The sequence below is a fragment of the Perca flavescens genome, chromosome 9 (assembly GCF_004354835.1).
Source record: "Perca flavescens isolate YP-PL-M2 chromosome 9, PFLA_1.0, whole genome shotgun sequence".
In the NCBI taxonomy this organism is placed as follows: Eukaryota; Metazoa; Chordata; class Actinopteri; order Perciformes; family Percidae; genus Perca; species Perca flavescens.
In genome coordinates, this window is record NC_041339.1 from 16,177,131 (window position 1) to 16,302,860 (window position 125,730).

Sequence of the window (125,730 nt, forward strand, 5' to 3'; positions counted from 1 at the left end):
TTACTGTAAAACATACAGATGGGTGCATGTAAGGTGCAGTATGTATCTACATAGAATATATTTCTGTATGCTGTGAAATATAAGTGGACTACTGTAATATCAAAGCATTGTAGGAAGCATACAGTACTGCACACATTGGTGGAGATACCTGTTCTCTCTTTGAAACGTTTGAACTATTGAGGACACGGTTGATTTCCCAATATTCGTCTGCACCCTTTGACCCGCCTCAGCCATTGTAAGGCCATGACTGACAACATGGTCTACAATAGTGGCCCTTATGTCATCAGATATGCACCTATGTCCTCTGTTTTGCCTTCCACCATGCATCCTTGCTCCTCTTCTTCCTCCTCTTGGCTGTTGACCCTGTTCGTTTCCTGGTCCATCCATTATTAGAAAATTGCAACTCTGTCTCTGTTGAGGTCTGTCTATATATGCTTGCCCATTGATTGTTTATGAGATGCACCTTTGAGCAATTTAGACAACTGTTTGATTATTGGTTGAACTAACACTTTACATTCTTTCATGAGTGAGGGTCAATTTCACCTGCACAATTCATCAATTTACGTTTTTGTACAAAAGGTCTAATAGAAATGTGTAAAACTATGCTTGACAGTTTATGACAAATAGTTCAACAATTTTGCATGTAATGGCTTATGCAAGGAACTAATGCCTACATGTTTTGAGGAGTAAGACTATTCAACAGAGAACCATCTACTATATTTTGATCAACATGACATGAGCAATTGAAAATGTGGAAAAAAGCTGACACTTGTACATTATCAATTGCAATATGTACAAAAGCAATTGCAATTTGTTCAAAGGAATAATAAATTGCTTTAATGATGTGCTCAAGTGACTAGATGATTTGGAATTTGTACAAGTAGTATCAAGAATCGCACTTTTGATCTAAGAAATGCACCAAAGCGACTGAGAAAAACTGTAAGCCCAACTTTATTTTTAAACTCCATCCATCAATCCATCTTCGTCCGCTTATCCGGTGTCGGATCGCGGGGGGAGCAGCTCCAGCAGGGAACCCCAAACTTCCCTTTCCCGAGCAACACTAACCAGCTCCGACTGGGGGATCCCGAGGCGTTCCCAGGCCAGGTTGGAGATATAATCCCTCCACCTAGTCCTGGGTCTTCCCCGAGGCCTAGGGGGCATCCTTACCAGATGCCCGAACCACCTCAACTGGCTCCTTTCGACGCAAAGGAGCAGCGGCTCTACTCCGAGCTCCTCACGGATGACTGAGCTTCTCACCCTATCTCTAAGGGAGACGCCAGCCACCCTCCTGAGGAAACCCATTTCGGCCGCTTGTACCCTGGATCTCGTTCTTTCGGTCATGACCCAGCCTTCATGGCCATAGGTGAGGGTAGGAATGAAAACTGACCGGTAGATCGAGAGCTTTGCCTTCTTCTTCTTTTTAAACTCTTTATTAAAATATATGTTTAATTGTAATCTCTTTTTTTCTTGAATGTGTGGCATTTGGTAAACCCAACAACAACAGTTGTGTTTTATTCTGTTAATTCATTCCCTGTTTTGCTTATTTCCCTGTCATTTGTTCACCATTTCCTGTTGTTCAGTATTGTTTAAACCTCGACATACTGTATATAACAGAACATATAACAAGTGTGCATAACATAGGTCTGCTATATCCTATTATGTTATTCTATAACATGGAGACCATTATAGCCTACTTTTGGGTGTTTTAACTTTATGAGCCCAGATTTGCGAAGGCTCATCCCCTATTATTATTATAGAGCTAAGCATTAGGTCAACTTTTTCTAAAAATTTCTATGAATGCATCTGACGAGATTTGTTCTGACAGCAGTGTTTTATGTTGTGACTCTGCCCTGGAATTTAATTATATTTCCATCATCATATTTCATTAAGTGTCCTCCATTTTGTAAGGGTTATTAAATGTACAGTAGTTACAGCATTTTAAGTTCATTACATGGGACACGAGACAATACATAAAATTCCCTTTTTATAGCCTAGGTAAATGAAAAATGTCTGAAAAAAATATGTAGCATGTGAAAGGTCCTTAACCAAAACGTTGGCTCTTTTTTTAAATAATCAATGCAGTTTTCTTCTTCTTTGGAATCATTATATATTATTTACAGATATACAATACAGTATTAGTACGCATTTGAGGCTTCACTTACAGTAATACAGAATATATCTTTTTATATGTCACAGCCTCATAGTGACGTTTTTTTTGTTGAAAAAATGCAGTTTACAAAAAATCAGGTAAGCAATGATAGCACGTGAACAACAAGTGCACAAACTTATGAAAATAATAAAATATATATACATATAAACATATGAAGCAATATAATATATATAAAAATATATTTAAAAAAATAAATAACACATTATAAACAACAACAAAAAAAAAGTATAAGAAGACATACATTTACCGTTAGTCAGAGGTTTCAGGGGGAAAAAAGCTTTTTGTTATCAAACGTTCTAAGTGACTTCAGTGGAGATTTAAATTCTATAAGAAAAGGTACACAATTATGAGATGAGTTACAGAATTTCTGCTTGTGGATTTAGAATTTTGCATACAGAATAACAAAATGTAATACTCAAGAGCACCATTATCTGAATTATCATAGAAACAGATGATAAAGGAGTAGATAAAGTTGGTGGGTTCATAGTGACGGTTGTTATTTACAGCGCTTTGCAATCATTGCGTTATTTCAACCAATCAGAGTGAGGGCGGATGAGTAGCTTTGCTCACTACGTCACATCCGATTCAAACAGCGACGCGCGGTGTTTCTATCCGTTTCTATCCCACAATCAATTTTTTGGCTGCTTTCTGGCTGCTCTATTTAGCTAGTCGTTAACAAATATACAATGGTGCCGTTGTAAGAAACAAACGCGTAGGTGTGACTGTACGCTTCTGAACAGAACATACTGTCTCGTTTCTGGTAAGAAAAAGCTATATCTACCTATCCAAATTAACACTAACGTTACCAGGCTAACGTTAAATGTTACCTTTAGCAAAACATACCGCAGAAAATACACACGTTGGCCTCAAGTGTCTCTAGTCCAAACAACTACAGAACTAGTCTAAAAACATCATCTTTGGGACGAAAATACAAATAAAGTTATTGTGCTAAATGAAGTCACTTGGAGTGACTCACTCGGTGACATTGTTCTAAAACTTTGTTTGGTTGTCAGTGTTCCTGGCTCCCCCGGTGACTGCTGTCATCATGTCCCAGACCAACACTTCTCTCCTGGACGAGGTGGTGCAATGGAGTCAGGAAACCTGTCGCCAGAAGCTCAAGACTGTCCTGCCAAAACTCACTATATCCTCTTAAACGGAACTCGGTTTATTATTGTGATATCATAATTTATGGCATCATACGAGTGCTTTCTATAAGAAGAGTTCAGTGATATCCTGGTCTTGTAAAGTTTTGAAATGCACGAAAGAGTGGAACAGCATGGGGGAAAATACGATTAGAGATTAGTTCTATAGTTTAATATACATTTCTATTGAATTTACCTTTTTAATGAGGGGGAGGCAGAGTGCCTGTTCTTATGAATATAATGGGAAAAAAGCCCTCCCAATATGATAATGTTTGGTTAACATTTGTTTTGGTATTTTCTGGGTAAGTTTGCGTTTTGCTCATCTATTTTTTTTTCCTCACTATTGCAAGCATGATATATTTGTCAGGTTTATACATTGGACATGAATTTGCTGTAAATGCTGTTGTTTTCCTTGACTATTTGCACTCTTTGCATAATAACTCTGAGAGTTGGGATGATCATATACGTAAGTTTGTTGCACAATTTGTAATTACAAACAGCTTACTTTGTGCCTCAAGTACTATTTGTGCTCTAATTATGAACTGTCTTAAAAACAACATCCCTACAGGTATACTGAAGATCATTACAGACATGTTCCTCCCTCATATTGGTTTGTCTGAGCTAGAAGATGAGTGCTTCTCCAAGATCTTACCAAAGGTAAACAACATGATAAATGCATATTGTCTTCAGGACTTATTATGTGAATACCGTTACTTGCATTTGTTAAATAGCACAGAGTGTATGGAGGTCATGGGAAACATCCTTAAATTATATTTTATCTAAACTCCAGGCTGTTAAAGAACAACATAATATTTAGTTATTTAAACAGCTTCTATAACATTTTACATCTTAAGTAACTAATCATTTCCGATGTCTGAAGAGGATGACCTTTTTAAAACTATTATTATTATTAACTATTTCAGACAGTGACTTTTTTTAGCAGAATTAGTCACACTAAATCTATGCCTTAAGAAAGATTTCTTGTGATTGTAGGAATTTTTGATAGAACTATAGTTGTCTTGTGAATAACTGGTACATATACATCTTCCCTTAAAAGTGTATTGATTTGTCTGTGTGACTCTTTCTGTCCTCATCTGTCACAAATGTCTGCAGGCGGTGACGATGTTTGACGGCATGATGAAAGAAATCTCAGACCAAGTTGGAGGGCTGTCCAGTCAAAACACTGAACTGTGTTCCTTACTAAGGAACATTCTGCAGGTCCTATTATATTATATAATTGCTGACTTAGTTATTACATGTAAATGCTGTTCATTTCGAAATGGTAAAATTAGTACTTTACAAGTTTATGATCTACATTGATATATATTTTCTGAAAAACATAGTTGTCACTTCATTCCTTACCAATATTTTAATAAGATCCTCTTATCTATTTCAGGCAATGATGCAGATTATTGATGCACTATCCACATGTGTGCGTCACATTGGCACATTTGAGGAAGCCCCTGACTTGGATGCTATCCGCTCGTTACCAACTTGTATCCTGAAAGTCCTGAGGGAAACCTTTCAGCACTGCAAGGTTGGTGTGTTTAGTTTACCGCTGGCTGACATTTTAACTGTATGCAGAGGTCACTCCCAATCTGTATTGCATGTTTTTATGCAACTTTAATTATGCTGTGCCATAATTGCTATAATTATGGCTTAATGCTTTTTATTTGTAACAATATTTTTAATACAATGATAATGCTATTATTAATCAGAATGAATTATAAAGATATATAAGATAACTATGTTATTACGTACAGGAGATGCGTTAAGTAAAATGAATTGTTTAAATGTTGTGATTAATAACTTGAGTTGTTGGACTAAAATAATTATACACAGTGAATTCAGATCTAACCTCATGTGGTGCAAGATTAGTTTATGCATAGGGATCATTTCAGTTTTTATTTAAAACAAACTTTTGGGAATTTATAAGTGTTTGTTTTGACTATTTTAAAATGGTTAAAATTGGATTTGAAACATTTTAGTAATTCCAAAGTCCAGGCGACACTGAAATAAAAAAAATTTAAAATACCACTTGTAGCACAAACATACCTAGAGGGACTTAGCAGCTCATTTGTACTTCCTCCTCATTTAGCTGTTTCTTGTGTTTGCAATCTTTTATTACCAGGCAGAAGTATTATCTGAGGTGTAAACAGCTTAAGAGGACCTCGCTAACTGGTCTTTATGTAGCAGGAAACACAACCACTTAGGGATGCATGAGAACATAAAATTCAGTCCCAAATGCATTTAAATCAATCTTCATCTTAAGAATTATTTTTATTTATTTTGTTTGTATGAACATCTATGAAAATGAAAACAATGAGTTTAAGCATAACTCTATGTTGTCTTAAGGAGAGTGAGGTGGTTTACTGTGGCCGTCTGTCCCTGGTGGCCGACCTGTTGCAGGGACTCTTCAAGGAGGCCTACTCCCTGCAGAAGGGTTTGTTGGAGCTGCTGGACAGGATCTCCCTGGACAGCAGTGCCTCAGAGGAAGAGGTCTCTGACATTGTAACAGGTGGGAGTTTGTGTATGCATTAGAACTGGGCAATATATCGATATTATATCAATATCATCATGATATGAGACTAGATATCGTCTTAGAGTTTGGATATTGTAATATGACATAATTGTTGTCTTTTCCTGGTTTTAAAGGCTGCATTACAGTAAAGTGATGTTGTTTTCTGAACTTACCAGACTGTTGTCACTGTTCTATTATTTGCCTGTACCCACTTAGTCATTATATCCACATTAGTGATGATTATTTATCAAAAATCTAATTTTGTGAAAGCACCAATAGTCAACACTACAATATCGTCTCTGTATCGATATTGAGATGTTTGGTAAAAAATATTGTGATACTTGATTTTCTCCATATTGCCCAGCCCTAATATGCATCTGTCTGTTTTCCACTGCCACACCCTTTGTTATTAAGCCCTACAGTTGTACCTGTATACATTCAATGCAAGTTTTTTTTATTTTTTTATCTTCCTCAGTGATTCACAACCTGCTGGATATCTGCTCTATTATCTCCAACCTGGACATAGCACTTCATGCAAACACATGGAAATTCCTCATCAAGTCAGTACAGCAGACACTCATGTTGACACTAGAGGTGTGAATCTTCACTGATCTCCCGATTCAATTACGATTATCATGTCTTCGATTCGATGCATCACGATGCGTCAAATAAATGTTTCTATTCAAGCCATATTTAATATATATTATTATTATTATTTAATTCATAGCTTTTCAAGCTTCAAAAACAAAACATTCTGCAGTGCTCTAATACTAAATAAATTGAATACATGAAACTACAGCACTGAGCACCTGGCACTTCCTGAATGTGCAAAACGTAACAGAATATGTAAACAGAAATGTTTTTAGGCCTACATTAAATTGTAAACTGAAATTGATTATGAGCCTGTTGATTATCGATGCAGCATCGTCCATGTCCACTATTCGATGCATTGATTATTTATTTGATTAATTTCAACACCTCTAGTTGACACCTATGTTGTGTTACTACATGCATCACTTTGGTATAAGAGCCGGATGGATTTAATAATTACTTTCGGTTACTTCTGTTCAGACAGAGTCTGAAATACCAGTCATTGGTGGAGGAACATCTACATCATGCTGACATCAGCAACAGCCTGTGTGACAACCTGTTGGCCTCCTTCCACAATTGTGTGGAGCTGGCTGAACAGATTAAACATGCTGGTCTGCAGGTAGGGAAGTTCTGATTGGTAGTAGCAAAAAAGGATTATTTATAGCTTTTTAGCGGCTTTTTACAGTTTCACAGATGCAGGTCTATTAAATGAGTATGAAGTTTTGTTTTCTTTAAAATTTGAAAAAATTTTGTGTTGGGAGTTTTAAGAGTATGAACTTATTTGTCTTTAACCGTTTTAGCGTAAGCTCAATATGAAAAATGTGAATGTGGTGGCCCAAGTACAGTACATTCCTTATTTGAACTAGATTCACAACAATGGTGGATATTTATTTGTGGGGTTTTCCTCTGCTATACCCCTTTTTGTTCTAAAAAAGAAAAAGTGACACTTGGGTTTATTAAAGTAGACTTGATCTTTGTCACCTTTTTGCATTGATGCTCTTTTGTCCTTTTAAAGGAAGCAACACAAAGCCCAGAATACAAGCTGTTCCAGAAAACTGCAAAGATGTGTAGATTTTTTGCCAACACTTTGGTTCATTACATAAAGGTACTGAAAATCAGGATCTTCTTGACTTCCTTTCGACTTTATAAAAACAATACACCATCTCTATGTCTGCTACATACTGTATTCCATTCTCTCTTCATAATACAAAACTGCTGATCTTACATACCATCATTCCTTATCTTTTCTACAGGAATTTAAATTTTTTCTGACAAAGTATTGTTACTGCTTTCATCAACTCTACCTCCAGATCATCAGGTATGTGTGGTTTTAAGTAGCAGATTCAGACTACAGTTTAACCTTTTAGTTGACAATTATGAGTAGCACATTCTCGTCTTTCAGTAAGTTCCCTCCCAGCTTGTGTGCTCCAACACTGCCCTCGGCTCTGTCCGAGGAGCTGAATGCTGCAGCTCTGGTTCCCATGGATGCCCTCGTGCTCCAGCTGTTGCCTTTAAGGCCCTTTGCCGAAGTTGTCCTCCAGCAGGAACTGCGTAAGTATAAAGCTTTTTTAAAGCTCTTTTCCCAGATTCTCTGTTTCCCTTTGCAGTAGAGACATTGTTTTATATACTTTTCTGTGATGAGCGGGTGCCAATTCCTCATTCTAATGCCATAAAGTATGTACTAGTAATGTGCACTATTTTGGCAGTGTTATACAATAAATATTGTATTACATGTTCAATGTAATTGTAACTGAAAATAATAGAAGTCTGACTTGTGGCGATGGACATGAATCAAATTGTGGCTTTGGAAAAATAGCTCTCAATTTTGCAAACTTAACAAATAGGGCAATGTTAGTTAAAGGAACACGCCGACTTATTGGGAATTTAGCTTATTCACCGTAACCCCCAGAGTTAGACAAGTCGATACATATCCTTCTCATCTCCGTGCGTGCTGTAATGCTGTCTGATGGCTCCAGCGGCGTCAGGCCAGCACAGAACATGCAGGTGAATGGTTCCAGTAATCCTACTGCTCCGAATAAGTGACAAAATAACGCCAACATGTTCCTATTTATATGTTGTGATTTATAGAGTCACAGCATGTACAAAAAACAAAGTAACATGAGACACAGCCGTCTTCTAACTGTAAACAAACTGGGAACTATATTCTCAAGTGGAAGAATATAGTACTTGGGCGGAGTGATATGCTCGCAGCAAGCCTGTCTGAGAATATAGTTCCCGGTTTGTTTGCTGTTAGAAGATGGCTGTGTCTCATGTTACGTTGTTTTTTGTACACGCTGTGTCTATACAAATCACAACATGTAAATAGGAACATGTTGGCGTTATTTTGTCACTTTTGTCACAATTTGGAGCAGTAGGCTAGTTGGAACCAGTTACCTGCAGGATCTGTGCTGGGCTGTTTTAATGCTGGAACCGTCAGACAGCGTTACAGCACGCACGGAGATGAGAAGGGTATGTATCGACTTGTCTTACTCTGGGGGTTACGGTGAATAAGCTAAATTCCCAATAAGTCGGCGTGTTCCTTTAAGGCTATTCTACCTGCTTTTTGTTTTATTTTCTAAACGGTTGCTGGAGGAGTTTCACCACCATCCATAATTCTTTTCTTCAGCTCTGTGAGACAATGGTGTCCATGTTCTATTTCAATAACTGTTTTATATCCATTTTACCTACTGTTAGGGTGACAATGTAATATCTGTCCAGGTCCTACAGATGAAAGCTTTTTGGCACATTAACCGTAATGTGTGTCTAATCACAACTCTAGTTTTGGTTGAAATAAACATAGTTTAGATGTGAAAATATGTTGGCTCGATATACGCTAAAAGTATTGTTTTTTTTACATGGAGTCTGGTTGGTTTAGCTAGTGACCTCAGAACTGTTTCTGGTTAAACAAAAAGGTCTTCAAGAGGTTTTAAAAAGGCCTATCTCTGTAGGGATCATTTCCATAATGTTGTCAGACACTAACCTAAGCCTTTCACTGGCAAATAAAGCACTTATAGTGGACCAAATTGACAATGCACATTTGCCAAATAGGGTTACATTGCAGCCAGGTCTGTGGCTGCCGGTTACAGCGCTCACGCTTAATACTGGACCAGTTTCAAAGATTGTTGTTTCAGTCACTTACACACACAAACATAGGAAAATAGGTTACAGGTTGAAAAAAACAGTAGTTACCCTTTTAAAGGAAGGTTGTCATCTTGTTTCTTGCAGCTGACTTGTGCCACAAAACATGCAACATACAATCCAGTACTGTCCGTTGCCTTGTTTGTCTTCAGGGTTAACTCCTGAACATGAGCTTCCTCAGAGTCTTTTGCTGGTGAGCGTCCTGGGTCAGCTCCCCTCCCAACCAGAAGAGGTGCTGCAGCTTTGGTACACTGGCAGCAAGTTCTTAGAGGAAACACCCAGGTAATGAATGGGGAGTTTGCTGTCATCAACTGAATTTTGTTGTTGTTGAAATATTTGGCTGCAGAGAATAGCAGTTAACTCTAGAACTGGCTGGCATGATATTGGTTAATGATGGATGGATTATTAATGACTCAAACCACTTTATTCACAATTGTATCCATTTTAGCTCCAACGTAACTGATAACATGATTTGTATTCAGATTTCTTTTAGAATGCATTCCGAATAAGTATTAAAAAGATTATTATAAAACACAAGGACCTGCTGTATATAGGTAAGGTGAGATAGAACACACTGCACAGCACGGAATATTGAGTGTGGGAAATATTTAAGAATAATTATAATCATTCAACCTTTGCTTTGTATACATAATGATATTGGTATCATATTTAGCAGTAATTGAACCCAAGGACATTATAGCTTTGAAAAGAAGCATCATAGATAGTGATTTAGGACTTTAAGAATTTAAGAGTTAAATATTGAATATGCATGTATCTAAATGAGACATGAAGAGTATGTCCACCCCCTCTGTCTCCAGGCTTCCTCTCTACCAGGCCATGTTCGCTAGTTTCAGGCGATGCTACACTGAGCGTCAGGTACCTGTGCTGCTGCCAGGGGTGATGATGAAGGGTCAGGCCCAGGTCCAGGTCACTCTACACAACCACATCTGTGTGCAACTCTGTGCCAGTGTGGCTGCGCTCCCCCCGGTGTACTTCCACGTGCTGGTGAGGTCTAAACATGTAACCACATACAGTACAGGCCAAAAGTTTGGACACACCTTCTCATTCAATGTGTTTCTTTATTTTCAACCCTTGGTGTTCTCTCAATGAGCTTCATGAGGTAGCCACCTGAAATGGTTTTCACTTCACAGGTGTGCTTTGTCAGGGTTAATTAGTGGAAGTTTTTCCCTTATTAATAAAAAAAGCAAAGGGTGGCTACTTTAAAGAATCTAAAATATAAGACATGTTTTCAGTTATTTCACACTTTTTTGTTAAGTACATAATTCCATATGTGTTCATTCATAGTCTTGATGCCTTCATGAAAATAAAAAGGAAACGCATTGAATGAGAAAGTGTGTCCAAACTTTTGGCCTGTACTGTACACTGTATCAGAAGCAGCATCAGTAGAAGAGATTTGACACTGTTTTGCTGATAATGTTGACTACAATCCATTGTGTATGTTTTGGTTCAGGCATCGTCCCTACCAACTTCCCACCACACTGGACACAAAAACCAAGCAATTGCCCATTTTTTAAGTGGTAGAAAATAGGAATGCATATTGAGTTTGACAAAACAGGATGGGAGTTGGGGAGCGATAGAGAAAGCAAACCTAAACTAAATGTGAAACCAGACATTCTTTCTTTTTCACTTTTTTATCTTCAGGCCTCTTATATCCTGCCGTTGGGTTTCATCATCAAACCTCTGGAGAGAATGTTGTGCTCTTTCTTTATGAAGTAGTAGTAGTCACGTAGCACGCTTATTTGGCAGAATCTGCTGAAATGTAATCAGCCAGAGGAACCCCACTGGCAAGCCATCTTGAAAATAATCTAGAATGTTTGCTATAAACAGGATTTGTGTAGTTGCGGGTGTGGTGCTTGGCAACAGTGGGGGCCGACCTTCGCACAACAGGGTTACAATCAAACTTGCCAAGATTTGTCTTCAATCCATTTGTCCTGAGTCTCTCATGGACATGACCTGACCTCAAACCCATCTGTAGATGGATGCTTGCCATGAGTTTGACATTATCTGAGTTACTTTACTAATAATAACTGATGTTTGTTGTAATTAGAGCCCTACCGATATGTGGGAAGCCAAGGCATTATTGGCCAATATTGTTTTATCACAGATACTGTATTTCCATACTGGCAAATATGCATTAACATTCATAGGCTGCATTGTATCATTATTTTATGGAATTCAGCTTTAATATATTTGTTTTGTATGTTTGTATTTACTGTTACTGTCAACTTTGATTAAAAAAAAATTTATTATTCAAGCATAAAATAACCAGCCAACATGTAATCATGTTAAAAAATTATATTGGCCTTTATGTGCTTTTAAGTTTTTTTACTCTCAAACAATGAACTAGATATCTGCATACAAATGAAGTAGTTGTTGGATTCTAGTTTAAAGTAATTTTTTATTTTGGATATCTAATCCCAATCTGGCCATTGGCGGTTGGGGTGCAGGATTTCCCGTCATTCAGTGCAAGTTCTTTCACTTTCGTTTTCTCCTTTTCAATTCAATTTCATGGTAGGTCTCCTGTGTTTTCTGCCGTTTACACCCTCCTTCTTTCCTGTCTCTCTGACTTCCCCTCTTCTTTATCCGTTTGCCAGGAGCGATGTTTGGTTGATACTGTACTGCAGGCTGATACTCAGACAGCTCTACTGGCAACAGATGTGTGGTGCTTTACAGCACGGTGAGAGTGTGTTTTCAAATATATCATTAGCATTAGGAAAAGCGTACACGGTGCAGCTGTATTTTGATCAGGGTATGCTACAGTATCCCAGCATTTCAGGCACCTTTTCAGCCCCTGTTTCACCAAAGTCTTGTAAACATTTTTTACAAATACAGTTTCTGCACTATATTGAATAAACTGCTTATATTGTCTTCTCTTCTTACAGGTATGGGACAGCAGAACTCTGTCTACATCATGTCCTCCTCGTTGCTCAGCTGGTGGGTAGAGACCAGGAAAATACACAATACGGTTTAGAGAGAATACATTTTGTGGTCTTGTTTATTTTGATTTAAAAAGAGAGTTAACGGCTAATAGCACTTTACAACCCATTTTGTAGACATGAATTATAAAGATGCTCAGTAGACGTTCACATTGTAGACTTGTTATATTTTTCAGACATAATTTACAGGATCTCATCCCAAAATCTTTGCTCTCACCATCTTGTCACTACACGGTCATGGATGTTCATCCATGTCAGTAACCTCTTCCTGAGCACTTTCTAAAATATCTCTAAATCCACTTAATCTCTCTCTGTAGGGTTATTAGTATGTGGTCCTTTGTGTTTACTGTGGCACCCCAACAGAGGTGACAATTGGTATTGTTGGACCTTTGCATAACCTGTTACGTCATCAGATTAGGCTGGATCCTGCTCTTTTCCACATGTCCCCCCTCCTTCAGTTCTCCACCTTTCTTCTCCCCTGATGCCCTGTTGATTTTACTCCTTCTGAGCCTTCACACTGTTCCTCACCTCCTCTCTGCTTCTCACTGTTCTCCCCTAGGTGAAAGCTTGCACCACTGAGTGTTACAAGTCGGTCCACCTGGGCCTGCTGCTCAAACGCATGGTTTTCCTCATGACGCCGAACCACCAGGTTAGAAACGCCGGGAACTGAAATTAAAATTAGTTTTCTATTGAAATACACTCATAAACGAAGTACACATGCTTACTACCATCCCATTTGACACTTCAGCCAATATTCATGAACACTGAAAGGCCATATAAGATGAAAGATGGAGAAATCATTGGAATAGTGACTTAAATATTGAAAATTGTGTATTCGATTTATATCTAACAGTTATACAGTACTGACAAAAAAATGAGTGTCTATTTTGAATATCATTCTGTGTACCGTTTGCACTGTTTTTTAAACCTTCCAGAATGAAAGGGGTTTAAAAGGTCACATTCTCTTGTTATAGCCTTAAAAGAGAACAACGGCCATTTTCAAAATGAATACATGTTATTCCTACGGTCTAAGACAGTCCAAAAATATTGGTAAACATGAAACAACTCTGAATTGGGAAATATGTTATAGATGACACAGAGCACCCAGGGGAATGTTCTGAGCATATGGGAACATTGTCTTTTTCAGACCTGAGAACACTACATAAAATAAAGCTCATTTGGGTATAAAAAATAAAAACAGATTCATTGCCTATGGATCAGCTCCAGACAAATATTGATTGAACTTTCCTCAGCAATGGAAATGACGTACTAGAACTTTTAATTTAAGTGGTGTTCCCTTTTAAACATTTAGAGGTGTTGGGACTCATGTTTATATTGTGTCACACAAAACGGGGCCGTTTATTTTATATACATACAGATATGTTTTTACATTTTATAAACCTATAGGTGACATGACAAATCAACAAAGTAAGGTGCTGGGTCACAAGAAGATTCTACAAATCTCGGGAACCTTTCTTGAAGTGATGAACACTATTCTTCCAAAAGATATTTACTTTTTTACTATTATATTATATATTATATTATTATATTATTATATTTACTTTTTTTACTATGTCAGTATGTCATCTGTACCATCCCCCAGACCACTACCAGTCTAGAGTCATAGTTTCTGGTTTTGGATGACACTTGTTGATTGTGCCCATATAATAAAAAAGAAAACACATCCACCAGTACAAGATCATGACCTTGATATCAGGTGATTTTTCTTTCATCTGAAGTGTTTTGTTTTCCCAGATGGAGCTGGTAGCGTGTTTCCCACCCTCTGAGGTGGAAAACCTTCCAGTGTGGCGACACGTCCTCCTCAGAGCTCTTTCACATGATGCCCGCCACCGTGTAGAGACGGACATCATCGGCCTTACTCAAAAAGCTCTGACCGCCTGGCAGAACGGAGGGTACAAACTAGGACAAGTGGACAAAGTGGTGAGGACATCCTCAGATACGGGTTGTAGCTGGAGGGCAATCTTAACCAGTCAGTGCTATTTGTTAATGTCACTGTAGAGGACGGTCTGTTGGTTTTTATCTTCACCTAGCATAAATGAGTAGTGGGTTAATGTCTGCTTTGTGCTCAAGTGAACAAGACGCCATAAATGTGCAAAGACACAACTAGCAATTCTAAAATATCTAAGTGACGGATGTGGAATACTTACTCATGTAAACTCTGCATAGATGTTATTTCAAATATGTGAGATAAGGGTAAATGGTGTTAATGTGCATTTACTGTCCGTTTTACTTCTGAATGTAACAAGGAAAATGTAGTGATTGTGATCTCTATTACATGGAGAGAAAAAGGGCAGTACAAACATCAAGGGCAAGGCTGCCACATAATGTCTGACCTTGTGCACTTAAGAGAGTGGATAGATGACAAATGACCACAACAAGTGGTATCAAGAGTATGATTGTAAGATAAACTCCCATTGTTGAAAACCGATGGCGCAGATAAAGGAGAGGTCACCAATACTCTGTCCTTATTAAAGTGAGAGCCAAAATGTTCTCACTCTTTCTCCTCCTTTTGAGGTTACATGGATGTTTTTATGAAGTTTTAAGTCTTGACAGCATAATAACACTTATTGCACTGAATTATACATTTATTGCTTTTATCATATTGTGTAACTTATCCTCGCCTTTTATGATTTGTCAGTCTGTAAGCATGAATAGGGTTTGACAGAATATAATTCATTTGATACCTTATGCAGGATATAAAACATAATTGTCAAAAGCTGTTAAAACTCAGACGTGAGAATTTAGCCTTCATTGTCTTGAGATGGTTTGGACCATGAAAGTTAGTGTGGAATGTTCTTGATTTCATTTATTGTTGACCCATAAATGACCTGTCCTTTCATCCACCTTTTAATAATTGTAAAAAATAATCTTACTGCTTGAGGGTGTTGCAGCGTATTATACAGTCACGTTGTCCAGCTGATTGTCCGGAAAAAACTTGCCAGACTGATTAAATCCAGCCAAGAAAACAATAAAAGGAAGCAGGGTGGGGAATTGTGCACAAAATGTTGTGTTTTCATAGTCCCTCCTGTCTCCAGAACATGGTGCTGTTATCCCTCCTAGCGGTGGTCCGGGTGCAATCATCTCCTGAGGAACAGTGTGTGTTGTCTGCAATAAGGATAATCACACAGCTCTGGTTACGAATGAGTCCGGACCAGGTGAGATCTAAATACACGCACACGCGCACACGCATATGCACACGCACACACGTGTAGTACAAATACATGACTATTATCCCTGTAACCTGTCATACTTCAGGTGCAGACCCACCCTGCGCTCCAGTGCACTCTGCAGCTGCTCCTGTCAATATCAGCCATTTTAGTGAAAAACCTTGAACCTCAAGTCATTTGTCAGGTATGCTGTTAGTTATCACAGTTAACATTGAACAAATGAAGAATGGAGAACACTTCTTTTGATGTGTGTGTGTGTGTGTGTGTGTGTGTGTGTGTGTGTGTGTGTGTGTGTGTGTGTGTGTGTGTGTGTGTGTGTGTGTGTGTGTGTGTGTGTGTGTGTGTGTGTGTGTGTGTGTGTGTGTGTGTGTGTGTGTGTGTGTGTGTGTGTGTGTGTGTGTGTGTGTGTGTGTGTGTGTGTGTGTGTGTGTGTGTGTGTGTGTGTGTGTGTGTGTGTGTCCCACCCAGGCTCTGTTGTGTGTGGATGCTGTGGTGTCTCAGAAGTGTGCAGGTCAGCTGCTGGCCGCTCTGCAGTTCCTTTCTTCTTTGGGAAAGATTTTTGTCCCTCCGGACAGCCAGGTAGTGAGACCAGATTATTGCAAATGCCTTTACGTTCTTTGCGCTCCTTATTCAATTATTCTACTGCTGTTCTCATTGTAAGTCACTCTGAACATCTTTGACCCTGCAAGACTTACGAGTGAGTCCATACGTAATGGGGTTGATTGGGGTTGAAGAGGTACATTAAAATTTTTATCTTCCAGTTGTTTGGTATTTGCAAAAAAAATACCAATCATTTGTAGTTTCCCAATTTAGTTGCTTCTCTCTCGTGTTCATGAAGTAAATAATTTTGTGTTGTCAAGTAATGCAGTTTGAAACATCCATCTTTGGTTTCTTGCATAATATATGCATTTCTCATTATTTTTGACATTTCATAAACTAAATAAATGTAATAATAATCATTAGTTGAAACTGGAGATACATTTGAATTTGAATTCTGAATTTGCTAAATTCTGAAGTCTACAATGTAAATTCTGTAATGTAATGTCTGTTATTCTTATATTTTCTCTTTCATACCAACTTTTTTGTTCCACAGAATCAAATTCTTCCGAGGCTCAGTAACCTGTTTGGAGTCCTGTTGGCTGACAGATCCTGGCTGCTACATCAGCACGCCCTGGAGGCCTTTTCTCAGTTTGCAGAGGTATGGCCGCAACGCAATAGCTGTAATCTTATATACAGTTTATGCCTCATCACAAACTTAATGTGTCCTTTTGGTTTTTAAGATTACAAACCATGAAGAGGTCATTTCCCTGAGTTTGGGTGTAGAAGATACCAAGACGAAGGTGGTGAACTATCTTAGCAAGGTAAGGGGATGCCGACGTATTGCGACGAAGATCAACTTGGAATAAAACATACGGATGTAAACAAGTCTGTGCTTTGTTTGTAGACTGTTAATGCACAGGAAGATGTGGAGTCACGGCTACACAGGCTCAAGCTGGAGACGGCCGTTATTGAGCAACACAACGAGAGGCTGGAGAACAACAAAGAAAATGCTTCAAACAAACCGGCTGCTGAAGCTGTTGCCCATTCAGAGGTTCGTGGTGTCATTAAGTTCAATTAAAACTTCATTCACAGGCTTCATGAATATGCATGACCACGCACTCTGTTGCTTCACATTTATACTGTCAAGGCCACTCTGAGGGGCAGCTGGCCAGTACAACACTACCTCCTAGTGTACATCCACCACTAGGAGGTAGTGGCGTTCTTATTTTTTTGTATTTTGATAGTTGACTAAAAACACTTGAAAAGAGAGAGGGGGATTATAGGTAATTAAAGTCCTTATAATGGTCTCTAAAAAAACATTTAGGCAATATTTTTATATTTATATATACACACACACACTGTGGGATTAACAAGTAATCAAAAGAGTGGAGTGTTATGGCAAAATTACTGAGTGGGAAGTTTAGTCTTGAAACCAGGTGATGTAATGTATCACACGAGGGCACCCTTGAGGGCTCATGGGCAGGGGGTGATAAGCTGCATAACTTCAGTCTCCTGTCTGACTATGAAGGTTACTGCATTCTTTCTTTCATGTATAAATGATACCTGTTTTCTGTGCCTGTTGAGGCTTCTTTCACTGCACTCTATTATATATTTTTTTTATAAATGTATCAATATGTGAGATTTTAGTGTTTGTAATCCTGACATTTGATATATTTCTAGTAGCACAGTCCAAACTTTCCTTAGCAATAACACCAGCACGTTAAAATAGTATATTTATTTACCAAAGTACTTCAGTAAAATTATTACATCATTTTCTGTTCAGCAAGTCAAAATTTCATTTGTACAAGCAAGATTTCTGTCTTGTTTGATGTAAAATGTAATCACGTTGATGTACAATTCCCCCTCCCTCTCAGCCATGCCCAAAGAGAGCTCGGCAGGAGACCAGTGCAGAGGAGTACAGCCGCTACATCCAGACAGCTGAGAGTGCTTTGAAAGCCCTTCAGGCTCTCACCGAAGATAAAGCCAACACTACTGAACCACCGCCACCGTGGCTGGAATCCAGACTACAGGAGCTCCAGACCCTCATTACCCACATCAGCACAGCCAGACACCCAACGTAGCCCTTCTCTAGTCCCAAATCTATTGATTTCATGTATAGAAAACTTAATTAACCACAGTCTGGTCCTGTCAAAGTCTGTATAACCTTTGCTGCTGAAAAGTCTCTTCAGTTTTAAAACCAGTAAGTTTTGATTGATGTTATTGTTTATTAAACTTGTTTGAATACAAACTTTGTTTTTATTTAGCACTAACTTAGTTATAAAAAGTATGCCTGAACAAATTCCTGTATTGATATTGGCTAGAATAGAAGCTTTTTCTGTCAGCTTGTTTTATAAAAGTCCAAGTTAAGGACTAGCTGTCAGTAGTCCAGAACAATTGCAATTACTTCATAAATATAAATCTAACATATCTTATAAAACAAAACAGGGTCATATTTGATACAGCAAAATCTTTACTTCACCAGCAACCAAAAGCTAATAAATTACGTAATTTCTATTGTACAGTTATTCAAAGTGCAAGCCTTTGTAAGTCTATCCTTGCCAAAAAAAGTATATCTTGATTTTCATGCCAGGTGTGAAGTTGGCACATACAAAAAAAAGAAGTTGAGAAGCAGATGAAAACAAGATGACATTCACCTCTGATTAGGATTTTCATTCATTTCGAGGTGACTAGTATCAGTTGGCAAACAATTAAACATGGCATCATTTGTCCAAGTCCAGCACCATCCTATAAGCTTCCAATCCTTTCAGTAACTTAATGAACAGACTGATAATATCCGGGAACCAACAGAATAGGTTATAAAAAGTCTCAGCCCATCATTATCTTACTGCATCATGCAGTTAACATCCAGCTGACTCTGAAATGCGCAGTTGAGTTTGTGAGTTAGTGTTCAAGTCTTTTTGCTCCAGATGAAGCAGACGGCTCAAACATCACCAGACAGTCTCTTCCTCCCAGTTCAGGTCATCTCCATCTCCCCAGCCATCGGTTTCAGTCTTAGAGAGAAAAAGACAAAGAAGAAAAAAAAAAAAATCATTTTTAAATCTTTCATGCCTCATTGCCTTGGCAATCATTAATAAAGACAGGAAAGGTCACTTTTTAAACATGGATTAAACAAACTTGTACATTCCTTCTCATCTTTTTGGCTTATACTTCACTGCATTTGTATTTCTAATGTCTTTGAGTTTGCCGTTTTACATAACACATTTCGAACTGCTTGGTTACACTTATGTAGGTTGTAAAAATAGTGCATTTACTATACTAGTAGATTATTTTTCTAATCCCATATTTGTACTTGTAAAATACTATATAGTTTTATCTCTTCAGGCCACTAAAAACTAAATGAAACCATCTGAGAAGAAAAAAAAGACACGCACATCCCAATGCCCAATAGGATAGGTACTGGATCAAACAAATGTGTGGATCTACTTTGTTTCTAGAAAAAAAAAAAAAGCTTCTCACAATTCAAAACATGCATCCCCAGTGATAAGGAGTTACAACTAAGCAGACATTGCTTCATATTAAGGGAGCAGAAGGACAAGTCTACATTGATTGGCAGCTCTGGTTCTAATCGTACAGTCCAGTAACATTTTTCTGTCCTACTTCCACCTTAGAAACCTGAGTTAATCAAAATCCCGGAAAATAAAAGTAAGACAAAAAAACTCAACACACCACCAGACACACTCACCTCAGTCAGGTTGGCAACTGCGAACTTGGCAGTGAGTGTTACAGTATCGATGGATGAGTCAACCTGCAGAGTTTTAGGGATTTCGGAAGAGGCTCTAGACAGTCCAGCGTCGCTCACACTGCTCTCGTCCAGTGGCAGCAGAGCTGGAGAGGACAGTTTGATGTCCGGCACCATGTCTGCAAACAAATCCAGCTCTGGGTCCGGCGCTTTCTTTTTCTTCACCTTAATGGTGAACTCCTCCCCAAGACCTCCTCTCCCACCATTCTTTCGTGGCACTCTAGGTTTGGGCTTGGGGTTCAGTGGGTTGTGCGAGTCGCTCTCTTCTTGAGCCCAGCCATCGCAGGAAGTGGTCTTGCTCTGTGTGGATTGTCGCAGTGTTGAGGTCAACTTGAGGGGTTTGGAGGCACCCAGCGTCACAGCTTCCGGATCATCAGGCGTAGAAGCGTTGCCTCTGGGCGCCGTGAGTATAACTGGGTCTGATAAAGGAGCTGTAGGGGAGAGATCTGAGGTAGGGTCAGTGTCCTCAAAGTTGTCCCACGGCTCGTCTTCCAAGTGTGGGCGCGAGAGTGGCAGTCTGCCGCTGTCTGGACCTTCTCTCTCTGAGGCCTGAATGTGGATCTGGACTGACTGTCCAGATCTGCTCTCGCTCTCTTCAGGGTCGCTCCAGTCGGGCCAGTCCTCCGCTGGACCTTCAAGTCTGTCAGGCTGCTCTGGGCTGGGTGACAGCGGCTCCATCTCACGGTCCTGATGAAAGCCGTTCAAAGGTAGAGACATCTGTCTACTGACCTCTGAAACGTGTGACAAACAGAGACAGACTGAGATTCAGACACAGCAACGTCAAACTGTGAATTAAACTAAAAATATTAGTGTGGGTGGGGGGGGTAATACCTGATTTTTGGCCTTCAGTCCCCGACGGTCTGGGGAACAAATTCAAGACCTTTGAAGGCTGGGCCATCTGAGGGTGGGGGCCTCCAACTATATGGACAGGTGAAGCTAAAGAATAGATTCAAGTAAGATTAGTGCTGACCAAATGTTTATTATAACTTAAGAGTTTTTTTCTGAATGATAGATGACCCTTGCTAACCGATACTTAACGGCTAACCGACAGGCAGTCTACTACTGTATACCTTCAGCTTATCCAGAATACTGCAGCAAGGTCAGTTTGACCCTCCCTGTACTGGTTTTACCTGTACTACACTGCTGTATTTTGGAATTCCTATCTATAGCAGCTTTCATTGTTATTGTCATTATTTAGGTCGGTGTTGCTCACTTTCAGGAGTGACCTCTGTAGACTTGGTGAAGTTGGGTGTGGTGCGTTTAAAGACCTTGGTCCTCTCTCCACCAACCACCACCTGAGCCCCCAACAAGGGCACCAACACTGCCAGACTCTGCAGCGTCATGGCAACCAGGGAATCATTGGTGTCTCTCATTCCTAACAAAACCTGCAGCCAGGAAAAAAAAAAAAACTAAATTATCGAACAAAGAGAATTGCATAAGGAAATTTAGGCCTACCCTTAAATGTTACACACGTTACATTATTCTTGTACGGGGCATTCTTATATATCATAATCCAATTTTAGATATTGAAGGAACCGGGTTTGGAGTGAAGCCAGGCTAGCTGTACCCCCTGCTTCCAGTCTTTATGCTAAGCTAAGCTAAGCTTCTCCTGGCTCTAACAACATAAGTAATGCTTAAACATGAGAGGGATAGTGCTCTCTAAGCATATTTCCCAAAATGGCGAACTATTCCTTTAAAACTTAGCTCAGTGTTTCTCATTGATCTCAAAGTTATAAATGCTGCTGCTGTGTCGGCACTCCACCTGAGGTAGGATCTGGTTTTTGAGTTCATCGTGGGAGAAGTACTCGGCGTAGATGTGGATGTGAGCCAGCAACACGATCCGGATGTGTTCCTCGTTGATCTTGAAGTGCTTGAGAAGCTGAGGAATCACGTGTTTACGGTAAAGGGACAAAGACAGCAGGCATTCTTCATCGTTACCGCCGCCACCGGAATCTGTCCGTACGTACAAAAAACAGAAGAGGAGCATGAGCAACCACCACGTACAGTTTCACAACAACAATTATGCCTGGCAGAATGCTTCTTTCTCTTTGGTAGGGAATTAAAAATCTGAGTTATTATTAGCAGTAACAGTACAAGTTCAGAAAGAGTTCAACAAAATGCCATCCTACCCTTCTTTGGCCTTAGAAGATGAGGCAGGAAGCTTTTCACAGCCATGGGTTCTGCAAAAACAAGAGAGTTGAGGAGTTTGGGGACAAGGCGTGAAGCTATCAGCTCTTCAGGGAGACTCTGGACCCGATCTAGAAGAAACCTACACAGACAAACACACAATGAGCATGTTAAGGGGATCCTTGGAAAAATGGGGTATTATTATTAAAATGAAATATAAGAATTATACATAATTTAAGTAAGGGAATATATAAGAAACACTATTTAAACTTTCCAATTGTCTACCTACAAATCAGAGCAGTATATTTAACTAAAAGTCTATATATAACTTTTGTTTTTTAAAAAGACCATTTGACAAGTAAATATTCTCACTTAAAGAATTCATTCTTTTCTTCTTCCGTCTTCATGGTCAAGCTCTTCAGAAAATTCCTCACTTCCAAAAAGTCGTTCCTATTAATAGAAAAAATATGCAGCGTTTCTAAAAACAAAATCATTTTCAGTAAGTACTGATGACAGCAGAAGCAAACATAACCACACTTACCTGAAAAAGTCATGAGTCAGCAGGGAGCTGAGTGGGGGTCGAGACAAGGGGTCAGAGTTCAGCAGGCCCGTCTGCAGAGTCTTCTGCAGACTGTCGTACAGCTCGTGTGACACTGGAAACGACAGAGGAAAGAGAAGGATGAACAAGTGCATGAGGAGGTACCTGGATGTACTGATAACATTAGACAAGATGCAACATTACGGTTGAGGTCATTAGTAGCACCACTCTGCTCACCGTAGCCATCCAGGAGAGGGATGAGGGTCTCTACGATCATTCCAAAAGAGAAAGAGTCCCGAGAGTGAGCATTTTTATCCGGAAGCATTTTAAAGCCCTCAACCTGTCAACAACATGTTTCACGAGAACTTGTGAACAAAAAGACTTTTCGAAGTTCTTCCAGTTTTCCTTCGCAACCTTTAATCCGCTTACCTGCTCTTCTGCTGGAACGCAGCTGGCCTCTCTCACGTTCTGAATGCTTGCAAGAAACTGAGAATATGAAGAAAATGAAATATCAAAACATAAAACAGTTTACAAATATCATAACATAGGTACTTTTAATTTGTGGAAGAACCAAAATAAATGACACACACACACACACACAGACACACACACACACACACAGACACACAGACACACACACACACACCTCTGCCTCTTGGATACATTCTACCTACAATTCAATTTCTCACCTCAGGCGTTGCTTCAGAGAACTTGCAGACAGTCTCCATCCCTCCCAGTTTCCAATGACCGTCTTCACCGACAAATACAGATGAAATGCAGACGTTGTTGTGGCTTGATTTGCCCTGGTGGTTGAGGAAGACAAGTTAGGAATTAATTCACAGACAGACACCAAGCTACAACTACTGTAAAACATGAACACGTAAGTGTTGTCTTTTCCTGGTTTTAAAGGCTGCATTACAGTAAAGTGATGTCATTTTCTGAACTTACCAGACTTTTGTAACTGTTCTATTATTTGCCTTTACCCACTTAGTCATTTTATCCACATCACTGATGATTATTTATCAAAAAATGTCATTGTGTAAATATTTTGTGAAAGCACCATAGTCAACAATACAATATTGTTGATATTTGATTTTCTCCATATCGCCCAGCCCTACACCTCAGTAGTTACGTTTCATAATGATGCCTTCTGGCCAACTTGTTTGTCTTTCTCTCAATCATTACCCATCACATCATAATCACATGCGTTAAGAAAATTGTGCATGGGGCACTTGCAACTCCTCCATGCTTCTTTTTGCTCACCCTCTCGTGCAGAAACACAAGTGCCTGCAGGAGGTCGTAGATGCCTGCGCAAATTTCCTCTGGGGAGAGGCTGTCCAGCAGCAGTTCCAGAGGCTGTACACGCTCTGTCACCAAGTGGATGTCGCCGTCCTGCACTGAGCAGGACAGGAAACGCAGCAGACATGGGTGCCTCAAGGTCTTCAGGTGCTGCAGGAAATGAAGTTTCTTTATTTCCCTTTTTTATTTTAAAAAGTACATGTCATGCAGCTGATGGGAAGCTCCATGAGTAGGAACTGATTATGCAGCCTTGAGTGCCAAAGCCACAAAAAAGCAATTTAACTCAAGTACACATTGCTGACAATGGAAGGCTGCGATACATAATTTGGTGATACTGGTTTTATAGAAATGGTATGTCATGATGATGATAATAGCGAATTTGGTGGTAGGTCTCCTAAACGAGCAGAAACACATTTGCTTCTGCAACGGCCGGTGTGATATTATATCAGGATGAGGCTTCGGTATAACTACCTTGGCAGCTTTGTTGACTTTATCCTCATTGCCCCGCTTGTGAACAAACACGGACGCAGGCTTTCCATCCTGGAGCTTCGCCGAGTACATGGTGAGTCCGGAGGGTAGGGTCAGAAGCGGCTCCTCCAGGGTGAAGCTCCGCAACGCGCTGCTCTCCGCACCCATGGCCGCGCTTGTTCCTGGACCCGGGGGCCAATGTGGGGAAACAGAGGTACATAACACACGCAAGCCAAACGTGATATGTGGCAATTCGAGGTTGTCAGTCGTTAAGCATGCAAATATAAAGGAGTATTACAGAGTGAAGTTGACACACTGATACCTGTTTCACTGTACTTGATGTACCGCTGCTGTGTGAGAAGTTAGCTAGTTGTCTAACGTTAGCTGACTAACCTCGGCGCTACGTTAGCCAGCTCGTCATTGCTATGCCTGTCGGTTGCCCTTCGGCCTCCAAACAACCATGCTAAACGCGGCGTGGCGCAAAATTAAATATGTAATTTTACAAAATGACCAAACTGTAAACAACATAAATTTCTATTCACTTGTTGACGAATTAACGATGCTAACGTGGAACGAAAGCTGCGCTGTAAACATGGACTCTTCCGGTAAAAGACGGAACCACAGAGCAGGGGACTGTGTTACTTTAAAATATGTAAGAAATTAGTCACTGAGGCTTATTTGCTTAACGTTAAGGTTATTTGTATAACGTTAAGGTTTTGAAAAATATTTTTTATAATTCAGCAGACTCATATCACTCAGGCATTAAATATTACATTAATCCTAAATTTTAAAATAATACAAAAGCACCAACACCCCTGCTTTAAAAGCTAATGGTTGCATCCAAGGTGGTGTGAGACAACGCAGGTGTGTGCGCGGAAAGGTGGCTACCATATGGTGACTAAAATGAAAATAGAACGATCCAAAATCGATTTTAAAAATGTCCTTGGTCTTGGGAGATTATCAGCTACATTGCAGATGATAATTCTACCGCAGGGTCGTGAACTGCATGTGGTGATTAAAGGGACACACTATACCATGACTATCATTTTTTTCGACATATTATACTATGACCTTTTTCAATATACTACACTATGATTATTTTTTTTTAACATTCTATACTATGATTTTTTCGACATACTATGACTTTTTATTTTTGGGCATTTCTGCCTTTATTAGATAGGAAAGCTGAGATATGAAGGGGGAGTGGTAGCCTACTATGACCTTTTATTGTACTTAAAATACTATGATTTTTAATAATTCTTTGGACAAACTATACTATAACTTTTTGTATCACTTTTGTTCAATCATCTAAGTATATTTTTCAGTAGTTGTTCCGGCATTTTTTTAATCTTTGCTATCTTATTTTATTTCATCTTATTTTTCTATCTATTTTATTATTTGTAGTATATTTCTTGTATTTTCGGTTTGTGTGTGAGTGAGTATGTGTATGTCCTGTGTAACTTGCTACTTGCTGCTTAATTTCCCAATCTATCTATCTATCTATCTATCTATCTATCTATCTATCTATCTATCTATCTTGTCATCATACGATAATATGACTTAGTCAATTTACTTTTTTATCACTTTTTTGACATACTATACTATGACTTTTTTATATACTATACTAAGATCTTCTTAACATTCTATATGATTTTTTTCATCATGCTATACTATGACTTTTTGATAACTTTTTCAACATGCTATACTATGATTTTTTGATCACTTTTTTCAACATACTATACTATGACTTTTTATCACTTTTTTTCAATATACTATACAATGACTATTTTTGACATACTATACTATGACTTTTTCTATCTACTATACTTAGGGTGACCACCATATTTCCCAGAACTAAAACCGGGACACTTTGCGCGTGACCGTAGTGCTCGTGCACGCACACACTTTTTAATGTGAACATGTGCCAGGCCAGGTCAGACATAGACACAGACAGATTAGACACAATTTTGCCAACAGCACACATAGGCCTACTGCTCACAACATAATGGGCTATCTCGGTTAATATTCATGAATTTTCTTGGTATGTAGCCAGTAGCCTACATATCTAAGAAATAATATTAAAAGACATTGCGTGAGTTTCGTGGGGGACCAACTTTATTTTTCAGAATTATTCTTTTGGAAAATGCACCCACTGAACTTGTGAAAAGGTATTTTTCATTGCATGGCACTAAATGAATTATTTGGAACTGCTTTCACAGGCTTGAACTAAAGTTATGGGAACACTTTACGGTAAGAGTACATGAATTATGAATTAATGCATGAATTAATTCATGATTTGTGCATTACTTCATTCCTTTATATTGTATGAATCATCAGGAATTGACATGAGTTAAATAACCAGTTTTCCCTTACATCACTTTGATTATTTGGAATGGTTTTGTATAGGGGTGCAACAGATCACAAAACTCACAGTTGGATCGGATCACGGTTATGAGTCACAAATCGGATCAATTTTCAGATCAGCACAAAAAATGGGGGGAATTTAAATGATGTATTAAAAATGTAATAATAACTTTTAACAATAACTTCTTTCACCAGTAAATTGCTGTTAAACAACAAAAACAGATGAGAAAAGGGTATTTTACAATAACTGTGAATGCACCATGGGTTTTACTAGTTTATTTAACAACCTTTATTCACGTCTGTGTTGTTTTTCCGACAACAGCTATGACCAAGTGCTCACTAGTTTGTGTCTTTTAGCTCATAGCTACGTCACGCTGTTGGAATCCTCTACAATACAGTCACACTTTTACACCGTTTAGCTGTCAGCATTTTAACCGTTTAACCAGGACAATTTCATAGTGGTTGGTGTAAACAGTAACCTTTTAGCATCCCGACAGGCTTTTGTCAGGACTCGGGACAAGCGACTTTAAATCGGTCCCGATTTAAAGTCGCTTGATCTGGTCACCCTATACTATCACTTTTTTCAACATACTATACCATTACTTTTTTATCACTTTTTTGACATATTTTACTATGACTTATTGGTCACTTTTTTCTCACCAAACTATACTTTGACTTTTTTTTGATACACCATATGACTTTTTAATGACTGGTGACACAGTGGCTCAGTGGTTGACACACCTCTAATGGGTGAAGAGGGAGTAGAGGAGTGGGCTGAGGACACACCGCTGCAGTGTGCCAGTGATGATGAGAGTGGATGATGTGAGATCTCCCGTCCTGTTGTTCTGGGGTCTGTTGCTCAGAAAGTCCAGTATCAATGTGCACAGTGAACTGCCTAAGCCCAGGTTACTCAGCTTCTGAACCACTTTGTGGTGAATAACTGTATTGAATGCTGAGCTGAAATCCACAAACAGCACTCTAGCATAGGTGTTTGCCTGATCCAGGTGAGTCAGGGCTGTGTGGAGAGCAGCAACATGCTATACTTTGCTATTATATACTTTGACTTTTTTTCGACTGGCTATACTGACTTTTTCATTACTGTTTTCAACATACTATGCTATGACTTTATGGAGGATATATTTATTCATAATTCAAATTGAAAGTCCAAAGAGAAAACAAAGCCAGATCAAATTAAAAATATTATTTTACTACGCTACTAGGAAAAATCATGCCATAATTGAATTATTAATTTTAATTAAATTATTGGGCCCATGTACTTTTTCGTTAATTTGATTTCCGATTTTGAAACGATATCCCAATTTGAAAAATGGGTCATTTTAAACCTTGTTAATATTGATGACAATGTGTTCAAATGGAAAATGAGCCGTATTTCAGGAAATAAACGTATCCATGATTCTATTGAGAGACTTCCAGTTGACAGCGGGGTCTGTGAGCATCACTAGCCGGCCGGTGAGCAAGCGATCCCGGCTGCCACCAACTGGCTGTCACACTGGCCGACTCCAAAAGAAAGCAAGCTGTATCATAAAGGACCCCACTCACACTGGACATCACCTGTTCTCCCCCCTGCCCTCTGGAAAAAGATACAGGACAATCAGATCCAGAACCAACAGACTAAAAAACAGCTTGTGTGCAATAGACCCCAAAACTGGAAGTGCGATAACATTATCTATACAGTGCCACCTCATTGTGTTTATTTATCTTGACTGTTATATTTTATTATTTAAATTTTCTATTTTGTTGTTATTTTCTATTTTATTTTAAAAATTTCATATTTCTGTTTGTCTGGGATTTAACTGTCATATTGAAAGCTGCTAAACCGTGTTTCATTGTTGAAAACTATTCTATGTTGAGAAAAGTAGTATAGTATGTTGAAAAAGTGATAAAAAAGTAATAGTATATTGAAAAATTTCACAGTATAGCATGTCAAAAAAGTCATAGTATAGCAAATCGAAAAAAAGGGATAAAAAAGTCACAGTATATATGTCTAAAAAGTGAGAAAATAGTCACAGTATAGTACTTTGGTTGGTGAAGACTAACACTAAGATTCTTCTATTTTTATTTGAGTTTTTAATTCTATTCTACTTAAAAAAAATCCACTTCTTGTCTTAAAATGCAATTTTTTGCTTTATGTAAGCACTTTGAATTTCCACTGTGTGTGAAAATATACATATAAACACCTTGCCTCACAAATACTTACAGTAAAAATAAGTTGAGATCATGTTTTCAGTACTGTGGGTTTATTAACATACTGTCATATTCATGCATTTACATATTAAATACATAAAAGAAATTTTATTATATATATATATACAACGAGCTCGGTATATATATATATATATATATATATATATATATATATATACAGTATATATATATATATATATATATATATATATTAGAAATTGTTCTTGGTTTCCTCTTTACAAGGAAACAGCAACATCGCTTATGGGTCTTGCTTCAGTAACAACGAAAAACAAATCTTTGTCAGAGGAAGTGATGTTTTAAACTAGATGAGCTATTAGACTGGTTTCCATAGCAAAAACCCACACATTCAATCTCAAGTAGTGAGAGCAGAAGACAACATGGATGAGCTCGGTAAGACAACTGTCATGTTTTATCCTTAAGTTGATCAGTGGACAAACTGTTAGATATGAAATGATTATTGTTATTTTAAAACATGAAAAGTGCTATGATCCACAATTGATGTAGAAAATAGAAGTGAAAAGATAAACTATTCGTAGAATGACAGTGCTGTACAGTACTGTGACTCACACTAAGTACAGTATACAAGTAAACTGTTCTTTTAAATGGACTTTAGCGTCTAGCTAATTATTTAAATCACTTTTTTACACTGTGTTGTTTCTGTGTCTTGGTTTTGTTTTTCATTGTAATTTCAATCGTGCTGTTTATTGTTTATAAACTATGCTGCCATTTTTAGCCAGGACTTTCTGAAATGAGAGTATCATGGTCAAATAGGTAAATCAAAGAAAAGATTGGGCTTCACTGATCACCATAACATACAACCTATGTATGCATGCAAAAAACACAACTATTTGATCTAATTTTATGAAGGATTCAGATTTTTCTGAGATGTGAAGACATGGTAAGACAGAGACTGATCAGCTGTAAAAGACAATAGTACAAGCTGAACATTAACTTTACGTTTTAACAGCCGTGTTGTCCATCTCCCCACAAAGACTTACAAATATATATCCATATTCTTAGATATGTGGGTTTACATCGAGCAAAGGAGATTTAAATGTGAGGTAATAATTGCCAACAGGGTCTTGCAACATAACTACAAGTTTCACTTCTGCAACATGCAGCCATCACTTCCTGAGGAAGCTGACTTGCATGAATCAACCTCAAACTAATCCGCCAACACCTTTATTTGTACATTGAGGTGCATGCACTCTATCTCACTTCACAGGAAATATTTCACACCGAACTAATTCTATACATCCTCTGGTTTAACAGTTAACAGTCAGAAAGCATGATCAATGTGTTTTAGTGATGGTGTTGTGTGAAAACTAAATATGTATGTATGCCTGCATATGCACATGTTTATACTGTATGTGTGGTCAGAAGATTTATACTGTATGTGTGGTCAGAAGATTTATACTGTATGTGTGGTCAGAAGATTTATGGCCTGTATCCTGCCACAGATTTGCTGTTGGAGGACCTGGCCTTGAATCCAGGGGGTTCAGAGAGTGTCAATAAGAACAGGAGCAATGATCCAGCTGCTGGAGAGGTGAAGACAAAGCCACACAAATAGTTAACTGTCATCAAACCTGAAATGTCTTCTCAACCAACCAGTTGACAAGTTAAGATTTGCATTTAGGGACTTCATATGATTGATTAACTTGTAATCTCTGTACTCAAAGAAAAAAACATATATTTTGGTTGTGTGACCACAGGTGCCGGGTGCAGTTTGTTCTGGACTTACCAAAAAGGGCAAAAAAGGTCCAGTCTGCTCAAATGCGTACAGGTGAAGCACAAGCTCTTGTTGACCCAATTTATGTTCTGTTCTGTACTGAGTAACTGTCTAATTTAAACTTAATTTTTATACCAGAAATATTTTCTCCCAGAATCTTTTGTTAGATCTCACCCAAGAAATATTGCAAATGACAGACCGTACGTTTCCCCCAATTTCAGTATGACTTCTGTTTAGATTTTTATTATTAGTACTGTCTTTAGGTTCTACAGTTCATTACTCTACATTACATTATTGTATAATATCAGTGATATCACCCTCAGATTGTGCTCAGACACAGTTTTCCCTCAATAGGAATTTGTGTCATTGGGTAGGTAGTGTTATAATATGCTTTCTCATTCGCTGCACTCTTGGTTTTAGTGATCTGCCAGCTCCTGTGGCAGCTTCCCTGACCCCCGACTCACCCACTAAGGAGCTGGACGCTATCTTGCAGGATATGTTGGGTCTGGCACAAGGGGTCAGTACAGCATCTGCAAGTGCATGTTTCAGAATGATTGAAATTGTATTTTGGCTTGTTAAAGAATAATTCACAGCAAAAATTTTCTTTCGAGTCCACATAAACAAGTGATCAATGTGGTAAGAGTAAAGAGTGGATGTGCAGTAATAAACTTTCCATACATCAGTGAAATTAACCAGGTTTAACAACAGAGGGCAGCATTGTACTAATGTCAACACTGCACAGCCTCAAGTATTAGCATTTCAGTATAGGAGCATTTCTAAGCAGGGACTTTAACATTTTTTATAAATTTATCAAATACATATCTACTTTTTTGTATCATTGTTTAGGATCCAGTGTCTTCAACGACCCCACCACCTCTTACACAAAAACAGTCCGTGAAAAAGAAAATAGAAGGTGGACAACAGGAGAACAAGGAGAGCAGCAGCAGCGGAGCAGGCTCAGACGCAAACGCCTCAACCACAAGCAAGAAAACTGATACTATAGATGACCTGCTCGGAGGACTGAGCTCTGACTTGGAGAAGATTGGCGTACGCACCACGACCAAGGGCCACTGTGCTTCCTGCAACAAAGACATCGTGGGAAAGGTACAATAAGTCATAAATTAATGGGCAAGCTTTGAAATCCATGTATTGTAGATTTAGACATCTGCATTGACATCTGTAGTATAAATTCAAATAAGTTGAATCAGATAAAAACCTGCTTTTGTTCTTTTTTTTCCTTCTTTTTCTTCTGTAGATGATCACAGCGCTGGGTCAAGTGTGGCACCCTGAGCACTTTGTGTGTGTGGCGTGTAAGACGGAGCTGAGCACCACAGGCTTCTTTGAGAGAGATGACCAGCCGTACTGTGACAAAGACTACCATCAGCTCTTCTCTCCTCGTTGTGCCTACTGCAAGGGGCCCATTGTGCAGGTGAGGAATTGATTGAAAACAAAACTCTTCTTTCTTGTTGATGTTGACGTAAAAATAGATCATTTTTCAAAACAAAAGGAACTGTCATACACTGAAATGCCATACTTGCCTTTGTTTTCTGATTCTAATACGCTCTGTCATATATTACATCCATTTATTTAAACAATAATCTTCTGAAGATTGGATGATGACATACAGTAGCAGGTAGTTTATTTTTGTAGATTTGTACCCACATGTCATCTTAATAAATAAAACACAAAATCATATTGGGATTCTGCAGTCTGGGCTTATGCTGCAGACCAAAGTCATTAATCAAAAACAAATGCAACTTTGATGAAGATAAGATTGAACTTCGATTCACTTCATGTGGTTCACAATCCACATTTTGGTGCTTCCTCACATCTGAACATATGAGATGAGACAAACCTTACAAATCTTTAAAGGTCATACAATCATGCTGTAATATGTCTATGTCTGGCTGGTTTACCAGAACATCCTGACAGCTCTGGACCAGACCTGGCACCCCGACCACTTCTTCTGTACACACTGTGGAGATCTGTTTGGACCTGACGGTGAGAGGCTTGTGCATTTATTTCTTTTCACTGGAAACCACAACTTCAGCAAACTCAAAATCACTTTATGCATTTAATCTGATGTATTTTATACCTGTCCCAGGGTTCCTAGAAAAGGATGGCAAGCCATATTGTAGAAAGGACTTCTACCTCCTCTTTGCTCCCAAGTGCTCAGGCTGTGGGGAGTCCGTTAGGGAGAACTACCTGACTGCAGCCAATGGCACCTGGCATCCAGAGTGCTTCGTCTGCGCAGTGAGCCTCTTACCTCAGACCACACACACAGCTTTGGCTCACATACAAGTCTGGGAATAAATGAGAAAGATACCCACACATTTGCTTTATTTGCAACAATTTGACCACAAGGTTGATGAAAACCTTATGTCTGATGACTACGTTGCGGTTGAAATGATGCAAATAAATCAAGGAAACCATATTCCACATTGTGGGTATCTTTTACACTCTCTTCAAACCTACTTCTGTATGCAGCATCTGGTCACAAACGGTTCAATGTGCAGCTTTACTTCTGCTTTACTTAGCTATATGAGCAATCGTTAAACATAAAATGCTCTGGCATTAGGGTAGTAACTTTTCATATTTTATGGCACTTATAGAAAATCATTCATTGACTGGAAATACAATTCATAAACCTGAACATGAAATACATAAATTAAATTGCTCCTAAAACCTACCACTCAAAATTACATAAATACAATTTAGATTAACAACATCACATAAAATATAGAATACATCCAACTATGACTACCTAAACCAGTCGTTACTGCAGTTTTATCATCACCATCACAACCAGCATCTCACTATCAGCAGAGAACCTAAAAATTATATATTTATAGAGTACAGCCTCACAGAGCAAATAGCATGGATGTAGACTCTTAGTTTTTTTCTAACACTGTTTCAGCTTTCTCTTCACAACATAGGTCACATTTTGTTACATTAATTTCACATTTTGTTGATGTTTCATTGGCATTGCATAGTAATTCAATTGTGAGCAAGGTCTAATTTGTCATTATTCATCAAAGGGTACTTAAGCATTCAACATTTCAGAGTCAGCTTCCAAACAGCAGCTACTGAATGCATGAAGCTATAAATTTCACATTATCACATTCGTGTTCCTCTTTATGCTCACATGTCTGATTTGGCAGCAAGATTGCTTGAGATTGCTTTTTCTGCAGCTGGCTTTCAAATAACTAATGTCAGCATGTCTTTAATGTCAGCATGTCTAATGAAGGGAACTTAGAAACAGTCTCTCCTTGCATCTAAATTTCCATATTGTAATAATCTAACTTAGATAAACAATGTTCATTGATTACTTTTGATCAATGTTCATTGATTACTGTCCTCGAACACACCATCAAGGACAATGCGACAATTGTGATTAACAACTTCAATAGTTTAAAACCTCAGCAACTGATTTTCATACAGTATGGAAAAAATGGAAGCTTAGGAAATCAATAATGAATGCGATGGTATAAGTAATTATATTATATATTAAGTAAAAAGTAAATTAAGCTGATTGAGGGATAAACATTTTGTTAAATTAATTTCACATTTTGTTGATGTTTCATTGGCATTGCATAGTAATTCAATTGTGAGCAAGGTCTAATTTGTCATTATTCATCAAAGGGTACTTATGCATTCAACATTTCAGAGTCAGCTGCCAAACAGCAGCTACTGAATGCATGAAGCTATAAATTTCACATTATCACATTCGTATTCCTCTTTTTGCTCACATTCAATTGCTTGAGATGGCTTTTTCTGCAGCCGGCTTTCAAATAACCAATGTCAGCATGTCTTTAATGTCAGCATGTCTAATGAAGGGCACTTAGAAACAGTCTCTCCTTGCATCTAAATTTCCATATTGTAATAATCTAACTTAGATAAACAATGTTCATTGATTACTTTTCCCAAAAGTTACATTTTCATGCAGTACTAAAGCTATGGCATGCTTTGGATAATGCATGCTGTGAGTATACGTGGGGCTCAATCATGGTCCTTTAAAAGCAAACACTCTTATTCAGATTTGACACAATTATCCTTCTTCCTCCATGTTACCATCTTTAATCTTTTTTCTGTCTCTCTTTATCTTCTCTTCCATCTTTCCACTTCCCCTGTGTTTCCCTTCTTTTCTTTTATCCAGGACTGTCTGAAGCCCTTCACTGATGGCTGTTTCATGGAGTTGAATGGTCGCCCCCTCTGCTCACAGCACTTCCACTCCCGGCAGGGCACTCTGTGCGGTGGCTGCGGTGCACCCATCACGGGCCGCTGCATCTCTGCTCTCGATCGCAAGTTTCACCCCGAGCACTTTGTGTGTGCCTTCTGTCTGCGGCAGCTTAGCCAAGGCATCTTCAAGGAGCAGAAAGGGAAGCCATACTGCTCGGCTTGCTTTGACAAACTCTTTGTGTGAGACATACAGTACGTAACGTACAAACAATGCATCATTGTTGAAATTATAATTTCCATATAGAATGAGTGTTAAGTTAAACGAGGCAACTATAAGATTATATATAACAAGATATGTATTACGAGAGGGTATTTGGTACAGATGAGCAATAAAAGTTTCACTTTTTCAGTCCTTCATTGCCAACATGTTAATTTATTACAAATAAGGAGTGTGTAACATGAAAATGTGATGTAAAGTATTAAAAGATTATGTTAATATCAAGAGAGAAATGCTCACATTGTAACACAATTAATGACACGGTTGTAAAACACAAGGAAAATACCTATTTCCCATGATAAAAACATTGAAGAAACGTTTTACTCATGTGAACTTTGGATGCTTTTAAAAGGGGCTAAATTATATGGAATTTCATACATCACGATCACATAAAATGTATAAATGGTGTAACAAAAACACAGAAGTGCAGTTTTAATCAGTGGTTTCCATTAAGCTATCCTCAGTTTGCCATAAGACTTGGCAGTCTGGAGATACTCTCTGGCAGTATGGAGCAGTTTGTCAAGGGGCTTGTCTATGTGGTATGATAGCTTGTATTGGCAGTGACTGGCACGCAATCGGTGTGCCAACCTGAGTTTCCTCTTACTCTGACTTACCATCTGGCTCCTGGCATGCATTAGATTCAAACGCCCTCTTCATTCTCCACACGGGCTCCTTTATAGATGCCTATGGAAGATTGATGAAAGTGGTGAGATGAACAAAGGTAGTTTCAGAAGGAGCTCCTTCACATCACTGCATCTCTTCAGCAACTCACTTTGACTGTTGAGAGATGAATCAGCCACAAAGTGTTTTAGAGGACATTTATTTTTCGTGATGCACTTTGGATGTCTGGGCCCAGTTTTTTTGTTCACTCACTCTGATAACTAATAGTTTGGATGGAATGTCAAGATGAGATATTTGCAGCATAGTTTGGATTTAGTAGGGAATGTTTGATCTATTTTAATGTAAGATTTTGTTATTAGTTCTGCAGAATCACAGCATAAAAAAATACGTTTTACACTCATACAACCAATATTTTTCAAAATGCACTAATTGCAAAAAGCTTGTGAATTCAATGAGTTATCAGCCCTGCCCACAGTGGCAGTGGACATTATTTTACCATCTACTGTAGTAAATCTTTAACTGAAGCAGAGGCACATTAACCTCTTCATGACGTAAATGCTTTCTTTTTGCTTCTTCTTATATGTGATTTTACAGCAAGATACCTTGTTAGTCGCCAGCTTTTAAATGTCTGCATGTCCTCGAACACACCATCAAGGACAATGCGACAATTGTGATTAACTACTTCAATAGTTTAAAACCTCAGCAACTGATTTTCATACAGTATGGAAAAAAATGGAAGCTTAGGAAATCAATAATGAATGCGATGGTATAAGTAATTATATTATATATTAAGTAAAAAGTAAATGAAGCTGATTGAGGAATAAAGGGTACATCAGAAAAGTAAATTAAACCACTTTATTAGTATATAGTGTAAAGCAGTTTTGTAAGGCACTGAACATCACCAAAATAACTTTTGAAAAAATGAAGTTAGCCAAACCTCCTGAGAATACTGATTTCTTGCCAATGTCAAACGGTATGTCATCAAACAGTGTCTTATCTTCAGATGAACACTGGCTACTTTTTGTCGGCCCCGCAGGCAGTTTTCTTCAACTTTTCTTCAAGCCACTTTGACTTGCTGTGTGAAGTTAGTGTGCGAGTGGGAACGGAGGCGGGCATTAATCATGCTGTCATCACTGTCAGACCAGGCCTCTCTTAGCCTCCACAGAATACGGACCTTGCATCATGGAAGAAGTGTGAATGTATCGTGTTCGGTCAAAATCCAAGATCGTAAGTGTTTAATGATCTAACAGTCTTGTTCCCTGATTCTACTGAACTCAAAGACACCCCGTTAAATGTTGAAAATATTTAAACACGCCTGAGATTAGTATTTTGAGGAGGTACACTTTCCAGCATGAACCATACATAGAACAACATAAACTTGCATGTGACACGTTTGTAAAATTTCACATTGTCACAACTTAAGGGGACGATTATGTTCATCCAAGCATAAAAAATGTTTCTTTCTGCACCATTCACTGTCACAACTTTTTTGCCTTTATGAGCCGATGTATCAACACTGTTTAAGTTTCAAGACTTGTTTAAAGCTTGCTTTCCAACATTAAAAAGCTGTAAACTAGTGGTTATCCTAAATTTAGATTAGCGGAAAACCTCCTACACACATTGAACACTCACCCTCACTGTCGAGTGTATTTACTCAAATACAGACAACACCAACGCTTTGCAAAGTCTTGATATGATGCAGGGAAAGAAGTTCTGGCATTCACAGAAAAATTATGAGTGTTATCGTATGGCTGAGTGAAGAGGGAGGAAAGGGGTTCTCTGGCACGTAGTAAAAATGAGAAAACATGAAATGTGAGCGGGGGTCTTTTTAAAAGGGTGGCGAATAAAGGGCCGTCTGTGGAAAGCAGAGAGAGTGTAACTCAGGTGACATTTACAGCAGTGAAACAGATTACGGACGGTCTGGGAGCGCACTTGGCCATTAGATGGCAGCTAGAGCTCAATGGGGGAGGGAAAGGGAGTGAGGCATATATTGGGACATAATGGATACTGGTGATGAGGGAGGCTGGGTGAGAAGGGCAGTGGTTGACAAGTGTAGTTGCAAGAGTTACCCCTGTGTGACACCGAAACCCAACACTTACCTCCTCTCCTGTAAAATGTCCGTGCCCCCTTGGCCACCCCTGATGGGGATGGTGGAGCTGCCTGTCCAGACTTATTCAGCTCCACTGTGGGCCACGCCCGGCTGGTGCTGCCCTACCCTGTAAACCCAGCAGTTCACATCAGATTTGAACCCATAACTGTCAGATAGGTCTGAGGTACAGACCCGCTCATTAATCAGTATATTTGCTTGTAGATACAGATCTATGGAAACGCCAGCTGGAGACAACTCCAGTTGCAAATCAGTCCTGACAAAGTGAAATCCCAGCTCCAGTAGGTGCAGTAAAACATGGATAGATCAGATTACTGTAACATCATTACTAGGCATGTCAATGTATGTACTGATTAACTTAACATGGTGCTCTAAAGGGAAAAGAAATGGCTGATTTGGAACAAAAATATTTAGGTGTATGTGTCACAAACAAAAAAATATGTACTCATCATGTTTTAGCCATGTGCACTTGGAAAATCCTATCAGGTCATTTTTGCCAGGTCAAAGATATTCCCAGTGTACAAGAAACGAGTGATTCTAATCTGTTTCACAAGACGCATTACAGTTCCTAGACCCAAACAAAGATGGCAACCGGATGAGTAATGCCATTCATGCATTGTCAACAAAACAGAAAAAGGTGTTCATGCATTTTACCAAGACGGTTACCCCCACTGCTAGCATTGTATTCACATCATTTTAGTAGCCTGAGTTAGCTTTTGCAGAGTTGCATATTGGAGATGCTGCACAGGTCCTTTTAAATGAGCTGAATTGACTATAGTGTTAATATTTGATTTGGTATTATTATTTAGAAGTAACTGCCAGCAATGGTAGCTTTGAGAGTTCTCTAGTTATTTTTCCTGAGTGGAAAATATTGTTGCTGTCAGTAATTCCCAAAATCTCAAAGCTGGAATTAGAACTAGATGGCTGACGTAAACCATGTTTCCCCACTTGATTGCCCGTAATTATGATCTAGCGATAAGACGTGAACCCGGCACAAGCACCTGTCACTTCCAGTAGTACTCTTTGTTTGTGTTTGTGTAATTCTCTGAGAATAATGCACGTCTTGAAAAACATGGTGAGTTCAATATAATGTCTGCATTAAACAGCTGTTAGTGCTCTTAATGTAGACTGGAAAATATGTGGAAATGATTCATTCAGAATTTTTAAGTCACTCCATTACATTTGAGAAACTGTCATACCCTCTCACCATGAAGCTGAACAGCAGTCAGCTGGCAGAGGTGAGACAAGAAGGTTACTTGTAATCGGAACGACCAGAAAATCAAAACAACATGTGAAGAACTAAAGTCGTCTGAACTGGAAAGAGTTGGTGTGTGTACATCGTTATTGGCCAAACAACATACAAATTTCAGTGCTCAACAAAGGTAAGCTGGTAAGCCTACATAACCTGTCTAGTGAAATAGAGTGTGTCTGTGTAGGAGTTCAAATTTGTGTTTTTTTAACAGCAAAGGAAAAGTGACAACTTCAACAGCTCAGTAATTACTTCCACACAGCGAGAAGTTAAACTGCAGCACCGCTCCACTTTTGGTTGTGTTTGTTTTGGCGTTCTGCTGATGCTAGACGCAGGTATCACACCTGATTCATGACTAGCTTCTCTGTCCAAGAGGAACTTCTTGTTGTCCTTGGCAAACACTGTGTGCTCCTTGCCACACAAACACACACACACACACACACACACACACACACACACACACACACACACACACACACACACACACACACACACACACACACACACACACACACACACACACACACACGCAAAGCCAAGAAAACTATGATCTTCTTGGGTTTGGTTGACACAAAGCATATCTGTGCATGCCTCACTGTCTTCTCTGTGTGCTTGCTGATGCTTAACCAAGTGAACTTCAAGTCTCCACTTTTAAGGGTTAAATGGAGTCAGCTCCCGAGGGAGACACTATAGGAGGTTCTTCAAGACACTTTCAAAACACTTCATCTCCTATTCCTCCACTGCATGTCTTTGTCTCATCTCCCTTACATCTCCTGCCAAGTCTCTCAGTTGGACCTCCATGCTAAACATGGAAAAACAGAGAGAAAGAGAGCACAGTGCATTATATCCAGAGCCTTATAACGGCGCAGACCAGACTGGCTAGAGTTATGAGAAAGATTTATAAGACAGTAAGCTTCTTCTGTCTAGCCTTTAGTGTCAAGAAGATAGATGGTTTCATTATGCTGCCTCATTGTGTCCATGTGTGGGTACAGTGTGCCAGAGTCTGTGATATGTTCGGTAAAAACAGTTTTGTAATCGATGGAGCTCTTTGAGAAAATTAAACTCTTCTTGTTTTTAATGGTGGGCAAGCCTGTGATTACTTGGTTGATTTTCTTGAGATCACAGGACATTGGTTGAGAAAAACTGAGGTTCAGACCAGGTTTTCACAGGGGTTAAAACTGGGTTATGGGTGGAAATTCCACACTGGAGTGGAAGTTGTTCAGACTTGGATCTCCATTACTGCCCTGCATTGTTTGTACGGCAGCAGCTCTTGGCCCCGCTTATGTGGCAAGGCTGAGGCTTGGACCAGGGGTCAGACAGTGAGTAGAGTGGCTCTGGGAAGGGGCCAATTGGGAATATGGCTCTGATCCAAATCCACCGCCTCTGTAGCAGCCACAGCATGGATCATTATAAGATTTGTTTTAAAGAGTGATGGTTAACCGCAATATGGCCCTGTTGTCTGAGGGCTGAATGGCCTCTTGGGTTTAGACAAGTTTGTGGAGGGTTGTTGAGGGTTGGGAAGCCCCACGAGGAGCAGATCAGGGCTGGCTGGTTGATAAATCACAGGCGCTGCAGGGGAAGCCCGCGAGGCAGGGCCTTTAGTCAAAACCTTCAACAGGCCTGCTATGGAAAACACTGGGAAACTTTGTGTAGAACCACACACCCACATACAGTAAGATACACACACATACAAAGGCCTATAATTGCATCGTAATGAGTTTAATGGCAAAACACACTTATGCACACACAAATTTCACACTGGCAACAGGGTAGCCTGTAAAATTGGGTTTTACAGTAATTTCATTAGCAGGTGTCCATTTTCCAGCACCTCAGCTCTGGCATGTTTGACAGAACATCCACATAAATTGGACTGAGAGGATTCAGGTTTTCAGCGCAGATGGATACATTAGCAGCTTGATCCAAAACTTTCGAGTCAGAGGAGATATTTTTCTAATCATTAATTCCACAGTACTTTCTGTGACACCCTGTTCCCACTAAACCCATTAAGGTGCAATCATAAGCTCTTGTCTGAGCCCAGGGCTCGTCCACAGCTATGTGATGATGGAGCTGGAGTTACTTCTTTGCATAAAAATGATTTAGTGTGCAGTAATTCAAAACCACCGCGTTGCTTTCATCATAAAGATGACTTCTTCATCTTTATAATTCTGCAATTTCAGTCACTCCTGGTCCATTGATCTGTAAAGGCAGCAGAGCCTTTTACAGAAAGTTCTCTCTGAGGATATACTGCACTCAAAACAAGTTCTTAGAATGTAATATTCAATCATTAATTCTGGCTTACTTGAAATTGAGTTAACTGCCAGTTGACTGAATCAATTGAATTTGATCCAAATTCGACTAAATTACCTAAAATGTCCTTTAGTCAAGTTAAATTACTTAAAACTTGGATACATTTTTTAAACAAAGTACAGCTGCCACCTTTAATCATGCATATTTTATATTTGTTGAAATCATTAAAATAAATGCAGTGATGCAATGCACTTATAAATCCTTTATTTTTCTGGTAGCTTCAGTGGAGAATGTTTGGGTTTAACTATCATTATTAGATTTTTATTTTTATTTTATATTTGCAAAACATATTTTTTTAGGGAAGTTAAGTAATGATGTCGTTTTGGATACACTTATCAACTGTTCTATGAACCAAATAATAAAACAAGTCACAAGATTGTGTTTGACACGACAGTACGTGAGAAGATGCTCCAACATGGCTCCCACTTGTTTACTGTATCTAAAAATACAATATTTTTTGATAACCAACTATAGCAGATTCATGACAGGATACTTCCATCTTACATCAGTTTTTTCTGGTGCTACACAAACTCATGTAAAGTCTCACTCACTCTCTCCATCTATCTCTCTCTCTCTCTTCCTCTCCCTCTCACACAAACACACACACACACCATTGTCACATAGCAACCAACACAGCCAAGACAAACAGGAACTCTAGGATTATTCAGTCATTTTAATCAACATCTTCACTTTCCTTCACCGAATGATGTCTGGCTTCGGAAATGTTTCCACTAAACAGTTGAGTCTCCATCAGGGTTTACGGTAGGATTAGATCTCAATTACTGACTCTGTGGCTCATTTACTCTCTGAATCCACAGTCCTCAAAACAAAAACTGCATGTGGACACGTCCAGTGATATGATAATAGCATGAAATGAGAAACACATTTCAAGAGAGACTCTTTCCAGTGTCGCGGAGAGGCTTTTATGTGTACCGTTTGATATTGCAACACATAGAGGATGTGAAAGGCAACAGCCAAGACAAAAGTAAAGATGTTCTGTCCATTCGAACAATCAAGAGAAGCAGTGGCAATAGTATTAGATACAGAAGGAAGAAATTAACAATTTCTTGGAGTAAATTGGGTAGAATAGTTGGCAGCAGGGTAATAATTATAGTAGTAAGCCAACTGGTTGCCATGAGTTACACCATTAGCATTTTGATGAGGCCAAGCTGAGAACAGAATAATAAAACAAATGTCAAAAGAATATAATTTTGGACTTTCAAGTGATTAATGATAGTGATTATAATAATAATTATTTTTTTCCTATAAGTGACCTACTTATTGTTAAGTAGTTGTACATTAATTTCCCCCGTTTAAACAGTCTTAAACATACAATATTATTTTCCTCCGTATAGTCGTCTCTGATCCAGTCAAATTGTTCTTCATTTTTTGTTTTGATAAGAAAAATAAGACAAAGCTTTGGAACAGAATCAAACAAAATTGACACACAATGGTCAGTGTAATTTTGCTGAAGTTACAATATCTGCTCAACCACCGCCTACACAACAGGAAGCAAACAGGACATTTTGGACAGTTGCCAAATATCTAGTTTTGGATCACTCTGTTTGCAGTGTGAGTAGTTTGCTGAAGCCTGCATCGTTCATCTATTGCTATCTCCCTCTTCTGCCTGAAAAAACATGTTTAACAACGTGCCATGCAATTTACCATCTCCTGAGATATTATCACTGTATGCTGCTAGATAGCTAGCTAAGACACTGATGGCTGACTCCAGTTATGACCTTCCCCCACCACATCCAAACACAATGTTTCAAAAGATCACTCAGGAGATGAGGGTTAGCATCAAGATAGATTATGTTGTTCAGGAGCAGTGTGATCCTGGACTTTCATATGGGCAGCTGAAAAGCATTGCATTAATTTGTTATAAAATTAAATTGGAAGAAATAATATAGAAACTTTAATGTAATTAAGTGTAGAACTTACTGATTACGTGGCTACAATTATACCAGTTTCAGCAATACTGTATTGTGAAAAAAATATATACAGCCATGCTAGCAGCTCTGTGAGGCTGTACTTATGCTTTGTTCATGTCATATGGTATAATAGTAGAAATTGGAAAGAAACATGCTAACAACTTGCAAGCATTTACAATAAGCGTAACAATACTGTGCGTTGGCAGTATAAAACCATATACATAAATGTGGGTTAAATCACACTGAACAACAGTCAGGTCAGGTCATGGTTTGTGAGGCGTCTATGTTTGTTTGGTTTTCAGGCACTTCCGTATTATTAAGTACCAAGATGGACATAATAGAGCTTCCCTGTCATGATTGCGACTTGGAAAATAACGTCTGCTATGTAAACGTAACGTTCGCCGACATGTTCACAATGGCAATGCTTATATACTGTATTTACCACATTCACCATATTAGTTTAGCATGTAAGCTTGCTAACGTTTGCGATTAGCACAAAGCATGACAAGCTGAGGCTGATGTGACTGTCATTAGTTGTACATGTATTAAATCATAAAAAAATGTTTTGGACAAAATAAAAATTGTACCTGATGATGGTGCTAGAAGAAAAGTCAGGGGGGCACCAAAGTGATTAAATTCATCCTGATGGGAACATTACTGTCTGAACCAAATTTTACAGCTATCCATCCAATAGTTGTCGAGACATTACACTCAAAACTACAAATGTGAACCTCATGGTAGCAGTAGAAAAAAGCCAAAGGATCACCAAAGTCAGTGGGTTTTATCCTGTGGTGACCATGAAAGCCAAACGTTAATGACAATCCATCCAAATTGTTTTGGGATGGTAGAGACAGTGAATGGAACACTTAAGAGCAAACTAACCAAGATTTGTCAGCAGACATGGCTGAATTGTTTGAAGCGCTACCATTAGCACTAATGGCCTCCTATAGGAGTACAACCCTCATGATGGCCCACTGTTGAGATATTTCAGTCTGACCAACATAGTGGTCAACTGACAGAACAACTGACAGATCGCTATTGCCACTAAGTTTCTGACTGCATCATCTGATTTTGAATTTCTGTTAAAAAAAAACAAAAAAAATGTATATCTGCATGAATGCAGGGAGAGGATAGTGTGTACATGAGGGAAGAGGAGGGCAAAGATAAAATTGCAGCAAATAGGAGGAGGGGAGGGAAAGAGAAACTTACGAGGGACACAAATTGAACACCACATGAACAGTAGAATCTGTATCCCGTGTGCTCAAATTACTTTGTAAATGCTACTCTGTCAACTTTATTTGAGACCCTATGGTATCGAAACAGAACACAGTTATCTCTGGGCGTGTGCCCCGTGTGGTGAGTGAGTGGCCGGTACATTGGCTTGGATGTGACTTTCAATCATGGTGACGTGCCTCGACCCAGTAGACTGCGCTAGGCTCAGCACCGGCCCATAAATCAACCGACTGTCTCGCTGAGTCGGCTGCAGTGTTCTGAACTCCCCAGAGTGTACTGCATGATTTAACCCTCTGCAGTCAGACCAGGCTGCTCTCATCAGGCCTCTGTATAGCCACAGTGCTCACCAGGGTCACCGCTAGAATCTCTCTTTGTAATAGTACCTCATGTATGTGCTGTACATGATTGGTGTTTGGCCGGAAAAGTTTGGAACACAGCAAGAGTGCAGAGGTTTGACTGCAAGCTGTACTATTCTGTTTTCACACATGATAGTTCTGAAAAATTACTAAGTACATTATGTTTTGCAAAAGATAAAAAAGTTGTGTTGGAATCTCTTAACTTTTTATATAGCACCATCACTTGTGCAAAATTTTAATTAGCCACATTCACATCATTTAATAGCAAAATGTTGCATATGTTAGCATGCTAATACGCTAAACCATCTTTGTGAACATAGTAAACAACACCTGCCAAACATCAGCATATTGGCATTGTCATTGTGAGTTTGTTAGCAGGCTGACGTTAGCATTTACCTAAGTTCAGTCTCAAAGACAATAGCTGTCAACTTTTAGTCTTATTGAAAATAGAGTAACTAAATTTAACAAGCATTTGTTGAAGTGTCACTGAATTACGTCCAATTTCTTTGTTCATCACTTTATTCTATCAAAAATGTTTAGGTACTTTATGTATAGAATAAGTGCAAATGCTTGCAGGTTCCAGTATATAAATATGCATACTTATAGAACACAAGAATACAGTTTGCATCGGTATTGCTCCGACTGTATTATTAGCCTCCCTGGTGGGGCATTAAGGCTCTCAGTATGCCCTCCACTGGGAGCTGAGCATCAGAGCTCAGTCAGATTCAGGCTGTAATTCATCTTCTATGAGGCCAGGTGGAGACTGGTGGCTGTCATCGTGATGTTATTGATGGGTTGCACTCGAGACACACAGAACTGAGCTATGCTCAAATAGAGTTTACCCCAGGGAAATCTTGACTATAAGATGATAATGTTTCGGGAAACAATCTAAGACCAAGTTTAATGATTATCTGCCTGAAGTAGTTAATACTAAGGTAAGTCATAGTAAGTGGTTAATGATATCATCATACTGCACAAACACACACACACACACACGCACACACACACATGGCAGCCCAAACAGAGCTCCAAGCTATAAATAAATCTAGAAATGAAAGGAAAGAAGTCTGTGTATTTTCTTTTCTCAGTCTCTTACAGTAGATTACAGTGTAAACCTTGACACAAGTTCAGGGTCGGCTGAAGAAGCAGAAAATTACCTCTCTAGACCTTTCATGGGCGGACTGTTTGTGTATTTGTCTCTGCATATGTGTTTGTGTATTCAGTCATAAGGGTCATGCTGTTTAATGTGTTTCTGTTCTTTGTGTGTGTCACAGCTCAGTCAGTTCAGTCGCACAAGCCATGCTGTTTAATGTGTGTCTCTTGACCTGCTATGCATGTGTGTTTGTGTGTATTTTGTCATAGAAGCCATGCTGTTTGACATGTTTCAACTGTGTATGCATGTATGAATTTGTGTTTATATCAGTGTGTGTTTATATCAGTGTGTGTGTGTGTGTGTGTGTGTGTGTGTGTGTGTGTGTGTGTGTGTGTGTGTGTGTGTGTGTGTGTGTGTGTGTGTGTGTGTGTGCGTGTGTGTGTGTGTGTAGCAGTGTAGCGTGGTGGCGTCTTGACAGGCTCCGGGCCTGTTGACAGCTCCTCTGCTCCCTGTCAAGCACCAGAACAGCTCTATGTGTGAGTGAAGAGTAGCTGTAGGAACGATGCCCAGAGAGCAGAAAGAAGTGTGTGTGTGTGTGTGTGATTGTGTGTGTGTGTGTGTGTGCGTGTGTGTGTGTGTGTACCTTTGTTGCTGTCTATGTGTGTCTGTGTTTATCTGACTCCACAGCCAGGTTGCTATTACAGAGACAGATCTTGCTCCAACCGCCTCCTCCTCTGCCCTCTTTCTACAAACCATTAATTCCAGACACTTGAAATCTGCCCTTTAAAGCAATAAATTATGTCTGTGTTGTATCCATACAAGGTCATCAATCAGACCTAATCATTTTCCTCTCTGGCATTCCTGCATCTCTTCACATCAATTGCTTTCCATCACCACCTTTTTCCTTTTGTGTTTCTATTCCTTTCAGTTCCCTCTTCTCCCTATCTCTCTCATCTCTTCATGTCTCATATTTAGATGACTGTATATCCATGCTGACACATGAACTTAAGTCTTCGGGTTTGAGGGAGCAGACCAGCCAAGTGTTACAGACTGCGCATTGATCTTGAAAATAAACAGAGCTGAAAACCAAAGGAGATGTGGGGGGAAAAAGACAGAAAAAGAGACTTTGAAAAGAGCAGATGATGGAGAGGAAGCATGAAATGTCATATTCTGTTACCAAAACAACATTACACACATAGTGGAAGAATAAGGGGGCTTTCACATTATTCAACCCCTCTCTCCCATGGCCTTACACTGGTTCTGACATCACCACTGAAGTCCAGCATTCATAATCACAGAGCTTGTGAAGGCTTCATATGGTTCTCTTTGACAGGGCAGCTGATTTAAGATGTTTGCCCTTCTTTGCCTGTTTCTGTGAGTTTTAAGCACAGGAGTCCACACTGGCCCAAAGGACGCCAATATACAGGTCAGGCAGAGTTTTTATACTTCCACACACATGTTCAAGTCCCTCTAAAACAGCTGCTAATGTAAATCAAGAGACAGTGGCCATTTTGTACTGCGTACACACGTGTGGTATTCTGGACACCTGGCTTCACAGATGTGGGTAAACAAAAGCCTATGATTAAGACTACCCCCTCAAACACAATCACATCCAACACAGGCCACAGCAGCTGCGGTACAATACCATCACAGACAGATATGTGCTAGACATACACCAAATAAACCTTGGATAAATGCAGGATAAACACGGTTTCACTGCCAGCAAACTGACCTCTCTACATCCGACCAGACAGAGGCTGCACTGACTCAGACGCAGGGCCAGGCTTTACTTTCTCTAGTCTTGTGAACTCACATTACAAAAGCAAGGAAGAGCCCCATGTATGAAAACAATGTGGCCAGACAGTGGTTAAAGCGATGTTTCCCCATCTCTAATGATCTTTGAGCATGATATATTTCTTTAAAGAGGCAAGCTTTGATGCCATGCATGTACTATACGTGTAGCATAAAAGCTCCTCGGACAATAAGATAATCTTCAAAGAACCTCATTTGGGCAGATGACCGTCAAATCCAGATTCTCCTCGACTTAAAGAAGAGCTCATCTGATCCTTCAGACTGGAATTCATGTGTAGTGCAGACCAGAGACTTTGATGTAATGGTACCATAACACATGATGTTTATACTGTGTTCCCCAGTCACAGCAAAAAGGCCTTATTTGGCACTGGCAGCCTCTGTTGAACCCCTGCTTGGATAAGCCACAAACAGGACATTGAAAACGAACACCAACAGTATTATACGGACCAACATTGGCTATATATATATATACATTGTATTTCCATAATATTATCATATGAATACATCTATTGTCCAGTGCTGAGATTTGCAGCAGCATCAACAATGGTTGTTGAAATGACAAGAGGGGAAACATTATTATTCCTCCATATCTTGTTCTTTCACCATTCGAGTAGCCAAAAGGTAGATCTGCTTAACAGCAGGAGGGGGCTTTTCACTCCTCCACCTCCCCTGCTTCAGCTCTCAGGGGTAAATGGGGCAGAATGAGAGAGAAGATAGCAGGGGGGTTCCCCAATATGGATAATACAGTGACTCACAATGCCAATGATTAGTGGAGAGAACATAATGCATTATGGGGTGACTTTGCCAGCCCAGCCTTTGATGTGATAGCATAATAAGCTCTAGCAAACACATATAAGATATGGCCAGTTTGTAAGGATGTGTGTATTTGTGCAAAAGTAAACACTATGATCAAAACTGATGCTTGACTAAAATCTCAGGACAGACAATGCCCGCATAGTAGTATGTTTGTGACTAATAAGTCAGGCCTCCTTTACCTTAAAATGGAGGGTCATCTACAGGTGGCTGACATATTAAAGGATGGATACCACTCTCATGTCTCTTCATGAAATACAAAGCTAGAGCCAGCATCCTCATAGCTTGGATTAGCACAAAGACAGAAAGCAGGGGGAAACAGCTAGGCTGGCTCTGTCTAGAGTTTAAAAAAAAATGATCCACCTACCAGAACCTCTAAATTCAATTCAATTCAATTCAATTTTATTTATAGTATCAAATCATAACAAGAGTTATCTCGAGACACTTTACAGATAGAGTAGGTCTAGACCACACTCTATAATTTACAAAGCCCCAACAATTACAGTAATTCCCTCAAGAGCAAGCATTAGCAGTAGCTATAGCGACAGTGGCGAGGAAAAACTCCCTTTTAGGAAGAAACCTCGGCAGACCCAGACTCTTGGTAGGCGGTGTCTGACAGTGCCGGTCGGGGGTGTGATGAACAGTGGCAATAATAGTCATAATAAAGATAATGGAACAGTGACTACAATGGTAGTCGTAGTAGTTCATGTCATAGTAGGGCACAGCAGGGCGTTACGGGATGTAGTGTAGCACAGCAGAGCGTGGGTGGACGCAGCCAGACACTGCAGGGAATCGCAGGGCGTAGCAGAGTGTAGCAGGTCCACGGAGACAGCTGCACCCAAGACCCAGGTCTTGGTGCCACCCTAATCCAAGGCAATGTTCTGGGCGAAGAAGAAACATAAGCACTTTCTGGGACAAGGAAGCACACAAAAGGAAACAAATGAAAAGAGAGATGAGAGAGCAGCTCATTGTGTCATAGGAAGGAAGGAACTTCCCCAGCAGTCTAGAATTATAATAGCATGACTAAGAGAGGCAGGTTAAAGATAGAGGCTAAAGATATCTAACTCTGCCAGAATGTCTGTGTATCTACAGCTCTGCAACACATCTATACTATTTTATGTCCCATTTGTAGAAACACTGTTGAATTGCAGACATGCATTCTGTTGCCACATGAAATTAAATTTTCACACTTACTGATGCTTGCATTATTGTCTGTGTTGCCATTTTAAATACTTTAAATGTCACATTCTAAAATGATAAAGTGCCCTATCATCCCATCTATATATAAAACTGCCTCTGATCTAAACGGAATTACTTTCATCACTTACCAATGTAACTCTGATTTCTTTTCCCCTTTCCTTACATCACCCCAAAAAAAATGACAAAAAAAAAAAAAAAAACATTGAGACATTGCTTCCAGAAAAACAGCCCTGACCATGACCCCTGTCACTTTATCTCTTCCTCTCATCTTCCCCCTCCTGCTTTTGCTCATTCTGGATGATGAAGATAGACAGATAGCCATCCACTGCATGTGTTGACACGCTACAGGGAACGTCACTGCAGACACTGTGGAAAAAACAACTTATTGCAGACCTGTTGTCACTTAACACCATCTAAATCAGTGTGTGCTTCTTCCACAAACACTGGGTGAAAGCCTCAGACACAAACCAAACATGTACCGATTCAGACTTACTCCCACTTATCTCTACTTGTCTTATGTGTGCCTGGACTTAATCAGATTCCTTTTTGACCCCCTTCTGACATTCTTTGACATATTCAACCTCCTAACATTACCCTCCACCTTCTCTCCTATCCCCCCCCCCATCAATGTCCGGAAAGGGAAACCACAATAACATTTCACCAGAGACTCAGTCAATATTATTCCTTAACATCTTCAAAGCGGCACAAAGGATATTGGAGCCCGAGCAAGAGACGAGTGGAGATAGTGAGGTGTGTGTGTGTGTGTGTGTGTGTGTAGTCCAGCTGAAAGTGGAGACAACAGATGGAGACAGAGAGGGTTCAGTGTGGCCTTCACAGTCAGTCTGACAGTCAGTCTCTGAAGTATGGCTGCCTAAAGCTATGAGCCACTCCTTCATATCCATCATACTCAAATTTTCTTTGAAGCGCTATCTTTCTGCCCTCGGGTTAACCATCTCTCCTATGTCCTTACCTTTGTTCACACTGTGCATAATCTTAATTCTTCCTCACACCACTAGGGGTCCCTGTGTACATGATAAATAAAACAGTTTGCGCACACCTCCAGCCGCAGATACCGCTATCTCTGCAGTAGTTCACATTTTGTCTTCATGTGGTGTGGTAGTACTTGTAATAGAAGTAGCACCTCTATCATTACATACCAATAGACAAGTAATGATGCTGAGGCAGAGACGGCAAGTTAATGTTGGGGTTTTGTGGCAGGACTTCTGCACAACATCAGAGAGACAGGCAACCGCAGAGCCACAAGGACAAGTAGACACAGGATCCTTAGAGCTGCAAGGCCATAAACATTAACAAGGTCTCTTCACTCTCTTTTCCTTCTCCCTATACCTCCAATCTGTCCATACGGGGAACAATCTGAGTAATGGAGACACTGAGGAAAAATATGCAAAGTCAACGAAAGTGTTGCAAAGCATCATTATTTGGAGGGATCGGTTGCATATAAACTTCTACATTTTAAAAATACCTTTAGATCAGAATGGGCTCCTTTCTCTCAACCTCCCTCTCTATAATGTCCCCAGATGTGCGTTCCGTAAGTGAGCGTTTCTGTGGTCTGCAAACAGAACATTAACTTTAAAGTCTTCTTTCGTCCCCTGCTATATGTGCACTATGCTGTAAGCGCTGGCCCCGGTCCAGGAATCTCCTGCAGCCAGCCGCTCATAAGCCCTCTTCTAACCGGCCAAGAATGTGGAAAAGCTCCTTCAAAGAGAAGCCCACTGCAAGGTGTGGTTAAAGCAAGTACCTGAGTCCACACAGGTGGCCATATTAGAGCAGATTAAACTGCTAACTGAAACCCCACACCCGATTAAGAGCAAGGAGAAGAAACAGAGTAGTGTGGATAAAAAGATTTGATTAGATCAACGTGGCTCATCTTATACGCTGCCTTTATGCATCTAAAAACATCTGAGGCTGCATTCAAGCGGGCCATTGTGCAGATGTGTAACACAAAGAAATATTGACTCTTCAGCCTGTCAGATTTTAAGAACTTGATGAATGGTGCCCAATAAAAGAAGTCAAAGGGTCAAAGGGCAGAAGTTTAACAGTTTTACAACGTGAAACTGTGTTAAAAGACAAGCTGATCAAAGACACTCAGCAGAAACGCCCAATCTGCCTCATCTGAATGGAAAATACAATGAGCGTACAGGGACGGTCGGCTGCGAACAAAGCTGCCCAGTAACAGAAGTGAGCACCGAGTGGTGAGAAGAGGAGTGGAGAACATGGCCGAGGACAAAGAGCTGCTTGTCTGAGGTCTGTCTGCCATCGGCCTGCAGGGAGGGGCCCGGTGCCATTTGTTTGAGGGGTCTCCGTGATAAATTTCCCACTACTTGACTCTGTCACACTGTCTGCCACTTGGAGAATAACTGAGGTCATAGCAGAGTAGTGGAGCGTTGACATCGCGGCCTACACAGAAAGGGGCCACCTTCTCTCATCACGAGATCAGATCCGCACGTTCCACATAATGACTAATACATGTTAAGAAGAGCGCCGGACTGAAATAAATAAAACACTTCTCACAGTTGTCTTTACTTTGACCTGTTTATTTGTGACCATTAATCATGCATATAAGGTCTGAAGCTCTCTGCTGCAACAAGACTCTCACACACATGTATTGCTGCAGGGTTGTCAAACAGGGATTAATTTAATACTTCTGGAGAGGAAGCACATGACAACATGTGAAATATAATGTTGCTCATTTACATCTTTGGAAATGACTCTGTTGAAAACAAAACAAAACAAAACGGTGGGCCCCCCCCCCCAAAAAAAACATGAACAAAGACTAGAGATTAGACCTTCTATCTGCAGAGGAAGACTGTGAGATGAGACTGAAACCCTAGAAAAAAAAACACTAGGTGGACTTGAGTAAGGTTTTTTAGTCTAATAAAGACAAATATCTTGGTCCCGGGAGTTTAACAAATAATACACAGAAAAAAATGCCGTAATATAGGCTATAGCCTAATAATAAAACCAATTAAAATAATAATGATTAATTCCTTCAAGCTAAACAATTCCAGTAAACATGAATTCATTGTTTAATTAGTTTTATTAAAAAAAATTATAATAAGCAACCAAACTTCCTACTGCAAGCATGACAGAAATGATAGCATATGAACTTATAGTGATACCATAGGAAAACTCCAATTCATGTCCAAATATAATACAATGTCCAAATAATTCATTTACCACTCTGCACTCTTTTTGGTTCTTTCTTGTGGGTCTTTACTCAAACCTGTATCCCTCTCTGAACCTGCGCCAGAAGCTGGGGTGTGTGTGTGTGTGTGTGTGTGTGTGTGTGTGTGTGTGTGTGTGTGTGTTGGGATGGGGTAGGGGGGGTTCTCAAGTCGTCCCACCTCCCTCTCTCGCAGTCAAGACGCTCCAAACTTGCGGAGCGCACCGCGGAAACTCTCCAAAGAGTTTCCAGCTCCTGCTTCAGGACTGCACCGAGTTAAAGGAGCCAGAAAAAAGTTTCAGACAGACACAAACTCAGCCGCGGAGAGCGTCGGGAATGGCGAAGGGGCAAAATGGTCCTCCAGCCGCGCGGCACATGTGAGCCAAGAGGCCACCGGTAACGTTTCTTTTTATTTCAAAGTTGACGGGGAAAGAGCAGTGAGAAGCGAGCGTGAAGGAGACACATCTGAGAGGTGACTGTCAGGAGTGTGTGCTGTCACCCCGACACGATGGGTTGTCTGCCGAGACTCAGCTGGGTCTTCCTGAGCGCTCTCCTGCACACTGTGGCACCCTGGGGCGCACACCGACCGGACAGACCGAGGCAGTGCGACACACCAAAGTCGGTGAGTGTTGGGGCACTTTATCAAGTCATGTGTTACGAGACAGCGTATAGACAGAGAATATTCCAACCCAGTTGATAGATTTTACCCTCTGTTATTCAGCCTGCCTGTCAACATTATCCTAACATGTTCTTTCTTTATGACTTAGAGAAATAATGGTAGTTTAGTTGGAGTATAAAAGCAGGCTTTACGTTAAAAAAAAAAGTGGGGAACTTTATCATAATTGTGCTCTATAACGGGGCCAGAGGTTACAACCTTTTACATATTTTAATAGCTTTTATTATAACCTGATAAACTGATGTGCAATAAAATGAACAAATGATACAACGAAACGCTGGGATGAAATTACCAACTACTAGTGGATGATTAATGAGTATTGCCTGACAGTAAGGATACTTAAGAATGCATGATATATTTTGGTTATTATTATTATTATTATTATTATTATTATTATTATTATTATTATTATTATGTTTTCTGTATTAATATAAAGTTGAATGTTTAGCCTTATTTTCAGACATGTGAAGTTAAAGTACAGTATTTCTGGCCCATAAAGTAACTTCCCAGAAGAGATGCGGGCCTTAAAAATGAAAGCAGTTGCCAAGAGAAATTGTTAAAGCTCGCCAACTGTATGGCTGTTTATGTGACAAAGCGGGGAACACCCACGGGTGACTGGACTTTATTTGGAAAAGTTTCAGCGACCTTTCAGGCGTGATCATGTTTCAGCGCAACTCACGGCATTTAGGTAACATGATGGATGTGACTTGAACTCTTACCGTGAGGAAGTGCCGCAGTGCTGTGTCTGTCCGCCCGTGTGCCGCCCACCCTGAATGCATCCTCGACATGAAGGGAAAACAAGTTCATTAAAATCATGACTGCAGACATCTCATCCAACACGTGTCCCTTCTGAAAAGAAAAGGACATGAGCAACAGGCAAACGTTTCAATTGTGCGCATGGGTGTGCGGATATCATTAGGGAGTCGCTCGGAGATCACAGGCTTGTTTCATGAGTGCATTATACGCGCGGATAATGGATGTGTTGTCAGAGATCACTGAAGACTTCGTGCTCCTTCGCTTCATGTGATTTGTAATGCGTCAGTACAGTGGTCTCTGTTTTCTGTTAAGAGTAATTACCCCATAAAGGAGCCCATACGCGTCAAGGCTCTCCAGAAAAGTCCATGCAGCTTTAACAGAGGGGATCTCGCTTTTCCACTTTCCATGTCGAAAAGTCGTCGTTTATGGACTAGGCCTAAGCGTACACGTGCATGTTAACGAATGAGAGAGAAAAACTGTTCTGCTCTTTAAGTTCCCGTGTCTCAAAAAATATGATGGAGAATGCAATGCCGTCCAAAGCCTTCCCGTCAGTCTGCAGTGTCGGCTGCACCCTGCCAATGTGAAAATTTAATTAGAAACCTAGAAACAAACTGTTTAAACATGTCAGTGTATCCGCAAAGAAGAAACGCTGCTCGGAAATTAAATATAGCACTTTCGATTTATTTTGTCGAGATGGGATTGCGCCAGAAATCACTGCACGTTCCTTGTAGCTAATTTTGTGAAGATAAGAGAACATCCCACAAGACGACTTCACTCGCTTTTGGCAGCAATATGAAACGTTGTATTTGACAAAGGCAGCGTTGGCAGTATATTTGGAACACAGCTGAAGGAAATCTTGATAAAAAGTAAACATTTTCTAAGAATAACTTTATTTTACAGTAATGGGCTTCATCCCTCAAATGCCTGATTACACTGTGTCTCAGAAGCCAGGAGTTTGATATTGTTTATAGAAGTTAATTCATTTTTTCATATTTGAATAATGCCAAGATCAAAGTCATAGCACATGCACAGCACATTTTGCAGAGCACTTAACAAGAAACATATTTTAAATGCAATACGGCCCTTATGATCATTTGGAATGCCTGTGATTATTTCATTTCCATTGTGACATTGTTTTGTATAAAGATAACCGCGCTAGACAAACACTTCCTATAATATAAACCCTAGAGGAGAAAAACAGTGCCGTACTTAGGGCTGTCAGCACCAGATCTCCCTGCCTGGTGTAAAAGATTTCACAAACAAAAGTATCACAGTGGGGTCAGAATAGAAAGCAGGTTTCTTTCAGCTTTTGGCTTATATGAGCTGCAGTGCAGTATATTTGCACTGCAGCCTTCAAATTGCTTCCCAGGCCGAAAAAGGCTTTGGCAACATAGGTATGCACCTCAACAATACACGGGGTCTGTTTACAGCCCAGAAGGCCCCAATATAAACCCTCTGCCCGCACCGCAGCAGCAAGCCCCGAGCTGACTAGACTTCATACTTCCCCTGCCATCATCTCAAAATGGTATTTCAATCTTTAACTTGTTGACCCGAACCTATGAGCCAGTAAACCACAATAGAGGAAAAATGTGTCAGCTTTAGTTGAATTGCTCTAAAATGAGGGTTCTGGTATTTTTGTTTCCTTTAGCTCTCAAAATCTTTACCTCCGACTCTTATTTTCTTTCCTTCCCTGCTTCCTCTGCCTCTTCCACAGCAAAGTGACATGAACTCTTTTCTGTGGAGAGTAAAGCGTGCAGCTCCTCACCCACCTGCTTACTTATTTGGCACCATCCACGTGCCCTACACTCGAGTCTGGGACTTCATCCCAGACAGGTCCAAGCAGGCTTTCCACAGCAGCCGCAATGTGTTCTTTGAGCTGGACCTGACCGACCCTCTGACCATCTCCAAGCTGACCAGCTGCCAGCTGCTGCCCCACGGAGAGAACCTGCAGACCCTGCTACCTCGAGACTTGTACCGCCGCCTCAAACGCCACCTGGATTACGTCAAACACATGATGCCTTACTGGATGACCGCTGACCAGCGTGGGCGCGGCCTGTATGCTGACTACCTGTTCAATGCCATTGCGGGAAACTGGGAGAGGAAAAGGCCGGTGTGGGTGATGCTGATGGTCAACTCGCTGACGGAGTGGGACGTTCGGACCAGGGGGACGCCTGTGCTGGACCTGTTTTTGGCTCAAGAGGCTGAGAGGATGGGAAAGATGACCGGGGCGGTGGAGCGGGTGGAGGAGCAGTGTCACCCCCTCAATGGACTCAACTTTTCTCAGGTAAGAGCAGGAAAGAATGCATTTGATTCCCCATGTGTACACAGCTTGGATAGCTGAGCCATGCCAGGCCTAGATGGGGCATAAGATTCTGTATCATTCTGCTAAAGTCTGAAGACAAGCAGGCAGAGCTCTATCATTCACAGTAAAAGTTGACCGATTTTGGGTGTTGCACACTCTCTGAGAGAAACAGTAAGAGAATGTCGGAGAAGAAGACAATATATGAAGGGGGAAAAAAGTGATTAAAACCTTTCTGCTGGAGACAGCTTTACGGTTATGGATGTCCATCCACCTCACTTAAACAAACACACATTAAACAGCTGAATCTGCAGAGAGGGTGTCAGGCTGAGCGATGCACATGCAGAACAGATTAGAGAAGGTGAGAAGAGCAGAGCGCTCTCTCTCTCTCAATAATTCAGAGTGTTCAGACTGGTATTGGGAGGCTTGCACTATAATCGAGACTGGAAGATGAATCAAATAACCTAATTACTTGATTAACAAAACATGGGGAGTGTGTCCATCTTTAATATCTTGGCTGGTGATACAGACATTTGGGAACGTGCATCTATTTAAATAGTTCAGTCAGTTGGGAGGTCACCTAAGCTGGAGGCCATCTTTCAAACCGCGGGAGGTCCCGCAAAAAATCTGTGATGAGCCTCGACAGCACGCTGAGGATGCACTGTTCTAATTTATGTTCTAATGCAACCTTTGATCTACATTACGGTGGGAAAAAAAATCTCAATATGTGTATTCATGCAGCACTCACAACCAAACATGTGCTGTGCATGCACCGCACACCACACACGAAGGCACACTGTACGCATGCAAATCTCCAAACATGCACATTGGCGGTGCCTAAGCCTCCATGCGACAGGTCCGAGGGCTCCGGGGCTAATTTAAGAGGCAGTGGGCTCCCAGCCTCTCCTCTTTCATCAGCACCTTCTAACTACGCTGTCAAAGTCCCACTGCATGCCCCCGCACATGCCTGGGAGCTTTACTGCCCCTAGAAATAAGCTCAGTAAGACACACGGTGCCTCTCAGTAATAAAGAGGGGACGTGCTTATGCTGTTAGGAGGGCGATCTGCAGTCTGTTATGTCCTGTAGATGTGTTGTTTTCCTGTTATCTTAAAGGGACTCATGCCTCCTGTCTGTTTTCTCAATAAAGTAATCTCCATCTAACTGTCCCTAACGCTGATCTGTATTTAGTGTGGCATGGCATGACAGTGGCCTCTAAAAACAACACTGTTTAAAATAACATCCTTACAGGGTTGAGTAACAGTACAGTCTCCAACTTTAGAAAGTTGTTTTTATATTTCCTGAGAACGTGTATTGGACTATAATAAGCATATTGATCTTTAGGGAAAAGAACAGGCACTGAATTTACAAGAGATGGTAACATTTTTACAAGACAGGTGTTCAAATTCAGATAAGAATTTTATTGCCATGGAAATCCAGTCAAAATTGCATCATAGATAACTTGAATTTCACCCCACCAGAGCACAAGAGCCATTGGACTTCTGAGCTTCCAACCCCATTCGTATCCAGATATGTATGAGAACAATTCGGAGCTGAACTGAAGCTGACATGGAAACCATTATTTTCAATTACAATAATTTGTGATTTAATCTGAACACTATGGTTGATTGATTCCCTTTACGCTTTACTGGAACAAGGATGAGGTCAGAAGGATGAATAGAGTCAAAGAGAAAATGCGTGGGTGGGAGTCAGAAGACAGAGAAGTGAGACACCGAGAGAGAAAGGCAGATATAGAAACTTACTGGGGAATAAGAAAAAGTGTAAAGGCAGCGTCGGGGTTGAAAATGCAGGGAGACTGATGTGCATCGTCTCACCGCTAACGCCAATCTGAAAGAAAGAGCAATGCTTCAATGGAAGATCTGAGTTGGGAAAGGTTCCAAACCCTGACGGCCCACATATTATTTGTTCCCAATAAAACTAGTTGCTTACAATATCCTGTAACTGTGACCTCAACGAGAGGCTCACGCTGGTGATTCATCATATGTCACGCTGTAGGTTTCTCATAGACACATGGACCCAGTGGTGCCAGTGCTGTGAGGAAAGCGGCTCCGGTAGACGGGTGGTCTTGAGGCACTGGTCCAGGTCTACAGGTTAGCTGTTGCTGGGGCACCTGTGACCTTATTCTCTCTGGAATAGGAGGTGGAGCGGGTGTTTTAATGCAGCGGTGTTCAGTTTGTAGTGGTTATGTTGGGGGTAGTGGTAGCGTGGGAGGGACAGAGAGCTCTGTCTGTCTGAGATCTCTCTATGCTCTCTTAAGATCACAGAGAGATGTGGATGTCTCTGTGAGAGGCAGTTTAGAGCATGTGGAAACAAAGGCGGGTAATGGTGCATGGTTCTTCTCCAGTTGTTTGGAGGCCAATGCAGGTTGACAGCTGGGTGCGCCCGGCCAATACCAACGTTTCTGTGAATGCTTTGAGTGGGAACGGCTAGAGAAAGCTTAGTCGACTCAGAAGGTGCAGGCTGCACAATCACAGCTCCAGGAGGTGACTCCTATACAGTGTCTTCACTCAATGGTAGATCAATGATACATCATGGCTTATTAGGTATCTATATAAATAATACATGATGTAAGGTGCTTTTGCTTCTACTGAAACTGAGAAACAACAAAGGTCAACAGTCTCAGCATCCCAATGGTAGAGTGTATTAATGTCGCACAGTACCAAACCGCAATAGCTTGTTTTTTACCTAAATACTGTATGTTATTGAAGTTTAGATTTGGAACAAAAACAGCTCTAGTGCAAAGCTGGTTTTGGGAAACTTGTGGGCAGCTCCAGCCTGTGGGCCTCTCTCACTCCCACCAAATAAACACCCATATTTATTTTCCCTGGGTCGCATTGCAGCCGAGGCCACTGGTCCATGTCGGAGAGAAATTACATCAAGTCGGTGGCGCCTGTCTCCTGGGCAGGGGTCAAGGGTCACTGCGGGAGGTGGTAGTGGAGCCGCGGAGCAGCAGAGCGGTAAGGAGACTGGCAGTCTGCTGGGGTCAGTCTGGGCACTGCTGAGCAGGCAGGCAGCGCCCAATCTGATAGAGTACCTGGCCCAACCTCTGACCAGGCTGTGAGTTTCCATCAGCTCGAACTATTTTGTGCCATGACTTGTGCAACTGTGTGTGTGAGAGAGAGAGAGAGAGAGAGAGAGAGAGAGAGAGAGAGAGAGCGGACTGTCGGTACACCCGAGTGCTGTCACCTCAGAGCTGGAGAGGGGAGCGGGTAAAAGGTTTTAAGGGATGGGAGGGTGGTAGGTGACAGAATCTGGTTTCCTCTCAGCAGGAGGGCGTCTTCCTTTGTTTACAGATTCAGTGACAATCTGACATGTCTATTTCCATCAGTGAACCTCCTGAGCGTCCCTCCGCTGGAGAAGACGTCAGGCTGAGGTGTTCTGTTGTGCTGACACGGCAGCCTCACACATGCTGTGGTCGCAGTGGGGCACTTTCAGGCCTGGAGATGAGGCTAACATATCACAACAATGTATTTCTACATGGTAACAATAATATGAAATGTGATGACATTTAGTTTACCAATATATGTATGAAAATATATAATAAAAAAGTGCATGGTGCTAAGATAGCAGCGACTGAATTTTAACACAGGTCATGAAGTGGAAACTTCTGTCTGTCTGTGCCACAGACATTCCCTTTAGCTACAGTATGTTTATACCTGCACTGTCTGTGTTTCCCATGAGTTGCTATTACTTTATATGATATTCATTTTGATTTGTATTTGTGTTTGGTTTTCCAATTTAGATTGGACCTCATAAAGTATATGGCCCTAGGATACAAATCAGTGATTTTAAAACAATTTAAGTAAAATACAGCACATATCAAGGAGGAATGTCTTTCTCCGTCCAGGTCCAGAGGTTCCTGGCTGTGTATGGCAGTTATTTGATGAGCATTTATGGTAAGCGGTGAATATAATATTGTAAGCCCATGGGTAGTGAAAGTCTCCTGGCCGGGCAAGGGTTGCTAAGAGTAACAGCAGTACTGATAATCAAAATAAGATTCTCATGCGTCGTATCAAATCGTGCAGAATACTCTGCGTTGTGTTCTTTGGGCCGTGTTCACCTAAACAGGACATCTTTAAAGGGAGGAATTAAGTAACATCCAACCTTACCCATATCCAAATATTTACATTCCGTGACGGGTGTACAAGTTTGGGTTTGAAGCAATGTGTTGGCCACAGAGGCTGACTGATGGAAAAAGCGATTCTTTGTCTGCACTCTGCTCTTATTTTCTCTGACCTCCTCACTCCTTTTGGATCCCTCTTCCCTCCTTCTCGGTCCCTATCTTTCTCTCTGACATGTCCTGAGGCTCTAGTTTTCCTACTGCTAACCCATTGCTCATCTGCACACACACACACACACACACCAAGTGGAAAAAGAGGTGGAGGGGAAGAAGGGGAGGAGGAGATTACCTTTAAAGTGTGCTGGCGACATGTATCCCCTCTTTAAGCGTGACATCTGAGGGTGTTTCACATCTAAGCTATAATTACCTGGGCAAATATGTGGAAAACTGCGAGGCAACACGTATCAGGGCGATCAACTGGTCCTGTCGGCAGGCAGATGGTAGTCCCACTGTTGCACTAATGACTTAATAGGCCCCTTAATGACCAAATAGCCCGCTGCCATCCAGAAGCACTTAGACAATTATGTGCTGGCCAGAACACTGCAGGCTGACGGCGAGATGGAGGGAGGTAGAGAGGCTGGATATGGACGCTGCGAAAACAGGGGCACTGTGCACTTGACAACTGAATGAATCACAGTTTCTTTTACTGGATTAATCTTTTGTGAGAATAAATAGAGAAAAAAAAATAGTTAAAGCTAATGATTGAGTTTGAGAGCAGGCAGCAAACAAGAGCTGACAGGAACCTGCTACAGTGTGGCTACAAGAAATGTTCCACTTAAACTAAGTGCCACAATTTTAGCATTTCACTAACAGGAAAACTGGAGTCAACACGGCTATCTTGATAACTCTCTCCTATTATTTAACTAATGTTGAAAGAGTCAAGTTCAGTAGCTGCAGTAGAAGCATGCAGGGAAAGTGGGAACACCAAAAAAGGAGTGTCTTTATTCTGAAGAATTCTTCTGTGAACTATTAACTTCAGTATGATCTCAGTGCTCCTCTATAAACCCGCTGCTTTGTCTCCATTCAGTGAATCCAATAGAGGTCACATCCCTCCTCACACAGAGTATTGTACCTGAGAGACCTGAAGTAATGTCTCCACCACATTGTCACTGAGCTGAGTGAGTTAAGCGTGGCAGGTCAGAGTGCTCTTCCATACTTTAGTGGTCAATGTGCCAAATCCTTCCTTCGCCCACATTCTCCCTTTGGTGGAGAGAATGAGCGTTCCTTTCTGCTTAACCGGCCTCATGTCACACTGTGGATCCATCTTCACTCCGCAGTCATCTTCCCTTCAAATGAGGACCAAAACACACACACACACACACACACACACACACACACACACACACACACACACACACACACACACACACACACACACACACACACACACACACACTTAAACAGTACTGTTTCTGTATAATTATTTTGTCATCTTAACAGTGGAAATTGCAGTAAAGTGAATGATGGTTGCTGTTTTACATATTACATTATATACATATTTGCTCATCACAACAAGGGAAACTGCAGTAAATTGTACTGAGCTGGAGGTTGTTTTCTATGGGAAGGGCAGGTAGTTTCCAAGAAGGCTGAGGTTAATCTCAGGTTGTCTGGGCCAGGGGCTGATTGATCACAGACAGGAACATGACAGATTTTCTCAGAGACCCATTTGACCCCTCTGGAATGTTGTTGTCTTTTGGGACATCGTTGTTTTATAACCTTTGTTTAACCAGGTTAGCCCCACTAAAACCAGTGATCATTGCATACATCTGCGATGTGATGTGTGCGCCGCTTAAGTTTGTACTTCTCTCCAGATGTTATCACTCATAATTACATTTTTCCCTGATATGTTATATCCAATTTTCACTTGAGATGAGGCTTAAATGCTGTAGGCCTAGTCTTTGTATCAGGTGTTCAGACAATGTTTTTTGAAGGTGGGAATGCGGCCTTTAACCTTTATCTCTCTACTATATATCTTTTATGAGATTATTCCGACACGTCCTGTAATTAAATGACAAATATGTGCAACTGCCCTCCAGAAAGAAATTTTATTATCTGACACCCATATTGGCAGGACAACATCATTTGTCAGCACCTTCTAAAATTACTATTAGAAAAATAAAGCCATTTTACAATACTATGGTTAAGGTTTAGTTAGGCTTAGTTATATAAACGATTTGGTTGGGGAACAACAGTGGTCATGGTTAACAGAAAGCAACGTTGTCTGTTGGTAGGGAATGGGAAGTGAACTCCTCTCCAAGTCCAAACCTTTTTAGATCTGCCCAACTACCCTGACCTCCTGCCTCTGCAAATGTTGTAGCTCTAGCTTGCCACACTATGTCCTCCTTTGCTCCTGACAGACAACAGCCTTAATTCCTACATCCTCTACAGGGCTTTGTCACTTGTCACTTTTTGGCATTTGCTGAAAATTCTGATGCTGTCATTTTCCTTTGAAGGACAGCCTGCATAATCTGCTTCCCAACATGTACTGCTTTGGTGGCTGTGTAATCCTCAGGAGTGCAGTAGCAAGAATTTTGCGCATAAAAAGACATAGATAATTGGGGCTCAATGGGAAAAAGTAGTAGAATGCGAGTATACCATGCAGGGTTGCTATCAACACCATCTTTAAAATCACTGAAGAAGCAGCAACAAAATAGGGTATATTAGTGGTAACAAACATAAAAAAGTGAAAGGGCAGCACCAGTAACCAGACAATGTGGTGTATCAGTATCGCCCGGTATGGGTAAACATGGAAAAAGATTGTCAGTACACCATGCCATGCAACTTTCCATGTCAGACGCTTGGTGGTCCGAGATGAACTCAGCGTCCTGGCTTGCCTGTGACATCAGCCACACATACTAGTACCACACCTCTCTCACACACACACACACACACACACACACACACACACACACACACACACACACACACCGGCCAACGGTCATAAATAGGTGCCAGTAGAGAACAACTGTGTTTTTATGTGTGTGTGTGTGTGTGTGTGTGTGTGTATATTGTGTTGTGTGAGCCAGGCTTGTCGGGGATTAGGTAGCATTAGCAGAGCCCTCTCACTGAACCCGGTTTAATGTGACCCATGCGTCTTCTCTGCCCCCTCTGCCTCGTCCACTTTATACACAACCCAGTGGAGCACTTCAGCACTGCTTACACTCTCACCTTTCTATACACACCCCCCCACCACCGCCTCCAAAAACCTACACATTCCCGCTCATTTTCACTTTCACACCATTTACTTGCATTATCCTGCAAGTCAAATAAAAATATTTCAGTTCTGCTCCTAATGTTTATTTATCCAGTCAGGTTTGTGGGGAACATGTACGTCATTTTCTTTGGCTAAAACTGTGTGTTACACATTCACAGAGCCGTCCATATTCACACTTGGATCTGTCCTTTATAAAAACACTTATTATATTCTCATACAAAACGTGTTGATTTGGGTCAAATGTATGTTATCCATGAATAAACAATCTGTCAAACTGAGTAGCCCGACTTATGTTGTGGCAAGATCGTTTCAATTTAACTCGGCAAATGTCAGATGGGAGAGCTGAGAAGAACAACAATAGGCATAGATAGTTTTTTTAAGACATGGTCTGTAACACTATATTCCAAGCAATCATACAGTTAAGGCTTCATCCACTGACATAATTGGCCCAAAGTAAAATTTCAAAATCTCTCTGAAAGGCCCAAGTGTGAAACAGGTGAGCCTAAGTTACATTACATACTGTCTGTCAGGAAACAGTTGAGATTGCTGCTTGGCCTTGTAAACTAATGAGTTAATGCTTGTTCAAAAATATAGCCAAGTATTCAGATCTTTTACTTGAGTAAAAGTAGCAATACCACGGTGCAGAAATTACAAGTTACAAATAAAAGTTCTGCATTCAAAATATTACTTGTAAATTTAAGTATTAGCATCAAAATGTACTTAAAGTAAGAAAAGGAAAAGTACTCATTAAGAATGGCCCATTTCAGAATAATGTATATTGTTGTATTACACTTTTGATGCATTAATGTGTACATTACTTGAATGTTGCAGCTGGTAAAGGTTATTTTAACTACTTTATATACTGCTGCGTAAGTTGTGAATTTACCCCTGACATTCAATACAGTCTTATCTTATCTTAACCTGATATAATACATCATCATTTATTTGTTGATTATACTTCATATCATCAATCCTAATCTGCAAAATAACTAAAGGTAACTAAAGGTATCAAATAAATGTAGTGGAGTAAAAAGTAAAATATTTCCCTCAGAAATGTAGTGAAGTAAAAATATAAAGTAGCAAAATTGGAAATATAAGATAAGAAAAGTACCTCAAAATTGTACTTAAGGGCAGCACTTGAGTAAATGTACTCCACCACTGAACATAGCTACCTTAAAACATAATTCCAATCCAGTGGTTGCTTTTTCTGCTGCCACTAACGGAGTGTGAAGCTGGTCCCCAACTCCCCGACCAATGTAAAAACAGTTGGAGCTCTTGGAACAACACTCTCAGATGAAGGAGGCAGACAGACAAACCAGCAGGCAACAAGGAAAGCAAGAAAAGACAGCAGGTAGAGAGACGGGGAGGCAGGAGACAGGCTCCAGTGCCATTAACAAGACTTCAGACACAGATGTTCTGGTACCAGCACAAACAGTTTTGCAGGGATAGATTACTGCACAGATAAGTGAAAGCACAAACACAGCACCTCACAGGCCAGTCACCAAGCTGAAAAATGTTACATACTTTCATCTTCCCGTTCTGCACTCCAGCCGAGTTCCTCCCTGTAACAAATAACAGAGGGATCTATTTCTGACAGTTTGAGTCTGCCTTCATCAAACTCTGTGGCTGCACATTAGTATTATGCATTAGCATGTAATTGGTTGCTTTTCAAACGCCATACCAAGTTAGTGTGGACTAAAACGGCAAAGTGTTGGGCCCACATTTAAAAGCTGATCCCAAAGCAGCAGCTGACCACCTGGATGGGCAGTTAGGCCTCATGTTTCTGCAGCCTTCAGCCTTTAGCTCTTGGTCAATCCATTTTTCCCCCAGTGTGCCCTCAGAAGCTCAGGGGATTTCAAGCACTTGTGCATTCAGGCCTCTGTTTCACCTTTTAAATTAGGACTCCCAGAACTTTCTCTGAGCCGGATTGACAGAGGGAGCCAGTTGCCCTCGTCTTTGCACTCTGGACGACCCCATCTCTTTGGCTGAAGCCCCAGTAGCACCCCCCCTTCCCCAACCCCACTCTGCACTGCTGTTGAACATGACTTTTTCAGTTCCTTGGAACGACAAAGGCCAGAGTCAATTAGTTTTTGAAAATTTGGTCTTAACAAGATAAGCTGTTTAGCGAATATGGATGGGAGGAGGTTATTTCTTTATTTTTTTTTTCACTGTATGATGAGTTCTCTATATCAGGACAGTGACGAAAAGTACATTGATGTAAAATACTTTACTGAACTCTTTGGCAGTCTTTCTATATTCCTTTCAACTCCAATCCAGCTCCCATGTAAAGGGGATAAAAAAAATGATGATAAAATTAGCTGCTCTGCTGTTGACATGTGACCTGGTCAATCCTTACCACGAGAGAGAGGACCAAAAGAGAAAAGAAAAGAAACATAAAAAGGGATTATGAGAAAGAGAAGTGGAGGAACAGGGACAAGCAGGGAGTGGGGAGAAGCAGAATAACCCCCACGCTGCTCAGGCAAAACGGGAAAAAGAGGACAGGAAAATAAAATGGTTCAATTATGGTGGTACTGGGAGAGAGCAAAAGCAACAATAACAGAGGAAACCTTTCACTTTCTCCACTCGACAGTTTCCTCTGTGCCAAAATAAAAAAGACAACAATAGAAAAAAATAAAGGATGCTGCGGTGAAGTTTCTCTCTCTTCTCCTCTTTTGGTTTTGAGTTTTTTCTCTCTCACATCATGGTCAATTTCACCTGTCATTCACCACCAGTGCAGTTTTTCCAACACAGTTCTTCTACCTTTCCCAACGCATACGCTCTCTTGGCGTCCACTGGAACAGTTTAAATATAATATCCAACATATGGTAGAGTTTATGGAACGTAAATGAGATGAGAAATGAAATTTACTCAGAGAATCGCAGTGGGACCGTGGTCTCTGAGGGGTGCCGTTGTTTAGGGAGAGCCTAAGTGATGGGCAGCTGTAATTACAGCCACAAACTGAGTGGGAGAGCTGGAGATGGAGAAGATGGGATAAGTGAGAAAGCCAAGAGGATAGGGAGAATGGGGGAGAAAAGAGGGGTGAGATGGGGATAAGTTAAGAAAAGAGGGCCTCTCAGTGGGTGGCTCTTTTCTCATTTTTCTTCTTCGTTCCCTCTTGTGGGTGTGCATCATGTGACGATGTGTAATTGGCCTGTGGTCACACCAGAGTTGTGCAAACAGATTAGCAGGGAAACATGTCAGCCTGAAGGGCTGCTGAGGTGAATGTGTGTGTTGTGTGGATCACAGATGTGGGACTGTGTGGGAAATGGTTTGATGGAGTAAAACCTTTGTTAATGGTGAACAGGTGGGGCAGTTGACTTTGTCACAGACAAATTTGTTGTCGTGGGCACGCAGAGAACGTCCAGACCTCAAGCCTTTATGCGCAGTTACAAATGCGTATTGAATACATTCATCCATATTTTCTACGCTTCATTTGCATTTACTAAATTAAATTATGTTTGCACTCTACCCTACTCATATATTCCAGAGGTTCTGTGTGGTTTTAGGACACTTGAGAATACAAATCTTGGTTTCTGCCATAAAGCGCTAAGCTGCACTGCTGCAAACACTGAAGATCATTGTGTGATCAGCCTGGTATTTCTAAAACCTCTCACAGCAGGTTTTTAGCTCACACATACTATACACCAACTTACACATTTTTATATCATGAGGGATTGATAGTTTTAAAGCAATAGTTTGACAGCTCATTCACTTTTAAAGCTATGGTAGGCAGTTTTCTTTTTGTGTCATTGGGGAAGAAATCCATAATAACCTTTTAGCATATTGTAGCTCAAGTAGTCTGACAAAAAAACTAGACTTCTGTGCCTCTTGGCTCTGTTTTCATGCTTTAAAAATGTAGCCTATGACGGGAGACTTTGGCAAATCACAGGTCATTTCAGAGAGAGAGTGTTCCTATTGGCTTTAAATTCAGATGTGTGTCCATTTAGACCGTGTGGCAATGCTATTCCAGCATTAACCCAAGAAAGGAAGACAAGACTTTTTTTTAAAGAGAGTCTAAAAGAGAGTCTGACAATAATCGCTATAAAACACGTGTCAATATCAGCAAAGTATTTCAGAGATGGAGAGAAAATGCTGCCTTCTGCTAATTCAAGTTCATGTTTATGTAGCTAGCTATCACAATATGTCATCTCAAAAGGCTTTACAGGCACACAAGTTTGCAAATAAAACAGGACTGTAATTCTCATAGAATTGCCGTTATATAACGGCATAGGGATCTCAATCATGACCGGAATGATTGAAAAGAATGAGTAGTACTCGTACAGGTTACTTTATGAAGCGTGTGCCTGTGCTCGTCCGGTTGGGAGGGGCTTAGGACAGAGAGGGAAAAGCTGCAGGAGGGCTGTATTTTCAAATTTATGTGCCGGCCCAATTTCCTGTCTGGGAGAAGGGACTTCCTGGAATCTTGCCATCACTGTGAGGTTGCCAGGCAACCAGTGGAGAAAAAAAACGAGATAGAACGTGTTAATTAATGAACCTCAGAGAGATTCCCATGAGGATTTTTCAAGGTATTCAGAGAATAGAAAAGAAAGAAATTGTCCATTAGTGTTCTCAGTTAAAGTTGACTCTGGGAACAGACAGATATGTGAGTTTAACTTGGCTGAAGAAAGACTGTGTGTAAGCAGACACAGTTATTGGTTTCTGATGCCCCTGTCAGCTCTGTGCCAGACCACCTGCCTTCGGGTAGTAACAGCACCCCATAAAAACAACCCAATGTGGATGGCAACCATATTTTGCCCTGAAATACTTATTTATGTCTGTATTCCCAGGTTTTTCACTGTTAAAAAGAGTCTTTCATTTTCAGAAGGTGTCTAGTTTGGGCCACGTTTGTGTGACTTTCTAACACAGGATATACATTTCTACTTTTTCCAAAAGTATTTTTGTTGGTTTTCTGGTACCACTTTCTAATAACATTAAAATATGCCTGGATCGGCCTGGATGTCGATCCTTATTGATCCTCCAACTCATATTTTTAGATTCAGTGTGACTTACACTTTCAGAGGATAACATTATCTAAATCTGCTTAGAAATCAGAACTTGCCTAAGAATCATTGTGTTTTTCGCTAATTTGTCGATTTATATAGGTTTAAAAAAGACAAAAAAAAAAGTTTTTAGTTTTTTAAATCAAATGTGTGGTAGAGTTTGCAAATTACATTTTAAGAGGACACTTTTCCACTGGTTTTGTCTGGCAACATCCTTATAGTTCACTGTGGAATTTGATTTTGCCACGCATGGCATCTATCCCTGTTATTCCAGACTTTATTGTGATGGAGTGTCCACCAGTGGTGAAGAGCTCCACAGAGATGTTTCCTTGCCACTGGCCTCTAACGGATGTGGCCCTTAGTGTCTTTTGTCACACTGCAACTTTACAGCATCTGATAATATGAAAAATATGGGCTGGGCGCAGTGTGAGCCAAGCAATGTTCTGGATCGGCATGAACAAATCCCATGTTTTTGATAGATTTTTCTGCTGTTGATTCACTCAGGTAGTAGTGTCAACGCCTCGGGCGGCCGACAGAAGCCTGACAGACAGACAGTGAAGGCGTGCGTGCCATTGTTGACAGCCAAAAGCTAGATCTTTGTGAAAAGCTCAGAGAGAGCGAGTGAGTATTGGAATGGAAACACAAGTCTATTTTATCACCTTGCCAAAATGCGAGGTGGAGAGTGCATGAGAGACGCAGAGAAAGAGAGACGGAGAGAGAGAGAGAGGCCAGGCCCCCTCAAAGCCTCTGTAGTCAGCTCTGGTGACGGCCAACCCAAGCACATAAGAGCAGTGTGAATGTTTTTTTAATGCCTGCTAACAGCCAAAGTATTTAATGGGATGGAGGGATGGATGAAGGGGTACGACAAAGGATGGGAGGGATGGAGAAAGGATGAGAGTGACGACAATGTTAAGACGCGAGGTCCCAGGTGATCACTACTGCAACGCCGCTGCCTTCGCTATATGCTTTACTGCTGCCGGACCCCAGTGCAGTCTGGGTTTCATGCTGTTAGTGATCACAGTTGTTAAAGCTGTGGTCTGTTCTCTGAATCCAACCTCATTTATCTTGGTCGTGTCTCAGTATTTTTTTTTTGTCTTGTTATTTTGCCTGAGACTGACACAAATTAAGTTTCAATTATGTGGAAATCACAGGCGTAATTGCCTTTATTGCTCTGCTGTCTATAGATGAATGTCCAGCTGGCTACTGATTATACACTCACTCAAATTTGATTTATATTCTGTTGAGAAATGCTGTCCAATATAAGTATAATACAAAGTCCAATATACTATCAATAACAATCCTGACAAATTTGCACCCTATTGTGGCAACAGTCAGAAGGAAGGCATCTGGCTTGTCTTTGAATTGAGTTGGACTTGGCTTTTGTTTGGTCTTGGCCTGTTGATCGAGACTGCAGTGCTGATTTACATTTTCCTATAGCTCTGCCTGAAATCTAATACGCCTGTATGTGTCTGTATGTTAAAGGAAGGCGTAGGAGTGAAATTATCAGAAAATTACTTTCATTATTTTGTCTTTTGACCAATTTCTGGAGAATTCAGTACATCAGTGATTTAAAAGACAAATGGCAATATTGTGTGTGTGTGTGATTTAAAAGACAAATGGCAATATTTGTGTGTGTGTGTGTGTGTGTGTGTGTTTCAATACAATAGGCTTTTTGTGCTTCTAAGTATACAAATGTTGAGTCTCCGTGCAGGAAATATTTATTTTATTTATAAAAAGCCATGGCCTTTGGCCCTCACCGAAAAAAAAAATGGCATGCTAGCTGTATAAATAGTAAAGTACATCATTTGTGAGCTGTGTGACTTGCTGCTTGTAATGTAATGGTAATGGATTGGTTTTGCGCTGCATTGCCGAGTCCCTCCAGGATTTCGTGATGTCGCAATCGCGCCAATTTACACAAATTCAACCAATCAGCGTGACTTTGGTGCGACTCGCAATTTTGACCAATTACCGCAACTTTTCCGCAAATTTGACCAATAACCGGAGTTTCTCGCGACTTCAACCAATCTCAGCAGTCCCACATGCCAGACTTTACGTCAGTATAATGGGACTCTAAGTGCCACTGACCAAGCGAGAGTAAAAGAGAGAGTTTGTTTTTGATATGAAGACGAGACTTGAACATCTCACATTTACCAACAAAATGTACAGCAAAAGACCGCGCAAAACATTTCAGACCGTCCTGCCAACCTGTATACATTTTAACATCAATGTATGCTGTAGGGCTGGGCGATATGGACCAAAAGTCATATCCCGATATATTTTGGCTGAATATCGATATACGATATATATCCGATATTTTTTTCCGCAAAGTGAGAGCAAATGTTCAGTCAAAGCCAAAATCAAATATGACATGTCACAAGTAGTTTCATAGAAACAGTTGCAAAATCAAATAAATAATAAACCGGTTTCTTCACCTGGTTCATGATTAAATGCTCAGCTGTTCAAATAATAAAATGTAAAGCTAAATACTGTATAACAGGAGTACCTTTTTTTAAATCAAAGCTCCATATTTGTGATTCGTTTCCAAAGGTCAATTAAGCTTTTGATATTAATATAATCTACTTTGTTCAAAATGTAATGCCTCATGCCTGTAAGCCTAGGTTTATAGTCCCATTCTTCCACTTGATACTGCTTCCACTTAAGTAAACTAAAAGATGAACTATCGACTACAAAACAAAGAAACTAATTAATGTGTTAATACAAAGAATATTTATTATGATCGGTTCACAGATCTGAGTCCAAACGGAAACTTCACCCTTCTGAACTAAGAGTTTCTGCTTCAAGGTGAAGTTTAACAGACTGAAATGTCCAGGCTCATTCCTCCACTATTTATTTCTGTATGTATTTATGCGTTACATGTCATTTTAACGGGCACTGAGCTCCAGATCCTGCAGCTGCAGACGGTCTCTGCTGCCCCGCTGTAGCTTCTCTCCGTCCGCCTGCCGCCGGCAAACTTAGTGGAACTTTCCGCCGATATCGACATACAGGTCGTCCTGGACTACGTGTAAGATCCTACCGATCACCACTCTGTCTTTGGCTGGTCCGATTTGGATCAGCGGGGACCGGCGCAGCAGCGAGGCAAAGCTGTGTTTTTCCCGGGGGAAGAGACGCTGCGGCCGGCCACGGAGCTCTCAGCCTTCTCAGCTCAGATTGCTGGTCGAAGGCGGCATACATAATCATAAAACACATTGTCACCTGTTAAATGTTATTCATTGCTGTTTGTTCTTTTCATTTCCTCTATCGAACATAATTAAGCAGTACAAAAGTCCGGCATCTTTAGCGTTGATCTGAATGCTTCGGACCCCTGTTCCAAGATGGCGGCGGTTTTGACGTATGTTTAGAACCTCAAGGCGACATCTGTGTATATATCTATGGGAGCAAGGATCACATTTGAACTATATCGATATATGCGATATGGTCTAATTCCATATCTCATTTAAAAATATATCGATATATTTTTTATATCGATATATCGCCCAGCCCTAGTATGCTGTAACGTTTTTTCACTCTAAAGTCACTGAAGCGGTTGCTGTTTCAATCCTGTTGGCTCTCTGCAGCGGATGGGGCTGCTGCTCATACAGTTCCCCCCCACTACTGATGCGCACACACACAAACACACATGGGGATGCAGGAAAAACCGGAGATGATGACCTAAATTGAGGACAGCTACGCTCGTTATTGTAAGTGCAATGATAAGTTAAAGTCCAATAAGTACTTTATCCAACCGTATGAATGTGTGTCCCAGCCCAGGCCAGGATAGGAAATTAACTATCAATGTAAAGATCAACAAGCCACATATGTTCAAATTTGATTAATTCAATGAATTATTATTTTTTGTCTTAAATCCACTAGCCATTTTCATATTATACCAACATTTGCAGCATCCTGAGCCTTTTTGGGAAGGTTACTAGGAAAACCTAGCCCAGAGTAGTTTTATTCTTCCCGAAACAAGTTTCCTTTTTATTTTTAAAGAACTATAAAAAAAAATCACAACTTTTTTTTTTCAATTTTCACTGTCTCCCACAACTTCATTGCAACAAACATACAAAAGACATCGCAACTTTTATCTAAATTTTTTACAAAAGCTCCCGCAAAATCAGGCTTTTTGGGCCGCAACAATCTCAAAAAAAGGCTGCAAAATCCTGGAGGGACTGGATTGCCAAGAAAGCAAATTAAGCCAAATAAAGTGAGCCAATTGCTGCTATTGAAGACAGCAAACGTGAAAAAGGTTTCAATAAATGAGACTTACAACAAACGATTTTGTAAATCACTTCATTGGCCTTGGTGTCATAAAACTCAGCATATGTAATGAATATCTATGTGTTCTATCAGTCCAAATGTAAGAATCCACACAAGAAAAACCCACAGAGAGGCCAGAATCCATTTCTATCATGTTTATCAGAAGAGGAACACTGATGTAAGAAACTGGTCCGGTCATATAAACCACATACACTTCACTATCTTACCTCAACCCGGCTGCTGTTTACACAAAACGGCCTCTGACTCAAACAAAAACTGGAAGGCTCCGTGGAAACTATGGGAAGAGAAGATGAGAATAATGAGGAGGGAAAAGAGAACAAAATAAATTATAGGAGGTGGTGAAGGAGGAGAAAGAAAACAGAGAAATTAAAAAGTGCTTTTTCATTCTAAATATATATTTTTCAAAGAAGAGTCTCGTAGCTTCTTTTGTCTCCCTACTGACTTTCTCCAATCTATAGGATTGGACAGTGTTTTTTCTATTTAATTGTTTTTATTTACTTTCTCTGTTACTTGTGTATGGTAGGAAGTACTATCTGGCATTTACTAAAGCAGTCACTCTGAGTACTGATATGAACCAATCTCAAGCACGGCAATAAAATGATCAATAATATATGAAATGTAAGACTACATCCCATCAGGTAATTCTTTAGTTTGTAGAATTCTGCATTGACAAGTAGCTTAACACTTAAAGGTATAGTGGAGGATTTTCTTTTTCCGGGTGGATCATCAAGACTATTGGTCCTCCTGGTTGTCAATCATTCTGGTGATATGTTTACGTAAGGCCGTTGTACGTGCACGTGCCTAGCTTTCAGGTGTATACTGTATGTGTGGTGAGCTTGAGCTACGGTTTCAGCCATTCATTGAAGCACTGAAGCTTTTGGGAGAATATTTCACACGCTGGCGTGCGCTAAAAGCACAGGTTGGGTTTCCCACTGATGCCTCAGTCGTGAAGTTTCTACTCCACAGGTAACGTTTGGCATGCTATTTGGAGAAATCCATTTAAAATCACTGCTAGTAAAAGTTGATGTAAGCTATGATTAGCGATGCTAGCCCTGGCACAAGTCACGCACCGCGCACACACGGTAAACATCTCAATTTGTGAAAAAGTGCAAATCTTCTTTTGGAAAGTAGGCTTGTATGAGCCATGCCGACAGCAACTTGTAAACAGTGCACTCTCGTGCACACGTTTAATAGGCGTTCCCTCTCGGGAGCAGGCAGAGTGTTGCGCATGTGCATTTTTTCAAAAAGTACAGAGGGCGGTTCTTTTCTAAAATTCAGGAAAATCCTCCACAATACCTTTAAGATTAACTGGAAAAGCAGAACCTGTATTCAAGTAAAACTGTTCTCATTCCTTCCCTTCAAACCTGGAGTGGTCTGCCTGAACAAAGAGACCAAAGCCCTGAATCGCTGAACCCGAGGCATCATATATGGCATTTAAGCTGCACCTCTTCACACCTCACCTACCACCACATCCCAACCACAGACAAACTATTTCTCAAAACCATCAGCAGGTTCTCTGAAGGACAAAAAATAATTCAGAAAGTGTGAAATCTGGTTTAAGTCTGCAAGATGGTCTAGGAATGTCATCCGTCTTCACTTGGACTAACCTTGCATGGTGTGGACTGCGGAGATGGGAGTTTTTTGGTTGAAATGGCACCAAGTTTTCGAAATTTTCGGGCATGTCTGTTGAAATGGTGGAAGTTCCCCTTCACTGATGCTTAAAAAAATATGCTTTTCTTGGATTGGCTGCAGACGTCAGTGCAGCAGTGATTGTGGATGAAATCATTTTGAAGGATGTCTGGTTTGGGTTCAGCTTTTCTGGGGCAGCAATGCCCACCCAGGAGGACCTGCTGATCTGGCTCTTATAAAAAAAAAAAAAAAAAAAAAAAAAAACAACTCTATTCCACTTTCTCTCTCAAAGAAACACAAATAAATTCCTTTTAATCAGCCATGGGTTCTTTGGGGGCTCATTTGGAAGGAATGTAATTGAAACTTAAAGTACAGTTATTCATACGGTAAATGTGCTTTGGTAAGCTTGATTTCTCTCTCCCACAGCTAGCCTTTGATATACCCGAGGGTGATCTCGCTGCAGTTTAGATGAAGACACAATTATTAGAGGCGGCGTGGCAGTGGGCTTTGAAACGGTTACACTCTGTGAGAATTATAAAACTCATGCATCACGGGAGATATTTCAACAAATGATTAAATACAAACTCTCCGATATCATGAGAGATCCTTGGCTCTCACTTCCTGTCTGTCTTCTTTCCTTCTTGTTCGCTGCTCTCCGGAATGCTGAGGGGGGAAAAGGTCCTGAGTTCAGCTCCTCTGAAAGGGGATCCAAACCGCGTGCTAACGAGAATGCCAAGCCTAACAGGGACTGACAGCTCATCGCACTGAGAACTGCTGTGTGTAAATGTGTGTGTGAGGGTTGGGGGTTGGTGTCAGAGCGTGCCAAATATCTGTGTGCATTTATTATGAGAAGGCAAACATCCCTGGTGAAGCTTAATAACTCACTTATTTTTTCACACACATGCATGCAGGAATGCACCCGCATAAACACACATGACGATGAGTTTTAAATTGCACCCAATCACACAGGCGCACTGTCTACATGCATCAATCACTCAGCAATAATAATCTAAAGGGATGCGTCTCGCCCATCCCCACCTAACTCCATCATGGCCATAACCACCAGCTTTCCCCGCTCCGTCTATCTGGGCTCAGATGAAAAACAGATGAGTCAGAGGGTAGTGAAAGAGAGACAGGAAGAAAGACATAAAGAGGAATAAAATGGGTGTAAAGTCAGATGAAGGCTAAGGGGTCAGAGTTAGACAGGAGAGACAAGAAAGTGCTTAAGAGAAATTGTCCAGGGAGAAAGCGAGGGAGAAAGCAAAGAGGTCAGGAAGAGAGAGTGAGAGAGCAAAAGAGAAAGTGAGAGACCGACAGAGAGGGAGATAAAGGCAGCTGAGGGGTCAGGCTGGGAGCGAGGGAACAGTCAGCCATTTTCACATGAAAGAAATCCAACCAATGCCCTCAATGATAAACATGTGTCTGTGTCACCCATCCCAGGTCTCTGCTCTATTTATGTGTGTGTGTGTGTTGTTCACCGTTACAGACACTTGTATGATGATACCCACTCTCACACACACTGACATCTTGTCCACCATTGTAGCAACAGCAGGAGAAGCGTACCGCATAAGTGTGAACTGACACAAGCCATCACACCCTCGACACAAGATTAGAGCCAGACAGCAAAGGATAGCATCTCCTCTCCTGTCTACTTTCCTACAGTCCTGTCCTCACCTGCCTTATAACATGCTGTTCACTTACACCCTCAGGGAGTAGACAGAATAACTTGAACACCCCATGAAATAGGAGCCAAAAGTAACTAAATCAAAATTGCAAACACAGAAATGGGTGGCACGGGAAGTTTGGTCACACAGTGACAGCTTGCAGGACACTGCTTATATGATAACGTCCTTCCATTTTGGACTTTACACAGACGAGATGGTTGGCAGTTGGTCAATGGCAATGGTTTATACCACGTAACTGCAACATCCCTGGCTAAGGGCCTTTATTACATGGCGTGTAGGGCTGTCCTCGACTAAAGAAATTCTTAGTCGACTAACAATTATAGGATTTTGTCGACTAATCGATGAATGACAGAGCTGTGCGCTTTGAGAGGTGGTTAAGACTAGAAAAGCACAATATAAATGTAGTTAATTAATCCATCTGTAAAACTGAATTTCTCCACAATTAATCCTGCAAAAGCACCACTTTAAATCTCGCGTTTACCATAAATGTGCTCAGAAGTTTCTTGGAAATAAGTAATTAAGCATGAATAAGCATAAAAAATGACTAATCGACTAAAGAAATCTCAGTCAACTAAGACCAAAACGACCGATTAGTTGACTAATCGACTAAGAGGTGGCAGCCCTAATGGCGTGCACCTTTCTCTCCCCTTATTTCCTGTCTATCCCTTTGCTGTACTTTATTGTACATTTCAAAACAACAAAAATCTTAAAAAAAGTGCATGTGTGTTAAAGTTGACCTTTAAACAAAAGCACTTTAGTGCACAAATGTACTTTGCTGCGAGTGAATCCTCTGATCACAGTGATTCAACTGAAATGAATTGACTTTGGTCCGCAATTCTTGCATCATAAACCCTCTGCTTATGTCTCTCTGTTTGTTTGGCATATTTCGTCATCATTTTTTTTAGACTAGTTCTCTTCTTGACTTATTAAATAAATTTGCACCTGCATAGATGATCTGAGTCAAAATGAGCCAACATAACAGCAACGTAACTTTTATAGCACAAATGCTACTGGCGTTCAACCTAATATGACTCACATTTGTAGCAGTGTTTGCTGTTGAGATGAAGGAAAAAAAACTTCATAGTTAAATGTCATTTTTTCTTAAGTGTTGACATTATTTTGTCTTCTAGAGGTTCCCTCCCATTTCCTTTAGGCCGGCTACACACTGCCTGCGTGGCGTGAGCGTGGTGTTTCTGTTGCGTGTCAGCTAAATGGCGGCTGCGTGGATTTTTCTGTCTTTACACACCAGAAACGTGTCTGACGCGGCGCTGCTGCTGCTAGCCTTGTCTGTACACATGTATGATCCCATTGATAAACTGCACTCAAGCAGTAGTATACTTCATGTTAAACATAAATATATACTGATTTGATTACAGCAAAGACAATGTCGGCAGTATGGATGGCAAAATAGGCTACAGAATATTTTGTTCTGTATTGACAGGTGCAATATTTGAAAATCTATTTATCTTTTAAATTACATTTATATCTGCATTTATGTCACTTTCAAACATCAACATGTCATTTATTAATATGTATTTGTGTCAAAATGACATATTTCTGGCATGCACGCGCCTGACACGTGCGTGTCATGCAGGCAGTGTGTAAGCTCTAACCTCTTAACATGGGAGCCGAAATAAAAACGTACAACGCCACGCAGCTGACACGCTCACGCCACGCAGCCAGTGTGTAGCCTTACTCTTTTCTCCTCTCCTCACCAGTCCCCTTCATCTCCTCCTCTCCTCCTATAATTCAGTCATTCAGGGATCTTTGCAGTAAAAGTTGAGGTAGCCTCGCTGTACCCTCTCACCCCCAGAGACGGAGGTTGAGAGAAGGGCCTCTGTGGCTCTCTGTTGACTCAACCACCTTCTTGGAGTGTTGCCATGGCCACTGCCAGCCTGGCCTGAAATGAACCAGGTGGGGGTGGGGGTGCGGACAGAAAGAGCAGCGGGTCAGTGAGGGAGAGGAAATGAGGTGGAGAGAAAGGGATGGTGACCTGAGGAAAAGGGAAGAAAGAAGAGAAACTGGGAGAGGGAGAGTTTTGTTTTAGCGGAGTAAACATTCTTGAGCCTGTTCCTGTTGTTCAATAGTAATGCAAACATCACTGTGTGTCTGTTTTTTTTTTTTTATCTTTAAGTTCCATCATGTGTTTATATGTGTATGCATGTTTATACCAGTGTGTGTGTGTTTAATTGTGTGTTAACTTCCTTTATGGTATTTTCACAACAATGGCTGTGGTGTACAGGGTATTTATTTGTGGGAGCTACAGAGTACAATCATTCTTTTCCATTCTTCTGTTGTAAAACTGAACTGTGTAAGGCATCTGTGTGCGTGTGCATGCATGTGTATGTGTATGTGTGTGGAGCCACTGAAACCATGGCTACTCACCCGTAACCACATACTGCCGATTGGGTCACTGGCACACACTCATGCATGCAGAAGAACACAAACACTCAGAGACACACACAGACACACACACACACACACACACACACACACACAGACTGTGGCACTGCTTGATGTGGCTTCATTTCTACACAATTGACTTTGACAGATATTGTTTTCAGTGACTCTCAAGTCGATAACATCAAGTTGGTGTGTTAATGTGTGCGTTTGTGTGTGGAAGACACATAATATTCTCATTTTAAATAACACACTGGAGCCACAGCCTCAACTTCAGCGCTTAATTACTGTCACAGCCAATGTGAAGCTGGTACTAAACCAACAGTGATCTAGTAAAATCCCGGTGTTAATTAAGATAGGCTTTGGCCCAGGGGGGAGCGTGGTGAGATGGAAACTGAGAGCTTGGCGTGGAAAAAAAAGTCTCGTTTATTTAGACAATACCACCAGTAATACACATATAGACAGAGGGCATAGTGAAGCAATTCTTGTTTTTTGGCCATGTCAATCCACAAAGATTAGTTTGAGTTTGGTGAAACACAGGTCTATTTTATTGCTCAATACATAGGAGGCAAATCATCTCTTACAATAAAAAAAAACTAAATAAACAGCTCTGGAAACTCAAAGCAGCTTTGTTTCAAAAATAGTTTCTTCTGTGGTGAGACTTGGCCCATTACGCTGAGGTGTGTGTGTGTGTGTGTGTGTGTGTGTGTGTGTGTGTGTGTGTGTGTGTGTGTGTGTGTGTGTGTGTGTGTGTGTGTGTGTGTGTGTGTGTGTGTGTGAGAATGTGTGACTGTGAAAATGTGTTTGTTTGTTTGAGTGTCTGTCACTCCAGAATTGGCCTCAGGCAGTGATCAAGAGAGAAATAACACTAAGGTTAGGCCAGGGTCACAAACAAGTTGTGTGTGTGTGTGTGTGTGTGTGTGTGTGTGTGTGTGTGTGTGTGTGTGTGTGTGTGTGTGTGTGTGTGTGTGTGTGTGTGCGCGCATATGGGCCTCATATACTGTCCTCACAGCACATGTTCGGTCAATTCCATCCATTCTGTGTCTGCGCACCATCAAATTGGCTCCTGAAAGGAACTGCACCTCCAGTTCTTAATCAGTGTTTTTTTCTACAACACAATACAAGCTTCAGTTTTCCAACTCAGATTTGGAACTTGTTGGAACACATGTAGAGTAAACTTGGTATTGCTGCAATTAGTTGATTCACTCACAAAGTGTAGTAAATCCAGAAAATTATTTTTGCATCGAGTTACATTTTTAACTGCGATTTTGCACAGTTGACCGATAGCTGACAGTGCTAACCTTTGAGGGGACAGAGAGGCAGAAATGGAGGAAGTTATCATAACGTATTCTGCATCATTCACTTCAACTGTTCCACAAAAGAGAAACTGTTTGCAAACAGTTATTAATAAGAGTGAATAATATTATAAATAATAATTTTTTTAATAAATTGTGTGAACTTATGCCGTTAGCGACCAAGCTAATCAATTAGAAAATGAGTTTGCAAAGTCAGAGCTTTATTTCCCTTCTCTACTAACTTTTATTGAAGAAAATGGTGTATGATGGTGAACAAAATGAAAGGGCGAGTAAAAAAAAAAAAAAAAAAAGTAGAGAGAAAATAGACAAAATCTCAAAAAGCTATTGTGACAGACTGGCACTAGCCTGACTGGCTAGAGCGTGAGCAGTTAGCTTGATACAGCAGTTCACAAACTATGCTCCTACTAGCTGTTTCTTCCAAAGGTTTTATTCTTTGCCTTCCAGTGAAGACAAACTGCATAAGTTGTAATTTTGTTTATCCAGCACTCTTCCCGTCTGCTTCAGCATTCCTATCCATCCGTGTGGCCTGTTTGATGATTTGCGGGCCATTTAAAGCCACAATCCTGTGATCTGGTGGTCGGGGTGACCACAAACCCTCAGCATGGCCTACCAAGTCTGCCCTTGAGCCGCTGTTGGCCACACAAATGCACACAAAAGCACTCACATTCATAGACGATGTATGTACCCACATAGGTACAACTCACACCTACAGAACACACACGCACACACGCACACACGTACACACGTACACACACACACACACATATACACACAGAATTATGGCTCTTTCCCACAGGCTGATCTTCCCTGTCAGAAGCCTGTGCTGAGCTGTGGTCCAAACCCAATGTTTTCCTTAATAGAGGGTATTGGTGCTAAAACTATTAGAGGCAGCAATCATAGTCTTAATCATATTGGATTTCTTCATACCAAGCACTTTCCCTGGGAGGCTGCAGGCTTGGTGAGAGCTCCGGGTGGTTGGATGAATACGGAAGTGTGTGTGCTTCGCAAGCAAGCCAGCAAGCAAGAAAGAAAGAAAGAAAGTGTAGTTCCACTTCTAAAGTATAAATCTGTGTTCATGTATATGCATACTTTTTAGTATAGTAGTTGGTGCCGTTTAGCAAACTGTGGTTCAGTTTTGGGGTTCCAGACCTAAACACTTAAAGCATGCAGTAACAGCAGATACCTGATAATAAAGACACTACGGAGATCAAGGAAGAGCCAAGAATGTGACAGAGCAAAAATAAAACTGGTAGCAGATACACTATGTGTCACTGATTCATCAAGGAATATATATTCATGCATGCACCAGACATGGTGAAATTCAATTCCCTGCTGGCGCTATGCTAGAATTATTACATTTGCTCCCATTGGATGGTGCATGCAGACACAGACACACACAGACACACAAAATTACTAGGATCTATCTTCATCTGCTCCCATTCTCTGACTTTCTCAACCTCCAACTCTCTCACACCCTTCAACACACACATACGTGCATACACATGCAAAAAATGAATCAAGGTTGTAAATAAATTAAGGAGATTGTAAAAACATTCTCTAAGCCTTGGTGTGTGCTCAAATCAAACAGACCTGAGAGCCTAAACTGCAGATTTATGAAATAATGAGTCTTGTGAGGGCAGTTAAATGCCTCTGATGTGACAGCCAGCACTGCTGCTAGTCAAGGCCAGCTAGAGGAAGGACTACTAATCTATGGCCGGTGAGTGCAACCCCTCCCTCCACTACATGCCGTTGAGACGCTACCTTCCACCTCTAAACCCCTGGCAGCATAGAGGAGTTATTTCCCATATCACTGGGCTCTCTCTCCGCTTTCACCGCCTCCCACTCAGGGCTTCTGTGAGTCTGTTTGTTTGTCTGTTTTGCTCTGTCTCTATGTTGGCTTCGCTCAGCTGCCTCTTTCTCTGGCCTCCTTCCTAACACACACACACACACACACACACACACACACACACACACACACACACACACACACACACACACACACACACACACACACACAAATGCCGTCTCTATTTTCTCTGTCTCTCCCACACAAACACAAGCAAACACACTTACACAAATCCTTGTTGTCTCCAAATCTCCCTCCTCCAACATTGATTAGTTGCTTCGATGATGCAGGCCAAATCATTTATGGGCTGCTCATGAAAATTATTTATTTTTCCTCAGTTCACTTTCGGGCAGAGGCCTGATGTGGGCTTTAGCTGTCAGCATGAACAGGTTCTGTTAATTAATTGCAGCACGGTGAGGCCAAGACTGCTGAACCAAAACTGCTGAACCACAGTAATTAAGAGAAGCGCTTTGGAAACCTCCTGGCTGACGTTCATAAATCATTATTTTGTTCACAAAGTTATCCTTTTCAGGGCACCCATGTTCATGTGTTTTTTTGTCACACTCACATTCCTCCCTTGCACCTTTTTTCCTCAGCTGTGTTACTTCTTACTTCCCTCGTTTGGTCTCTATCCCCAGCTGAACTTTCACTCCTCTGTGAAGGTTGTGAGGATGGTTTAGTTTTGTGTAAGTGTGTGATATCGCTCCTTATGTTCAGTCCATGTACTGTGGAAGTGGATTAAGAAGTGATCAAGTGTACCAAGATGTCTCCAGTCAGTCCAGCACATCAAACCTTGTACGCTGACTGTTAGTCTGCTCTTCATCTCCTTTTCATTCACACAGAAAGAGAGTGAAATAAATAGAGAAAGAGAAATAACAGGAGTTTGCATCATGTCTGTCATCAAACCAGGGCAGCACAGAAAGCTTGTCTCATATGTATGTACGTTAATGTTTGCGTATGACAATTGTACATTCATTTACTAACTACGCAACCGCAGAAGTAACTTGTTACTTAGCTCAGCTCTGACAATGTGCCTTCCGCACCTTTCTGTATTTTACATATGGAGACATAAATAACAACCAGCCACCCTAAAGTTTGAAGGCATTTACTCTCCACCACCAACAGCTATCTTAGCCACGGTGACTGCACGTAGCACTCTGCAGAGTTTAAATATGCACACTTCATCTCTGAACAAAACCCAGCTGGTTCATGATCATGGGCTCTACCAGTGGCTAGCCAGCCAGATAAGAAGACCGCACGTAACGAGACAAAGTAGGAGTTACTGGAAAGTGCATTCCTAATCTTTTGGCAGTGGCAAAAGAACATGTCATGGACCAGCCTAACAAACACACACACACACACACACACACACACACACACACACACACACACACACACACACACACGCACATAAAATTATGATGTACAGAATGTGGCATGGCAGGGGGTTAATCTCCCTCTCATTACTGTAAGAAAAGATGCAGCCAATAAACATTTTCCAACACTAAAATACTTTTTTTTATATCTGTCAAACACATCAGAAGTCTCTCTGGTGGTCCCACAGTTGTTAAGTGCTGGCAAACCTCAGTAGGCGATAGTTGGGAAGGTTGTATACTGTACATTTGTGTGTGTTTGTGTGCTTCTTTCCGCGCTTTTATCTAAGGCAGCTTGTTCTCATCGGGGAGATAATTTGGACACTGCTTCCTCATGGATGTGCTGACAGAAGGTTTTGAAATGACAGAGCAGCGTAACCCTCGCTCACTGTGCGATTCTCCCTACCTCCCCCAAAAAAAACTTTATTTAACACACACACACACACACACGTATACTGCTTGTTCACAGTCTGTGTCTCAAGGTATACATTACCATCTTGCTCTGTCTCTCTCTGTTTTTCTGCAGACCAAATACGCTTGCATGAAATTGATAATTTTTCCTTCTGATTTGCCATGAAATGGTGCGCTTGTGTGGGATTACGCTGTGTTTGCTTCAGCATTGAGTCTAATAGAGCCATGACTGAAGGAGAAGAGAGGAGAGGAGAGGAGAGGAGAGGAGAGAAGAGGAGAGGAGAGGAGAGGAGAGGATGTTTGGTCTACTTACTCGTCCTTCTGCTGCTACAGTCTATTAGACAGTCAGAGCACTGTGCAATTTGGACAAACTCTGCAGTGAAGACAGACACATGGAAACACAAACACACAGTACCCACATGCATGCACTGAGCTACAAGTGTGTGTGTGTGTGTGTGAGTGTGTACGAAGTGGAGCACAGGAAGGAGGAAGGACATATAAGCTAAATAAACAGAGATCAGTGACAGTGGTGGAAGGAGAGCCGCCATCAAATGAAAAAACAAAAGAGAACGAGGGATTGGGTGGGAGAGAGATGAAGGGCTTGTTGTTGAACTGTATAATCTAGGGATTTGTCATTTAGAGCGCATAACCTGGGTGGGGAAAGGGAAGAAGGCTGGTGATTGAGGGTTTGAGAACTGATGGAGAGACACAAGTTGTTTTTGGAGAGATGGGGACGGGGCCGAGGATGGAGGGGCTTTAGGAGGATGTAGAAGGGAGATGGTTGAGGACAAATCTGCCCAGCTGTGCTCCAGACCTGTTAGACAGAGGAGGAGGAGGAGGAGGGGGACAATAGGTCTGCTCCCTCCTCTCTTCTCTCTACCTCTCCTGGTTACTGTAACTGTAAACATCTGGCATTTCTGCCCCCATGCTCTCTCTTACTTACATTTTTTTCTCTCCTCCTCCATTTAATTTCTACTCCTTTACTGAAGCACACACGCACGATATGCAGATGTTAGCTCGTACATAAAACCTCTCAATCATATCCCTTTGATATTAAAATATGCTTTTTATATAGCCACGGTCTGCTGCATCACACTCAATGCTACTAAAGTGTCCATTACTCTGCAGGGGTAAACCTTTCAAATAGTGCAAACAAGAACAGTTCCGTCTTGGATGCTTGCTGAGGTGCACACACAAACTCACGAAAGGAAAAATCCATTTGACAGGTATTTGAACATCATGACAATGATGTGCGATGATTGGAGGCTGCATCCATGCTTGACACGCACGCACGCACGCACGCACGCACGCACGCACACAAACAAACACACACACACACACACACACACACACACACACACACACACACACACACACACCTCTGCATGGATTCCTCTCTTAAAACAGATGTATTCACCTGGACCAGCTCCTATTAACAGTTTGGACAATTGCTGTTTCTCAATCTGGATCCGGTTTATTCCTCCATTACACAATTTATGTTCATGCAGGAGATTATGCGCTGCTCTCATGTTTCAGCCGGACCTCAGATGTGGACTTTGCAAAGGACAAATAATTCTTTGGGAATTATTCTGTCTAAAGCCATTAGTCCAACTAAAGCAGACTGGGGGAGATAAGAGAGAGTGGTCGGATCCTGGTTAGGGGCCGGGGAGGCATGCTTTAAACATACACGGCTGTTTCTGCCTGCTCTTTTCTCAAGCATCAGAGAAGACCCAGCTCATCTGGTTTGGATAGCATCACACATCATAATGGGAGCCGGATAAATCCGATGGAATTCTATGAGAGTTTTTCCCTTGAAAGAAAAAGGCTGACTGTGAAATGTGTTTGGATTAGTGGAGGCCATGATGTTAGAGGTGAACTACGAGCTTTGAGGGAGATAAGGTTAGAGCGACCTGATCTAGCGTAGATCTTAGCAAGTCCTTTAATCTTATTTTCCTTAAAACAGCTGAAGAAATCTGATGGATCTGATGCTGGATGAGATCAAGTGCAGTTTATTTACTTCAGTGATCCCATAGAAAAAATAAAAGCAGATCACGCTACTAAGAATGATGAAAATGATACTTAACACATTAGGGCTGGTCCGAATACCATTTTTTGAGCTTCAAAGCTTCGGTAGTAATGAGCATCAAATATTCGAACAAGGGAGTGCAGTGTTGTATTTGGTGCAATATAGATAGACAGGCCAGACTCGTTCAGAATTAATAAACTTTTAACCTCTCAAGGATCACCGTCACGTCAACAGGACACTTGACTGGGGCGTCGCCGTAACCTCGATAAAACTTCCACTCATGAGCGTTTTTATTACTTTAAAGCATTACATCTTTAAAATATACAGCCATGTACACAACTGTTACAAAGTAATAGAAAATAAAACAATTCAGCCGTAATCGGCGCTGCCGAGAGTGCATGCATACCTGTTTTCGTTGTCCTTTCAGCAACAAAGTGGTATTTTGACCAAAACTTGATTTTCATAAATCCCCAAAAGTCCAAGAAAATGTAATATCCAAGCTTTATATTCCAAAACGATCTCTTCGCCTCACAATGTTGAAGTTTCTGGCCAAATCACAACGGAAAAACGCGAAATAGTTTTCCATTTCGGCACTTGTTATCGCCGCTAGCTTCTCTGCCCAGCTTGCTAATGCTCGAAGTGGGCGTCATCGTGTACCGACAGTATCTTCTTCTTCTTTGTAGTTTATTGGCGGTTGGCAAAAAAAACTTAAATGTGCATTACCGCCACCAACTGGACTGGAGTGTGAACGAGAGATAAATGCAGAAAATAAATAAAAAATAAAAATAAAAAAAATATTTGAATGTCAAATTTTCAAATCGAATACCAACCCACCGAACGAATATTCGAATATTCTGGTCCAGTCCTATAACACGTGTTTCTTTAGTCTTCAGTGATTCAACAGAGATCATTTTACCGTCCCTTACAACGAAGGTATAAAGGTTGCAATAATTATGTAGCATATTTTTAAAGAAGATTTAATTTATTTTAATACATTTTTGGCCACTTATGGGCAATGCAACAGCCTGTAAAATTTGACTTAACACTGACATGTTATCACTTTCTAAAAAGGATTAATTAAAAATTTCTAATATCTAGGAGAAACAAAGCAACATCAGCATTGATTTGGAGTCCTGTTTTAGGCCATTTTATGAATGTAAGTCCAATATTCAGTCTTCTTTTAGCCTGAGGAAAATATCCGGCCCTCTAGCTGCTAAATAACCTCGTCTGTCTGCTGTTCAGTGCAGAGCTTGTCCATTGAAAACTGCCTGCCTGCTGCGGTTTAAAACAAAGTTGTTGAAAGTGGTGAGACTAAACCCAATTGTTTGGCTGTAAAACCCAAAACAATGAGCTAAAAGATGCTAAAACTCTGGGCAAAAGGGAACTGATCATTTTCTATGGTTCTGTCACGAGTTATTCATTCAATGTAAACAGTCATTTGATCTGTTGAATATAAAAATACTGATTAGTGCAGCTTTCGTTTACCTTTTGTGTTTTCACATGTATTGACTTTTGGTGGAATCGGACAGATTTCTCCGCCTGTCACCTTTACCTATTACTCCTGTTATGTTCAGCTGTGTTGTCCTAATATTTTTATACACAGCCAAATTCCCGTTCAACAGCTTTGGCCTCTTACAGTTAAGAGAAAACAAAAGCTAGCACAATTCGCTTCTATAATTTTCCACCACTCTTTCACACCCTCTGCTTGTGGGCATTCCCGGTGAGGGACCAACTGTGTGCTTTTTCAGTCCAGATCAAGTGATACTTTATTATTTTCTCTGTTTTCTGGGGAGCCAGGAAAGCTGGGATGACTGGCTCAGCGGCAGAGCTGCCAAGTCAAACAGCGGGGTTTGTTTGTGGACAAGTGTAGGGGCGACACCCCACCCCCCATTCACTGGAGACTCGTATTAAGAGGAGAGACAGGAGGCTCTGGGGACTGGAGGGGCGTATACAGTATGTGTGTATGTATGGGTGCCTGTAGGTCTGGTTTTACTGGCGGAAAGAAGATAAACAAGCGGAGAAGAGCAAGCAGAGTAAGGAGGATAGTAGTGGAGGTGGAAAGAATGAACTTTAGTCAGAGGAAGAAAGGAGGAGAAAAATATGTATGGGGGGGGCTAAGAGAGGGATAACTCCCATCATTAGACCCTCACCCCCTGCTTCGGAGAGGAAATAAGACAGGACGGAAGGAAGAAGGAGGGGAAAGAATAGGGGGCTTTCTGTGGATGCAGGGAGCAGCAGGCCTCTGCCTCTGGGATTGTCCCTCTGGTAATCCCTGGATTTCCTAGACTGAGACAGGAGGTAGACCAGGCAGAGAAAGAGAGGGAATGAGAGGAGTGAGAAAGGAAGTGGGAAGAGAAAGAAAGGCAGAGACAAAGGAGAAACAATATTCAAAATATTGGCACTATCTGGAAAAGATCTGAAATCTCTTCTCATTCATTTTCCGCAATATGTGGTTTGTATACAGGTATTGCTCAAAGAGTTTTGGGCTGTGTATGACTATTAGCGTGTGTGCTTATGGGTAGTTGTATATGTGAGTGTGAGTGCGTGTGTTTGTGTGTGTGTGTGTGTGTGTGTGTGTGTGTAACGTGGGTATTAACAGGGATAAAGATTTGGAAGAAAGCAAGGCTCTGGCTTGCCGTAGCTCATGCCAGATGTGATGAGTTGAAAGTGCTGCTAACTTTCAAATAAGCAAACAATACACGCAGAAAGGCGCCGAAGGGCTGTAAAACTATTTTGGCAATGCTCTGACGTTGTAGGTTGCGTTTGAGGCATTTTTTTTTATGCTCAGCGTTACCTTTAAAGCTCTCGACAGGTTCCATGATTCCCTTGGAGAGAAATAAGAAAGAGCAAGTCTTGAAGGACCTTGTTGATAAAACTGTAGGAGACAACAGTGAAGGTATCATGTGAGACTGTCCAGACAACTTTGATGTGGTCTTGTGTGACACCAGCTTTCCACTCTGATGTATTCAAGGTGCTTTTTAGAGCTAGCATGGACTAAAGGGTCAAACAACATAAGGCTTTTAAAATACCTCCGCCACTGCTATATGCTCATTCAAGCATGAAGTCATACTGAGATAGTACAGCTTAAAAGAAAACGGACACAAGGGTGTTTTTTTTATGAAGTGTGTGGCCATGAAGAGGAAAGCATACTCACACAAATTGGTAACCACCCTTTTTTGGGGCTGCTCTGTGGGGAACAGGGATGAGCTATCCCACTTCTCCTGTTCTTGGGTTGCACTGGATGTTATTTCAACTCCCTACCTCCTTCCCTTCCGTCACCCCAGGGTGCTGTGAACCCAATCCCTTCTTGCCGTCTGTAGCTGGAGCCCCGGGGGGGGGCCCAGAGGAACCCAGCAGTGCATGTCCTGGGTCAGGGGACTAGATCTTCTCTTTCTCGGGCGATGTAACACAAGCGGCTCTCAGGGAGACGAGAGCGGTCGAGGGGAACGCACCACCCTCAAACTGTTTGTACTGTTTTCTTTATCAGAGGCTGATTAAATGACCAGGCACAAAGACAGAGAGTTAAATTCCCTTTCTGTTCGGATGGTCTGAATTCAAAGAGGCTACAAAGACTTTAAGAATCAACTGATAAATGAAATGAGATGTCGTGCTGTAAATACCATCAACATAGCACAATGTTTTCAGTGACTTGACAGCTTCTATTACATCTTTACTGTTTTATGGATAAACCAAGACCACACCTCCCATTAACCAGAGAAATAAGGAAATGTGCTTTTTATGTCACAGAGATAATGTTGCAGCTTGTCCCTCCTCTGTCTGCTCCACATGTGCTTGTTTGGAAGAGGAAAAAAAGGATAATACCAAATACTAGCATTTCACTTGCTCCATATTGCTAGAAACTATAATGATTACCCCATGTACAAAAATACTTTTCTATTATGTCATGGTTTGAAAATTCATAATACAAAGAGTACTGACTGAGTTTGCAGTTCTTCGTGTCCTGTTAACGGTTTTAAAGAGCTCTCTTTTCTAACAGCCTTCTATGGGGGAAATGCTTTTTGGGTTGCAGGGAATTTTTGAGTCAGTATTGCAGCATGCTATTATCGGCTACTTTGGTTCAGACTGAAATATTGGACAGATTGCCATTGCATTTTGTACAGATATTGATGGTTTCCATAGCAAGAGTCCTACTGAAATTGCGGTAATCCCCTGACTTAAAATCTATCAAACTTTTAAGTTGTCCTTTATGACTAAATGCTAAACTAAGATGGTGAATATGGTAAACATTATACTTGCTAAACATCAGCATGTTAGCATGCTCATCTCAAAGCACGTTTAAAGCTGGAAGGTTTTACATTTGAGGGTTTCAAAAACTAAAAGTTTAGAGGGGGAAATCACCATTTAGTGGAACTGCTCACAACTCACAGACGCGAGAGTCTCAAATAGACACTGCTTCATCGCATCAAAAGGTCACAAACCAAAAAGGTTGGCAACCATTGCAGTTAGGCCATCCATGTGATTTCCTATAGTAGCAGCCAGTGTGACGATTAAAGAAGTGGTGATTTATTACTGTCATGATGTTCGTAACACCTGAGAGGACAACAATTGAAAACGAGGAGTAGGAAAGAAAGAGATGATAGATCTACTGAGAGAAATAGCTTTGTTTCAGAAGACAAGGAGATGTGTAAAGGAACAAACCCTCTCAGATCTCCTGCCTGACACTGGCACACACCGCCATGATTTCATGCACCTGTCTGCCTGGTTATACCCAGAACCCATGCCAGGCCACCGTGTATACCAGCTAACCCGAACGCTCCTAATGGAGAGGAATCACCTCCATCTGTACAACACATGCCTCACTCATAGAGAACAAGGCTCTATTTGTGTTATACCATTCTTTCACACGTTCAACTCTCTCTGGCTTCTTTTCCTCTGCTCTCCTCCTGCTATTCCCTCCTTCATTCCTTTGTTCTTTCTTTCTGACGTGGAATAGTGTCTCATTGTTTTACCACATCTAAGAGAGACGAAGTGAGCAATGGATAGAGCAATTAAAAGGGGTGGCTCGGGGAAAGTGGGCACGAGGGAGGGAAAAAGATGGAAGCAGACAGGATTGATACTTTGATATCTGTGCATTTACGGCAGCTGTTGTCAATGATGTGTGCTTTTCGTGAGATTTTACCGACTCGTACAGCTGTAAAGGGAAAAAGAATCCTGGGTATTATATTTTCGTCTCTTCGCCAGAGTTCAGTGTTTGGCGTCCACAGTTTGACACTTCCTTCTGTTGTATCGCGGCCCGAAGCTCTTTAGTACTATCCATCACTCACATTCACCGATTTAGATTTAAGGAGGTATAATAGGGGAGTGATGTAGTCGACAAAAGTGAGCTCTCTCGGTTCCAGCGCCTTGTCATCGGCACCTACTCATGCTTCAGACCCGTAAAACCTTCAAACAAGCTAACACTATTGCTAGCAAACAGCCAGGATTTAACGCACTTCAAGGTCAATTGCTGCAATGCACACAGATGTTGATGAATGACATTTTCTGAAACATAAAAGATCTCTTTAATTTCTTTTTTTTATGTTGCTCCCACTCCTGCCTTACCCCATTTTTTTTTCAGTTTGCTTTCAAAGGCTCGCTAATGAATTTTTGGAGCGCTGCGCTCAAATCGCAGGTTCCAAGACCATCCGTATGCTCTGCTCCTTCCAGCTTTGTTCTTATAAAGCTTTCCTTTAATCACAATGGGAGTTTCTCACGCATGTATTAGATGAGACGCGGAGGAAAGACCTTCAGTAGTAAAGTATGTGGTGAGCAGAGTCAATGTTAGTTACACTGAAAAGGCCTGGCTGTAAAAGAGCCAGTCTGTCAGAGTGAGTGGACCACTTCAGCATGAGAACACACACTCTATCATCAACACGTGCGTGCGTGCACACACACACACACACATCCACATGTATGCGTGTACATGCGAGCACGCACACAGGGAATGTTTGCATTTTCCCCCTCTCCCCCTCAGCCTCTCCTGCAGTGATTGACATGCTCTTTCATTCAGCCTAGCACAAACTCAGGCACCATGGTAACAGCCGCAGAGATGTTCTTTCCCCGGGAGACGGACAATATTGAAATAACAACTCCCTTAACAACACAACCAACCGCACACACACACACACACACACACACACACACATGCGTCCTTACCATGCATCCTCTACTGAACCGTCATGTCTGCCATTGCTGGTGCTGTTTGCCGTGTTAAGCGAAACTACCGGAGCTGGCAACATTGCAAACAGCCTGGCAGGTGTGTGTGCTGTGCCAGCTCCAGCCACTCTATCCAGGGCCTGCTCTGGTGTTTCTCTTGGAAAATCCTTTGAGACGTGGCAGAGAGCCCTGTGGGTCAAGGACTCTGGGCAGTGGCAACTTATTGGCACAGAATCAGCATTTGCGGAAGCAGAATTAGCTACTGTAGCTAGTTAGCCACTAGGCAGATCTACAGTAGAGGTATTAGCCTCTCTGGGCCTGGCATCACACCTCAACAAGACCTTAAGTTTAGAGCTATAAAAGAATCTTGTGTGAGATGGAAATAGAAGCTGAAATGTGGTATAGTGTTATTACTCAAACAGCAGGGGGGCTTCTGGGTTTGGGAAGTCTGGTGCTGAGATATAAACTGAGAAAAGCACGAAAGCCAGATTTTTTTTTCAGAGCCGAAAAGGTCACAGGTTTGATCGGGGCCCATTCCTGGATTATGCACCTCTGTCGAGGCGACAGCGCGGCGCTGAGCATTGGAGAAAATATGCTTGAGGATGAAACATGTCAAAAAGAATAAATAAGATGAGACTCAGTTCTTGGTTGTGCAGTGGGAAGAAAAGCTCAGGATCCAACGCTGGCAGAGAGATGAGAGGAGGATGAACACTCCTCTGAAGTGAAAGTAAAGACAAGAAAGGGGGATAATGTGAGTTTAAAAAAGGCAGTTAGCTCATCAGTTGTCTCTTTGCATTATGGAAAAAAGAGCACTAAAGCAAAAATGAGCTACAAGATTGGTTAGCAAGCACAATGACCTCAGAGACGGAGAGAGAAAGTCACAAGGTTGAGCTTAGAGCTTGGTTGTGATTATCCCAGCATAAGGGTTACCTGGAGTTGAAACATTCAATACGCACGATATGGGCATTTATGATTGCGAAAACATAACATAATTGCGTGAATTACGACCCAGACTTTGGACATCGGGCTCAATCAGTTGTGCAGCTGTATCGGCCTTAAGCTGCTCCACAAATCATCTGGGCCTGGATGCTGACGTTCTCCCTGTAGTATTTTCCAAAGCTGCAGTCAGGTTTTTTTTGGTAATTGGGATCGTAGACATGGATCAGCCTGTTTGAAGATATGATGAGCCCCGTCACTTATTCTAATCAAGTCAACTGAAACTGTCCTAGGTGCAATGTAGAACTATATGAGATCTGCTGTACACAGAAAGAAAAAGATATCTCAGGTAACACACCTCTTGATTGACAACTCGGTCCCGCTTGCCAGGCCAGTCAGAGGTGGCGTGGGATTGTAGAGGGCGGGAGCAGCGAGGTTAACCCCTGGTGTCGAAGACAGCTGTGGAGTTGTTGAGCTGGCTGGCGGCTGCACTCTATAAATTCTCTCTAAAGAGGGTTTACTTATGATTTTAATGGCTGCTGTAAATTTAAGGCACCCTGGCCTGGTGAAAGAGAAAGAAGGGTTATTTTTAAAGGGTCTCTCTCTCTCTCTCTCTCTCTCTCTCTCTCTCCAGCCCTCCCTTTCTTCCCGTTTTCTCCTTCCTGTAGAAGAAAGTCTGTGGAGTTTTGCCATGTCTCTTGTGGTCTGCTTTTTACCTGTAGTCAGCCTGTATGGAAAGTATATGAAAATATCCTGAACGAAATGAACACGCTGCAAAACAACTTATATTTCGCCGACACTCAGGAATAACAGCTTCATTGTATATTAAGATCACATTATATTTTAAAAGAGGAACACTGGCCACGCTTGCACAATTTGTCCCCCTTCCTGGCAAATTCCTCTTGAGCACAGAGCAGAGAAAACCAAGTTTGTGGATGCAGAAAGTAACAGCACCCTTCCTATCTTTCCGTCTCTCTCTCTCTCTCTCTCTCTCTCTCTCTCTCTCCCTGCAGGTGCTGTTTGCTTTGAACCAGACACTGCTGCAGCACGAGGGCGTCCGAGCAGGCAGCCTGCAGGGCTCCTACACTACCGAGGACCTCATTACTCACTACAACTGTGGAGACCTCAGCTCCATCATCTTCAACCATGACACCTCACAGGTTGGTCTCCTCCTGTAAAAATCTCAAATAACCTGCAGAAATGTTTCCTTAAAGATTCATCCCAATATAAAAAATAGTATTAAAATCAGTCACTATTCACTTTCCTTAGTGTTAACTTTTGCAGCTTCAAAAGTTCAAAAAGGGCAAAATAAAGACCATAAAATCAGTATGAACTGCTTGCCAAGCATAATACAAATGATCTAATGCCATTATTGCACTTTGCTAAAACAAAAGACAAATTATCTCCAGTATTTTCCCCCTTACAGAGTTTTACAAGGGCCAACAACAATCTGCTGTATAGGGCTGCCCCTTCTTAGTCAACTAATTGCTCGTTTTGGTCTTACTCGACTAAAGCGTGATTTGTGCTTCTGCGTAAAATCTACGCCGTTGCTACGTACGCAGGTACGTGGAGACACGAACCTACGCCGCACCTACGCTATAGCGTGACGTGCACCTCTCAAAAGATTTTACTACACGTGGCGGCGACGCACGTCGCTCGGCCGTCGCTTGGTAGCGTTGCATTTCCGATGACTCATTTCCTGGTTGTCATAAAATCAAGGAGAGGGTTCACTTTTCCTGCTACAGATTTTACCACCGTGGTCAGAAAGCACAGGGGAGACACTTTGTTTCTCTCACTGTGACACTCTCTCACTCGCTCTTCCACACCGCACCACACACACACACACACACACACACACACACACACACACACACACACACACGCCGGCCCTGCTATTACATTGACACACACACCATCGCACAGTTATAAACTTCAGGCCACTTACGTAGGCTACGGCGAAAGCTCCGCGTGGAGCCTCTGCAGGACTATAAATCAAGCTTAAGACTTCTTTGGTCAATTAGTCATTTTTATGTTTTTTTTCATGGTGAATGACTTATTTCCAAGAAACGTATCAGCACATCTCTGGTAAGCACAAGATTTAAAGGTGCTTTTTGCATGATTCTTTGTGAAGAAATTTAGTTTCACGGATCTGTCGATTACAAATTAACAATTCGATTAGTCGACAAAATTGTATGAGTGTTAGTCGACTAAGAATTTCTTTAGTGGACGACAGCCCTACTGCTGTAAAGGTCTTGTTGCGTTTATGCCCAAAACCCAAAAAGCCAAATCCCTCGATTTGAATTGGCTACCCTCTCATACCCACTTCTCTGCCATTAAGCTATCGTCACCTCAAATGTTTAGGCTTGCACATCGATTCTGCAAAACTGCACATTGCCATCTTAATCCCTCTCAGCCTCAAGTTACTTGACAGTCTGGCACTTTAATAGCTCTCAGCCGTAAATACGCCATCTGACCTCCTCTGACTTTGTGTTTCCTAACATAGCCTCGGCTCCTTCAGCGAAGGCCTCCTCGTTGGTCTTCACACCCAGCTCTGCTAGCTGTCAAAAGGCCATTCAAAATATAGCACACACACATACATCGGTAGTGCATGCAGTAGCTCTCGCTCCGTCTCCACCCTCGAATGCAGATTTACTCAAAAGCCCTCTGCATAAGTCAATTATGCTGTGTCAACCTCCCTCACTGATCCTCAAGTCTCATTAAACCTAACACACCATGTAACCTCAAGTCAGCGCTCAACTGCAGAGATTCCACATCATTTAAACGAGAGACACACAAAGTAAGAGAAAGTACGCACACCTATAGACGCATCTCACCATGCCTCTCCTGTTAAGCCTTGAAAAAAGACACATCCATCTCCCTTTTTTTCTCTCCCTCACTGTCTGTGTCTATCCATCTATTTCTATCTGGGGGTCATGAAGAGCTTGTTAGCCACAGTTTCACCGACAGTCGCGGCTACAGTCGTCTCCTGCATGAGTGCTTTAAATCATACCAGTTCGCCGCTACTCCTTATGTCATAATAACATGTATTAACATTCCCCAGCACATGCTAGAGCAATCAGACGCCTGACTGTAGTGCCTGCTTCTGTAGTCTGGTGATCTATAGCAGGTGTGTGTGTGTGTGTGTGTGTGTGAACTTCCAAGGCAGTCAAAGAGCAGGTGTTTTTTTGATAGATCGGGCCTAATCCAGAGGCCTCAGACACCCCTGATGCTCTCCTAATTCAATCTTCATCATATTAGAAAGAGACCGATGATGGGCCTCAGAGCAAAGCACAGCAGAGTGATGCAGGACAGGGTAATGCTTTTCAATACTGAACTGGTCCCAGATCTATCGCAGACATAACGTCAAAGATAAACAACGAGAGACAGATAAGAAAGAACAGGGCCATAAAACAAATAAGGTAAAAGGTAGAAGGTTTATATAACAAAAACACAAAGACAAGTAGGAAAGAAGCAACTTCAAAGAATTGCTAACTGCAAAATGTTGCCACTGAATAGTTCACATGGAAATTGCTGTAGATGTACAGTAGAAACAAGATGAAAGTTGAAAGAAAAGAAAAGAAAGGAAGGGAAAGGGGAAATGAAAGGACAAGAACGGAAAGGTAAATAAGGGAAAGGAAATGGAAAGGAAAGAGAACAGATTATAAAAAAAGGACTTCAAAGAGACAAATTCTAAAAGAAGAATAGAAGAGAGTACATTTCTGGCAGTACAGACGGACTGAGCAAGTGAGTGATACCAGTAGTGAGAAAGCGAGGAATTATCTCCCTGTCACTCCAAATTCCCTGTGCAGGTTGTGATACAGAGCAGCTAATGGCCTTTCCTGTGATAAGTTATCTGCATTTACCGCTACACTCCCACCTTGACCCCTCTCCGACCTAACACTTTTTCTTTCTCTCGTCATGAATCACTCATGCTATAGCGTATAGTGAATATATTCTCCCTCATCATCAGAGCAATGTTGAAGCACTCCATCTCAAACTCTCTCTTATTCATCCAACTCTGCTTTATTTGATTTATGAATCATGAACCTCTGTCAATCCAGATGAACCTGGGTCATTTGCCCTGAAAAAAGCACAGACAATAAAAGGCTTCAGGCTACAGATATCTTTCTTTCTGGCTTTCTTTCCTCACTGAGTAACTACATGTAGAGATAAGTGAGTAATGTGGCTTATGTCACACAAACCATTTGGATTTGATCAGGCCTTGAAATTAACAACCAACGACATGCCAAGTGTGAGTAAAACCTAACTGTGGCAGATAATCCTCATCATTCTGTTACCTGCCACAGTTAATCATTGTGATCATTAAATTCAAAAGGAATCGGCATACATTTTATCTTTGTGAATTGCGGAAGCTACCGTAATCCTAAAAATAGAAAATGTCTAAACATTCCACAGAACTTGGAGATCTGTGATAAATTTAAAGCAAAAATACAGGTAGTAAAATTCTGTGGCAGCTTGAGAAAGTAGACGTGGGTTTGTCCTATTTTCCCTGTAAAAATGTCCCCTTCTTACACACTGGTATTAACTGCCTGCACACACATACTTGATGTGAATGTGTGCAAAAGATTACTCCATGATTTAGCATTGCACTTTTATAACATTGTCGGACTTACGATGGACAATTTTAGAAGTAACAACATTGATGCAGCAGAACCAGAGATGACATTTTTTTTATTCCACACATTCTTCTTTTATGCCACAACCTAAATCCTACATTACCCACAATGCCACGCGACTGACGACGGTGCGGTCAGAGATTCGGACTTGTTATGCAATGTAATCCTCAAACTTATAGTCACCCGCCCCAATGCTGACTCAAGTGACATCACTTGAGGCAATTTAGCAGACTTCACATACAGTTCCCTCTGGAGCCTCAAAATGCTTTACACAACTATCTTTCACTTAGTACTCACCAAGACCTCTAAACAGACTTTGATGTGTAAAATGTAATGCACATCACAAATAGTCCATGACGTTCCACTTCCACAGTTTTTCTCCCATCCCGGGAACGCTGTGTGGACTAGCCAGACCCTCCTCCGCAGCGTGTGGAGGATGGTCTGGCAAAGCGAGACTACAACACAAATGAAATAAATAAATATGCCGGTGTGAATTACAACCTTTCAACCATTATGTGAAACATAACGTACTGTAGGAGGGGCAGTTGAGGCGGTGAGAGAAAATGTGTCAGATACAGATTCTGGATGGATGCTGGAGAGCAGCACCTTGTTTACATGTGGTATAATTAATCCCCTCATGTACCACACATTGATTTATGCACCATTCCCAGCTGTTCTACTGTTGTGTCAACTTGTAACTCAGTTTCAGAGAGCGCCTCTTTGTATGCATGTGTGTGTTCTTGTCACACTCAAATACAACTCCAGATGAAAAACATGTGCATATGTGCGCTCAGAGTCACAATGGAGACTCAAAAACATACAGTAACACAAAACCCCAAGTCCTTCTTTCTTAAATCCCTCCGTCGTTGGATTCTTTCCAACTTGAGAAGATAGACTGAAGGCTGGGTAGCCTCAGGTGTGCTCCTGGTTCGTACAAGAGAAACCAGTGAAGGACAAAAAGTCAGGACAGAAACAGAGAGCCCACAGAAATACTGTATTGACAGGGGGAGGACTGCTCAGAGGCCAGAGCTACACTCTGAAACTCTTTGTGCATAATATTGAGCTTTTACAGATCCCAAACCTGTGTATGCCATATGTTGATTTTCAGCGGCTCTTTAGATATCGTTGCCATCCTCAGAACCTGTCAAAAAAGGCTGATGGGCTACAATTTTCTAATTTAAAACTTAAAAAAAGAATTTGCGGCACCACAACAGCAAAATCCTCAGTGAAGTAAAGGCAGCAAAAAGAATGCCAGGAAGAAGGGAACAGACCAAATGCAACATACTCTGGCGTATTGGGATTTTACCTACTGTATCTCTAATATTTAATATTTTATTGCGTGTATATATATCAACAGAAAGAGCCAAAAAAGTCAAATACAGGTACAATGATACCCTGACAGGAAGTGAAAGACCTAAAGACAAACTGTGTGTGTTGAGGTGTGTCAGTGAGTTGGACAGCGAAGACCCCTGCTACCCCACCACCGACCCCTGCTCATCTTCACAGATTAAGAGCCTGTTGAATCCACTGATGCAGCCAAGTGTGGAGCAGAGCCAGCGTGGTCTGTCTCTGCCTGCCTGGCTCCTAATAAATCACACAGCAATTAAACACACATTCACACGCTCACACTGGTGGATACACTGCACTTGCACTTGCACACGCATACACACACACACACACGCACGCACACACACACACACGCACACACTTACATATTAGTGTACACATGTCACATACAGAAATGCCTGCAAGTGCATACACACTCATGGTGTTGACACTTTTCTCCCCTCCATTTCTCTCCTTGATTCTCATATAAAAAAAAAAAACAGCCTGTACAGCAGAGCACTGCATTGGTCATTTTTTGTCAGGCTGTCACGTCACAAACACTCCCGGTTGCCAGGTCTCACAGGGTAAAACACACTTGCCAGGTTGTCACCAACACCGTCCTCTTCTTTCTTTCCATCTCATTTTCTATCCTTCTCAATTTCTTTTAACACCAGGTCTTTCTTTTTGTGTTTGATGTACGCTTTAAATGATTCATGAACTTTTTATTCTGCTGTGGATTTTCATCAACTGTTTTTTTAAATTCAAACTTTCTTTTTCTCTCAGCTGCCTCACTTCATCAACAGCTCCCTGCCAGCTCATGACCGCATGACCGCCCTGCAGATCGACAGCTACTTCCGCCAGGAGCTCATTTACAAACGCAACGAGCGAATGGCTCGCCGTGTGTCTGCCTTGCTGCAGAGAAATCCCAACCAGACATACTTTTTTGCTTTCGGTGCAGGTAAGGGAGCCTCAGATACTGCATGGGGTTGTGTTTAGAGTGAGATAAAAGTTTAGGCCACTTCAAAAGGCTACAATGAATGAGCATTGCTCCGCTGGTTATGTGATGTTTCTCTGAACAGCAGGCCAAACTATAAGAATCCGTCATGGCAGCAACTCCAACCTGAATCTCTATTTTGCCTTAAATGAGGTCTTTCCAAATGCATCCTGATTGGAGCTGAGTGTGTGTGTGTGTTTTCATTTAATTGTGAAGAGAGATCAGGTTTGCTTTGGTCTGGAACACTGATTCTGTCAGCACTAATGTGTGTTTATGGTGAACAATTTGCTCTCTTTTGTGTTTGAAAGCAAAGCTGGAGAAAAAGCAGCACAATAATAGTATACAATGGTTCCCAGATCTCTGGCATGAAAAACTGGGTGTCTATACAAGTACACACACACACACACACACACACACACACACACACACACACACACACACACACACACACACACACACACAGAAGTCTCAATTACAGCCAGCTCCCACCTCAGAAATGAAGAAACCATGAGCTGTTTGTTTCAATTAGCATTCCTGGCTAATGCTGCTAATGTTTCCTGAATGGTGTAGTGTATCCTGAGGGAAGTGCGTGTGTCTCTGTGTGTGTATACAGTACATGTAAATGTGTTTGCCCACAAAAGCAGGTGGTGGGTGGGTGTCTGTTTACAGTATGACTGTGTGCCTGTGCATGTGAAAACGGGTGGTACTGCCTCTAGGGTGTGTGTGTGTGTGTGTGTGTGTGTGTGTGTGTGTGTGTGTGTGTGTGTGTGTGTGTGTGTGCGTGTGTGTGTGCCACAGTGTATGATTAATGCTGAATGCCTTGGTCCTTCCTCTGGGCATGTTTTGCTCCCTCTGCTCTTTGTGCTGTTTGGACAAGGCTGCTGCTGCACACATCCAGCTGCTGTGTGTGTGTGTGTGTGTGTGTGTGTGTGTGTGTGTGTGTGTGTGTGTGCGTGCGCGTGTGTGTGTGCGTGTACTGAACACTGTACTTAAATAAGTGTTTCTCTGAAGTGTGCATGGATGAAGAAATAAGGGCTGATGATACGTCCCTCTCCTGTTACACACTGTGTTTATGAAACAATAAAAGTCACTTGAACCTCAGAAAGTCAACTAACCCAGTCCAACTCCTTAGGCTAAAATAAGCACTAAGGAATTGGAGTGGAGAGTAGCAAGAAACAACAACAAACAAAGAACATGTTTACTATTACAAGTTGTTAGAATGGTGTATTGTTTAATACATGCACAGGGATATGAGAGGGTATGAGAACATTTTTCTAAGGCAAAAGCTGGAAGATAGCTTTCGAAAAAGCATACTGAAAATACAGAGTATTCTTTTTAAGATCAAGGAGGTGTTTCGTTATTTGTTATATTGTGTTATATTGCAGGATAACATCTGTGTGATCTGTAGGCCAGAGTTAAAACTTTGAAGCAGCACTGTGCTGGTGTGTGAGAGCTCAGTTTAAACAAGTTAGCAGCAAGTAAACATTAAATTGGACTTGTGAGTGGGAATTACATGATTAAATGACTTGTGTCTAAATCCCTTGCTAACAGTTGATGTTTTACTGGGCAGTTCCTGGATGTGAATATATACATCTGTTTACAAGGGCAGTGCTGAGAAAAAAGGAAGGTGTTCAGCCAAGAAATCTTCTGTGGATGAATATGTGCCTCTGTATGTCTCAGACATTGTCAGCTTACATTAAGCCAATTACAAACAGTTCCTTGCGAGCATTTCAACTTGGAAGAGATTGATTGAGTGATGTGATGGTATGCAACAGTGTTAAAAACCTGTATAAAACTGACCTTTTACATGTACATCGGTCACCTGTTTTGCCTCATAAGCCAGCCGCAATTTACTATTAAAATCTGTATGTAATGCAACCTCATGTTTTCCAGATTGCCTGCGATTATTGCAGCTATGCATTAGTTTACCAGTGTGTCCAACCTGGCCTGGATAGACTAGAGGTAAACATGTGTGTGGGGGTCACCTACAGGCTGCAGCGTTGTGTGCGAGAGAACTGACAGCTAGTGTGAAGTGATAAGAACCATTACAGTTACACACACACACACACACACGCACTAACACACGTACTTGGATTCATACTTAAACATCCATTCAGTACTTGTGCACATGTATGCTTCATAGTGTGCACAAACTAGCACATCCACACACACACACACACACATACACAGAAGTCTCAGTAAAGGCCTCAGGAAGACAGAGTCAATGAGGGCAAGATTTACGTACACTGAGAGCAGAGAAATGTTCATTTTCTTTTGCATGTTCACAATCTGCCTGTAATTAGTGTCTGATTTACAACGACAGGCTAATTACACAACTAGTAACTGGGGCTGCCCTCTAGGTTCATTCAAGGAGAATTATGAAGCTAAATAAAAAAAGAAATAGTAATACAACAAGAATTCCTGATCAAATGATAACCAGAGGTTAGAGAGGTTTGTAAAAGTGTGGCAGTGGAAGTCATTAAATGTACTTCTAAATAAGAAACTAACAACTGAAAAAAATAGAAGACTGTAAGCCACTCACTGTGTGATGTTGTACGCTTTTGCCAATGCCACGTAAAGTTCAAATTTTATGACCACACAGTTAAAACTTGTCACTAATTAATTGCAGATCTAGAATACATGTTATTAAACTAAATCTTTTCCACCACATTTCTTTATCTTTCTTTAATTTACTAGCACAAATGTAGCCCTACTCTTATAGTGAATCCAGCTGAACATCTGTCTGCCACACTTATCATGTCTCCGTCTAGTAGTTTCTATCTTCCTGTAAATGCATGCAAAAAGGAGAGATGCACTCTGCTGATTAGACATAAGTGGACAAACTAGGCCCTCAACATGTGTCTAGATGCAGATGTAACAAAAGGCAAAAGGCTTCATAAATCAGCTTTAATGAAGTCTCTCCCATGCTTTAATCACAAAGCTTCCTTTCTCTCATCTCTTACTTCTGCCTTCAGGACGCTGACTCATGTCTTTACGGTCCTGTAACTGTCCCTGTTGGTCCCAGTTTCCCATTGGCCGTAACCAGCCATGAAATTTTATCATCCAATGATGCCAGGACATATTAAGTGCCGGCTCAGACTCCCAGAAATCTGACTGCGCTTTTCAACATTTTAGAGAAGTAGTTGAAGTGGTCAGGCTTGCTTTGTGAAAGAAGGTCTGCTTAAACTCTGATTACAATCTAACCACAATGCATATTTAGAGTGAAGAGAAGTAAAGAGGATAGGAGGTGTAAGGGTTAAGATTGTCCAGACATATTTTTAAATAAATACAGCCTGGGGAGATGGAGAACAGCCATTTTCAGGCCAAATGTGGGACGTTCAATAATAAGATCACATAAAATTCAATCTTTATGGTCACATCTCAAAAAGCACATTAACGTGTGAACTGCAGGCAGCAATACTATGTACCTCATAGCACATGGCTTATTGTTGTGGATTATAAAATGGAATGGTCATAACTTGTGATGATCCTGGTGCTGTTTGTCCGACACGCCAGTGATCTCTCTGTTACTATAATTATGTATATTTATGTCTGAGTCAACTGGCTGTTTTTGTGTTTATCAGGTTGCATTTCTACCATAAAACAGATAAATATTAATGGCCCCTCTAGCTGCCTGTCCCTTGGACCCCTCACTTCCAGCCATCCAGAACGCAGAAGGAAAACAGGACTGTCGGGAAAGAGCCGGGGCAACGCTCAGGTCAGGGCCCTCTAGAGTTACCAATGTCGTAGGCCGAACCAGGAGTTTTTTCTGTAATGAAACTATTTGACGTGTGTGTAAAGTGGTTCAGGCAGGAAATCCATCTCTGCTCAGCTCAGCACCTTACTTCCCAGCCTGCCCGTTTCCTCTCACTGTACACCTACACCTTCCTGTAGCATAAGTACTTTTACTGTACATGTAAAATGTATGCTTTTGTAAAGCAGTTTCTAATTTTTTCCCTATTTTTCCTCCATCCTGCACACATCTGCAACCACACACATGTTGTAAGAGACATTCTTTATTTTCTTCACTTATACTAACAGGTTATTAGTATGAATTACAGACATGAAAGAACTTCAGCAGGCATAATTGAATTACCCCAGGCAGGACTGACTGAGCAGTATTACTCTCTCACTGGAGCCCGCTGTTGTGCAACTCAATCAATTTGAGTCTCCCGGTCTCACATGTTACAGTCATATAGCCTAATATATTTGGAATAGTCGAATTCTAGTGCAGTGACATTACCGTAAGCCTACAATTCATCAGTAAAACTCGACTAGTCAGTATTTTTTATTACCATCGTATTAAATGACTACATGTAATGTAAAGAAGTTGCTTGCAGTCATGAACCTTATCATTTAATCCCACAGCTCTAGGCAGCTATTTAGCTTCATTTACAGTAGCTTGTTAATTTGGTGTATTGTTTTGAGTCCTAAAAAATATAATAGCCTACATGGTTCAGTCTCACTACTCTTATGTCTTTTTTTTTTTAAGCAGCAGCGTCAGTTCTTTCAGTGATAAAAAGGAAAAGTTAGCGATAAGCTAGTGAATAAAGTTAGTCGCTAAAGTCATTTTTGTCAGACGTTACCTAGTAGAAGCCAAACCAGAGTATTAGACGTCCATTGACATTTGTTGGGTTACCAGAAACATGACGTCAAACTGAATTTCTCTGTATCTGCTGGACATGTAAGGCAACTATTTGCTGACACATTAGCCATTAGAACTTTATGAGGTGATAATATTAAGGCTGTGTGTCTGTCAGCTTGTTGACATCTTGCTAAATAAGCAAATTCACTGTATTGCTGAGAATTAGATGTGAAGATTGACATCACTTTCATAGCTGTCTGTTAAATATGAAGCTAGAACTAGCACCCAGTAAGCTAGCTTGACGTAAAGACTGGAAATGGGAAGGAAATGTCAAACTCACTGTCTCCACACAGTCTGTTATCCTTTTCCTTTACACCACTGTGGTCACTGCTGTTCACTATCAGTGTTATGTAATGGGGACCAAGCATAGGCACCCACCGTAGCATGATGATGTTAGCGGCCTTCGTGAGGCCAAGTGAATGCATCACTGTTTCCCAGAATTACAGCACCAGATGATGGAAAGCATGCTCACAGACACATCGTACACACATTGGACACTTGTTCTGTTGCTATTGTAAACAGATACAAGCCTCAATGTGATTTTCCATCATTCACTCAGCAAAATATGCATTCTTGTTCGCCCTCTCTCTCTCTCAATCACACGCAAACAGCAAACATACACTGTCATTTTCATACACACGGAGTTATCATTTGTGCTGACGAGTGAAGGAGCGCACGGAGGGTATAGACAGTGTGTTGTTGGAGCTCTGTGGTGTGCTTCAGCAGGTTTTCATTTGCCAGTTCTCTGGCTGCCGCTGCCTGGCTTTATTGAAAACATCCCATGGAATTTCCTGACGCTGCCTAGACACCACTTCACACACACACACACACACACACACACACACACACACACACACACGTCTCTGTATGTTTGCGACACAAAGTCATATGATCTGCAGAGATATTTATCGCCAAAAAGAGTAGTTACTGTCACAAAATACACATGTAGCATTGTTTGTTTTGAAGTCTGAGCTTTCTTTTTTTGTGCGCATGTTCTGCTGCACAGGCCCATAATAGCCCATTGTGCAGGAGAGCGAGCCCATATGTTTTGCAGTTGCTTGTGGTGTTGTGGTGTTGAAGTGATGACTGAGGGAGAGAGCCTGCTTGGTGTGCATGTCACTTTGTCTCCGTGGCTCTTCCTCTCTTAGTGCATATCTACTTTTCTCAGCCCTTTTTCTCATATGTCTGCTGCCTGCTCTCCACTTTGTCTTTAGCTCTAATTCCATCTTTCTATATGTCTCTCTGTATGGCCTGCCAGTTTAAGATGCTATCTTTCTGGCCCCTCCTTTCTGTCATTCTGCTGCTGTCTTGTCTTTATTAAACTGACGCCACCCCTCACTGCTGTCTAGCTCTGTATCTTCTCCCTGTCTTCTCCCTGGCATGATGCAGGAACATTTTATTAAGTGACGGAGATGCCATGTGTGCGTCATGTGTTGTCTTCTGCTCAGGGGAGAAGACAGATAGGGAGGGAGAGATAGAGATATATAATTAGTGCTTTCCTACTGACAGTTTGGACTTATCACACATTTAAATGTATTTTTAAATTGTTTGCTGCAGGGTAACAGTGTGTGTGTGTCACTACATAGTGTGTAGTCCAAATTTGGAATGGGCATTTTAAGTAATTTCCATACTCGCATTAAATTATTATTATTATTAACGTAATAGGGTCTGAAATTAGATTTTGATGACGCCTTGAAGTTGTGTGGGATCATTGGAATTGTTCTCCTCATTGTTAAACAACCACCATTGCCGATGAAAATTTATCTGATGTGAAATAATGTTCATGGATGAGTAAATGTATTAAAGTTCCATTCATGTTATGTTTATTCATGTTATGTCATTTCATTCTAATGAAATAGCCACAAGTATTGTTAGCTAATGTAACATTAACTTGCTAATTTACCATTAAATGAGTCTACTACACATACAGCTAACATACTGTAGCTAACGTTACAGTATGTAGCTAACGTTACAGTATGTGGCGAATTATACAGTGTAGCCCAGTGCAGTTATCCGTGGTCAAAACAATCATACTAAAAATAACTTCATGAGCATGTTATGCATTGTTGTAAGGTTATATCGTTGCCGTACATATTACCTTGGCGGCTGGAATTAGCCACTTGTCATAGTAGCACATCGTAGTAAGACATTGACAGATACAAAGCGAAAAAATAAAACCAATGTCTCAATATGTATGAATGAATACTGACGTCCAAATCAAGTAGGCCTACTTGAGTACTCATGCCCATCACTAGTCCTAGTCCTACTAATAATATTTAATTATTATATATAATAAGAGTGTCTTCTTGCCTCTTAAAAAGTTATGCACTGCTTTGCACTATCACTATGCCTACTCCTACAGAATGTTTAGTGCATACAACAGTGTACATTTTAAACCATCTTTTCAAATTTTGCACATACTTTTAATTATTTGTTGTATACCTTTTAAAAGAATATTAGCCAGTCCACTATCTTGAAATGACAAAACGGTATGTTTCATTGTGTTTGAAATTGAATTGGAAAAAGAATTGAGGCCTAACAATATAGTTTAATAAAAATGTCTTGCAAATAAACACATTCACTTTGCTATCTATCGAATGCCTAATGCAAGTACAGTACAGTATGTTCATCCCATCTGAATCACACAAACACATTGTGCTGTTTTTACACATTTAACAAATAGATAAAGCTAAAATAGGTGGGTTTTTTTTATATAATTTGTTACAAATTAAAGGGCCATTTACTAGTATTTAATACAAATAATTTTACCCTCTTCCTTTATGCTTTTGCTGGATCCATGAGATTTTCTCTCTATGATGAATGTGTGTGGTAGAGAGATCTGATTTTTTTTCACAGGTACTACTATTATCACTATTTGTAATGTTTTTAGAAAAATATAAATCCAATTTGTTTCTGCTCCGTATAAGCAGTTGACTTGAGCTGTAAGAACACATACCTTGTAACTACTGTAACAAAAGAATTAGCTCTATTGTTGTAGCCTACCCATGTTAGGCTATGTCCTTTTGTAAATGTTCAGGAATGTAACTGCAAGTTTGCGTGAGTACATCTTATGGTAACTCTTAGCTACACTGGTTGAATTCCTACCTCTAATGAAATCAACACAGCTCATTAGCTTGTTCAAAGATTACACACTTCATTTAGCAACTGAAAGAACATTTCATAGCCTTGTTAGAGCCAATAAGCTTAATGCTACATTTCATAAACACATGGATGCTTCAATCTTGTACGCTTTGATCTTCAACACTGCCCCTATATGCACACAGCAAAAACCATGCAGACCAAAGAATACAACAATACAAAGGTTCCCTTCTTGGGATCTAGTGTACTGCTGGTTTTCCTACTTGTCAGTTAAATGCATTCACCTGGTGGCCCAGGTGTAAATCAGACCTTGATTAAATGGTAAGAATGAAAACCAGCCGGCCTCTGGTCCTAAGAAACAACTGATGGGAAACATTGGTTTCTGCCAGCACAGACGCACACTCAAAAACACACACTCACGTGTATACACCAGCAAGCTACATACACAACCGCATGCCTACACGCTTACTTTTATCTCTGAGCTCATGCCCGCTGGGCAGCATGTCTGTGTAATGTATGCCAGCAACACACACATGCCACGTCACCGGCACATGCACACACAAATATGGGCTCCTTTAAAAGACATAAACAAGATGACACACATGTAAGCATTTGTATTTTATATTTAAAGGAAGTCTGCAATTATTTTCTACTTCACATGAAAACTCAATGAGCCTCCTTCTTAACTGCAACTTTAACTAAAGGGTGGAGGAGAGGAAATGAACTGACGGTGCAAGAATGAGATGAAAAAGATAAAGACTGCCATGAGACAGAGCTCAGTTAGAATACCAAGTGTGTGTGTGTGTGTGTGTGTGTGTGTGTGTGTGTCTCCTTCTCCACTATTGACCAGCTGCTCTCTATACTCCTCTTGCCCCGAGCAGGAAGAAATGTTAAAGCAGCTGACAGGAACAAAAACAAACAATGGGGGCAATTTTCAATTAATTTTCTTAGCTTCACTCAGCTCAGCTCCCTTCCTCTCCAGTCCTTTGTATTCCTCCTCCACTTCCTCTCTTTCCCTCTCTGCACCTTTCTGTTCTTCCCTCAACCCATTCACTTTCTCCACTTTCTCTCTCCCCACCATTAGAGCTTTGCAGACTGCAGCGGCAAGCTCGCACAGTCTAAATATTTAAATGTGGGGAATCACTTTAAAGCTTCTAACACTGAACCACTGAGCCCGGCCTCCAGCCTTTCTGACATGAAACGGTGTCGGGTCAACCGCATGCAGCAGTCGGCCTCGGGATCTGATCCCCCTCCAACTCTCTTGATCTCCGTATTTGACCAGAACTGCGACCAGAAGTTGGACGTGAACAGCCCCGTCAACAGCCGCCACTGGTGACACATCCGTATGGTGCAGGGAGGCAGACAGATCTCGTGCCACATGCGTTGGAAGTGAAGTCATTATGGAGATGAGGAATAAGTGAGAGATGTTGGAGGTTGAGAGGGAAGACTCCAGATTTCCCTCCTATAAACCCAGAGCCGAGCTGAGAGGTGGAATTTACCATCCTGCCTGGTCAGATTTACACATCAAGTGAAAGCGCTGCTCTGTTTTCAAGGCAATGGTTCAAGTATTTCTGAAGTACCGTGGGTACCGTAGTTGCTTCTCCGGCTCCACTCTGTTAATCCAAAGGCTGCTGTGTGATTTACAGAGGGATCCCAGTACTGTAAAACTGGAAATGGAAATGCACAGCAAGGCGCGGGGATGTGAGCCTATTAAAATCTTTGTTGCATTACTCATATGTTGTTAAAGGAAAAAGTGGTAGTGCTCTGCAGGATAAGTCAGAGAGAGACATTTACCAAAATACAGGTACACAATTACACTTGTGCACCCACCACTGTTACAAGTAGACAATTCACACTTAGCACATTAACAGGGCAGAAATTAACCCTTGTTTTGTCTTCCCGTCCACCATAAAAAAAACCTTTGTTGTTTAAGTTTCAAAAAATGTGGGTTTTTTTCAACGCTTTGATCAATTTTTTTCAACATTTTAATGGCTTTTTCCCAACTTTTTTGTGACTTTTTCAATGTTTTGGGCACTTTTTGACGTTTTTGGTGCTTTTTCTAAAGTTTGTAGGTCTTCTTTCAGTGTTTTTGACAGTTTTTTCATTGTTTTTGTTGCTTTTCCTAACATTTGTCGATTGTTTTTAGTTTTCTTTTACATTTTTAGCGCTTATTTCGACATCCCATATTTTCTGTTATAAAAATACTTTGAAAACGGTTCAAATTTGACCCGAGGACAACATGAGCCTTAATAAATTAATTGAATCCTAACAAATGTAGATGCTTCCAACAAGGCATGAGGAGTGACTTAATTGATTTTGATGAATATGAAAATGATGCAGCCTTGCAATCACCAGATCTCTACCCTTGATTTACAACGAGAACCTTGTAAAAGGGTTTTAAATATGCACGTGAATCATGATATAATGCTAAAAGACCATGTGTCCGTGTGACGCAGGTTTGGCTGGAGTTGCTGGAGTATAAACTCCAAACCAAGTAAAAGGAAGGACAGAGCTGTTATTGTTACTTTAAATCCTCATATAGTAGCATTTGGGCTCCCACAGGGTATGGGTAGATCACCAAACTGGCCTACCAGGCCCAGGGGCCCAAGGGCTCAGGGGACCCCTAAGCCAGAGCCTCTGCCTGATGTCGCTGTCATTAACTTTGCATTTTCTGTCACGTAGTCAAAGGGCTTTCATGTCAATAACAGAACCCCTAAAGTCTTAATAAAAAACAGAAGGAATAGCCTAAACATCCACCCCTGATCTGTCTGAATGGGGCCCCTCCATCATATAACATGGGCCTACAACTGCATGGCCACGCAGTAGATTCTTTTCAGTGCTTTTATACATGCATGCCCAGGGACCTATTGTCTGATAATTGGCCTACGCCACAGGGTGGATATTTTAGTCCTGGACAGATATTTGTTTAACAACCTGTAACCCCAAAGTTATTGACCACATACTTTTGCTCTTGTGTTTTGGAAAGGCAATGAAAACAACACCAGCCTTCAAACTGTTGATATACTGAGTATTTGAGCCCCATGCATACGGTTCAACATGTGGAGAATTCCAAAGCAGGCTTGCAGATAGGCGACGTACGGTGGCTAAGCTATGATTGGACGGTCGCTGTTTGGGGGCAGGGTTTAGAAAAGGTTCAATTAAACAACTACGGGAGATTTTAGACTGACGTGGTAGGCAGCGAACTCCACCACCAGCAACATCAAAACACCAAATGAGGGAGGATTTTATGAAAGAATGGTGTTCATCATTACTCCAGTAAAGGTTGTATGTATATTTAACTAATCTTTCTTTATCTTACTTGAATATTTTTCTTATCTTTTTTTTATATTATACTTATTGCACCGTGGGTCGGAGAGAAACGTATTTTCAATTGCTCTGTATGTCTGGCACTTATTGCAGAATTGACAATAAAATTGACTTGACTTGGTGGTCCAACACCTGACATTTTTCCTTTAATTTGTCACCCAGTAGACACCTTCACACACAAACAAATGGAGAAGAGAGGAATTTTCCCCATCGTCTCTGCCTGTGTGCACACACTCACACTGGAACACGTTTCCAAAAAAATCTAAAGAGGAACACATGCTTGTCAACTATAACGTAGATTTAATTTTTCCTCTCAGTTCTCTCTTAAATGTATTCTCTCTTTTCCCTCATCTTCTCATCGCTCATCCATCTGTTGTTCAAATGGCTGGAAGGCAACAGCTTGTGTTTATTTGAGCCATAATGTAGCAACAGCACCCAGCATGCATTCTGGCTGGGTGGAGAATGTACGTACGTCAGTGCAACCCTCCTCGCCCTCTGATCACACTCTCCATCTATCCTCTTTCTCCACCTCTATTCACTCCTTCAAGCCATTCTCCATATCCATCTAGCCTGTCTGTGTCCTTCCTCTTTTATCCGCTACTAAACTGCCCATTTCTACTCTCCTCTATCATGTTTTCTCTCTTCATTTTCTTACTGTTTGTGCTCTGATTGCAGTTTTCAAACGAGGCGGTCTGCTTGCAAGCCATGTGGGATGTTTTAAAACCACAAGCGCGTATCAGTTGATCCATTGTTTACACAGTGTAATTGCAAACACATTTGTTTGTGCAAAACTGAAAAATAACATAATTCTCTTCCTGTGAGTTTTCTTCATTTTTTGGACCGCTCTTTAATCCTCAACTGGCTCTCTGTTTCCATTCTCCTCCTGCACTACTATCAGCTTGTCTTTGCACTTCAGAGGTTGTCCAGAGGAATGTAGAAATAGACATAAAGGGATTCATGGTGAGACTGAGCCTGTGATGGGGAGAGGGAAAAGAGAGCTAGAGAGATAGAAGGAGGGCAGGCCCCAGAGGTGCCGACATGGCTGGAGTCGATCCCGAGTGGCAACCACAGAGACATGCTGGAACAACTCCGTTTGCAACAAACTGATGCCTTCATACCCAAACTGGCATTGGAGGAAAAACTGACAGACAGAAAGTCAAACATATAGAGGATGGAAGACAGAGCCACGGTGACAACGCAACGTGCACAGATGCTTTAAAAAGACATGATTAAGTCTGGAAAGCCAGACAGATAAAGAGATAGGCCTGGAGACACACCGACAGACAGGGAGAGAAGTAGAGTACATTAAGTCGCTACTGTAAGTGGAAATCAGGATGAAGAGGTTATTAAACAGAGGAGTAACTGGGTCATTAACTCTGCTCTCAGGAGCCGCAGGAGGGGAAACACCCTGTAAGGTAGTGTACACACTGCAAAAAGTTTCCTACTTAAAACTGAATCTTTTTTTTTTTGTTTTGTTTTTTAGCAAAGAAACAGATTTAAGGCATATCTGCTTTATTATAGTGATGACAGCAGAGCTGTAAGAAAGACCAGAGGGTTGGGTGACATGTGAAAGTGGTTTGAAGTGGTTTGAAGCCACATTACCACAAGTTACATTGCTTCGGTCTTAAACTAAACCACAGAACACTCTGAATATTAAACACTGTGCATACATGATGATAAAGACGGAAGCTGTGTCCCTATGTCCCAATTCCATATTAATAGTAAGTAAGCTTTGAGTATGTAGTTCACACTGGAAAATAGTTCCTCAAAAAAAGTCAGTACTTGAAGACGCTTGAATTTTGAGTGTGCTGTTGATGTATTGTCCCACTGAACTGCTGTCAGCGGGACAATACACTTCGGAGCATCTTGAGTCCAGTGTGTGGTTAGGTTTAGGCTATCAACATCTCTTTGATTAAGGTTAGGAAACGATTGTGGTTTCGATTAAACATTAAGAAGCAAGTAAACATGTCGTGCCTCGTGCTTCAAGGTCCTTTTTCAGTATTTAACCAAGACCGCAATCTTTCCCTAACCTTAACCAAAAGCTCTGAGTGAGTGCCTAAACATAACCCTAAAAACACTAATCATGGAAATAGAGGAACTGCTCACAGCTGCAAAACATCAAAACAATAGTGATCCAGCACTAGGGCGGAAAAAGTATCACGTCTTTAGAAAAATAGTTTGCCTCCTTGTTAAATGTAATTGGCCTTCCAAAGTCATTAATGTTTGCTGTAGTAAACAGAAAAATACAGTATATAGCAGGTGCTAAATATAATATGTAGGGAGTATGGCATTTGGACATAGCTTTCTGTACATTATATTTTGCTCTCTTCATGAGGACGTTCATTGTTCCTCTTTTACTCGGTTTAGATAAAAGGAAGAAGTAATTAGATCACTTCCTGTGGAGGATTTTGAAACGTTTCTTAGACCTGTGATGTTCACACCAGAAAATATCAAATCGAGAGACAAATATTTGTATACTATAAGTAACTTTCACACACACACAGCACAAGCATGTTTTGCAGTGTACTACCACTGCAGTCAGCCTACGAGCGCACCATGCAGCAGGGGAGCGATTAGGACTCAGCTGACCTCTCATTACGTCTTGGCTAATGGAGCTGTTTGTTGGGCCTTCTCTCTGCTTCAGAGGCACCACACTGTTTACTGTCTGGATAGTCCAAAAACAAATATACTAGCCTGCGCACACAGGCACGCACATACACACACACACACACACACACACACACACACACACACACACACACACACACAGTCATCTGTATGGAAAGAGCTATTATCTCTACCAGTCACTCACCCACACACAGGGATGAACCACAAAAACACACAGAAACAAGCAATACACATGCCACTGTTGTCAGATGAAAAGCTTGTGAATAAACGTTTTTTTCCAAAAGTCAAAATTTTTAGGAACTCAGATAAACATTTTTGTTTGTTTGACAAATTGTGCCAACTCATGGGGGAATCCCTCAATTTAGGTTCAAACATCAAGTTAGCAACATTTGAGAAGTAGTGTTTTTTACCCTTTGCCTGTGTGTGTTGTGTGTGAGAGGCATACGTGTATGTTTGTAGCTGTTTGTTTCGTTTATTTGTGTCTTTTTTTTTTAGCCCTGTGTTGCAGACTAAAGTGTTTGCATTGCTGGCCTGTTTGTTTGTGAACACAGTAGGTTGTTTAAGGAGTGGGTGCATGTTTACAGGATCACGTGAACAACAAATGGGGTATTGGGTATACTGAAGGGGATACTCAGCAGATTGGACGCCTTAAGAATGTCAGATTTACAGCAGGTGTGTCTTATAAATGAAAAACATGTGGTCGTGTGCCGGGCTGCAAAGAAAAACTACAATTTCATCATACAAACAAACAAACACACCGCTCGGTCTGAGTGTGTTATGGATTAGAGGTAGACCGATTAATCGGTTTTGCCGATTAATCGGCACCGATAGTTGATTGGTGGAACTATTGTAATCGGCAAAAATCCATACCGATAGTTTTTGATGATGCCTTTGTTTATGTTTTCAACCAATGGGAAGGCAGGTCCGTCACACATTACGCCTTATATGGGCATCCAAGCGAGAACGAGTATAGTGGGAAAGATAGATCCCTCCAGGTCAGAGATCGTCTGTTACCGTTCTAAACCAACAGTTTAACTGTGTTTATTTGTTATTTATTACTTTTTGTTTCAGTTTGAATGAATGTCTTTTATTGACTTCAATATTTATATTTATTTCATTTAGCATGTTTTCATGGTTCAATACAGTTTTTTTTATTTTTATAATAAAGTTCAGCACTGTTTTACTTGGAGTGTCATGTTTGTTTTTATCCAGTATCAATTCTAAATACTATCGGTCGATTAATCGGTTATCGGCAAATACGGCCCAACCTAGCTATCGGTATCGGTAAAATCCACTATCGATCGACCTCTATTATGGATGACAGTAGAGCAGAGGAAATAAAGTCAGCTTGACCTCACACCCGGCTGAACACACAGGGGGTGTTCTTCTCTGCCCCCGGCCTGCAGAAATTAATGAAATAGCTGCTTGACACAGATATGAGGGTGTCTGAATCTGTCAGCATGCGGTCCCTGACTGAGCTGACTTTGGCCCCAGCGTCTTGTGAGGAGAAAGGGATAAAAGAAAAAAAGAGAAGAATGTAAGAGAGGAGAAGAAAAGAATTGCTAGGGAATTTGTGTAGTGGGGCTTTTTGGAGTGTATACATTTTAGCAGGATTTTTCTCTTATATTATTATCTTTTAAAATGTGATATTATGTGATAGACTAAGAGCAGACGTGTTAGCAGCTCTGTGAGGCTGCACTTAGACACAGCGATGCACTCACAATGGCAATGCTAACATGCTGATATTAATCCGATATGTTTACCATCATGCGTTTTAGCACGCTAACATTTTCTAATTAGCACTAAATACAGTGTACAGCTAAGGCTGATAGGAGTGTTATTGCAGGCATTAGGTCAAAACAAACCCCAAAGTATTGGACAAATTGAAATTTTGGCCTGATGGTGGCACTAGAGAAAAGGTTAAGGGATCACATTATTACAATTCATCATGAGGGGGGACATGTGTGTACCAAGTTTTATGGAAATACTGTACATGTCTTCATTTGGTGGGTTTTTCTATTGAATTTGAAAAGATCTAATTTATCCTAACCCAGAAAAGTTCTTACAAAAACAAGGATAAGAATCCTCACTTCTGCAATTGTGAGGATATTTAGTCTGCAAAAGTATAGCAAAACAAGAACACACACACACACACACACACACACACACACACACACACACACACACACACACACACACACACACACACACACACACAAATACATACACCCACCTTCACCCAGACAAAAACTCACACTCTCCCCTCTGTGTAATCCCCTCTGAACTCACCGACACTCTGTTGTTAGAAGCCTCCTCTCACTCCGCAGCCTATGCCGGGGCTGCCTTTGAACTTGGCTGCCAAGAAAGTGTAACACCGCGTGCCTCTTTCTTTGACTCTCAGGAATGATCAGGAACATTATGATGATAAAATTGGCAGGGGGTGAGGAGCTGAGTGGGAGCAGAAGGCCCTGACAAAAAAAAAAAAAAAAACGCGTTAGAGGCTCGAATAATGTCAACGTGTTGTTAATAAGCTGCAGGAGAGAGCTGAGGTGTGTGAGTGTGTGAATTCCTGCGGGTGTGCACATTTTTGCAAGCGCACAAATATGAATTCTTCTGTTTGTGTGTGTGTGTGTGTAACGGGGGGTGATGTCAGGCTACATAAAGCTTATTGCTGGGTTGAGTGACGCAGGATTATCGGCTGATGGGAGAAATAAAAAGAAGCTTTTATCAGCGTGGGGCTGGGGCCCTCATGTTTGATGTCTGAAGGAATTATACACAAGGTGAAGGAAAGAGGGGCAGAGGGGGCAGTTAGGATGAGTGCCGACAATATGGGGTCAGGCATCCCTACTGTAAAAATATCATCTTTGGTGTGGGAGGTCTACAAACTAGTGTTGATCCTGGGGTCCAATGTTTTTATATATATATATATATATATATATATATATATATATATATATATATATATATATATATATATATATATATAAATACTTAAGTTGCTGTTATTAGCATCAAAATGTTTCTCTATTAAAACCCCGTCCAGGTGTCATACAGACAAAATGAGTGCTCAGCAAAAAAAAAAGAACTTGCTTGAACATTGCCCTACTGCTCTTTGATCTGTCATGACTTTTGGCCTTTTGTCTACGATTAGGTCACTTCCTGGGGAACCACAGTGTACTGGACATCCTGAGACAGGAAGGCTACGAGATCGTCCACGTGCCCCCTGATCACCAAGAGCCGGTCACAGAGTGAGTAGTCTCACTTTGCCAGACCATCAACACGCTGCGGAGCGGAGGAGGGTCTGGTTAGTCCGCACAGCATGCCGGGATGGGAGAAAAATGTGCTCTGGTTTATTGGCATTTCTTTAAACCAATCACAATCGTCATGGGCGGCGCTAAGCGCCTTACGGAGCCGCTGTAAAATAATCATGCGAGAGAAAACGCTGATTTGACAGATAGTCTAGCTAGCCATCTCAATTTACCATGCAGGGGATCTGAGGAGCAGTTAACCATAGTCCTCATAAATCCACCGGAGTTTAAAATTTCAACACAAAGAAAGCGGAAGGAAACGGACATAAAACGCATGCATCCGGCGGAATTTCCTGCGGCACCGAAGCAATCCCGGAAGTGGAACGTCAAGGATATAGACTACAGAGGGAGTAAGCAGAGATAACAGATTGTTTGACTAAAGTGCCGTGCTTACAAAGAAATACAGCAAAAGCTGATGTTTGCTTGGTCTACAAAATCACAACGATTGTTTGACAACACTGCATCTGACAACATGATAATAGAACAGATGTATTACTTTTATTTTTGCGCAGTAATCAATCACAGGTTACACTTCAAACCTTGAGATCCTGACACGATGATGAATGGAAAAAAAAGAGGGGGTGATTTTGTGCTCGCATCACACCATTAATGTTATGGTAATATGGACTGTGAAACAGAGCTTAATAGTTTTTGGCAGGCGTGCAGATACATGTGCACATCCATCAACTCCGTCGGCCCACATCTGTCTTATTCTCTCTAGAGTCTAGAGCTATTTAACCTTATTTATTGAAGTGCAACGCAGACACAGTCCAAATTGTGCTCTGTAACAAATAAAGCAAAGCTATGCAGGAATCCTTTAATACCTCATCAAGTCGCTCACCTCCACCCCCCCTCTCTCCCCTGCCTGCCAAAGGCGAGCTGCCAGTGGTGGTTCGGACTGTTCTCAGCAGCCACTGGCACCACGGTCGGGTCAACACAAACACACACTTACGTGTGTGTACGCAGGGTGAGTGGAGGGATGCACAGTGCCAAGGAGCAGGGCTGAACACACACTTAGTGTAAACTCCCACAGATGCTTGGCGTCCTGCAGCAATTCTTCACAAAAAAAACTCTACAATTCCTCCTAATATCTCACTGTGTCTGTGTGTGTCTGTGTGCGTGCGTGTGTGCGTGCGTGCGTGTGCACACTCTTTTGGCACAGAGCAGCTTCCCTCTCACCTAGCGAGTTGTTCCACGAGCCCATAAAATAGTAACAAAAGCCACCTGAATAAGGGCGGAATTGGAAACGAGGGGCATCCCTTTAAAAAAAAAAAAACAGTAAACACATCCCACATCCCCAGCTATCCATTCAGCCGGGGATTTTACGAACTTCTCCCTGCAAACTACAGCTGTAAGACCCAACTTCCCCATCTCCCTCCGCCCTGTTTGCAGAGTTGTGGGCTTTAGCCAGTGGTTCTGGTTTTTAAAGCTGACAAGTGGACTGACTTACTGTGGTCACAAAACACTCGCATTCGCTGCACACACAAACACACACACACACACACACACACACAACCACACACTTGCACTTGTGCGCACAGACACTTTTAGCTGCCTGATACAAGGTAACATGACAGGCGAGGAAAAACACCACAAGATGGCTGGATGAGAGGTGTTTATGAAAGCTGTTAGACCTGGAGTGTTTCGGACCGATTTGCTAAAGGTCTTTAAGAGCAATTATATGACTGACAGACAGAGCAAACTGGAGGTGGGTTTGGCTCCACAGTAGCTTGACCGCAGGCCTGGAGCTATCATCACCCTGACCAAAAGAGGGGGGGGTTCATGTCTGTAAAAGTAGAAGTGCAGACCAGTGAATTTATGATGACCGGAGGGACCAAACAAATTTTTAGAGAACCGAGGAAATCATGACTAAAATCCATCCTACGATCCACCATATTACATTTAGTAGCATATCAAATATCGTAATCTAGTAAATCAAAGTTCGACACGAGCATAGGAAATTCTGAATTTTTGACTTTTCACTGCTTGTTTCAGTGTAACTCCCATAGGCGTAATTTACAGGGGGGATGGGGCAGGTTACGACCCTCCCCAAATAATCTAACGTGGCCAGTGCAACCCACCCCAAAAACCTATTATATTATTATATTATAATTCCCTTTCTATAAATAAAGACATCACAACCATAAATTGATGCAGAAAAGGCACCAATTGTTACAGAAAGATTTACCAGAATGCAGATAATTAAGTGTTTGACGCTCAAAATATCAATTTTTGCTCAAAATTTCATATCTCAACCCCCCGTGTTGAACCCACAATTACGCCCTTGGTTACGCCAATAGATGAGGTGTACAGTTGGTTCGTTTTGATGTCCTACCTTAAAACACAAAGGCACATGCGAGCCACATTGACAGGAAAAAGAACAAGAGAGGAGAAAGTATGAGTAATGGGTGGAAGAAAGAGGAGCGGGGCAAAAGATTTTCTATGAGAGGCCGGCGATTCTGGGTGGTCCGCTTTGGACAGATGTCAGTTTTGACGCAACAGTATGGCCACACGAGTTACAACTTCCTCTTATGTTGCCTGCTGGGTATTTCTGCCAATTGGGCAGCATTTAAAGGGCAAGGCGCCCTCTGTGGTGTTCATGTCCTTGACTGAAGTCAAGAAATATAAGTGGAAAGCAATCAAGTGGTGAGAAACCACAAACAATAACATTCAAAAAGAGAAACAGTCTTATAGTTCAGCTCAGCTCAGACGCAAAAATGCTTATTTTCCATCTATAAGTCAAACTTTGAATACACCGATTATTCATATGGTCAAAAAACCCAGAATGGGCTAAACTTATCTATATCCTCCCTTTATGTTGTTTTTTTTCCTGCTCCAGGAGCAAACCAGCTAAAGAGCCTGCAGCACGGCCCAGCGAAGAGGGCACCGACACCAGCACGATATCTCCCGACAGCTGGCTGACCAGTCCAACAGACATGGAGCTGGAGCTGGACGACCCAGAGAACATGCCCGGCCTCGGAGACGAGGAGCTGCCTCACATTCTGCTCCCCGACAGCCTGAGCCAGCTGGAGGAATTTGGACGGCACAAGAGGCCTCGCAAAGTTCACCGCGGCCACGGGAGGCCCCGCCTCTTCAGTGACCTGTGGGTTCGCATTGGGGATAGGTGAGATACCTGATCTGATTACTACAGTGATTTTTAGCTCTTTGAAAGATATTCAGCTCTATAAAGTACCTGAAGGTGTTGCCAAGTTTTTGGAAGTAGCTGCTGGAGTGATATTCATGAAGATTTGAATATAGATATTTGATGAAAGACAAACTTTGGTGCTTCAAAATTGATTAGATACGTTAGAGCACTAACCCATAAAGTGGTAACGGTGGTAAACATATTGTATATCTGGCAACTCTTGTATAATTCAGATCATAAGGTCAACTAGCAAGTTTAAAAGTATATTACATTTAAGAAGCTGGAATCAGTTAAAGATAAAGTTTTTTTTCTAGTTGCAAGCTAAACCCTGATATCTTGTGTCCTCTTTCCTGCAGCACTACTCCACCACCTAATGTGAGGATAATAAATGGCTATGTGACAGTGGAGCCTCCGCTGACCCATCAAGAGCAGCACAGACGGATGGAGATCTCCGCCACAAAGCAACATCCCAGCCCAGCTTCCTCCACTCCGCCCAACCCAAGCTCAGCGCAGCCAGCCTCGGTCCACAGCACACTCACACTGGCTTGTATTTTAGCCTGGCTTCTATCACACATGCTGTTGACCTCCTGACCACAAGACAGCATTATCTCACAGACAAACACTACAGACACTACTGCCTCCATACCAGAGCAGTGGAATGTACCTGATAAACAAGGACTGACCATCAGCACATGCAGAAAAGAGATGGAGGAACAATGGCCGAGCCTGCTGTCGGCCTCCAACTACAGGGAGGGTTCAGCTCCAGCCTGCCCAAGTCTTATCAAAACTTGTCAAGTCTCAAAATGTGTGGAAGAGATCTCAGACATGACACAAGCAACGAATGAACTGTGTTCAAAACTCTGAAAGTATTATGGTAGAATAACAAACTTAGCACAATGAAGAGCTGTAATTCTGAAGAGTTTGCGAGGTGGAACTTTCTAATGAAAACTGTAATACTGTATAGACGAAAAAGACATTAATAATGAGAGTAGGACATACTAATACCAGTTATAACTCTGTGATAAATGAGTTGAATGCTTACAGTCAAACAGTACTGTGTAGGAGGTGGAGCACTCAGTTGCCACTCTTTTGTAAATTGTGCATTTTGTTCATAAAGAAAATTGTATATTTATTATTTGTGAAAGAAAAGAGTATATTTTCTTGCTTTTTAAAGATAAATAAAAAAAATAAAAAAAACGTAACAAGACTTCTTTTTTTTCCCAGTGGACAGATCATTTAGGTTGGATGTTCATGGCCAAATGTTGGAGGAAAAATACAGTCAAATAGATCAAATCTACAGCAGCCTCCTAAAGACAGATAGCAATAAATAAAGACAGATCCCCCCCATGTTTGCTCTCTATGTGCATTCTTATTATTTGTAATACTGATTAATTACAGTAATTGGGCAGAATTTCGTGACATGTGTACATTACAAATTGGCTATTTATAAAGCTGAAGATGCATCCTTTGTTTATGGCCTCTATGACTACTCTCCTTTCTCCTTTGTATTGTTTTTACTGCATGGACTGCTTTAATGCCTTTGCCATCATCTGTGCTTGCTTGTTTGTGTGCCACTTGTTTAAATCCTTTTTTGCTGTCATTATAGATGTAATGTCATTTATTTTAATTTGTTAACCATTGTATTTTAGGATGCCTTTAGACCTTTTTCATGGCAGACATGTTGACATGTCATAGTAGGAAAAGCACAGGTGTATTCAAAACCATTAATGCTGGCTGCATTCCACTTAGGAGAGGCCCTGATATTGTGCATGCTGCTTACTGGGACACTTGATGGAATTGAGCCATCGTTAAGGTTATCAATTTCAGCGGTGCTTGACAAAATGTCTGCTGTGAAAAAGGTCCATTTTCAGCTGGCCGGGGACTACAGCTGGAAATTAGCCGTAGAGGCTAAAGCTGCTGCTTTTACTGTACAGTTAATTAAGGGGGACTGTCAACGGCATTATAAACTAAACTAAACTAATTAACATGCTAATGCTTAAACTGATTGTGAAAATTAAACAATGTGAATGTACATTAAGTTAGAATGTGACTTAAACAACTCTTGTATACAGTAAATACCCATGAATGTTAAAACAAAACATAACAATATAACATGGAAGTTGAAAGCAAGTGCAGAAGAGGGAATCATGTGCAACCTGTGATCTCAATCTGCCACCTGCTGGCAAGTGGTAGTAAAGCACCACTCACTTTGAGCCTATATAACATTGCCCCGATTGGCACTTACCTCATGCAACTGTAGAACAATGAGGTAAGTGCCAATCAGGGCAATGCTCCATAAAATCTAAATCATCAGTCCTCAGGAGGGAAAAGATTAAAGACAAATGCAGATAAGAAGATAAGATATAGGGGATATGTGAAGTCAGAGGGTTGCAGCTTTTCCTTAAGATAGTAAGACAAGCATACAGTGAGCTGAGAAAGTCAAGATGTGATGACAAAGAAAACATGAATGTTAGGAAAAGCATTAGTTGGAAGGCAATATCAGTCACCAACAAACGGGCATGACATGACGCTCTGCTCTTATGTGCACTATCTTATCTTATCTAGTTTGTATCAGCTGATTTGAGTCCACAGTCACAACATTCTCATGATATGAACTTTGGTTATAGTATAACTGGCTTCTCACATTGCTCTCTGAAGATGCTTGGCTGCACTGTGCTGATGAAACTTCACTTTCAAAATTGCCAAAACGTGGAACTGTTTACCAACTAAAAAGTGCACAAAAATATATGAACGACATATTTGTGTGAAAGCATTCATGCTTAGTCAGCGCAATGAAGAGCTCTGAAACCAGTTGAAACTTCTCTAATGGACCATTATGAACAAATTGGCTAATTGTACTCAAACTCAATAATTGTTCCTAGCATCTTGTGAATTAAGGACAATTTAGTGCCCAGTCTGTAACAGTCACTTTAATAAAAAAGTGGCAAAATCTAAATTGACATGAATAGTATAGTTAGTTACTAAAGTTTTCTCATCAAATTATTTTAGCTCAGCTTTATATTTAACAAGGGAGACAATTACTCTCTAAAGTAAAAGAGATTATATATTGACTGAAAAAAAAAGTGGCTCCTGAAATGTGGCAAAAACCAAATGTGACAAACAAACATCCACATGGACTATACAGCCTATAGGCTGGAGAAGCAACACAAAGGTAGAGAAGCAGTCACAGTGAAAGAGTCTGCAGAAAAACACAGTGGGCAAGGAAAGATGGAAGTTAAGTATCATCCAGCTGACTCCAATTGAACTACTTAAAAAGCAGAATATACTGATTGTACACAAGGAATCCATGTGTGGAACAGAAATTATAACATCAACATAGTGACAATTTAAAAGAAAGTCAACACACACGATCTGTAACTGCTGTATTTAGAACTTTTACCACTAAGTGGCGCTAGAGTCCTAAAATAACTTCAGCAACAGCTCAAACAGCACAAAGCCTGAAAATGTTTAAAGGCCTCATAACCAGAGCCTGAGACTGAAGACCTGCAGAAACAGAGGTAGGCATTGCTTTATGGTTACCTTATCTGAATAGAGAATGTTTATATTTTAACCAAAAATTATACAATAAAATATGATGTAATAATTAATTCAATGAATAATATTTCACTGTACATTTCAGATAGGCCGATGAAAACTGGACATACTGCTCTGATTTAAACATAGTCCAGAGATAGTGTTCATATTGTATTTTGAAATCACTGCAAAACATACATTCACAAATATTCTGATTACTAATTGCATGTATAAAAGTTATAGATCTTTTTTTAAATTAACCACAAATCATTCGCAATCATGCATCATTGTCACTGAACAAAAACTTAATTTAATATTAAGTTTATTAAGGTTGTGTTTTTACAAAAACATTTTAATTATGCAAAACATTTGTATAATCTGTTGCATTTCATTCCAATTCAGTTCACATTTCTGGGCGCTTACAGAACAAGAAATGTTGTTTTATGTCTGATTGCATAATAACTCATAATAAAAATGGAAAGAACATCATGGCTTCTCTTACTCACTTTTATGATATGGGATAAAGAATGGTTTTAATCTTCTAAACCATTTAAATGTATCAACTAAATGCCATATGCTTATAGGGTTAGGCTTAGATTAAGATCCATTTCACTGACTACAATGGGTGCCTTTGATATGTATTAAGCAAACAGTTTCACAAAACAATAAACAAAATTAAAAGATCCATATCAATACTTCAGAGGAGCAGAGCAAATAAATATAGTTAACCATATAAATGAAGCATATTTTGCAGATTGAACACTTATTAACGTGAATCCATACAAATAAAGTCAAATGAGGCAAAAATGTATCTAATATAAAATATAGTAAGTTTAATTTTGATATAGCTTTTAATTGGTAAGATGCTACCAAAACCTCTTAAGATGTTTTAATGACATGCTTCTAATCAATTTTAATTGAGCAGTATTAATAATTATAGAGCAAATTGTTTTAATTTTAACTTTACACTTATCTTTCAAGAGCCTTCCCCGCTTAAACATTCTCCCCCGAAACGGTAAAAAAAAAAAAGAAAAAAGTGAGAGAGTGAAGAGCAAGTTTTTTAGAGCAAACAGCTTTTTCGCCCCTTAAGCCAAGACAGGACAATATTTGCCTTAGCTAGAATACCATTTTCCCTGGACTTTGGGGTGTTGTTTGAAGGAGTGGGGGCCTTGACAGGGCGCTCTGAGGGCTGACCCTCACTCTGCCGGGGACACGCCGCCAGCCGCATATAAATAAAAGATTACAGTGAAAAATCAATTTCTGAGCAAACTCATTAAAAATGCCCCTCGCCTTAAATGGTTCCCATTTCCTTCCATTCAACCTGTTAACGCCGAGCTGTCCCTGAGACCGACCACCACTGCCGCCTCATCCCACCCCCCACCCCAACCTTCCCTCCCACCCCTCTCCCCTCCATCCTTCCTTTGCCCTGTTGCTCTCCCCCGGTGGTAATTACTTGCACAAGTCGTTTCTTGCCCTTTGATTTGCACCGTTTCACAAATGAAGGTTAAGTTTGTTTAACCGTGCTGGATTTGCCAGTCATGTTAAAGCATATAATGTGGCAGGTCCTTGGTTTCTCCACACACCTCCATCACCCTCTGGCCTACCTCCCCCACAATCTCCTTCCCTGTTGGCCTGGGCCTCTTTGGAAGGGGGGGGGGCTCCAAGGTTAAGGCTTACTGGGCCTGAGGAAGCCTGCAGTGGATCGGGCTTCAGACTCATTGACTTGACTAAAAGGGGACAAGGAAGTTGTTAAAAGTCACCTCTAGTAAAGGGATTAAGAATCAAACTGCTGTGTTTGCCCTGAGAGGATGTTATGGTGCTCTCAGTA

The 125,730-nt window shown here is 41.0% G+C and overlaps 4 protein-coding genes across 6 annotated transcripts; 3 read left to right on the forward strand and 1 right to left on the reverse strand.

Moving 5' to 3' along the window:
- The first annotated feature begins 2,724 nt into the window (after nt 1–2,724).
- firrm (fignl1 interacting regulator of recombination and mitosis) lies at nt 2,725–18,495 on the forward strand. Its single transcript, XM_028587099.1, has 25 exons — nt 2,725–2,930; nt 3,184–3,311; nt 3,739–3,778; nt 3,881–3,969; nt 4,426–4,530; nt 4,709–4,849; nt 5,668–5,830; nt 6,309–6,393; nt 6,905–7,043; nt 7,440–7,529; nt 7,678–7,742; nt 7,827–7,975; nt 9,715–9,844; nt 10,381–10,567; nt 12,178–12,260; nt 12,466–12,517; nt 13,079–13,168; nt 14,275–14,460; nt 15,576–15,695; nt 15,796–15,891; nt 16,176–16,286; nt 16,801–16,905; nt 16,988–17,068; nt 17,152–17,298; nt 18,122–18,495. The coding sequence occupies exons 2-25, from the start codon at nt 3,216–3,218 to the stop codon at nt 18,326–18,328; spliced, it is 2,757 nt and encodes a 918-aa protein (XP_028442900.1). The 5' UTR covers nt 2,725–2,930; nt 3,184–3,215; the 3' UTR covers nt 18,329–18,495.
- Nucleotides 18,496–18,694: 199 nt separating this feature from the next.
- Nucleotides 18,695–25,045, reverse strand: scyl3 (SCY1-like, kinase-like 3). Of its 3 annotated transcripts, none has more exons than XM_028587100.1 (14): nt 24,762–25,045; nt 24,443–24,621; nt 23,936–24,121; nt 23,362–23,475; nt 23,102–23,158; nt 22,910–23,012; nt 22,676–22,787; nt 22,507–22,584; nt 22,137–22,276; nt 21,770–21,960; nt 21,221–21,392; nt 20,839–20,943; nt 19,951–20,738; nt 18,695–19,258 (listed from the first exon to the last, which is right to left on the reverse strand). In XM_028587100.1, exons 2-14 carry the CDS (start codon nt 24,605–24,607, stop codon nt 19,196–19,198), a joined length of 2,274 nt encoding a protein of 757 aa, XP_028442901.1. In that variant the 5' UTR covers nt 24,608–24,621; nt 24,762–25,045; the 3' UTR covers nt 18,695–19,195. The 3 variants fall into 3 exon arrangements, with proteins under 3 accessions (XP_028442901.1, XP_028442903.1, XP_028442902.1); XM_028587102.1 differs by having other exon boundaries at nt 24,443–24,627; XM_028587101.1 differs by having other exon boundaries at nt 24,443–24,635.
- A 4,286-nt stretch (nt 25,046–29,331) lies between these two features.
- Nucleotides 29,332–35,349, forward strand: lpxn (leupaxin). Its single transcript, XM_028588547.1, has 9 exons — nt 29,332–29,419; nt 30,490–30,575; nt 30,742–30,812; nt 31,179–31,275; nt 31,605–31,862; nt 32,014–32,187; nt 32,678–32,759; nt 32,863–33,011; nt 34,915–35,349. Exons 1-9 carry the CDS (start codon nt 29,407–29,409, stop codon nt 35,179–35,181), a joined length of 1,197 nt encoding a protein of 398 aa, XP_028444348.1. The 5' UTR covers nt 29,332–29,406; the 3' UTR covers nt 35,182–35,349.
- A 17,936-nt stretch (nt 35,350–53,285) lies between these two features.
- trabd2b (TraB domain containing 2B) lies at nt 53,286–121,511 on the forward strand. Its single transcript, XM_028586816.1, has 7 exons — nt 53,286–53,742; nt 56,267–56,836; nt 94,273–94,419; nt 100,006–100,180; nt 117,067–117,163; nt 120,063–120,347; nt 120,725–121,511. The coding sequence occupies exons 1-7, from the start codon at nt 53,629–53,631 to the stop codon at nt 120,957–120,959; spliced, it is 1,623 nt and encodes a 540-aa protein (XP_028442617.1). The 5' UTR covers nt 53,286–53,628; the 3' UTR covers nt 120,960–121,511.
- Nucleotides 121,512–125,730: the final 4,219 nt, after the last annotated feature.

Excerpts from the sequence above, each read along its gene's own strand:
- firrm (XM_028587099.1), top strand. The coding sequence starts at position 3,216 with ATGTCCCAGACCAACACTTCTCTCCTGGACGAGGTGGTGCAATGGAGT. Across the intron at positions 4,850-5,667 it reads AAACCTTTCAGCACTGCAAG|GAGAGTGAGGTGGTTTACTG; the intron begins GTTGGTGTGTTT and ends TGTTGTCTTAAG. Across the intron at positions 7,743-7,826 it reads CTCTACCTCCAGATCATCAG|TAAGTTCCCTCCCAGCTTGT; the intron begins GTATGTGTGGTT and ends CTCGTCTTTCAG.
- scyl3 (XM_028587100.1), bottom strand. The coding sequence starts at position 24,607 with ATGGGTGCGGAGAGCAGCGCGTTGCGGAGCTTCACCCTGGAGGAGCCG. Across the intron at positions 22,788-22,909 it reads CCCTCTCCTGGATGGCTACG|TGTCACACGAGCTGTACGAC; the intron begins GTGAGCAGAGTG and ends TGTCGTTTCCAG. Across the intron at positions 20,739-20,838 it reads GACTGAAGGCCAAAAATCAG|AGGTCAGTAGACAGATGTCT; the intron begins GTATTACCCCCC and ends CACACGTTTCAG.
- lpxn (XM_028588547.1), top strand. Across the intron at positions 30,813-31,178 it reads GTCTGCTCAAATGCGTACAG|TGATCTGCCAGCTCCTGTGG; the intron begins GTGAAGCACAAG and ends TCTTGGTTTTAG. Across the intron at positions 31,863-32,013 it reads ACAAAGACATCGTGGGAAAG|ATGATCACAGCGCTGGGTCA; the intron begins GTACAATAAGTC and ends TTTCTTCTGTAG.
- trabd2b (XM_028586816.1), top strand. The coding sequence starts at position 53,629 with ATGGGTTGTCTGCCGAGACTCAGCTGGGTCTTCCTGAGCGCTCTCCTG. Across the intron at positions 53,743-56,266 it reads AGTGCGACACACCAAAGTCG|CAAAGTGACATGAACTCTTT; the intron begins GTGAGTGTTGGG and ends CCTCTTCCACAG. Across the intron at positions 56,837-94,272 it reads ATGGACTCAACTTTTCTCAG|GTGCTGTTTGCTTTGAACCA; the intron begins GTAAGAGCAGGA and ends CTCTCCCTGCAG.